Here is a 144,179-nt window from a genome sequence, read left to right as displayed (position 1 = left end):
TTGTTCTTAGATATTTACTTGCTGACCAAATCAAGGACGCTTTCAGAGAGAAGGTTATGACTGTTGGCGATCTCATTCTCCACATGTAAGTACTTCTCAGTTATGGCTGTAGCCGGACATGTCTACTTTGTTCAGTTCAAATGAAGATTGACGTAATTCTTAAATATTTGTAAAAGAACAAGAAGAGAAGTTTTGTGTTCTCATTTAATCAATTGACCACAAACTAGTGTGAGTTTTATACAGTTGGTATTAAAAAAAATATTTACGGTGGTTGGGATTAAGGTACTCTGTTTAGCTTAAAATTGGTTGATGGGTGTGTAATACTTCCTTGCACAATTTATCTGTAGCACTTGATGGAACAATCATCTCTTTGGTCTCTTTGAGGAAGCACCCTAGCAATCATTCTCATTCCCAACAGTCTAATGGGCTAATGGCCCTAAAATCGTTCATCCACCCATTGATTACTTTTCAAACACCACGGACATCTCTCCTCATGTCAAATGATACTTGTATATAGAGCTTGCCTATTTATGTGTTAATAATGTGATTAACTTTTAGAAAACCACATAGTCTTAATTTTTAATTTGTTCAATGCTATTTTAGAATTCAAGAATTAGAATATTTTGACAAAATGTGTAAGTGCCCTAGTGTTCTTGGTCTGTAGGAGAATTTGGTGGGGGATTTCAATTGTTCTCTTGAGCTCATGTCAGAAGATTTGTATTTGTATCTTGTCAGTCATATAGTTTGTCTGTATGTGAGTGAAATTGGACATCATTTGAATTTTCATGAACAAAGAGTAGAAATAGACTGACACCATATATGTTAGATGACTTGATTTGCACAAGGACGAGTTTGAAGATGAAGGCTAATTGCGGAATTTTGAAAAGAGAGACGTTAGAATAATGAATCTTATAGTTATCTAAATACATGGATGATAGAAATGAAGAATTATTTTAGTTACTTGGTTGGTAGTTTTGACCTATTTATCTATTTCATATTCTATTTGTATACTTAGGTTATTATTCTTTGTCTATTTGACTTCATAAGGTTTCAACTACAGAGTGTACATATAACTGAATTTTGAAAGTTTTTATAGAATGTTGAACTCAGATTATACCTGAGCCATTCTCGTATCACATTTTTGCCGTTCTCAGTCTTCTTGGTTGAATTTTTAAACCACCTGTTAAATGTTTATTCCAAGTCGTACTCGAACTAATCCTGTATCTAATTTTTTTCGTATGCTGAATTGCTAACTATGATCATGCATCGAACTGCTGCTGGAGTGTTAACATTTCTAATCAAGGGTCAACATGCACCTAAGTCCCCACCTATTGGTTTTAGTGCACGGATTTGGGCTTAGTGACTTGTGATCTGGGGTCTACATTGTATATAACTAATGTAAGAAATATTGCCTACTGAAAAAGTGAGTCATACATGTGTAGTCACTGGCCTCATAAATTTAAATATTTGTGGAACGTGGCTGTACTATGACCGAATTCTAATTTTTATTGCAAAAACCCAGTGTTTTCTTTTTCAAGGGTATAATTAAGGAACTACGAACAGGAGGTTGAGATGACCTCCCTTCTACAAAGGGGACAGAACTAACCTGCAGCCTTTCAAAATTCGCACAAAAACAGCAAGTCTTCAAAGAAGACGCCCTTAAATTCCTTCAACAATTTATTGAAAAAAAAAAAAAAAAAAACAACAACAAATCAAGAATACTAGTAATAACTTCTTGTAGCAAGCACTCCTTCCCTTTGAAATCTTGGCTCTCTCCTACGAAAGACCCCAACAAACAGCAAATGGGATCAAACACCATATAAGATTCTTTCGCTCCCCAAAAAACCTGTGATTGTCAACTTTCAAACAATGAACATGCTCAAAATTTTGGAATAATGACATGAAATGAGCACTCACTTTCCAAGCAAAACTACAACGATTTGGCACATGACCAACAGACTCACCATTGGCCTTACAAAAGGAGGAAAAATTGACAGAAATGATACATTGAGAAATGAGGTTATCTAAGATTAAGATTCTGTTCAAGTTAGCCGACTAAACAAAGAATGTAACCTTGGATGTTAAGAACCTAGATGGTAGCATTTGGAAAAGCCAACTGGAAAGGGGAGTTCGCTAGGGATTGGTTGGACTTAATCGAAAAAACTTTATCCCGTGTACTATCCCAAACTATTCGATCCTTATCTGAGGGAAGGTGGTCACAATGGATATTTGGCTAATAAAGTTAGTTATTGATTGGATTCCCGAATCATTGATATGACTCCTAAAACTGTAGTCCCATGTCAGCATCTCCCCATCTTGAACCATGAATCCTTCTATAGCCATCTCCGTTTTTAATGACTGAGAATACCATGTTGGAAATTTCCCTTGCAAAGGTGACATGCCACACCAGTGATCCCTGCATTCCTGCCAAAAAAGGTACTTTGGTCCCCTGTATAGTTCTGAATGATATTCTTTTGCAAAACTTCAAAAGGATCTAGATAATACCTTTCCACACCCCACACCCATAATAAAATCTAAACTCTCCACTTTCCCATCAAGTGTTTTCTTTGAATGATGATTTCCCATCTTTACTGCTCCTAAACTGTGTTGGCCATATAGAATAAGGCCAGAGTCCACCATCCTAATTAAAAAATGAAGCCAATTGGATTGCTGCGATTATCCATTCTAATTGGATTTTCTGGTTGTTTTCTTAGCCTTTGAAAAAAAGGAGATAGATTTGACATCTATAGTCATCTGCCTAGTACTGGGCCCTGACTCTCTACATGTATGTTGTGCACATAGGGAGAGAAGCTTTTATTTTTTGATTGATGGGAAAAAAGCTGTTATTTTCTTTTAAAAAAAAATAGAATTCTCCATTTTTTCCCTTTTATATTATATTTCTCTTTGGACTGTTCAACTGAGAATGTTGTTGTTCTGTTAGAGGGTTTTGTCCAGGATGCTTAATGTTTCCAGTTGGCAAATGTAATTTCAGGTATGCCATGTTTCTATTTTCAACACAGCATGAGGAGTTGGTTGGGGTTTATGCCTCTCAGCTTGCACGTCACCGTTGCATTGATCTGTTTGTACACATGATGGAACTGCGGCTAAATGGGAGGTAACCTTTTAACTGTATTTCTAAGATCTTTTGTTTTCAAAATGCTACATTTTTCCAAGCGAGTGGTGGAATGCCACTTTTTGACAATACTACAAATGGTCTCTAACAAAGTAACACACATGTGAGGCACTTGTAGATGTTCTATCTCTAGAACAGGCCTAATTGCTGATCCCATTCATCTGATAAATTTGGATTGTTGTCCTTGGATGCGTCCAAAAGAATGCAGTTGATCAGATGAATAGGATCATTCAATCAGGCTGATGTCCTGATGTTGGACATGGATATCTGGTTCTAGATGCACTCATCTCGTCCTTGATTTATACTAAGTTACTATTGGATTTTTTTTAACAAGCCCATAGTCCGTGGCCACAAACACAAGTAAAATTTTATTATATTGTATTGAGGAGTAGACGTTTATAGAAACATACAAGAATTGAGGAAGAATCTTACTAATACCGTCTTCCTCAATAACACTTTATGCATAAACCTTCCTTGCTATATCCCACCAGTGTTTAAGCAAGTAAGGGAGAGAATCCATCTACCTGGAGCATGATCCTCACTTAAATATTTGATTTCCATCCCAACTTTCTCCTCTTGAAATCTTTCTAGCCAATTATTCTGCTCCTCACTCAAGAAACTGATTTTCTTTCCTGCAACTCTCCTCATCATCGATCGGTAAATCTCACTCCTGGAGTCTACAGATATTTTTTTGCATCTCCTTCTCACATTGCTGTTCCTGTACGTGAACTCAGTAAATAAGGATTGGAATAAAATAATTGATCAATTAAAATATCTAAACTGAAGAGCTGGCGTGTGTCAAACATATCTGACATGGATGTCTGACCCAACAATATTTGTCAGAAATGGAGGTTCCTTCTGAGAGCATTTCTTGATGTGAGCTTACTTCCATGTATTATCTCATAGTTCCCAATAAACTTTTCATATTAGAGGTTTAGGGTTTTTAATATATTATAAACCAGGATGAATGAAAATTGTTTCCAAGGTCAGTATGTCTAAGCTGTGATCTGAATTTTCATACTTTTTTTTTTTGTTGCTTCCAGCCTCTTGGTTTGGTGATTTAAATGTTCTAATCATGTATTTGTGCCGGTTAACAGTGTGCATGTCAAATATAAAATCTTCCTGTCTGCAATAGAATACTTGCCATTTTCTCCCGAGGATGATTCGAGAGGCAGTTTTGAAGAAATTATTGATAGGTACCTGTATTTGCCGAAACATTTCCTTTCTTCTTAATTTGAATGAGTGCAATTAATATGATGCCAAATGCCATAGCTGACTAACATTATTTCAATTTATATGAATAGGGTTTTGTTGAGGTCCCGAGAAACCAAACCTGGCAAATATGATGAGAAATCATCTGATGTTGGAGAGCAGCACAGGTTACCGAGTCTTCAGAAAGCTATGGTTATTCAATGGCTCTGTTTCACTCCCCCATCAACTATCAATAATGCTGAGATTATTAATGCCAAACTTCTTTTAAAGGCATTGATGCATAGGTACTCAACCTTGATGTTTTTTTTTTTTTTTTTAATTATTTAAAATTTCTGTCATTTGGCCCATTTACCTGATCATTTCCCTGTATTGCCAAATATTGAGGGTCACCTTATGATGACTAAGTCCCTACTATTTTACAGTGGGCTAAGCTAGAATTTGATATTACCCTTTACCTAAACTACCAGATCAGTAATTACAAGTATGTATATGTACAAAATAAAACTAGCATCCTCTGTATACTTTAGTGATGAGAGCCAGGAAACTGGTGAAGGAACAAAATAGGACCATCCACCATGGATTTATATCAAGTCATGAAATTGGCCTTCTATTAGATTCTCACTAAATATGATTTACCTCCGAATAGTCAAACTCCTGCTACAAGCTAACGCTGTAATGCACCAAAGCTCTAATCTTTGATGGGATATCTTTTTTATGGAGATGAAACAAACTGCACTTCCCATTCTCTTCTTGAACAAGAGGTGGCTGACCTAAAGAGAGTTATTTCTATGTTATTATTATTATTTAGCTCCGAATTGGCTTTCTATTAGATTCTCACCAAAAATGACTCCTGCTACAAGCAAACGCTGTAATGCACCAAAGCTCTAATCTTTGATGGGATAACTTTTTTATGGAAATGAAACAAACTGCACTCATCATCATTTTAGATTCCTGTAACTGGGTCCCAGTTTTTGTCAATGGGTGAATAAAGGATTTAGGCTTATGTGTTATATTGGCAGTTCAAGCTATTAGGGATGCATCGGGGTTTGTTTGGGGTTGATCAAGCCACTGCAAACCTCGATTGTATGGAGCAGATGCTCATCTTAGTTAAATTAGTAATTGATTCATCTGTGTTTATTGTCTCAATGTGGTCTCACGATCGGTGATGGTATTAGTTATTCTGGATATCAAAGAGGTGACAGGAGTCGCTATGACAACTAACTTTTCATGATTTCTCGTAAAAAAGGGGATATAACCGTGGTCTATAAGGAAGAGGTGACATGTTATCCATGTAGGAATATAAGGCAGCCCTAGGGATACATATATCACCGCATTGTTGGTGATGTTGAACTATTCTTCTGATGGACTGCACAGGATTGATTTTTGACATTGGCGACATTGGCGACCCATTTGATAATAAATAGTTATTTTAATTTTTCGGAAAAAGAAAATATAAATTTCACTTCATGGACAGTTGGTTGTTTGATGAGCATGTTTGAAATGAGTTTTTAAGTGATTTTCACTTCAAATACGAGCTACATGATGGGTGCACACTTTCTAATTAAGTAATATTGTCATTCCTATTCAAAAGTTTATATTGCTTTCCTTCTTTTGGGTTCTGAGAATACTAATCTTTGGTGTTTTTATAGTAACATACTGTTCAGGGAGTTCGCTCTGATTTCTATGTGGAGAGATCCAAAAATGCCTGTAGGAGCACACATGTTACTTAGTTTTCTTGCCGAGCCTTTGAAACAGCTTACAGACACTCTCTTTTCCTTTGACGATCATGATGTTTCTGAGAACTTTTATGAGCTTCAAGACTGGGTATGCTTCTTTACTCTCTTCCTATTATTTTGTCTCTGCAACTGGACCCTCCCAAGCATTGCTTGTACTGATTATTTGTGACACCGAGTATTCTTTACTTCTAGTGTTGTGCAATTCCTGTTCTAATTTTTGTTGTTTCATTGGACAGAGGGAGTATTATTCTTTTGATGCAGCATATCGAAATTGGCTTAAAATAGAGTTGGAGAATTCACAAGTTTCTCTTGGTCTTTCATTGGAAGAAAGACAGAGAGCTATTAGAGCAGCAAAAGAAACACTGAAGTCCTCATTGTTACTGCTACAAAGTGAGTTTTGCTGAAACAATTACGCACTTTCATATACCGGGGTGGGGGTGGGGGAAGTGGATGATGCGTACTCTGGTATTTGGGCTTTGACCATCCTAGAGACGGTCCACCAATTGAAAGACCTGGATTGAGAGTTGATTATGCACATATAGTCGTATATGTTATGGGGGTTGGGTTCTTTCTGGATACCTTAGAGTCATTGTATTTTTTAAAATTTTGTTTTTTTTTTGACTTTAGGATTCAAATAATATACTTTCTAACTATATTTATTATTCTCCCCTATAGGAAAAGAACGTCCTTGGTTGATTTCTGTGGAAGACTGTTTTAATGAATCAGTGGATCTCACTCACCTTGAATTACATGCCACTGCAATGCTCTGTCTACCTTCGGGTGAACGCATGTGTCCAGATGCTACCTTGTGTACTACATTGACGAGTGCTTTCTACTCTTCAGTCAGTGAAGAAGTTGTGTTAAATCGTGAATTTATGGTATGTTTATTTATTTTATTGAATTTTGTCTGCTTAGGTATTTTTTAATATGGTGTAAGATGAAGCTTGCATACTTCCTTACCCCTCTGACATCCAAATGGCAAAAATGCAAGGGTCCTGGATCATCTGACCGGTGTCCTGCCAATAAGATATTTGCTAGCCCCGAACCTAGCTCAACTAGTTTGCCCTAGTCGTCTAATCAAAAGACACTTGTCTGAAGTCCAATCAATTTTGTGGAAACACATCTTTGGGTTTTAGGATTATCTTAATCTTCGGTTATGTCTAATTGGTGAGGCAGTCCATTTCTGTGTGCTGCATGCAGGGTGGATAGTGTGAAAGTATGAAATTTCTTCATTATTGAATACATTCTGAATTCTGATAGAGTTTTTTTTTTTTTGAATGGTGTGATAGAGATTTTTATTAGATCTTGGCATTGTAGCTTAACATTTTATTTATTTATCAGTGTCCAATCTATTTGAGCTGACAAGGGTACTCCATTTAAGTGGAAAAATAATGTGTCGGCCATACTAGTATTTTGCTCTCTTCAATTTTTCTGCCAAAGAAATTCTGAGGTGACCTTGGCTTTCTCTCCTCTCAGGTTTTGTATCAGGATAACTTGAAAAAGAAAAGTAAATTTCGAAATTATGCTAAAACATTAGAAAGCTTGATTAATTATTGATTACATAATAAACATTCAAATCTGGTCAAAATAGAATGCAATTTTCAAGTAAACATAAATCAATTTGTTGTTGATTCTTCACAAGAAACTGAATTCTTATCATTTTATGGAAGTACCTGTACCAATTGCAGTTAACAGTAATTGTATTAATATGAAAATCATAAATCCTAAGAAGAATATCAACCAAGATCCTTTACTTGAAATTAAGCCTTGAATGGTATATAAGAAAGCTTATACCACACATAGGAAAGGTTTAGTCTCAAGGATTGAGAATGAGGTCAAATCCTCGACTTTGCAAGCACATACACTAGCTAAACATATAAAATATTATTCATGTTAATATTCCCCATTCTTTTCCAATTTTCTAAAGTACCGTTCTGTATATGTCATGTGTCAAAAACAACCCTTTGAAGATAATCCAATTAATTTTCTTCTTTTATTTGCACTAGCAAACAAAATTGACATACACGGTCTAGATAATTTTAGATAAAAGTGTGTTCAAGTGACCACTTATAGGGTTGGAGAAACAAAAAATGCTACACTACCAAACATCTAAAACGTGGGCTTATGGGAGAATGCCAAAGGGTCTTGATATCAGAATTGACAGTTCGAAAAAGTCAACAACATAAATGATTTTCAACATCGTGTAAGCTAAATATTACCTCAGTCACTTATTGGGTTAACCAACCAAGATAGTTGGGACAATGTATCATTGGCAAGTTACATTACTAAATTGAATTTGATAAATGGAAAAATACGATATGTGACCTGTGATGACGTATTCAAATGATAGAGAAAATTTTGCATATGAATATCACATAATAAGTTCTTAATGCTTTGATAGTTGCTGCTTGGAGTGGTGTATAAGAATAAGGCAGTTTTTGGATCCTCTTATTGAAGAGTTGGCAGAAGGTTGTGATGGTGGAAGGTGAGGTTCCTTTCGATGGCTAGCATCCCAATTCAGTTTCCAATATTATTCTCTCTGTAGGAGTGGAATATTAGTTGAACAGAATGTTTCTTGAGTTCTTTCGAACAACAAAAACATTGCTCGCAAATTCCATTTATTTTCCAAATAAGTGTGGGGGTTCAGGGCTTAAGAGGATTAGGGTGATGAATTTAATCTCTGTTGGGCAAGTGATTGTGGAGTTTCAATGTTGACCAAGATAGCTTGTGGAAGAGATTCATTCAATCAAAGTTCAACTCAGCCAATCTAGATGTGAGAGTGGTGCTATTAGGTGCAAAGTGTGGAAAGGTATCCTTAAGGTACTCCCTGAATTTCTTTTAGAGCCAGGGAGAGGAATAGAATCCAATTATAGGAGGATCTCTTGTGTGGTAACTCTCTTGTAAAGCTGTCTTCTAATATGTTTGCTATTTTCATGAAGAAGAACTCTCTACATGGTTTGGTCTGGGCAAAGTACTTATCTGGATTTCAGTTTTAAGAGGAATTTCAATGATTGTTATTTTAATTACGTTATTAGCCTTATTAACCAGATCGTGGGTGTCCTTTCTCTAAATTGGATGAAGATCTCCGGGTTAGGATGGGGAGTCCTGATGGCATCTTCTTTGTTAAGTAATTTAATCATTATTTATCTAGCCCATTGTGGTTGTTCAAAATTTCATGCTTCTTCCATTAGGAGTCAAAAAATTCCATCTAAGGTGACTGTTTTCATTTGATTTGCTGCCTTAGAGAACATACTGACGGTTGACAATCTAACATCTTGTGGTGTCTATCTGATTTTTTTGGTAGGCAAGTAAGATTAGTGGTTAGGAATTAGTAGGTGAAGGTAGGTTTTGAACCCAGGTTGTGGTAGGTTTTTACTTACAGACTTTAACCAACTTTGCGAGTTGGAACCTTCGTTGTGGTGTCATGTACATCAACTATTGTGTGTTGTGCAAATCAAATGGTGAATGGGTCAACGATATTCTTATATATTGATCTTTAGTCATTCTATTTGGTCCCATTTTGTGTTTTTTTTTTTTTATTCTTCCTAGGTGCATTTCATTCCTATTTTCAAGTTGGCATTCCTTGGCCTTCATGAATAGTTAGGATTTTATGGAAATTGTGCCGCTATGCCTTTTGTTGGAGCATCTGGAAAGAAATGAATGAAAAGAGGTTTTCTTGGGAAGGTGCAGTCTCCACATTAGGTTTTCATCAGCACCCTTGGGTTCTTATTTTACTGGTTCAAAAAGGGATTGAAGATTTAATGGGTTGAGGAACTCCTTTTTGGATAAGGTCTTGTTTGTTCTGTGAGATTGTAATTTTGGTTTTTTGCTCTTCGATGGCTTGCTCTTTTGCCTTATATTGTATTTCCTTGTTCCAGCTTCTAGGTAGGTAGGTCTTCTCAACCTACTTTCTTTTTGAGAAGTCAATAAATTTTATATATCAAAAGAGAAGCCTAGTCTCGAGAAATTAATTTATGTTAAAGCATCATAAAGAAGAGTTCATGACCTTTCTTATTTTTATAGTTGATTTATTTATTTATTATAGTTGATTCACTTACTTAAAACTTTTTCATATATATTTTTTTATGAATTTGATAACTTTTTTTAAGAGTTCTTTAAACCTCATATCACCTAGCCTCACGGAGGCAAAAAGGCCTCACATGGGTGGCATTTCTTAAAACGTAATTTCTCAAGCATTTTTTTTTCCTATTTTAATGACCATTACTTGTGATGTATGAATGGGCAGGTTAACGTCTCTGTTTCTTCAAAAGACAACTACTGCATTGAGGTAGTGATTCGCTGCTTGGCAGTAGAAGGTGATGGACTTGGACGACATGAAAGCAATGATGGTGGTATTCTCGCTGCAGTCATGGCATCTGGCTTCAAAGGTAAAAAAGAATATGATTTTGCAGTCATATTTTTTAGAGAGCTTCTACTCCACACCAACTTTTACTAATGACACCCCAAGATGTGTGCTATTCTTTGGTGATTTACATATGAATTGTGGTGCCATCAGAAAAAGTTGGTGTGGCAATAGAACCTCTCTTTTTTTATCGTACTATGGGTACTAAATTCTCAAAGCAGGCGAGATTATCCAATTTCAAATTGGAGTTACAATGGAGATATCCCGACTGGACGCTTGGTATTCGAACAGGGAGGGTCTTCTCAAAGAACCAGCAACGTACATTGTGTGTGGCCTTTGCCGCAGGTGTTGTCTTCCAGAAATCATTCTCCGATGTATGCAGGTAGACTCCTTTCAGAGGCAGAGTCTGCTCTTAGCCCTAGGGCTGTCAATGGATCAGACTGGGGTCGATTGGGTACCTATCCAATAAGAATCTGATCCAGTTCAAGACTGATCCGATAAGTATTGGATTGGACCCTTATCATGTCAGGTTTTTATTGAAATCAGTATTAAGATCCAGATCCGATCCATTAAAAATCAGATCGGGCCAAACCGGATTTTATATACAAAATCTAAATAAACTTTATATATCACAACAAATATATAATATAATTCATATAATTTCTAACATATTATCGGTTTGGGTCCTAGTTGGATCAGGACATGATTGATCCTGATCTGATCTGGTAAGATATCATATCAAAACCTTATCATATCGGATTCCAAAACATCGATCCAGACCCGAAGTTATCGGAACAGATCTGATTTCGAGTCTGATCCAATCCATTTACAGCCCTACTTAGCCCACAGAAATCAAATCTTTGTGTTCTATTTGTTGAGTGATTGAATGTTAATATTCCACATATAATACTCATGATCCTGTTATGTGTACAGGTTTCTGTTTCTCTTGTGGAGTGTGGTGATCCACCTGAAAGCCATGATGAGTTGATCGAACTGGTTGCTTCCCCTGATTATGGGTTGCTCCATTTATTTAGTCAGTGTCAAGTTACAGGTAATCATTACTAGCTTTGGTTCAAGTGCTCACATTGACACTAATATTTACATCATGCCATCCTAATATTTACAAACACGGCCCCCCCAAAACTAACCAATGGTGCACGTCTCAGTGGAAGACATAGACATAAGTTAGACATCCTTACCTTAGAATTCCAATACACTAGTGTTGCATAAATCTTCATGGCGATATAGATGTATCAACTATGTGTTATTAGTATGACTTCGGGAAATTAACTACTCGCTGAATATCCAGATCACACATAATATCACTCCCAAACACAAAATAACTACTCAAAGCATGAGGTTGAGATCTATTACTCCATCTCAGTTACATTCATGACATGGGCAGTAATAGCCAAAAGAGGGGTTCAAATCAGCTCAATGAGGACCTGGAAGTTTGGATCTGACCTTCGAGGGTTTAGAAGAGTAGAGGTAGTTCGCAAAAGAGCAGATCTGAGGTCTGATGGACCTATTAGGCCGAAAGATGTAGGGCGACAGCCCCTGCTGGCTGGAAATTGAAGGGCAACAGAAGTGGGTGACATCTCTAGGGTCCCTTCCAAATAGTTCTTCAATTCTCTCTCTTGATCTTAGTAGGCTCTGATACCACATACAAATTCAATCTAAGATTTTGGAGAGAGAAAAATTATCCAGAGAAAAGTTGTTTTCTTTATTCCTTCAAGAGATATTTATATGAAATACATAAAAATAGGAAAAGACAAAAAAGGGTTTAGAAATAAACATCATAACTGAGAACACTTCACACTAATTCATTGGAAGTATTCATAGTAGGAGAAAGTTCAGATGAACTTTATGAATAATTGTGATGATACCCATCGACTCGCATCATTCAAATAGGCCAAGATCAAAGGCACGCTAACCAAATGATCCCAACCATGTGATGTATGTACTTTCTTCCTTGCCGGAGCTTTAGCAGTAGGATGGATGGCTATGATTGATTGGTATATTTGTGGTCTATCACCCATCCAAGAGGAAGGCATTGGTAGATATGAGTTTACTTGTATGGTTATGAGATGGACATCAAATAAACTATGTTCTAAATTTGATATTCTTGAAAACAATTCATAATCTGGAAACTTCTTTTCTCCAGGAATTTTTATTCTTTGAAAGAGAATATTCAATATTTCAAATGGAGCTTCAGGAGGAACTCTTGGTGGAAGACGCATAGAATTGAATGGATACTGGATAGCATTGTTCAGGTATTACATACAAATTTTTTCTTTCGTCTATTAGCATTTGATGAGTTATTTCTATCATTAGAAGCGAGTTCAAACTTGGGAGTAACCTCCACTACTTTATGTGATAATTAGCCTATATTTGACTGCAAAGTCTGAGAAAGATAACAAACTACTTAGTTGATTGTAACATGAAAGTTCTATAGAAATATTGTAATAGATGATGAATTGATAAAAAACATTATTATGACTTAACTATGGTTAATGTATTGTTTAAAAATAGAAAAATTCGTGAGAGGCGTTCGCCTCGGCCTGAGGCATACTACTACAACTGTTTTTAGTGTTTCTTTCTTACTAATAACATTTTTAATGAGCCTCACACAGCTTTTAAAAACACTCTTGAATGGTCTGCCAAATATACATTTTGAGAAATCTTATTTTTGTTAGGACAATGGAGTTAGCTTTGTATATTTGCTTTCTGATTTTCTTCATTTGGTGTTGTATACAATAATAAAGTTCCTACTTTCTTTGGTACAGGATTCCATACATCCATGATCATGGCCATGTTTAGGTAGAATGTTAATTTATAGCTTATCCAAGTAGTGGCAGCATCAATGGCTGAAGAAACTTCTTTTTTTTTTTTTTTTCTTGAAGGTATTATGTGCATAACTGGGGTGGTGAGGGTACTCAGGTCGTTGAGTTTAATATATTTGTATTTTTTGGTGGGATCAATGATGGGGTATTTTTGGGATTGGTGTATTTATAATTTTTTGCGTGGTTAGTGGTGGTGTTCCTATAATTAATTGAATGGGTTTGCTGTGCTTTTTTTTGCCAGGTGGATGCACATAATCTTGACACATGGCATCTTGACATTGGGTCCAACCGCAGGCCTGTCTTAAACAAAGCAAACATGTTTGGCTTAGGGACACGTGTTATGTCACAGAGTTAATTCATCCATTATTATATGGTCCCTTACGTATTCTAGGTGGGACGCTAATAGTGAAATCTATGATCAAATCAAGGGATCCTCTTATTGTCCTTCCAAACTTTTAATAGTGAAATGCTTTTGAGATGGGATCATTCTGGAGTCTACCTTGGTGTCCAGGGGTAGATTTTTAAATGTAAAAAAGGCTCCTTTCTTTAAAGGACTTTGGTGGAGGGACTTTTTTCTGAGTAGTCCATAAGTTTTGGGCGGTTTCTTAATAGTATTTTTAATGAACTTTTCATTTTTTAAACTGTCCTGGGAACTCATTTCCCACATTTCTTATACAATTGAATGCTCTAACCATTCAAATTCATAGTTCTCATCAAAAAATTGGATTTTTGATATTTCAATCAAATTTTGGAGATTCAATTCCATCTGAAAGGATTTAAGAAGGAATAAATCATTTTCAAGAGTTTTTTCAAATTTGTTGAAGATATATGTAAAAAATTAGGGTTTTTCACATTTTTTTCTTAATTTTTCGATAAAAATTGACCAAAAATGATTCTTTTGGGTTGAAATCATCTAAATAAGTTGATATCTCAAGTCTTTAGTCGATCTTTTTATATATTTTAGTCGATAAACTCAAAAATTGAAAATGAGTGGGTTTTACCTAGTTTCGGATTCAACACTTTTTATTTAAAAAGTAATGAACTCGATAGTAATTAAAAAGCTTGAGCTCGATAGTAAATAAAAAGTGGTAAACTCGATGGTAAATAGTGGTGAGTTCAACAATAAAAATTGTGACGTGAGACCATTAAGAAAGAAAATAATTTATTAAATGTCATATCAAGTTATTGCCCAAAATTTAGGGACTATTTAAAAAGAAACCCTTTCGTGAGGGTCTTTTAAGCAATTTTTTTCTTAAAAGTGAGATTGTTTGTCAAATTTGTGAAGAGCTCTTCAATTTAATTTTTCAATTATTTTTATAAATTACAAATAATAAAAAACTACTATAAATCTAAAAAAATATATGTCACGTGATTGAGAAAATTATCATATAAAAACCAAAATATTGAATTATTAAAATTTATTTATTTAAGTTAAAAAAATTACAAGTAATACAAATAATAACAATTACAATTAATCTTGAAAGAATTGGTGAGCAATGAAGAAAAAGTGTACCATGCAATCATCAACTTAAAATAGAATATCATTTATTAAAATTAGTTATAATTTATTTAAGTTCAGTTTTAAAAAATCACATGTATTTCATTTTTGACACATTATTTATTAAAAACAAACAATACTTCAATGTTCATCTAATTTTTATAACAATTCATAAGTTCAATTTTTTCTAATTGATACTATATAACTCCTTTTTATTCTGGAGATCATATTCAATGATCTAGGAAGTATTAGATGTTGCAGTAAATTAAAAGACAGTACTCAATTGTATAATATATGTAGGTAAAATCTTTACCTCACTTCTAAACTGGAAAGGGTTTCCCAATCCAAGACCCTACGATGCTTTAAGTTAGTAAAAGTTAGAGGGAAAGTACAATTGGGGAATAGTCAAAATTCTTTTAAGCATCTCCACTAGACATGCCGAGTTTTATATGTTAAAGTCCAATGTAGCACCTCTTTAACTTGTTAGTCACTTTTTAAAAAGTGAAGTTATTCAACAAATTTACCAACTCCAATAAACACGTTACTCTGTACACACTCCTACGATTAAATTTCAATAGTGATCCTAACAGTTATTTTTTCTTATTTTATAAATTATCAATTTCACCTCCCTGCATTCATTTCTTAAATTTTAAATAAAAGAATAGCTTCATCATCCCGATTTGTTCTTATGATCAAATTTAATTTTTCTACATCTTAGAGTTCTTTAAACAGGGAGAACTCATCCTTCGAGGATCAAGAGACGGTTACCCAACGTTATAAAAACCAATGCAAAAGACAATTAATTTGTTTCTGACTCAAATGCTAGCAACACTCTTACAACCAGTTTTTAATGATGCATTGAGTGTGACCGAAAGGGAACCCACCTATAGATATTAAGAGATTATTGGCCCGAGAATTGTATATATTCAATTGACTACTTTCGTTGATGTTATTGAATGTGACGAGAGATTTTTTTCTTCGTAATTTGAAGGACGTTGTAGCATATGACAAGTACTTTGTCTAGAAGAAGGATTGTTGTGGTCATTTGGGGCACTCTTCCATACAAAAAATGATAGTTGTAATACACTTATTTACAGATTATTGACGAATCATTGGGATGAGTACCTAAAGATTGGTGAGAGCATTACAATCCAGAGCTTGAAGTATTTTTGTAATGGTATCATTACATTGTACAAGGCACAATACATGCATTCACTGAATGAACAAGACATTACACGTTTGCTTCAAGAAAGAAAGGAAAGAGGATTCTCAAGTATGCTTGGCTCTTTAGATTGTATGCATTGGGAGTGGAAGAATTGTCCCACTTCGTGGCATGGCACTCACAAAGATCATCATCATAAGCCTACCCTCATATTGGAGGTAGTTGCATTAAAAGATTTGTAGATTTAGCATGCTTTCCTTGGTATATTAGGTTCTCGCAATAACGTGAATGTAAACTGGCGTAAACATATATTGGGGTATTACATAATTGATAGTATACGAACTCAATGGCAAATTTTGATGTAAACGATTGCACACCTAACAATGGGAAATGAGTGGTTGTTTGCTAAAATATAAAAGGCTATAAGGAAGGATATGGAACGAACGTTTGGCGTTTTGTAGAGCAAGTTGGATATAATGCAAGGACCGATGTGTTATTGGAATAAAGATGATCTTTGCATCACAATAAAAATGTGTATCATATTACACAAGATGATCATTGAAGACGAGCATGGCATCAACATCCAAAGATGGACACCTCCACCAAAGGAGACTATCTCCCCTCCATAATACAGTCAAAACCCAACACTTTTGGTGGTACGCATATTATCTTATCTTAGTATGATTCATAACAGAGGGACAATTACGATGTTGAGGTTTGATCTCATTGAATATTTTTGGAACCAGTTCAATGATCAAGCTGTTTAAGATGTTCCATTTAGAGACTTATTTGGTATTTTGAATTTATGTTGTTTTTTGTGATTTTTCAATCTTGTGTTGTTATTCTCCAAGAATGTACTTTCATTTAAGTATTTAAAATTTTATAATTTAAATTTAAATTCCATTTATTGAATTAAAATATCACATTGCATATATTGAATTAAAACACTGCCTAATATATATTAAAATAAAATACTGCCTAATACATTTATGAAATTAAAAATACTACCAATTACATATATTAAATTAAACTCTATTATCACTTGAGTCATTTTCGAAGCCCCCTCACATCCTTCCTCAAATTGTCTTTTGTTGTGTAATAATCCAAAATTTCCATTCTTCAGTGGGATTAAATTTGGATTGGTCATCATGATATCTTTCACCAATCTCATTCAATCTTGCTTGTGTTTGATTGCAATCTTCATTCGCTCTTGTTCGCATTTAGTCTCCAATATTAGTTGTTCTTGTTCTTGTTTTGTTTGAATCTTGAGTAAATCTCATTCATGTGTCATAATGATTTCTTTTTCAACAATTTATTTTACTTATTTCTCAAGTTGCTAAATTCTTCTACAAATAAGTTTATAGTATCTATGTTCTTTTTTCCAACGCATGTTTTCCATCCATGGGGTTGTGGTAACTTTGAGATCCTTAATTAAATGGTGAATTTTCATCGTCAAGGCTAATGAATTCCAACAATCAAACCCAATGTTGTTGTCGGAGTAGAAGGATTCAATGAATCTCTACTTTCATCAACATCCATATTGATACTATCTCTTTTCTTTTGTGCAATCTTTTGTTTTTTTTGGTTCATGTTCTTTAGTATAGATAAACCATTTTGGTTGTCTTTGAGCAATAACCAACAATCATCCTACTTAAAATGGTGCCCCTCTTTCTCTTAATAAAGTTGTTATAACCCTTATGTACAAATAATAATTAATAATTAATAATTAAAATTAGTTGCATTTTAAATAAAATCATATGAGAAAATGTGTCAATTAATTAACTTACCAAATCTTCAATATTGTATCTACTTGACAGATACCTTTTTACTGTGCAAAAGTATCCAAAATATTTATTGAGGTAAGATTGGATGTTTGACCATGGATTCATTAAACTTGAGTGAGCTAATTCACTCTGTTGTATAACCCAAAATATTACTAAACACATCACGGATTCAATTCCATAATTTTCCTCTTGCTTGATTTGTATATGTGGTTGTATCTTCGGAGACACGTAATTAAACTTTGCCTAATGTTTTGTCTTCTTCCTTACTCTAATCAGGATTCCCTTCCTTATGTTGTGTTTGATTCTTTTTCTTCTTTTGATTTTTGGGAGGTTGTGCATTATCAGTCTGAGAAGGTTGATGAAAAGAGAATTGTGATCGATTACAAAAAAATTATTTGGAATTGAACGTTTGTGAATTAAACATATACTAAGAATCAAACTTGTGGGGGTGATTGTATTGGTTGAAATGAAAATTGAAGAATTAAGGTGGATGATCTATCACTGGAGAATGGGGAACAAAAATGGAAGAACCAAGGAATTTGGAAAAAAAAAAAAAAAACTTTTGATAGTGTATATCAAATATGATATTATAAAAAGTTTGGAAGAAATTTATAGTGCATATTGAGGAAGCATAACGTAGCTAACTTATCCACTATGGATGCTCCAACCTTGGTTCTACCTTTGTTCTTTATAGATACATATTTTTTCAGTTTTCTTTGTTCTCTATATTATTTTGCTTCAAATCTTTCTTGTTATGAAACTTACTAAACTTACTTCTATGTTCATCTAAACTTCTTACTATTTTGATCTTTCTCTAATCCATTAAAAATATACATTCCTGTGTTACTAGGTTCGTTAATATGGTATATTGAACCTCGAACTAGTACAAAACAAACCAATTCGAGGTTCAAATCCCCAGTGGGTTCGTCGACATCAACAAACCTGATGAACTCCTTATGTTTTTGTGAATTTTAGAGGTGCCCCCACAGTTTTGCCAATATTAATAGAGATAACCTTCATTTTGAAAATCCCAAAATTTGATCAATATTATTTATAGCTATACTCCTTTGTTTTCAAAACTAATGAGATGCCCCTTGACCCAATTCTTCTTTGATGAGATTAACATGAAAGACTTAAATATCCCCTACAAATCGGGTTCGTTCAAGAGTTGTGAATTGCGAACTCAAATCCAGCGATCCAACGAATCAAGTGATCCATCTTTTTTTTTTTTTTCCTTTATGAGATTGTTCTCTTTGCTGAAGTTAACTCTATGAGTGCTATTCTCTTTGCCACTTGTCATGTTAGTCGAATCTGTCTCTGGAAAAGGGGACACGTGTAGATCTAGGTTCACTTCAATTCATGCGATGATGGCAATGTGGACACTAATCAGCTAGTCCAAGTCACTTGATGTAATTGTGCATGTACAATATTATAAAATAATCAATGTGGTAAAAAAAGAATTATCTATTTTTGTTTTTGTGGGGCCACTCATTTAAACCTACTAATACATTTCTTATAGAGTAATTCAAGGAAAAATTACTTAAAGGGACCTTGGTGGATGGATTTCTTTCTAATTAGTCACTAAGTTTTGGGGGATCGTTTGATAATCAATTTAATAAAAATTTTATTTGTTAATAGTCCATCAACCTCATCTCAAATTATAATATTTTTGAAATATTAAATTTTTTTTTTTTTCATCTTCTTCATATACTTAGATTTTTCAATGGCAATTCCAATCATTTCTAATTATTTTTTTATCGTGAATGATGAATGAAAATAATATACTTCTGATTTTGAATATTTTAATATATATTATTTATTTATTTATTTTGATGATTTATAACAAAAAATGAATAACTAAGCTTAGATTCAAAATTTGGTATATAGTGTCAAGCTCACAACTTTTTATTTATTGTCGAATTCAACATTTTTATTGAGCTCACCATTTCTTTTATTGTTGAATTTACCAATTTTTATTTATTGTCAACGTCATCAATTTTATTTATTATCAAGCTCACCAATTTTTATTATTGAGTTTGACAATTTTCAAAAAACATGTCAAACTTAACGACGAAAATGTTGACCTCAACAACAAAAGTGGTGAGCTTAACACCGGTAAAACCCACCCATTTTTCTACTAAAATATATGGAAAGATCGATTAGAAACTTGACATAACAACTTGTGTAGATGATTTCAAACCAAAAGAGTCACTCTACCCTAGATCAATTTTTATTCAAAAACAAAATAAAAAAATCCTAATTTTTTACTTACATTTTCAAAATGCTTGATAAAACCTTTGGATATGACCTCTTCTTTTTTCTCAAATTCCTTCCATCAAAATGGAGTTTCCAAAACTTGAGTGAATATGAATAGTTAGGGCAGTTTTAATATTTCAATCGTTAAAGATCTGTGAAGTGGGGTTTAGACTAATTAGAAATAAAAATTTTACTAAATGGACTACTAAGAGAAGCCCTAAAACTTAGGGGCTAATTAGAAAAAAAAAGTCCCTCCACCAAGATCCTTTTAAGTAATTTTTCCTAAATTCAATTATGTAAGTAATTTTGAGACCATCAAAATTATTTAACTCGATCTCTATATATTAATAATCAGTTAAAAAAAGAAAACTCAACAAATCCTTATTTACAAGTTAGTTGATCTGATCAAGATTTTATCCACTAAACTTTGTCTGATTTGTCAAGATTCAACCGCTTGGATTGGTCTTCTCTCCGTGCAATCAAGTCTTATGTACACGTGGCAGTCTGTGCGTCTGCAATCGGATCAATTTCATTCGGCTCAGCTGAACCTGAACGCATGTGCAGAGACCGTCTTTTTCATTCGCATCTCTATCGATTGTAGAAACTAAACTAAATTAGGGTTTTAATGAACTTTCTAGGGTTTCTGGAATTCTATTGCATGTCGTTTTTGTTCGATCTCTGAAGTAAAAAGGAGAGAACCAGAGATGGGGGTCTCGTTCAAGGTCTCAAAGACCGGAACAAGGTTTCGCCCAAAACCCCTTCAATACGAGAATTTTCTAGACGAAGGAATCGATGATTCAAAGGAGAATTCGAACTCTAGGGTTCTTGCTGGGGCTGAATCGACTTTGGCTACGAATCGAAAGTCTGAGGTGCATTATAATCTGTTGAATTCCTCTATTTCTGGTAGAATTCATGTTCTTCTTTGCAAATTTATGTTAAATTTCTAAATTTAGGAATTGTGGTGGTTTCAGTTTAAGTAAGAATTCTAGGGACTTGAATTGGATTCAGTTTAGATTAATTTAGTTGAATTTTGAGTTTTTTTTTGGGAAATGAAGGATCTTTATTTTTTATTTTTGGATTCGAAAGGATCTTTATTTGTTACTTGAAAAAGATGGATCTTTTCAGGAAAAAACAAGTAAATCAGTGGTTGGTTTGTGTTAATTATCCTCAAAACCCTATCTTTTGCACTGTTTTCGTTCTGATAAATTAAAAGTAGAAATATAGTTAAGTGGAAAGCAATGGCAGATCAAATTGAGCACTTTGGAGTATTTTTTTATTTTTTATTTTTTTTAAAGAATTTGTTGGTATATTGTAGTTATCTAGCCACGGAGTCTCCTTATCATGTACTAGGGAAATTTTTGTAAATTTTGTTCTTTTCTTAAGAATTTATTAGAAAGAATCTTGTTTTGTTGGTAAGAATTTTGTTAATTTTTTTAAGAAATTCTTATTTATTTGGTTTATGTTAATTTGTGTGTATAATTCATATGTATTTTCTCTTTGAAAGAATCTTGTTCTCTCGTTCATTTTTGTTTACTTTCATGCACAAATGATGTTTGGAGCATGGTTTTAAAACTCATTTTAATGAACAAGACTGAGTCATCTCGGATGAATTTTCCAATGTCTCGTTCAACAATGAGAAAAATGAACGATGGATTTAAATCTTGTCTGATACGTTTGACTTGTCTATCCGTATCGTTGGTGCAAGTTACCGAGACGTATTGGACGAGTCGTCTTGGTCTTGGACGAGATTTAAAATCATAGTATTAAATTTTGACATATTTCCACGAAATATACCGAAATATTTCCATTTCCACAAGTTCCGACACGAAATTTAACCAACAATTTCTTTTTGCATATATTTAAGTGGAAATCACTACTCATTTCGGGAAATATTTTGATGAATAGTGAATTTTGGCTGAGATTATCAGTTTTTAGGTATAAAAATGCAATATTTTGGTGGAAATATTTTGATGAATAGTAAATTTCGACTGAAATAGTTTCTTTTTTGAAAAAAAACTTATAATTGCTTTTAGGAAGAACTTGTAACTTATACATAGTATTTACTAATAAAAATTGCTTAGAACATTCATCCATTAGTATAAATGAATTATGATTAGTTCGTTATATATTATCTTATTTTAATGTATTCAAAGCATATTAGTACGTTTAAATAAGCACTCATACAATCAATCATGTTTGAATTGGTTGGATACATTAGCAATTTATCCATACTTATTCAAAAAATAAAAGAAATATAATTACACATGAATGCAATACTTAATAGTTTCTTCATTTTAATGTCTTATATATTAAATTGTGTATAGTTAATGCAACATTATTATTGTTATTTCCATTGTCAGCCTCTCAATATGTGTGCTTATGTGTAGCAAAATGTTGTTGATATTCAATTTCTCACTCCATATGGTATTTTATTGTATTTTGGTGACTTAATGAGTGTGTTTTAATACCTATTTTATCGTTTCCTACATGGTTAATGAAATATTTCTGTCATTTTCAAAAATTCTACTCATTTCTACATTCATCGAAATATTTCCATTTCCAGACTAACTGAAATAGACACCGAAATCGAAATTTACTACCTTGTTTAAAACCATGGTTTGGAGTGAGCATTTGATGGTACTAAGCTATTAGTTGGGAGACTCCCTCAGTTGGAACATTGAATGATTTTTTGTAGAAGTTTTCCTGAATGTTTCATGTGATTTTTTCAACTTTTTGGATGTTTCTTGTCTTCCATCTTTTCAATGTTTGAAAGTTGGCATTGTCGGGCTTTCAAGAAGAGTAATTTTTTTTATGGGCTCTACTACTTTTTGCGGTGTGTTGGGGGATTTGGAAGGCAGAGAAACTCTTGAGTGTTCGAAGGAACGGAGCAATTGGTGCTAGAGATTATTATTAGCATTTTGAGTTTTATATTCATTTGATTTAGGATGTTTGAGGAGTTTAAGGATGTCTTCTTTGAAGAATTTCTTCTAGATGAGATTAAGTTTGTAAAATGGGTTTCTAATTGATGTATTTTTCTCCTCATTGATAGTCACCTTAACCATCACTCTTTTCAAATATAAAATTACACTTGTATGGACTTCTCATCTTGTTTTCTGACCATTCAAAATAATTTACTGCAATGGATGGTCATGATCGTCTGATTAGGTTAATTGTGACCTAGGAAATCTACTGATAGAAACCCATTAATTGGTGGGTCCCAATCTACTAATATGTGAACTGTGTAGAGTGGACGAAGAGAGAGCTATTCGAGTCTTCCCGAGAAATCCAAGTTTCCAAATATACTTTCCAAATATACTTAAAACTACTTAATGTTTAACAGAACCAAACCTATGTAATATTTCTATTTCACTTCCTTTTTGTCTGATAATTGAACTCCATTTAAATAGGCTGATGCCATTGAGCCGGGTGAGGATGTTGCGGGTATCTCTGGATCATCTTCATGTTCTGGTGGACACCTTATTACAGCAGGTTAGATTAAATGATTAGCTTTATAATGGAATTTTTCTGTTACTATGTATCACCAAAGTTTTAAATGGTTTTCTTTATGCAGACCATGAAGTGTCCTTCACGTTGAACCTCTACCAAGATGGATATTCTATTGGGAAACCTTCAGAGGTTTGTTGCCAAGATCTTTAATTCTAAACTGTTGAGTGTATATTTTCCTCTACTCTTGGGTGTGTCATACCCCAGTTGACCCTCTTATATTCATTGTTATCCCCCTCTCCAACAGATCGATCTTTTGGAGTAGTTGGTTGGTTAAGATAAACGACTAATAGAAAAGACAGGGAAAAAACAAATGGCACTGTTTCAATACTTATTGGCTAACATGATACTGTTCTAAAATTTGAAATTTCTGTAATTTTCAGAAGGGGGCGACTCTTCAGGGTCAATTTCAAGATATCCCAAACTCATTGCATCCATATGATAGAACATCTGAGACTCTATTCTCTGTAAGTGCCATGTTTTTATTTATTATAGCTGTCTATGTGTCTCGTATTTCTTTTGAGAAAACCTAGGGTACTGTTGAGAAGATGGAAATTGCCATCTTTCAGTAAAATTATATATTTTTTGATAAGTTGTTCAGTAAACTATATGGATGAATGCTTACAACTTTTGAACACATTGGTCTCGATTAAGGACATGGATGAACCCATTGAATGGTAGATCTCAATCACATTATATGTGGACCAAAAGTATGCCATATTATTAAGAAAGTCAAATTTCCTGGCTTCCCAATGATCAATTTGTTTTTGTTTTTTTTCTCTCATTGGTATGCATTTATATTTAATCTATTGTTTCTTTCATGTGTTTATGTACTTGGAGGCAATCGAGTCAGGCTGGTTACCTGGAGATATTCTGGATGATATACCCAGCAAATATTTGAATGGGATGCTTGTGTGTGAGGTTAGTTTTGTGTGCATGTGCAGATTCAACTTGGATTATAAATATTAAGGAAATTAATTTTCATACTTAGAATGTAATTATGTGCATGTGTTGTACATCATTCTTGTGGAACATCTTGAAATTAGCCAGGAAAATATGATCTCAGTAATATGATTGATATCTTCTGTTTACAGTCCTAAAGGATTCAAGATCAAATGATTATGATCATCCAATCAGTTTGATTTCTAATTTTGTTTAGTATGATATTTTTAGGTTCGGGATTATCGGAAGTCTGAATCCGAACCAAGGAGTGATGTTTCTTCTGTGACTGGATCCCCTATTGTTAATAAAGTACGACTTCGGATGTCCTTGGAGAATGTTGTGAAGGACATCCCATTGATCTCAGATGATTCTTGGACTTACAGTGATCTAATGGTCAGTATGGTTATTCTGTAAGAAAGCTCCGGAAAAAGTTGGCAAAAGATTGATAAAGTTGGGGAAACATCGAATTAATAAAAATAAAAAAAAATATTTTTAAGTATAAAAAAAATGTATTTCATATACTAAATGATAAAATAACATTTAAAAATACCAAAAATAAAAACAATCTTTGTTTTTTTTTCTCTTCAAAAAATCGTTGCTTGAATCACGATTAATCATATGATTTTTTGAAAAAGCAAAGTTTTTTAAAAAGCTGTGACTTTTTGAAAAAAAAAAATGTGATTTAATTGACAACATTTAAAATCGTGATTTGTTTAAAAAAAAATCGCATATTTTTGTCACCATGCCATGAGGTGCTCTATTTTGTTCCACGGAACATGAGTAGTCATGTTTGAATTCTTAATCTTCTGTAGGAAGTGGAGTCCCGAATATTGAAAGCTCTGCAACCACAACTTTGTCTAGATCCCATCCCGATGTTAGACCGGCTCTGTGGAAACCCCGTCCCCACTAAGGTGCTGACTCAACACTTTGTTTTTAAGAACTTAAGCTGGAGGTACCCATATTTTATATCTTCTCTGATGAACCTTTTTTGCAGCTCAATTTGGGGTTGTGTGGTGCGCGAAAGAGGAGACTTAGAAAAATGCCAGACGTGGCAGTTATGTCCAATAATCAAACCCATGGAAAGAAAGTCTGCATCGACAAGGTGCCCGAAACTTCAAACTGTAGATCTGGAGAATCTGCAACCCTATCAGGAGGTGATGCTACCCTACAACATGTCCATGAGAATACGACCACCCAACATGTCTCAAACAACATTCTACACTTAAGACCTAAAAACTTTGGACCGGAGGCTTCCACACTAGCATTGCCTTCATTGGCTCACCAATCCAAATATCATCACGGGGCTGGGTCTTCTATGATCTCGTACACTGACACTATGACCAATAGTGTTTCTTCTCTTTACGGAAAGAGAGAAAACCAAGATGCCCAACTAACACCCTCATCGAAGAGAGTGAGGCAAACATCATTGGGTTTCGATGGTATTCAACAACAAGCGGGTCAACAATTGGAAACCCTCCCCGGCACAGATATATCCTGGAATAATCCAATGTTGATGCAGCAATCTGACCCTAGAGGAATCCAATATGCCAATGTTGGGGGTCAAAAGTATCCTCAAAAGGTCCTTGAAGGTGTTCCGAATCAAGAGACCGGTGTATCTTCCTTTTATTTGGAACATCAAGGAATTCGGTACGGTGTCAAAGAAGAGCGTACTGAGACAGAAAAATTGGAAAAGCCCGAGCTTGATAGGAGTAGAAATGACACACACACTATGGAAACAGAAAGCAACCAATTGGATCTCCAGCAATCACGACTGCAGCAGAAACTATCACAGAACCCATTTATGAGATCACATTTCCCTCGGATGCAATGGCAGAATCATGGTCAACTTGGCGACAAAGACCTGAGCAAGGAGGACCAACTCCAAAAGAGGAAATCGGTACAGAGTCCTCGGGTTTCTGCAGGAGCTATGGTTCAATCTCCTTTGTCATCAAAGTCCGGGGAATTTTCAAGTGGTTCGTTCGGACCCCAATTTGGTGCGGTCGCAACTAACGTTGCGTTTGGCTCGTCACAGAAGGAGAAAGCAATGGCAGTTTCTGGTGTAAATGTTGGTGGGACCCCATCCGTGACTTCTAGCCCAAGTGATTCCATGCAACGGCAACACCAGTCAGCGCCAATGGCTGTGAAACGGAGATCGAATTCCCTCCCGAAAACCCCTGCCATGAGTGGTGTTGGGTCTCCTGCTAGTGTTGGTAATATTAGTGTTCCATTTAATCCAAACAGCCCCTCGGTTGGTACCCCACCTCCAGCTGATCAAGTTATTCTCGAGAGGTTCTCAAAGATTGAAATGGTGGCCCTGAGGTATCCAGTCGATCAACTTACTGATGGTCTAGAACTCTTAAATATTACTACTTATATTGATATAGTTAACCTTTTAACTGAAGATGTCACCTTTTTTTTCTGGTTAAGGAATATTATATTTTTCTCCAATAAATTGAATATGATATCTTTTTAGTTCAAAATGTACCCAATCAGTTGAATATGACCAGGCAATCTATTGATTATTTTTTAATAAATTGTTTGTCTTTCTTTTTGAGAGATGCTATTGGCACCTCAATTTCTTTAATTATTTATCACACCCCAATTAAAGATTAAAACACACTATTCAAACATTACAAAGTTTTGGCTCAAATTATTATCTCAAAAGTAAAGAAACATTATTAACACTCATTCAAACAATTCCAGTAGTTGTTTGCAATTGTGATTAGCTTCATATAAAATCCTAAACCTAAAAAAATGTAATCTAGCAAAAACAAAACGAGAGAGCTTCTATTGGCACCCAACTTTTTCTTATTTTCAACCATTCACTTATTTCTTTATTTTTAATTGGGTGTAATAAGTAAAAGTTGGGGTGGCAATAGCAGCTATCTTCTTTTTTCCCACCATTCAAAAGAATAGGATAGATTGGATGGTGAGACAATTTTTGGACTAGGGAGTTGATCTAGCTGAGACCTATCAAATGTTGGGTCCCAACTCCCAACCACCTTGCATGTGTTATCCTGGCTTCCGTCCTGACTGGGGTGTTTGTGACGTTGACAAAGTCATTATTCTTATCTTGGTTTCAATTTCACAGCTTCAATGGATTACTCTTTCAGGTACCAACTCAACTCCAAAAAAACTAAGGTGGATGACTATCCTGTAAGGAAACCCACGTCATTGTCAACTCAAAAACTCTCGCTTGCGCTCTCTAATATGCCCAATAATGAGGATTTTAAAGATTCAACATCTGCGAAACCAATGTCAAAGTCACTTATAGGGGGGAGCATGAATGTTTGTAAGACACGGGCACTAAATTTCGTGCAGATGGAGCGTAGATTTCAAGGTATGTTGTGCTACCCAATAGCCTATTTCCATCGCTTGATTTAACTATTAAATGTCTTTCTTCCTTGCCTGACTTCTCCACTTTTGGTTCTACAGAAGGTGTTTTTTCTATTGTTCCTAAGGCACGGAATAGGTTAATCTTGTCAGAGAAGCAGAGTGATGGCACAGTAGCAATGCAATATGGAGATATAGAGGATGGTGATCCTCTGGCCGCGGAGGATTATCTGCCCACACTGCCCAATACAGTGAGTTCCCATTATTTAATTGGATGTAGTATTGCTTGATGTGCCTCATTACATGAACCCCATGCATCATTACATTCATTGTCCACTGGGATGAGTGTGGATTATCTCCTAAACTCAAACCCTGAAATTGATGAGCCACACCTTGAATTATTCAGCGAACCAAAATTATACTGAACGATATAATCTATATAATAAAACACAACTGTAGGGCTCACCTTTTCTACAGTTTTGAGGGATAAACATCCCATCCAACCTTTATGTGGGGGTCTACATTAACCACTCTATTGCCTTTCCTCTTTACCCCACTCAACTTTATTGTCTTTCCTCTCCTCCCCCCTCCCTTTTTTCAATAATATCTTTCCAATATTTCTACCTTTCCCTTTTCCCTTAATACCCCCCTGACTTTACTATCTTTCCTCTTTTACCCCTTTATTCCAATTTATTGTCTTTCCTCATTTCCCCTTTCTTAATAATACCTCTCCAACTTTATTATTTTTCCTCTTTTACCCCCTTAATTTTAATTATTTTTAATAATACCCCTCCAACTTTATTATTTTTTCTTTTTACCCCCTTAACCTGAAAGATGATGCCCGTGCCGCGAACTCTAAGATATATATAATAAAACACAATGGTAGGCCCCACTTCTTTATCTCAATCTTTATACCCTACAAAGAACATATATCGAGAACGCTGATTTTACCTTTATTGTGTTTCCTCTTCTTCTTACTTCCAAAGATACCCCCAACTTGATTGCCTTTCACCTTCTACCTCTTTTCCCTGAATACCCTTCAACTTCAAAACCCCTCCAACTTCATTATCTTTTCTCTTTTACACCCTTAACCCCAAAGAGAATGGTCGTGCCATTGGCATGGGCAAACTCTAGTAATTCCATATGGGCCTTGCCAAAAATTTATTACAATCTTTTGGACAGTTAAAGACAATGTCAACTTCGTTAACCTTCCAAAAGAATGCAATTGAATGGATGATCATCACCATCTGTTCATTTTAATTTCTAGTTGATGGCGTTCTGTTAATCAGACAACCAGTTTGATGCGATAGCTCATCGTTGGAGTGGGAAACTCAGGAACTGGAGGGTAAAGAGTTTCAGTAATTCTAAGAATACTACATGTTCTCTCTGAGTTTTCATCTTATATGTTTCATATGCTGTTCTGATTTATCTTTCTTGCCTAATCCTCTGTTTCAGCACTATGCGGACTTGCTTGCTGCACAATTCTGTTCATTGGTAAGGTTTCAAACTTGAGAAACCTAGTTTTCCAGTCAACTATTTCATTTGCTTTTAATTCGAGTTGACACAATCTTTTTGTGGTATATATATATAGATGATGCGTGATGGATATCAACTTGCTGATGAACAAGTTCGACCAAAACCCACTTTAGGTTCTGCCTTCAATAGTCAATCCAATGCTCCTGGAACCCCTTCAAATGGTGTGTCAGCTGAGATGCAACAATACCCAGAAACAGTTTCGAATCAGCAATCTAGTGCAACGGCAGCACCGTTTAATAGTGGGAATCCTTCTCTGAACTCATCCCAGAATCACCTAACCAGCACAACAGTACAATCTCAAGGATTCATGCAAGGTGTTGTAATGCCTGCCACACAACAACAGCTGGACCCACAACCATCACTTCAGCACCAACAGCAAAATCAACACTCTTTGATGCAACAACAACATGCACAGATCCAGCAGAGAGCATCTGTGATGCTTCCATCAAGTAGTCCACACTCTCACTTGAATTCTATTGGGCAGAATTCAAATGGGCAGTTGGCTAGTCACATTGTCAACAAGAATTCCCATCTCCAAATACAGTTCTTGCAGCAGCAGCAGCAGCAACAACAGCAGCAGCAGCAACAACAACAACAACAGCAGCAACAGCAGCAGCAGCAGCAGCAGCAGCAACAACAGCCACAGATGCAAAGAAAAATGATGATGGATCTTGGAGGAACAGCAATGGGTATGGGAAACATGAACAACAACATGGGAGGACTCGGAAGCCTAGGCAAGGTCATGGGCATTGGAGGAGTTAGAGGTTTGGGTGGAGCTGGGATTTCGGCTCCAATGGGGCCTATTTCTGGCATGGGCAACATGGGTCAAAACCCAATGAATCTATCCCAAGCTAACAACATCAGCAATGCACTAAACCAACTTCGTCCGGGTAGCCTAACTCACGCTCAAGCTACTGCAATGGCGAAGTTCAGGATGGCACAGAGCCGAACGGCAATGTTGGGTGGCCCTCAGTCTGGAATTGCTGGGATGTCGGGGACAGGACAGATGCACCCTGGTTCCGTGGGTCTTTCAATGTTGGGGCAGGTAAACCGAGCTAACATCAACCAGTTACAAAGGACGGCCATAGCTTCCATGGGTCCTCCAAAGATTCCAGGACTGAATTTCTACATGAACCCGCAGCAACAACACCAGCAGCAACAACTACAGTTACAACAGCAATTGCAGCAGCAACAGCAGCAACAACAACAACAACAACAACAAATGCAACAACAACAGCAACAAACAAGTTCCCCTTTACAAGCTGTTGTTTCACTTTCTCAAGTGGGTTCACCATCAGCCATTTCAGTCCCACAGCAAATGACCCAACAGCCTCAGCAACAACAGCAACAGATTAGCCCACAACAAATGAGCCAACCAACTCCAATGAGTCCTCAGTTGAGCTCGGGTACTCTGCCCGCATACAATGCTGCCAATGCAGTGACTGGTCCAGCGAGCCCACAGTTGAGCTCACAGACACTTGGCTCAGTTGGTAGCATCACCAGCTCTCCCATGGAGTTGCAAGGTGTGAACAAAAGCAATTCTGCGAGTAACGTTTAAATAACGAGGAAAGGTCGAGCCCTTAGAGGGATGAGTTCTGGTATTGTTTCTGAATTGAAGCCTGTGAGATATCCATCCTGTTGTGTTCTAAATTAAACATCGTCACCATGAAGTAATGCAGATATAAAACTATATTGGGGTATAAAGACTGGAATAGTTAATTATTAATGATGAAGATCAGGACCATTTTACATCTGCACTTTCCATGACCCATTATTTCGGTTCGTATGATATATGGCAATTCAGGCAACCTGGGAAATTATTTGAAGCCTGAAATCTTTTGCTAAGGTTGAGGATTAATTAGCCAAGATCAGTGGAAGTGTAAAGATTTTTAGAGTATTTATTTATGATTGCAAGAAACATATTTGGGGGAAATTGATTTGTCAAGAAAATGGATTTGAGAAAATGCATTCCAATGAAAATGTGAAAAACCGTGGGGCAATTACCATTGCTAGCACCAGATTCAATTATATATAGGACCCCCACCTATGAGTGAAATCAACCACCTGCTACCTACCTTTTTCTTCCTACCAAGCTTGCAATTTCCTCCTTAAGGAAAATTTCTTTCGTAGAGAAAGAAATTTCCTTAAAAATTGTGCAATGTACTCACGTGAATTGCATTTTCATGGAAAACCCATTTTCCTTCTTGATCATATAGACCATCAAGGAAATATAGAATGGTAGGAAGAATAATTTGAATAATTTTGATTCTGTAGCTGATTATAAAAAATCACACCCTGACATTGGTATCTACCAACATACCTGTTATAGGACTCGACCCATGTTTTTTAATCTTCTGTAGACCTCTTTTTCTAAAGCATTCGACTTGCACATTTCTTCTAATTGTAATTGTAATTAGTGTTTATTGTAGATGATCAAAAACTACTTCAATTAAAAAAAAATTCCTAGTTTGTTGGATGAAGGAGGCACTCCTACATTTCTTTTTTAAACTCACATTCACTTTTAGTTTTATATTTCTTAATGTTTTCTAGTGAAGGTGCACCTTGATTTCTTTGGAAGACTCTGACGACCAAGTGTAACTCTTTTGAGGGAGTTGGGTGGTTAATTGAGTAGAAATGGTTTCGCTCGAGAAGACCACCCAAATACAAAGAAAAAGAAAGAGAAAACAAAATAAAAATAAGAAGAGAAAATGATTAAACAAAGGGGGTAATTATTAAAAAAAAAAAATTTAATATTATTTATCAAAAAAGAACAGATTCTTTTAAATTTAACAGAACAAATCCAAATCGGCACTTAAAAGTGCCTCTTTTTTAATAATAAATTAAAAAAAATAAAAACTCGGCTCTTCAACTGCCGAAACAAATTTTTAATATTTTTTAAAAAAACACTAGGTACTTTAAGTGCCGAACTTTTTTATTTTTTATTTATAAAAATTCCGGCACTTTATGTATTGAACATTTTTTTTTTTAAATCCATCACTTTAAGTGCGGAAAGTTTTTATTTTTATTTTTATTTTTTAAATTCAATGTTTGTTACCCAGCGAACCTTGGAGTTGGAATCCACGTCATAAGTTTCGGCACTTGAAGTGTCGGATTTTTGTTTGTTTTATTATTTAAAAAAATGGCACTTTAAGTGCCAATTTGGATTCGTTTTGTTAAATTTAAAAGAATTCGTTCTTTTTTAACAAAATAATATTTTAAATTGATTTTTTTTGTTTTTACGATTTCCCAAAAAAAAAAAACTATATGATATTGATACAAGTCAACTCCGTTCAATCGAAACAACAAATCTTCAAATAGTTAAGTTGTTTTGATACATTGCAAAGCAACTATCGTGGGTTCAAGTCCAACTTATCCATAAAACAAAATCTTTAAACAATACCTCTTTCAACTCCTTATTTGATTAGTTAAAAATAATACCAAGCCCAAGATGCTAATAACGACTTATTGAATGGAGCCCTCTTTTCCTTGTAACTCCATATGTTAGATTTTACGCATTCAAAACCTAAAACGTAACTTTAATATACTTTTCTTTTTCCCAATAGGATATAATATATTGCATATCTCAAACATATTATGCATTTAATATAAATCGAGTTGATAGTACTTATCTTATGCCATTATGAAACCATTGATGCAAACGTTATAGGTGTGCCTTTCTATCCACGTGTTCCTCTAAGCTTTCAAAATCCAATCAAATTGATCATTTCCTTCTAGACTCACCTTCTTCCTTCATTTTATTTGAATATCTCTATATGGATGGACTGGGTACTAGTGATTGATGGATATCACTCTATTAGAATTCTCTACTTTGTGCATTTTTCACACTTACTTCTTTCTATTTGTATATTTCAATATGGGTCACCAGTCCCTTTTATAGATAAATGTTGATGGCCTAGAGTTATTCTCTTAGTAAGATTCCCAATCCATCAAGGTCTCTTACTAACCCTAAATAAAATTAACAATTCTAATAATATTGAGACTCTTTAATATTGATATCCGTTATGTATATAGAATCCTTGTGTAATTAAACAACCAAAAATCGTGAGGTCAATTGGGCCACACGACGTAGAGTTCTAATATTATAATGTAATTAGTCTAATCATATTTCTACTAAAAAAATATTGAATTCTTATAGCAAAAATGATTGTACGGAGACATTTTGTTATCATCAAGTAATTTATTGGAGTTGTCTCTTAAGAGCAACTCCAATGCATTCTGGTTTAGGCCCTATATCTCTCCCAACAGTTATTTTACAGAGTCAAAACCTTTCGAAATCACTCTAACACACTCTAATTAAGAATCTTTACTTTGAAATATTTTGAAGAGAAAGAAAGTGTGAGAGACAAAATAAAAGATTGAATTTCTCTTTACTTGTTGAGAGAAATATTTTGGAGAGAAAGAAAGTGGGAGAGACAAAAGAAGAGAGTGAGTTTCTCTTTCTCTACTTGTTGAGAGTAAAAAACAACAATAGTTGTGAAATATTTCACTATAATTGAATTTGTGGAGAGTCATTTTAACGAGTACGGTTGGAGTGAAAACCCCTTGCCATGGGCAAATTGACTCTTTACAATAAAATGCCTACTAGATAGGGGTGCAACTTGATTCAGTTTGAGGTCAAATTGGAACCGAACCAACATAGGTGGTTCGACTTAATAAGAACTAGAATTGAACCAAATTCCATTAGAACCAAACAAACCCAAACCGAACTAAAGTCAATTTGGTTTGGTTCAGTTCAATTTTATGGGTTGCCAATATTCTATAAATTGTAAGTAACATTTTTAATGAAAAAATAAATATATAATAAACATAAATTTTCATAGAATAAATCATTAATCTATTTATAAAAAATCATTAGACTTGAATCAAATCGAGAATTGAACCAAATTAATTGATTCTCCATTTTCATAACCCATAACTGAACTACAACTTGTTCCAAACCAAACCAAACCACCCCAAAGCTATCGGTTTGGTTCGGTTCTCAGTTTTAATCGGACCAAGTTGCACTCCTACTAGTAGATATGCCTATTTGCGTTGAAGATGCTCTAAGGGGGATTAGAACTCAAGACCTCCACTTCTCGAGGTGTGGGCTTGGCTATCTCACCAACCCTTACATGGATGATCTTGTTCATTTTAAAGTTCTTTAATCGGACGGATGAGTATACATTAGATCATAAAAAATTTCAATTTGGAACAGTTTCATCGTACGGTTCAGATGGAATAACATATTATCAACTGTCGAGGTTCTTCGCACCAGATTATAATCTTTTAAGTCCAGAAAAGTGCGGTGCATTTTAGCACGAACCTTAATCAGAGAAACATAAAAAACAGAAGTCCCATACAGAACTTCGCTTCAACGACGCAGTGCGCACGTTAGCACAAACTTAACAAGAAGAAGGATCAGGGTTTTACCTCTGCGGTTCGATCGATCAGTAATCCCTTATTCCCTCTTCAAGCTTCATTTATCAGAATCTTTGATCTCTAGTCAAGAATTAAAATTTGGGTTTTTTTTTTCTTAGAAATAGAAGCTTAGGGTTTTAGTGAAGGGTTATGAATACCATACACAATTTTAATTTCAAGAATGAAAAGTAGGGTTTTTGTGCTTAGAAACAGAAGCTTAGGGTTTTAGTGAAGGATTAGGAATTCCCATTCCCATTTCTAATTTCTTGAGTAAAATTAAGTTAGGGTTCTGTTTAGGAGGTTCATTTCTAATAATGGGTTTTATCTAATTTTAATGGATCAGATGGGATCAGGAGATGAGATTGTAGAGAATTAAAACTGGGGTTTTTGTTCTTAGAAACAGAAGCAAATGATCTTAGGGTTTTAGTGAGCGATTATGCGATATGAATTCCCGTACATATTTCTAATTTCAAGAATTAAAATTAAGTTAGGGTTTTGTTAAGTAGGTGCATTCTAATTCTGGGTTTTATTTAATTTTGATGGATCAGGAAATGGGGTTGTAGAGAATTAAAATTACGGTTTTTGTTCATAGAAACAGAAGCAATTGATTTTTTAGGGTTTTAGTGTAGGATTATGAATTCCCACATACATTTCTAATTTCTTAACTAAAATTAAGTTAGGGTTCTGTTAAAGAGGTTCCTCTCTAATTCTGGGTTTTATGTAATTTTGATGGATCAGATGGGATCAGGAGGTGGGGTTGTAGAGATCGATTACTTGGAGAGAGGGTTGTTGTCTGATTCGGTATCGGGTTATAATGGGGACTGTGAAATTGAAGATGAAACAGTTTTGTATAATGCATCCTTCCAAGAGATGGAAGATAATTATGTAAAGTATCAAACATCTCAATGGGTTCTTTATTCTTTGCTTTTGGTTTTGGCTTGGGGAATTGGTTTGTTCATGTTGCTTTATATACCCGTTCGAAGATACATCTTGCGGAAAGATTTCCAGTCAAGAAAGCTTTACATAACAGCAAATTCTATTGTTTACAAGGTAATTCAGTAAATATTTGATTGGATTTCGTCTATTATTATTGTTCCATTACTACTCATGTACAACTAAATTGTATGTATTTCTCCATTGAATTATCTGTGCTCTAAAGAGTTTTTTTATTATGGTTTTTCTTTTGATGAGTAAACTTTATTTCAAAAAGAGTGAAAGAATGTACAGAAGGAAGTTGAGGTGACTGACCTAAACCTAAGAACCACAAAAATAAAAAGAAATAACTTCAGCACATGGACTCACACCTAAAAACAAACTCTGGAAAAAAAAAATACCCTTTAACTCCAAAAAGAGTTTGCTCCAAAAAATTAACAAGCCAAGAATACTAAAAATGAGCTCTTGAGATGAGGCTTCCAATCCTTGAAAGACTCTCCTATTCCTCTCCAACCACGTCCCCCAGTACATTGCAAATGGAAGTAATCTCCACAAAATCTGTCCTCCCAGAAAAGCAGGAATGATCTCAACCTTTGAAAAGAGACAAAACTGTATTTGGGGCACCACCCATCTAAAGTCAAAGAGGGCCAAGAAATGAGACCAAAGGGACAAAGTGAAAGGACATTGCAACAGGATATGGTCGACCTGCTCCCCATTTGATTTGCATAGGAAGAAAAATTTTGGCGAGATGATTTCACGTAATGTCAAAAATACTCGCTTTATATTTCTTTCCTGTGAGTTTTTGAGATTTGTCAAGTTGTTTGTTAATCTCCAACCTTACACGACAACTCCCACCTAATCAATAAATCATCAAAAAAATACTCCTATAAACTTCTTAAAACACTGGTACCGATAAAATAAAAAGCACAAAATGCTCATGATGACCTCTTGCAATGAATGCTCTTTTCCTTCGAAGACCCTGCAATTCATTTCCTTCCAAATGATTTACACATAGCTAAAGGAACTAGGTTCCACAAGATCCTCTCTTTACCTAAGAACACCTTAAAATTTTGTTCAACACAATTACCCAAATAAAAAATGAGACCTTTGACGGGAGTTGGACGCCCCAAATGATGTTGTGGGAAAGCTTAACGAGGAGGAAAGATTACTGCACAAATAAGTGTATTTTTACCATTTTGTCTTTATTGTATTTGATTTTACATGCTTTCTTTAGTTAACATTTAGCTTATTTGGGCTCAGGTTTCAAGGCCAGTACCATTTCCATGTTTTGGGGTGCTTAAGAAAGAGAAGCATATTCTACTACCTTCAGTTGCAGATATTGTAATTGAACAAGGTATAATAACTTGAATTGGCAAGTTATATTTTTCATATCAAGTTAGCATGTTATTCTCCATTCTTGGGAAATATTATTTTTTGCTTGGTTTAAAGTTTATTTCTTTTTTACCCCCTCAATTATCTCTTGACATGTAAGAAACTAATGTTGTTTCTTCTCAGGATATTTGCAGTCCTTTTTCGGCATATATTCTATTAGAATCGAGAATGCGGGTGTTAGAAGGCCACCAAGTGATGATGTTCAAATCCAAGGCATTGCAAATCCGAGGGCTTTCAGAAATGTACTTTAAATTTCAAACCATTTTTTTAGGGTTATCCTAATTTTATGGGTTATTAATTTAATTATCTATATCCATGTCATTCTCCAGGCTGTTCTAACACGTCTCTCAAGTATGAGGAGTCAAAGTTTCTCTAGGCATATTCCAACAAATGAAGATCTTCCGAATTTTGGTACAGGTTATTCATCTGCAGCTTGGGTACGCCAAAATATCGGTCTAGGTTCTAGTTTTACTCATCTGGTAGGAATATTTTATCTTAAATTTGTATTTGTATTTGTATTTCATTTACGCAAATCATTTACAACGTATGAATTATTGAATTCAACAAAAAAAATGAATGGGATACTTGGATTAGAGAGCTGCTATTGGCACCCCAATTTTTTAAATTATTTCACACCCCAACTTTTACTTATCCTCAACCATGTACTTATTTTCTTTATTTTTAATTGGGGTGTAGTAAGTAAAAGTTGGGGGTGTCAATAGCAGTTCTCCAAAGTACCTAAAAACTGACCTTCTTGGTAATGTTAATCAGCCATTCAATCTTCTTTGTAGACCTCCTACTTAAATTTTTGGCCTCTTTCATGTTCAACTGCAGATGTCCCCATCAAAATCTCTCCAACAGGATTCTTTTCCTTCTCCAGGAGAACTAATATTACAGAAATTAGAGGAGGTTGGAAGTTATGTCAAGGTAGGAAACAATCAATATTTTTTCTAGGTTTAATGTTATTTCTCAAAATCACAAGGCATGCATCTCTTGCACAAAATTTTGCAGAGAGTCCAAAGTCTAATTGAGGAGCAACGCTGTCAAACATCTGAATCTATAGATTGAAGCAAATGGACTCCAAAGAAACTAACTATCAATTGAGGTTTGGATCAATCTACTTAACCTTGTTCATGGGTTTGTGTGAGTTGATGAAATTGTTATGTGCTTGTATCTTTCAATCAATGCAATCATTACTAATGACTTGTCATTATCATCATCAAAATCACAAATTTTGGGGTTGACAACATGAGTCTTATTTTTTTCTTAATTGCACAAAGTGAGAACATGAGAAAGGGAAAAGGGTGTTGTTTTACTCTATTTTTCGTGTGCATATATAAGAATCATATTATTTTAGAGGATGTACATATGCATATAATTAGTTTTTTTATGATTAATGCAAACGTTAATAGGTTCCTCTAGTTAGTAACATTTTGGAGAAGTCATTGTTAGAACAATAGTCCCACATCAGTCCTGGGTGCTCTATTTGTGCAATATTTGAGGTGACAGCAACCCTCACCTTACAAGCCAGTTTTGTAAGGTTGAGTTTGGCCCATGGACCTTAATCTGGTATCAGAGCTTGGTCACCATTTTTGGTTGTGCAGAGGTGTTTACCAGGCCTTAAACATGGTGGTCCCACGTGAGGGAGGGTGTTAGAACAATAGTCCCACATTGGTCCTGGGTGCTCAATTTGTCGGATAACCCTCACCTTATAAGCCAGCTTTGTAAGGTTGGGTTAGGCCCATGGACTTTAATATGGTATCAGAGCTGGGTCACCGTTTCTAGATGTGTGGATCTGTTTCCCAGGTCTTGCATATGGTGGTCCCACATGAGGGAGGGTGTTAGAACAATAGTCCCACCCTGGTGCCCATTTGTACGACATTTGAGGTGACGGCAACCCTCATCTTACAAGCCAATTTTGTAAGGCTGAGTTAGGCCCATGGACCTTAATAGTCATATATAAAGATGTCCTGATGAAAATGATGGACACATACATGGTATAATTATAGAAAAAAGGGAGATAGAAAATACTCTAATATGAAAAAAAAAAAAAAATTTTAAATTAATGATGTGTATTTGATTTTGTTTCCATAATATTTCCATGAGGTAGTTTTGATACAGAAGAAAATTTCATTAATTTTATATGCTGATTTAGAACACCATCTCTTGGATGCAGGTCATCAACGGACGAGATCATTTGAAACTTCTTTTTCCCGATATGGTGTTTATGTGATGACATGTACAGGGGATTTGTTATTCAAATATGGTTCAAAGAGTAATAGTTGGTGACCTCCGAATGTTGATTTGTTTTGTATCATTTTTTTTTTTTTTTGTTCATCTATGTATATATATATATATATATATATATATATTTTGTATCTTTTACATGCTCTTGCATAAGATTGTGTACTCATTTTTTCAGTGTGAATTTGCAAACTTTTGCATTGCAAAGCTTTACATAGCAAATGTTTGCACGGTGAAACTTTACAATCGTTTTACAGTGATTCTTTTGGAAAGACGAAGCTTTTCATCAATTCTATAATGGTGTCAATGGGTACCCATTTAACTGGAACAAAACTAGAATCAAAACTGAAAACCCCAATTTTGTATATTTTCTATTGGAATCAACTAGAGTCAGTTCGATAGGGAAACGAGTAGAAGAATTGATAATCAAGAAGTAGAACTATTTACGGAAATTTTTTTTAACGGTTTTGATTCTGGTTTCATTAATTGGAGGACCAGAACAGATAGAAATTAAACTAATAAAATTTAATGATTTTGAATCCTTCAGGACTTGAACCAGAACCAACCCGTAGTCCCGAGTGAATTTTCTGGGGGGGTGTAAATATTTGTGGTCAAACAAAGCAAAGCAGCACTAGATAAAAATTTATGACTATTTATTTACAGAGGGATGGCTGAGCTCTGGAATCTGGATCGTCTGTAAAATTTTGTTTTAACATGGATTTGCAATTTCACTTTTACAAATAAATGCCCACTTAGAGCTACTCCAACGGAGAAATATATCCTAAAGATTAACCTCAATGAGTAGGTATTCCATTATGGAGAGTGATTTTAGATATCAAGGGGGGTATGCATGTCAATCTTACTATCCAAAATGATTCTTCATAAATATTTTAATTTTTAAAAATATATCAATTTTTTTTTTCAAATCTGATCTGTGCACCATGATCTTCTCATGCCTGAGGTTTTGGTTTTTTTATCCTTTTAACCTTTAATTTTGTCGTATTTAAAATTTAGTATGAGGATCTCCTCCCTACCTTTTTAGGGATCCATTTCGTTGAGAATCTTTAGGAATATCCTGACATCTCAGTCATTGGTTTGATGGAGACTCTCAAACCTCATTTGAGGCAATTATTTTATTTGCAAGTAAGGGAACTCCTCCAACACCTTGGACCACCTCATCTCGAACTCCTAGCAGCCCCCACAAAATCTCATTTGTTATCTCATAAAAGTATTTTTCTTTCATGCCCCACCAACTTTTACTTATAACACATCAACTAATAAATTAAATGAGGGAGTAACAAGTGAGGGTTGGCCTAGTGGCAAGCCGAGCCTTGATAAGCTCCTCAGGAAGAGTAGGTCAAGTGATCAAAACCCCAACGAATTCCTAATTGACCCACTTAGAGCATGTGGGGGAGGTCCGTGTGACCACATCATTAGTCCCACTAGAAGGGTGTTAAATACCCACGATATCAAAAAAAAAAAAAAAAAAAAACAATTAATTTTTTTTTCACCACCACTCACTTTTTTTTCTTCTTCAACTTATAAAATCTGAAAAGTGCTTTAGAGAGAGAAGCACTAATGGTGTGGAACTTGGTGTTTAATGATAAATTGGAAAGAAAAATGAAGGAAATAAAATTGTTTGGGTTCTTGTGTGCATATAGCAGTCATTCTAGGATTTTGAGAGTGAATGAATATGAAAATAAGCATACCCTCTATGTTTTATGGTTTAGATTAGCTTAATTATATATATTTTTTTCAAAAACACTCCCTAATCAAAAGCTTCTAAAATGGACAACCATATCCTCTACATTCACATGGCACCTGATCATGTTTTTTGGATGCAACGTAGATATGTGATCCATATAGAAAAGTGGTCCACGAATATATCCGTTGAATTATGAAAAATGGTTCATAAAAATAAACCCAAAATCCCAACAAGTTAAACATGATAATCAATGTTCAAACCAAAACACATCTCGAGGATACATCATGCACCATTGGATAAATCCTAACCAATAGATTTTGTTTTAATTTTTTAAGAATATCGAAATTCGGAACATGTGGCATCAGCAATAGTAGTTGGTGTGGTAATAACATCTATCAGTAATAGTTGGTGTGACAATAACATATATCTCTCTATTATAAATACAGCAGCTATCTTGTGGTAAAATAAGTTAGATAGAAATCTGTAAAATTAGATAGAGAGCTAGAAGAGATTACAAAGGAAGAAGTTGATCTTCTCTTTGATTAAAAACCGAGCTTTCTTCTTGAGACGAACTTGCGGGTTGTGCAAGTCGTTGGTTTCTTCATATAGTGGATTCTCCCTTCACCCCCGTGGACGTAGGCACATCGCCGAACCACGTAAATATTGTGTGAGCATATTTTTATTTGCTATTTACGTTCGTAGTTAGTTTTACTTTACTTTGATTGCTAGTAGTGTTTGTCATTGCTTGTTAGTGTGTTTTGGAACTTGGTATAAGTTCCGATTTTGAAACTTGGTAGGTGGTTTGCTTCCGCGGCTCCCCTCTCAACAATTGATATCAGAGCCCTCATTCAAATCAGGGTGGTTAAGCTCCGGTTTGAGGTATTTGCTTGGGTATTGTGTAGTGTACACAAGGTGTTTGTTGAAATTCCTGAGAGAAGTTGGTGTTGTTAAACAAGCGGATAATGACGTCTACTAGCGGAACCGTCAAAGTGGGAAAGTATGAGATAGAGAAGTTCAATGGGAAGAATGATTTTTCCTATTGGAGGATGCAAATGAAAATTTTGCTAATCTCACAGAAATTGCATAAGGCGTTTCAGGAAAAGAAAAGAAGCACAAAGACATGTTTGATGAAGATTGGGAAGAGTTAGATCTCGAAGCACGAGCGTCGATAATTCTATGCCTTGAAAGGGATGTAGCTTTCTTGGTAGATGGAGAGGTAACGGCTGCGGGTGTGTGGTCAAAGTTAGAAAATAACTTCATGACGAAGACTCTAACAAATCGGATTTATTTGAAGTCCAGATTGTATACTTGCAAGATGGAGGAAAATACACCAATCCGGGAGTACATTAACAAGTTTGATAGGATCATATCAGATTTGAAGGATATTGATGTGAAGGTAGAAGATGAGGATCAAGCACTTTTGCTGCTTCTTTCGTTGTCAAAGTTAAATGAAAACCTTGTACAAACATTGATGCTTGTAGGTGAAAATTTAACGATAAATAAGACTAGAACATCACTTCTAGCTGATGATCTTCGAAAGATTACAACTAGTGGCATGGCTACTAGTGGTAATAAGGAGCAAGCATAGGGGCTGTTTGTAAGAGGAAGAAGAAATGAGCGAGGAAAAGGCAATGGAGAAAAGTCTAAATCGAGTTCTAGACCTCTTGCGGAAAGACCGTGTTTTAAATGCGATGAGCTTGGGCGTTTCAAGGCAAATTGCCCTAACAAAAGAGTAGGCGGGAAGAAGGACAACAAAAGTAAGTTTAATGGGAAGCAACAAGGCAAGCAAGAGGCTAGCTATGCCTCGAAAGAAGGGGGCAACGATGAATGCTACTCCGTCATGAGTGATGAAGAAATCTCCGGTAAGTGGATTCTTGATTCGGGTTGCTCTTACCATATGTGTCCAAATAGGAAGTGGTTTACTACCTACAAAGGCATCGATGGTGGAACCGTATTGATGGGTAATAATCATGCTTGTAAAACGGTGGGGCTTGATTCAATTAGAATCAAGATGCATGATGGAGTGGTCAGAACCTTGACGGATGTGAGACATGTTCCTGACTTGCGGAAAAACCTTATTTCTGTTGGTGCTTTGGACTCCAGTGGCTGTAAGATAGTTACGGAAAATGGAGTGAAAAAGGTTGTTCGTGGTTCCTTGGTAGTGATGAAGGGTATTCGTCATAGTAATCTCTATGCTCTTTTGGGTACTACAGTTACAGGAAATGTAGTAGTTGGAACAGCTGGAAGTGGTGGAGACCCAACTGAATGCATTAGGTTATGGCACAAGCGGCTTGGGCATATGTCAGAAAAGGGTCTAAATCTGCTTGGTAAGGAAGGTTTGTTGAAAAACATGAAAAAACCTTGCATGGATTTTTACGAGCATTGTGTGTATGGAAAGGCATACCAGGTTCAATTCTCTTCAAGCAAACACAGAAGCAGAGGTATACTAGACTATGTGCATACAGATGTTTGGGGTCCGACTACGATAACTTCCAAAGGTGGTTCTAGGTATTTTGTCTCATTTGCTGATGATTATTCTAGGTATGCTTGGATTTATTTCCTTAAGCATAAGTGTAGACGCGTGATTTCGTCATTATGATGACTACATCTACAATGATTTGGAGTCGCCACCATTCAAGTTGGAAGTGGGTGTGAATGGTCACCCGGGGTACATTTTCCAAAAGATGAGATTTTTGGCATTTTAGTGACTCACAATGGATAAGGGGTAGTCAAACCTCGAGATTTGGGTAAGCGGCTCGGTTGAAGAAAAGGGAAGGTGTTAGGCACCCTTTCCTCCCCGCCACGTGGCGGTAACCTCAACTAACTCGATCATTTTTTATTTTTAAAAGCAGGTGAAAAAAATGTGCCACGTGGGTGCATATGTTCCCTAAGTAGGGATTCATTTTCGGCTTGATCATAGGGTCATTTCATTAATGGAAATGACCCTTATGAACCTTAGCCTTGGGGCCCAATCATCAAAAGGAGTAAAATAAAATAGAAGAAGGGGGTGTTAGAAGAGGGAAAGAGTAGAAGGTTAGAGAAAGAGAGGGGGTGTGCTTCAAACCCACCTTGTATCTTGTTTCTTCTTTTCTTCTTCTTGCTTGAGTCTTCTTGAGTCCTTAGTATAATATGAGAGTATGAGAATGGGAAGAAGTGATTAGAGAGAGTAGGGATTTCTTTTGTTTTAGTGAGACTTGTAGAGGATTTGTGTGAAAGAGTTGGTAAACTTGGTGAGAATTGATGATGGTTGTTAGTAGAGAGAGTGTTGGGGAGAAGTTTTGTAATGAGAAGTTGGGGGCCATTTTTGGGAAGAGGATGAGGGTATTTATAGATGTTTAGGAGTTACTTTAGGGATATAATGGGGTGAAGTGAAGAAAATGGGTAGAATGGTTATGAGTTTGAGAGAGAAGTGGGTGTAATTTAGAGGAGATTGGAGGGTATATAGGTAAGGGGGGTTAAATGGGTGAGTTTTAACCCAAATGGTTTGGATCCTACCCAACCCATTTGGGTGGAGTGTTTGGTGAGGTGAATTTAAGATGGTGGTTGTGATTTGATTTAAGAGCATGGAGGATTTAAATGGGTGGTTGATGATATTTTGGGAGGGTGAGGGAGATGATGCCATGTGTTAAGGTGGGTGGAAATGAAGGGTTGGGATAGGTTGATGGGAGAGGTTGAGTGTTTGACTTGAGAGGATGGTGTAGGTTTAGGTTGTAGATGTAGGTTTTGTAGGGAATGATGAGAGTAGATTAGGGGAGGTATAGGTTAGGGGTGTGGGTAGAGAAAAGGTGATGGGTTGATGTGTGGGTAGATGGGATTTAAAGCAAATTAATGGGGTAGGTGGTTGGGTGAGGGAGGTGAGATGGGGTGATGACATGTGTCATCTCTTGATGATAAAAGAGTGATTGGTTGATGTGGGTTGTGGTTTATGGGTTAGGGTTGTGGGTTGGATAATGAATTGGATATGGTTAATGATTTGTGGGCTTTGTAGTGTTGGGCTTGGGTTTTAGAAATGGTTTTGGGTTACGGAGGCGGAGCGGTGATAGTAGAGGAGGGGTAGGCATCCCAAGTCTCACATTTTTAATTTTTTAATTTTTTTAGATTTTAGTTTGATCAAAAATGCCACGTGTTGGCGAATCGGGCTTTTTAGGCCCGTTGGTGAAATTTATCGAAAATTTGACGTTTTTTATTTTGGAAGCGGAGCGGTGAATGTTGGGAAGTCGTAAGGTAGGCCGAGTCCTTTTGGTGGCCTCCTAAACCATTGAGAGGTCTTAGGGGCCTCGATTTGGTAAAAATGTTCATTTTCAATGAGTTGGGCCCTTAAGGCCCGTTGGCCCATTTAAATCGATATTTTTGGGCCCTTTCGAGAAGTGGCCCGTTCAAATTGAGGTGTCTACAATAAGAATGAGGTATTTGAGACATTCAAGAAGTGGAAAGCAATGGTTGAGAACATAATGAGCAGAAAACTAAAGACATTACGATCTGATAACGGTACAGAGTATATAGAGGGTGCCTTCAAGGAGTTCTGTGATCAGGAAGGTATTGCTCGGCATTGGACAGTCAGAAAAACACCACAGCAGAATGGAGTCGCAGAGAGACTGAACCGAACATTGCGGGAGAAAGCAATGTGTATGCGCTCTAATGCTGATTTGAGCAAAGAATAGTGGCAAAGTCGGTTGCTACAGCTTGCTACATAGTGAACTGGTCTCCACATTCGAAGTTAGATGGAGATGTACCTTACAGGGTGTGGTCAGAAGAGCATGCAGATTATAAGAGACTTAGAATTTTCAGTTGCACAGCCTATTACCATGTCAACTAGGAAAAGCTTGCCGCTAGAGCCAAAAAGGCAATATTATTGGGGTATGCAACGGGAGGAAAAGGCTATCGCCTTTGGTGTGTAGAGGATTCTAAGTTCATAATCAGCAGAGATGTTACTTTTGATGAGAGCTCCATGATAGCTTTGTCAAAGCTATGGTATCGGATTATGAAGGTGTTAGGACTTCAAAGTTTCAAGTAGTTGATCTAGAACCTAAAAACCAACCAGGTTCTAGTTATGTTCAAGAGGAGCATCATAAAGACACTCAAGATAAGAGTGATGATGAGCTTGAACATAAGGAGGTTCAGCAAGAGAATGTACAAGTGCTTCAACAACAACAGCTTGAAGAGTCTTTGGCTTTCACTAAGCTGAAGCGAGCATACAAGCAAGTTCAGAAGTTGGGTTCAGATCAGCCTTTGAGGCATTATGGGCAGGTAAACTTGGTTGAATACGCACTCTCGATAAAGGATGATGAGCCGGTCACCTTCAAAAAAGTTATTTGGGATAGAGATAGTGAGAGTTGGTCAGCTACGATGGAAGAAGAGATGGAATCTTTCTAGAAGAACCAAACATGGAAGGTAGTCCTATTGCCAATGGGAACGAAAGCTATTGGTTGTAAGTGGGTGTACAAAAGGAAAAAGGATCCTTCCAATCTCGGCGGTACAAGGTACAAGACTAGACTAGTGGCTAAGGGATTTGCACAAAGAGATGGTGTTGATTACAATGAGATTTTTTCTCCTGTGGTGAAGCATACTTCTATTCGGGTGCTATTGAGTATTGTTGCTCACGGTGATCTTGAGTTGGAACAACTTGATGTCAAAACAGCCTTCTTGCACGGAGACTTGGATGAGGAAATTTATATGCATCAACCTGAGGGCTACAAGGTTGAGGGTAAGGAACGTCAAGTATGTCGCTTGAGGAAATCACTTTATGGATTGAAGCAATCTCCTCGGTAGTGGTACAAGGGATTTGATTCCTTCATGCTAAAGCATGGGTTCTCCAGAAGTGATTATGATTGTTGTGTCTATATTCGGAAGTTTCATGGAGGTGATTATATCTATCTTCTTTTGTATGTGGATGACATGCTTATTACTTCGTTGAGTAAAGTGGAGATAGATAGGCTGAAATCTCAACTTGGTAAAGAGTTTGAGATGAAGGACATGGGCGCTGCTAAGAAAATCCTGGGTATGGAGATCAGAAGAGAGAGGTCAAACCAACGATTGTTCTTAAGTCAGAAAGGCTACATAGAGCGGGTCATCGCAAGGTTCGGGATGCAAGGTGCTAAGTTAGTGGTGACTCCATTGGCTCTATATTTCAGGCTCTCTAGTAAACAATCTCCTATTACAGCGGAAGAGAAAACACATATGGAACGTGTACCTTATGTTAGTGCAGTTAGTAGTTTGATGTATGCCATGGTTTGTACACGTCCAGATATTTCACAAGCGGTCAGTGTGGTCAATAGGTTCATGGTAAACTCGGGGAAGACACATTGGGAAGCAGTGACATGGGTCCTGAGGTACTTGAAGGGTACCACTGATACGGGTTTGTGTTTTGGTGGAGATACATGTCAGATTAATGGGTTTGTTGACTCAGATTATGCAGGTGATCTAGACAGACGACGGTCTACTATTGGTTATGTGTTTAGTATACATGGTGCTCCAGTTAGTTGGCGATTGATGTTATAGGCTATAGTGGCACTTTCTACTACAGAGGCTGAGTACATGGCCATGGCAAAGGGAGTGAAGGAAGCATTGTGGCTGTGGGGTATTCTAGATGATTTGGGGATTAAGCATGATTGTGCGAACTTGTGGTGTGAGAATCAAGTTCATCATGCTCGTACCAAGCATATCGACGTCAGGTATCATTTTGTGCGGGATGTTATAGAGGAAGGTGAGAATCCCGCAGACATGTTAACCAAGGTGGTGACAGGTAGCAAGTTCCAGTACTACTTAGACTTGCTTCATATTGGCCCGTGTTGAGTTGCCCAAGAGGGTATGGCCCTTCAAGGCGGAGTTGGGGTGAGGTGGAGTCTATATGAAGAGATAGAAAGAACTACGATGGCTTGATCCTGATCAGAGGGTACGTAGGCAGCCATGGTTAAAATGGTGCAGCCGGGTTGGTGTTACAGGTTACTCTTGTGTGGTATAGCTTTGCATGCTTGCAGCTTCTTCTTGTGTTCGTCCATAATTTGAGGTGTTTTCAAATTATGTACGAGGTGGAGAATTGTAGCATCAGTAATAGTAGTTGGTGTGGCAATAACTTCTATCAGCAATAGTTGGTGTGCCAATAGCATATCTCTCTCTATTATAAATACAACAGTTATTTTGTGGTAGAATAAGTTAGATAGAAATCTGTAAAATTAGAGAGAGAGCTAGGAGAGATTACAAAGGAAGAGTTTGATCTTCTCTTTGGTTAAAAATCGAGCTTTCTTCTCGAGACGAACTTGCGGGTTGTGCAAGTCGTTGGTTTTTTCATAGAGTGGATTCTCCCTTCACCCCCGTGGACGTAGGCACATCGTCGAACCACGTAAATATTGTGTGAGCATATCTTTATTTGTTATTTACGTTCGTAGTTAGTTTTGCTTTACTTTGATTGTTAGTAGTATTAGTCATTGCTTGTTGGTGTGTTTTGGAACTTGGTATAAGTTCCGATAAAGGGTTTCTCTCTAGGTGGTTTGCTTCCGCGGCTCCCCTCTTAACAGAACATCATTTGTTTTCTTATATCATTATAACCATATATATTATCATTATTTTTTTTAAGTATAGCCCACTCATACTTCATTAACAAAAGAGAAAGATACAAACAAGATTGAGAACCATACAATAAATAAATAAATAAAAAACAAATCAAGACAAAGACAACCCTTCCACTTTTATTTTCTATCATATTTTTTTCTTTTTCTAGTGACGAGTAGTTGCGTGCCTTTTTTCTTTTATTGTTTCTTATTCTATTAACTTGAAAAATATTTCTTTATAGGTTCAATTAGAAAATGTGGGTTGCGCGAAGAGGAAGATTAATTGTTATACCTATATAAAAGTATGGGAAGCGATCGGAAGCTCTAAAGAGAGTCAAACATTGTGCCAAACATTTTTCAAAATAGAGGTTAAAAGTTTCATCATAGAGATCATCCTCATAAAATATATATATATATATATATATATATATATATATATATATATATATATATATATATATATAGGGTCAGGTTCAAGGGACATATGAGAAAACATATGTATAAACAATGTAACATTAGTAAAATTTTAAAATATGGGTTAGAAATTTTGGATTGAGCTGATTTTTTGTAAGGATGATCCCTATGATAGGAAGATCATCCGAAAAAAAAAATCAGTCCAATCTGAAACTTCTAACCCCATTAAAAGTGATTTAGAACATGGACCGTCAATTTTTTACTAATTTTTATCACTAATTTGTAAATCACTTTTGATGGATTTAGAAGTTTCTGATTGAGCTGAATTTTTGTGAGGATGATATTCTCATCATAGTGACCATCCTTGCAAAAAATCACCTCAATCCAAAACCTCTAACCCATATTTTGAAAAACCATTGTTTTTTCATATGTTTTTACATATAGCCCTTGAATATATATATATGGGTGGGGTTCCGTAGACACATAAAGCTACAACGTTTTTGTCTTATATGGTTAAAAAGGTTCGTAATGGGCTGATTTTTTGTGAGGATGATTTCTGTGGTGAGGGGATCATCATTGTAAAAAATCATTCCATTCCAAAACTTCTAACCCCATCAAAAGTGATTTACAAAAATTGGACAGTCTAAAAATGTTCAACTTGTAAACATGGGGCTAGAAGTTTCATAATGGGCTGATTTTTGGCAAGGATGATCTCCTCACCATAGAGATCATCCTCACAAAAAATCAGCCCATTCCAAACATTTTTGCCCATATAAGACAAAACGCGTTGTAGCTTTATGTGTATACGGATCCTAATCCTATATATATATATATATGGGTTTGTTCAACACCTTACGCTTTACCCTACGTGTTTTGTCTTACATGGGTTAGAAGTTTTGGAATAGGCTGATTTTTGGTGAGGATGATCTTTATCGTGAGGAGATCATCCTCACCAAAAATCAGCCCATTCCAAAACTTTTAACCCCATAAAAATTGATTTACAAAAAATGGACGGTCCACGATTTTTCAAATTGTAAACATGGGGCTAGAAATTTTGGAATTGGCTGATTTTTGGTGAGGAGGATCTTCTAACTATAGAGATCATCCTCACCAAAAATCAGCCCATTCTAAAACTTCTAACCCATGTAGGACAAAACACGTTTGGTAAAGTGTAGGGTGTTGAACATTTCCATATATATATATGGGTCCCGTTCCCCACCCTAAGCTTTACCCTACACTTTAACAAACGTGTTTTGTCCTACATGGGTTAGAAGTTTTGGAATAGATTGATTTTTGGTGATGATGATCTCTATGGTTAGGAGATCATCCTCACCAAAAATCAGCTTATTCCAAAACTTCTAACCCCATCAAAAATGGTTTACAAAAAATGAACGGTCCATGATTTTTCAACTTGTAAACATGGGGCTAAAAATATCGGAATGGGCTGATTTTTGGTGAGGATGATCTCTATGATTAGAAGATCATCCTCACCAAAAATCAGCCCATTCCAAAACTTCTAATCCATGTAGGACAAAACACGTTTGTTTAAGTGTAGGGTAAAGCTAAGGGTGTTGAACATTTCCGTATATATATATATATATATATATATATATATATGGGTCACGTTCCTAAGACTCATATTGAGACTCACATTGCGACACACCGTTTTGTCTTATATGGGCAAAAATGTTTGGAATGAGCTGATTTTTTGTGAGGATGATCTCTGTGATGAGGGGATCATCCTGGCAAAAAATCATCTCATTCCAAAACTTCTAACCCCATCAAAATTGATTTACAAAAATTAGACGGTCTATAATTTTTCAACAAAAATTGGACGGTGTAGAAGTTTCATAATGAGCTGATTTTTGGCAAGGATGGTCTCCTCACCATAGAGATCATCCTCACAAAAAATCAGCCCATTCCAAATATTTTTGCCCATATAAGACAAAACGGTGTGTCACAATGTGAGTCCCAATATGAGTCTTAGGAACGCTGTTCTATATATATATATAGGGTCACGTTCCTACGACCCTTATTATGACTCACAATTAAGATTTAAACAAAGAGTCGTGAGAAAATGACACACTAACACATACACAATCAGTGGTTGACGTGACAAATGTACATAACAATGGATCTTTTTGTTCAAGATACACAAGGAAGAAGATCTATGCTTCTGTGCACTTGCCACATCAAGCGCGTATGTGTCAATTGTGATAAAATGATGTGTTAATACATATGTAATTGACGTGGTAAGTGCATAGAACTACAGATCTTTTACTCGAGAAACACAAGGAAAAGATTTACGATTCTATGCATTTGGTATCAACCGTGTACAAATCATCTATGTGTCAGCGCGTCATCTTATTATTAGTCTTAAATAAATTGTGTGGTTGAGATGCATTTTTGGAAAAATATCATCTATGGGAAATGTTCGGCACCCAACATTTTGGCAAAACATTTTTCAAAATATGGGTTAGAAGTTTTGGAATTGACTGATTTTTGGTGAGGATGATCTCTACGGTGAGGAGATCATCATCACCAAAAATCAGCCCATTCCAAAACTTCTAACCCCATGTTAGAAATCATCCTCACCAAAAATCAGCCCATTCCAAAACTTCTAACCCCATGTTTACAAGTTGAAAAACCGTCCATTTTTTGTAAACCATTTTTTATGGGGTTGGAAGTTTTGGAATGGGCTGATTTTTGGTGATGATGATCTCCTCACCGTAGAGATCATCCTCACAAAAAATCAGCCCATTCCAAAACTTCTAACCCATGTAAGACAAAAATGGTTGGCTAAAATGTTGGCCAAACTGTTTGGTGCTGAACGTGACCCATATATATATAGGATGGCGTTCAAGGGCCAACTTTTTGGCAAAACATTTTTCAAAACATGAGTTAGAAGTTTTGGAATGGGCTGATTTTTGGTGATGATGATCTCTACGGTGAGGAGATCATCTTCACCAAAAATCAGCCCATTCCAAAACTTCTAACCCCATCAAAAATAGTTTACAAAAAATGAACGGTCCACAATTTTTCAACTTGTAAACATGGGTTAGAAGTTTTTCCCATAGATGATATTTTTCCAAAAATGCATCTCAACCACACAATTTATTTAAGACTAATAATAAGATGACGTGCTGACACATAGATGATTTGTACACGGTTGATACCAAATGCATAGAATCGTAAATCTTTTCCTTGTGTTTCTCAAGTAAAAGATCTGTAGTTCTATGCACTTACCACGTCAACTACATATGTATTAACACATCATTTTATCACAATTGACACATACGCGCTTGATGTGGCAAGTGCACAGAAGCATAGATCTTCTTCCTTGTGTATCTTGAACAAAAAGATCCATTGCTATGTACATTTGTCACGTCAACCACTGATTGTGAATGTGTTAGTGTGTCATTTTGTCACGACTCTTTGTTTAAATCTTAATTGTTAGTAAAAAGATAAACTTATATTTCTTTTATTTAAAGAAGATCCATTGAAGAAAAACAAATGTGATATTTAATTCTTCAATTTAACATAACTTGCACCAAAAAAAAATTCTTTATTACCATATTCGTCAAACTCTGCTCTAAAATTTTGGTATTGGCTTGAAATGAAAGAATTCGTGATTCACATTAGGAGATATCTAATTTTTAAACCAATTGCCAATCTGATTAGGATTGAAGAAATCCGACCCATTTTAATTTGATAACTTTGGATTTGGATCTAGGATTTAGGTTTTGATAATCGTTTGATTTGATATCTTATTGGATCAGTTATGGACGGCCCCAACCCAATAAATATGAGAAATTATGTAGATTGTAATATATCTTTGGTTTAAATATATGAATTTATTTATATTTTGCAGATATCAGATTTATTCCATCTGGATCGAATCCAAATCAATCTAATAAGAATAGCAAAATATTCATATCTATACTATTATAACAAGAGAAAAGGTGTGAATTATTGACCAAAATTTACATTAATTAATATTTATTTAATTACAAAATACTTTTAAATATATATTTCCATCTGTTTTTATCTCATCTTACTATTTTTAATGAGAAAAGGCTACTTGTTTTCCTGTTTTCATTTTTATTCCAAAGACACCCCCTCTTTATTTTTTTCTGGAAAAAGTCCCTATACTACCTTCAATCTTTATCATCATTAAGGGTATTTTTGGACAAAATAAAAATTCCTCATAATTCATAATTGCAATTCATGACTCCTATCTATGTAAGTAAGACGAATGGGTGTTTGTGGGCATAATTTTTTTATTTTTTATATTAAATCATTTTTATTTTTGTTAAGAATTAAAATTGCAATCAAATTCTCATGATCTAATAAAATCACTTTACTTATTTTTTTTTTAATTATAAAAATATCATATTTTTCATATTATCTACAAAATCATTTAAATTAATATTTTATAAATTACAAAAGACTCTTATACCATATTAAATGATAAAATATGATATAAAATTAAATTATTAATATGAACATTTTTAAATTAATTATAAAAAAAAATTCTTGCATAAATCCTTATTTTTGTAATGCACGTGTGTTTGCAAATGCCACCTACTTCTAACTCTTTCTTGTCTCTTGAATTTTAGTGTTGACTTTTGGATTCTGGTGTTGTGCAATTTTCAAATCTCGATACCACCTACTAAATATTATAACGAGAGAAAGCTCAATAGTGTTGACTAAAAATTTATATTACTTGATTATTTAAATTATAAAAATAATCTTATTGATACATATATAATTATCTATCTCATCATTGTTTATCATATTATAATGAGTGACAAATGAATATTGTAAAATTATAAAATAATCATTGTTCGAAATTTCTAAAAATAATTGGAGTGACTACGCACTGTCATGAGCTAGCGTGGAGGTGTGCTTAATGTTAAATTTATAATTTTGTCTACTCTTAAGTGTGTCATACTCCAGTTAAGCCCTATGAACCTCTTATATTCGTGATTCTCCCCTTTTTTTAATAAATTATTTTTAGAGTACTTGGTTGGTTAACCTACTACAAGAGCACTAGGTTCATATAGGTTAGATGGTCGATTCTTTCTACTTTTATTAGGTGAGAGAGAAGTGTCGATCCTATATTTTTCTCCGCTCTCAATCAATCTTGTGGAGTAGTTGGTTGGTTAACACTCATAAATGCTTTTCACGAGAGAAAAATTATCGAATGCCTCGAAGTCAGCTGTGTGTCCAGTGTAGTAGGAAGTCACTTTAGAAATATTCATCTATAATATTTTTATTATTTAATAAAAATAATATTTCTTAAAATACAAAAGACTTTTAATCAAATATTTGTGCAAGTAAATAAGAAACTTGGGTCTTCATAAGAAAAAAAACATGCCACGTGCCTCAAAAAAATATCGTAAAATTAAAACGAGTTTTTAATGTTTTATTATTTTTTTAATAAAATATTTTAATAAATTAAAAAAAAAAATCCATTTGTTTTATTTTTCAGGTCGTACTCATACCTCATATACTCATAGATCCATTTATAATTTTTTTTTTTTATATTGTATTTTGCTGCGTGTCTGTTCGTCTGTCTCTCGCTCTCTCTCTCACCAATTTGGCGTTCTCTGTTACAGAGTGACAGAGATGCGCAAAAACTGATTTAAGACTTCGAACTTCGAAATCAACGAAAGATTTCTTTTCTTAATTGGGTTCATCTCAGATTGAACGATACGAACTTCTCCGTTTTTAGAAACCCAGAAAAACCCATCCCTTCTCTTAATTAAAGCTCTTATTTTTCTCATTCAAGACTGTAATTCTCCCCTTAATCTTTTCTTGGGTTTTCTTGATTTTCTATTCTCTCAATTGGGTTCTTCTCAATTTCTCTAATGGCGGCCTATGCTGTTACTTCTCCTCTCTGTATTTGGCTTGTCGCAGCTTGTATATCAACTCCATCCGATAAAGAAAACTCTCTCAAATCTTCTATGTTTCAGTTTCAGAAGAGATTGAGTAGTTGGACGAGGAGGAGAAAGGTTGTATCGAAATTTAGTCGAATCAGCCACGAAGATTTTCCAAAGTGTTTGATTTCGTCCTTTTGTGGATCAAGTTTTCAAGGTTTGATGAGTTCTTGTTTGGGTGGTTTTGAACCTTGTGAGGAGTATTATAGTTCAAAGGGTTTAACTTCTTCTTTGGCTATATTTGGTGATCATGGGTTCTCATTGTTTGGTTCGAAGACGGGCACGATGAGTCGAAGGCAGAGGCGGATGAATCGAGCCAACCATACTGGTAATCGAGTTGGATTTATTTAATTTAATTTTATATTTTATAGTTAGGTTGTTTCTGATTTTCTTTATCTAATTTGGAATAATAGGAATGCTTGAGTTTTGGTTAATTTATAAAGTTTAGTATAGTCTTCAAATGTGCACGAATTCAAGGCTCTTGATATAACAATTAGTCTAAGAGAGTTAATTTGGTGACTTTTATCTACTTTGAAAAATTATATGACATGTCCACTAGAGAGTTAAATTGGTGGATAATGGAAGAAAAAAAAGGAAAAAGAAAAAAAAAAGATAATTCTGAGCACGCATGACGATGTTATTAAGGATATGTTAATTGGGGCAGAGAAAAATTGGTCATGAAATAAGGGAATTTCCAATTATAATGAGTTTGGGTGGACTAATTATGAATATTCAATTAGAGGATTCTTGTTATATGTTATTTGCAAATGATGTAGTGTTGGTCAATGCAACGGGAAGGAGGGAGAGTTGGAGGGGGAAGTGGGGAGGGAGAGAGTCAAAACTACAACTATGGAGGGTCATCTTAGACTCAAATAGGGTACAAGTATTGCAAATTCAGTAAAAACTCTCAGGGATGATATAAATGCAAGTAAGCCCTCTAGGCCCTTCACTAGAGGTACTCATCTCGGGAGGAAACATATAAAGCACACTTCCATATTTTAGATTAAATTATTTATTAAGACGTGGATATTGGTAAGGATTTCATCTTATAGAATTAGTTTTGTTTGTCTAAAGTTTAGTCTCGTTGTTGGAGTATTATATGACTAACTTGTGGATAGAAATCTAAAGGAAAAGAAAATAAGACAAGTTGTGCTTTATAAAGTAGAATGTTGGAAATGTAAGAAACATGTTTGTAGCAGGAGTATAGTTGAGTTGTAATATAAGAAAGGCAAAATCGAATATGAATGTATTCAAGGGAATCTAGGTTTGACTTTTATAGAGGATAAAATAAGGAAAGTCGATCAATTGCTTGGGCAAGTAGATCATAGACAAATAAGAAAATACCAATAATAGTTAAGAGTGCTTGGATGCTAGGTGAAGGTTCTAAATAGAGTTGAAAGAAAGAAGGACTCACATTGCCTATCCAATATTTTAACTAAGCCATAGATGATGATGATGATCTAAGCCATGAGTGATTGTTACGGTGTTCTATATTTTACCTATAGATGGATTATCAGTTAGTGGAAGCAATGTTTTCAGACAGTAAGGTGTTGGGATCTCCAGTGCCTCGAGGCGTAAGTCTCATGCACATGATTTTTTAAAAATAAATAGTATAAAATATATAAATAATTTAAATAAAAAATAAAAAATAAGATAACCAACATATATTTTTAATTTTAAAATTCCAAGTTTCAATCCCCTATAATTAAGAGTTGATAGCCAATACTCAAAACTAAACATGTCCATGATCCGCCATTATAACAAATAAAATTAAAAAGTTCACGTCCACCACTAAAAAATAATCTCAAGACCCAATCACTTCCTATCTTCTACCATATATAAAATGCTTCTACATCATCCATATCATCTTCATCTTGATTTGGTCATGTGGTATCGTTTTCTAGAATATCCTATTTAGTAGTATTGAAAGAATAGGTGTATAAAAATACTTACATGAAATTAGTAATGAATTTAAACAAAAAAATTGATTTACATCTGAGGCTTACGCCTCAACAAAAATACTTGCACCTCAGTCATGCCTCAATTGAGGCATACGCCTCAACCACGCTGTAGATGTTTGGTCGCCTCACCCCAACACCTCGAGGCTTATGCCTCAAGCGTCTCTAAAAACACCGAGTAGAAGTAATCAGTAGAGATTTTGATTTTGAATTTGTTGATTTATTCACTTATTATAATTGCAGGGAAAGCCATGAATGTAGCAGTGCAACCTGTAAAGGAAGTCACACCAAAGAAACCTTCTACGAAGCAAAGGCGGGTTGTCGTGACGGGTATGGGTGTGGTGACCCCGGTTGGTCACGATCCAGATTTCTTTTATAATAATCTGCTTGACGGTGTCAGCGGCATTAGTGAGATTGAGGCCTTTGATTGTGCCCAATTCCCCACGGTAAATCATATTCACTCAATTCCCTTATACTTTAACAAATGGATGGTGTGACTTTAATCCTAGTTTTCTCCATTTAGAGGATTGCCGGAGAAATCAAGTCTTTCTTGACAGATGGATGGGTAGCACCGAAACTCTCTAAGAGGGCAGACAATTTCATGCTTTACATGCTTACCGCTGGAAAGAAAGCCTTGGCTGATGGTGGAATCACAGAAGATGTAATGAGAGAGTTAGATAAAGCTAAATGTGGTGTTCTGATTGGATCTGCAATGGGTGGCATGAAGGTGAGGTTCAATATTTGTAGAGATTTAAATGTGGATTTTAGACCTCAGAGCTTGTAATTTGAAAAAATCTTTTTGGGTGTTGAAGGCCAATATGTCATACATTAGCTATCTGATTCTCTATGATTTCATTCAGTCTAATTCTCAAATTTTCTTACACACCCCAAGATGTGTGCTAATTCTTTGGTGATTTACGTATGGATTGGGGTGGCATTAGAAAAAGTTGGCATGGCAATATAATCTCTCTTTCTTAATGTGGTATAATGAGGAACAGCTTTCAATCCTTATGACAGGGCACTTACATCGTTTATGGTCCCTTGGTTTTACTTTGATCAGGTTTTCCATGATGCAACAGAAGCTTTAAGGGTTTCATATAAGAAGATGAATCCTTTTTGTGTACCTTTTGCTACCACAAATATGGGTTCTGCGATGCTAGCTATGGATATCGTAAGTTTAAATCAAATGTGGTTGAAAATTATGTTACATTCAGGGACAAACAAGATTCTTAAATTTTGTTTCGATCTGCAGGGTTGGATGGGTCCAAACTATTCAATCTCGACTGCTTGTGCGACAAGCAACTTTTGTATAATGAATGCAGCGAACCATATTATTAGAGGTGATGCTGTAAGTACCTCATATTATTACAAATATTTTTTTTATTGTTTTTTGCATTATGAGTTTGTTAGTCCTTGTTCATTTGTTTTGATAAGTGTAAGACCTTTTCCATATATTTTTAGTTTTCCTTCCATAAAATAAATTAGTTTTACCCTTTTATTGTAATTTATCTCCGAATGCTTTCAGGATTTGATGCTTTGTGGTGGCTCTGATGCGGCAATTATACCTATTGGTATTCTCATTCTAGATGCATCTGACTTTATCAACTTTTTTAAGCATGGGGTTTTATTCACTTTTTGTAAGATTATTTCTTCTTGTAGGGTTGGGAGGTTTTGTGGCATGCAGAACACTTTCACAAAGGAATAGTGATCCAACCAAAGCTTCACGTCCTTGGGATATTGTAATCAGCTAAGCTCTTTTTTTATTTTGTTCATATTAAGATCACAGTAAACAAGTTTCTGAAACTCTGATTCAAAACTTTAATTAGGATTGTTATGAGTTCAACACTGTAAAATAAAAGATTTCTCTCTAGCAAATATAGTAATAAATATATGTATCCTTTAGCGTACGCATATGTCCCTATTTGGTTGTGTGGGGCCATACGGCTATTTTGATAGATGATCCAACAACAAAGTGAGTCATGCTCAATAACTATGTAAGAAGCTGACCTAAAATTAATTTATGAATGACTCTCATTTTTTCTATTTTCAAGTCATAGCTTAGTTGGTTGACCTATTGCAAGCACAACTTTTAGGTCATGGTTTCAAGTCCCGCTTATCCATTAAAAAGCCAACTTTTTATGAGTCTAGATAATCCATTATCATCTTCATTATTAAAATATTATGCTGAGTCCATGAATCCTTTTTTTTTTTTGGAGTTTGCTTAATCAGACATGCTGTAACCATGTTGGACTATGAGCTATGATGATGCCCATACCAACATCCATGCAACATATCTTGCATCCTTTAAGTTTAAAACTAAATGTAATGATAATACATAATGGCGTTATTGGAAACATAAATTTAATGTCATATTGCTCACACAAAAGCTAGATTGAAGAGGGTAAAAACCAAATCTTATTCAAATGTACATACCTGACCTAAAAAGTCTAGTTCTAAAATTGAAAAACTCAGCACTTATCCAAGCTACAATAGTTCCTTCACCCTCTAATGTTATGTAGAAAGCTTGCTTGTTGGACTCATCTTCCTCAATTCTTAGCTTGGATAGATTTTGATCTTTCTCACCATCTTCTTGCATTCATCCAGTTCACTACTTGACTTGGATAGATAAACATTTTATCATTTTATAGAATTCCCTACAGAAGATCATTTCATAATCATAGCAATTTAAGATGAGGATCAAAGAGAAATTGAAACAGACCAAATTTGAATTTGATGAAAAAAGAGAGATCGAAAGGCCCTAGATCTTCGCTCACAAGCATCATATTTCCTTATTGTTGTTGAAGAGTGTGTTAGAGTATTAAGGACATTAATAAGATGTATTGTGATACACCATATCATATTAGAGATTAGGATAGGATTTGTTAAGATTAGATCTGACTATGGTTATCTAATCCCATCGGTTAGGATTTCTCATGTTTTCTACATAAGGCCCCATTGAGGTTATTGTATTTTATCATTCAAAATATAAAAAATAAATTCAGTTTCAGTTTGTTTCACATGGTATCAGAGCCATTGATCTTTTTATCGACTCTAAGATCTTGGTGTCCTCCAGCGGACGGCGTTACTGCTATCCGTTCGGCTTTCCTGTTCATCCTTTTCTTCATCATTATTTTGTTTAGACCTTTTTTCTAACAGATCATGTGCTGTAGGTATAGGTTGGTGCCTCTCTCATCGTCCTCCTCCATTGCCAAGAGATTTCTTTTAAATGGTCACAAACCCATATTTGTTGTTGCTACAACTTTGTCGCCTCAATATCACTGGTGTTGTAACAGAGACTTGGGAAAACTTTTACCCTTATTCTCAATCCCCATTTTTGGCTATCTTTGGCTCGGTTGTGGAGGGGAAGACAGCCTCTTTGAGAAATTAGTACATGGGTCCAGAGATGTGAAGAACAATCGTTTATTGAAGATGTTTTTTTATTAGAAATTGTTTTTTTTATTTGGTTCTTTTCAACACACCAATAAATTGGTGCTCCATCCAGTATTTGTCTAACTCTAGATCTGCTGCTCCTCCCCACTTATCCAAAATCAAGTTCAACTTGTTGATAGCCTACTTGTTAGAGCACACCTAGTCACAATCCAGCCTTGCCCAAGCCCCAGTCTGAAACATTTGCCCATGATCCATTTTGTTAAAAAAAAAAAAATCATTTTATTTATGGGTGTAATACAACCCAAGATTGCTTATGGGATTTCATAAAACCCTAAGCCTTATTGACCAATGTTTCTCCCATGATGGAGACTACATCAAGTCTTTTTAAGGCCCAATAGAGGCCATTATCAATGATTGAGCTTATGATGGAGCTGTCATTGAGTTTAATTTTGTTGGTCTATTATAGACGACATTTTTCGTATTAAAATCCGACATGTTTAAGTCTAAGCCTAAACTGATCTTTGCCCACTGGGGCTAATTCGTGTTGAGCTACTTGCTCCTCCAACACTTCTACATAATTAGATAAATGATTCATCATCATCCTTTCCGGGCAAATACTCTACGACTGCCAAAACATATTTGGTAAACGTAGTTCTTCGATGGCAACTCACCTACAAGAATGAGGCCGACCATTATTGTCAAAGATTCAACAACAGTGTGATAATTGGCGAATGATGAGTCTTCATAGATTCTTGATAGATATTGATTATCTCAAACTCATGGTAATTGTTGATCACCATGAGTTTGAGGGAGGGTGTTAGAGTATTAAGCATATTAATAAGGTGTATTGTGATACACCATATCATATTACAGATTAGGATAGGATTTGTTAAGATTAGATCCGATTATGGTTATCTGATCCCATCGGTTAGGATTTCTCATGTTTTCTATATAAAGCCCCATTGAGATTATTGTATTTTATCATTCAAAATATAAAGAATAATTTCAATTTGTTTCACAGAGTGAAATTCGAAGTGTGAAACTCAACCACAATCTCTTGGCGTGTACATCCTCAAACACAGACCACAGACTTTTTTTTTTAGAGGTAGTGAGTGAGGTCCCTTGTCTGGTAAGTTACCCTGAAAGATAAAATCAAACTAAATTACAAATTTTCCCTCAATAATGTATGTATGTCCAGACTCGAATTCATTTTTCTATTAGACATTCCCACTCTCTCACCCGAATATGCTCCAAGTTTTAGTTACTTAGGTGTACATCAAATTTATTCAAGAACGGGATTTGTTTAGCCGGCCTAGACTTTTTAGATAATTCTTTGATGGCAATGATGATAGAATTGAGAACTGGAAAATATCGATAAAAGAGAAAAACATTATAAAAAAATAAATGAAGTGTTACACTATTCTTTCTAGTTTAGACATAATATTGCACCTATTCAGAAGAGGGTATGCATCATAAGCTAATGTTCTCACAACCTCAGTTTTGAACATCAGATTTAACCTGTGTGTTATTGTTGTGAGGTATTTCATTGCCTGATATTTTGTATTTAAAATTCTTAACATGAAATGTAATTTTGTGATTGCACAGAACCGCGATGGATTTGTTATGGGAGAAGGAGCTGGTGTTTTGCTTTTAGAAGAGCTTGAACATGCTAAGGTACAATCACACCATATCACCATATCACTATCAAAAGTAATTATAGAGTCTCAAGGTAATTGTTATTAAATTTTGTTTTGGGGGGGGGGGGGGGGGGGTGTTATTGAAAATATAGGTAGCTTTGCGAACATTTTAGGCGGTGGTGTTGGTTATTTCTCGACGAGTTATCTAGGGTTCCTATTGGGCCTAGTTATAGATTGAAGATGTTGCGAGACTCAATGGCCGAGAGGTTTGGTAGGAGATTGGACTCTGGGAAATCTAGTTATTTATCGAAAAGGGAGAAAATGGTATTTGATTTAAATATGGCATTAGATACTTTGGGAAATATAGTGAATATTCCTATATGACTTTTGGTTGTAGTTGGCGAGGTATCATGGGAGTGCACATGGATCACAAGGATGTAGTGTTGGTTATTTCTCGATGAGTTATCTAGGGTCCTATTGAGCCTAGTTATAGATTGAAGATGTTGCAAGACTCAATGGTCAAGAGGTTTGGTAGGAGATTGGACTCTGGAAAATCTAGATATTTATCGAAAAAGGCGCAAATGGTATTTGATTTAAATATGGCATTAGATACTTTGGGTGATATAGTGAATATTCCTATATGCCTTTCAGTTGTAGTGTGGCGAGGTATCATGGGAGTGCACATGGATCACAAGGTGCTAAATACATCATGAACAAGAGGGGTGTGGTTAGATTTTAGGAAGACAAATGGTGTGGTACTTCTCTTCTTAAAGAGGATTTTCTAGTGGTTCATGACTTCATGGTATGGGATGGGGTGGGGAGGTTTTGTTTGGAACATCAGTTTCGGAAAAATCTGAATTTCTAAGAGATTGACTTGATTTCTGGCCTACCCTCTCACTTCGAGAGTTGGTCTCATAGTCCTTTGAATGAAAACAGGATTGTTCTTGTTGAATTGGAAAGTACCTTTCTCAATAATTTTCTACTATGTAGCTTTCATAGTCCTTTTGTTTGGGATTGTGGTTTTTGGATTGCTTGCTTTAACAAAATCATAATCATGGATAACTTGATCGCAAATGGATTATTATTGATTACTTTTTCACTTCTGCCAAATAAGCAACGAGTCTGGGAACTATCTTTTGTTATATTGTTATTTTTCTTAACAAGTTTGGTATCTACTTTCTTTGACTTTGGGCCTGTTTGTATGTTCTAACTTGTCTCAACACATCTTGTGGGCACTTGCTTTGAAGGGCTTCCATTTGGAATCTTGTATGGTATTTGGAAAGAAAGGAATATGAAAACTTTTGAAGGGGAAGTTGTAGACATTTGTGCTCTTTTTTCTCTCTAAAAAAGCCTTATATTGAAGTGTTTGTCATTTATCATAGAGTTCAAAGGATTGGGCTTTGAGGATTTTGTGTTTGGATTGGTTTTTAATAGGGATGATTAATTTGTCTTTGTTGTAGTAGTAGTAGTAGAAGTCTTCTTCTTATTTATTTTGCACTTTTTCTATTGTTTTTCTAATAATATTGGTGAACCTTTTTTCCCCTTAAATGTATGTGTTTTTTACATTTCTAAATCATTTTTTGTCGCATTCTGCAGAAAAGAGGAGCAAATATCTATGCTGAATTTCTTGGTGGAAGCTTTACTTGTGATGCTTATCACATGACTGAGCCTCATCCAGATGGTATAAGAAAATGATTATTTTTTTATTATGTGGGAATTGATTTTCCTTGTTAGAGAGTGAGTTTGGTAGCTGTCCCTATTGTAGGTAGGTCATCTAGGCCTCCTTTTGCTCTCTTATTAATAAATTCTTTACTATTGAAGACAAAAAAATCAATTTTTTTTAATTGATCACATTCCATCAATTTAAAAATTATTACTGTATCCCAGCAACACTAGATCAGAGTCATCATTATAAGAGACTTAAAGATATTCAAAAGAGGAAACCTGAAACACTTTTGTTATTCAAAAACTAGAAATCGTCAATCAGACTGATTTTTCGTTTGTTGGCCCACCAATGGTTGGGCTGAACCATCTCAAAACAAATATGTACTCCAATTTTAGTAGAAACTTGAGTGATACTTTAGATACTATTAATGAAATGTATACTTTAAGTCTATTTTTCTCTATATATTCGTAATGATCATGTATGAAATAATATTTTCCAAGTCTTCAAGTCAACTATACAAATGTGCTTGTTTGTTGGGGAAACCACACACTGACACCCATGTAGCCATGCAAAGCACATGCAAGGCATGAAGAAGTTGCACTGATGGATCTCATTTTTTTACCCATCTTTAAAAATCAGGGATGGGTGTTGTTCTTTGCATAGAGAAGGCCTTAGCTCAATCTGGGGTATCGAGGGAAGATGTAAATTACGTAAATGCCCATGCTACGTCAACGCAGGCTGGGGACATGATGGAGTACCAAGCTCTTGTTCGTTGTTTTGGCCAGAATCCTGAGGTACTTGTAATGCATTCAGGTTATTTTAGAGAGATTCTATTGCCACACCAACTTTTGCTAACAACACTCCAATTCATATGTAAATCACCATAGAATTAACACACATCTTGGGGTACTGTTAGTAAAAGTCGGTGTGGCAATAGAAGCTCTCTCTTATTTTATTTCATATTATGTTTCAGTAAGTGAGAGATCTCCAGCTTTTGCAGCTACGAGTGAACTCTACCAAATCAATGATTGGTCACCTGTTAGGAGCTGCTGGTGCTGTGGAAGCCGTTGCAACAGTACAGGTAACTGACTTATTTTTGTGGTATTAGTCAGTGAAAGTCTCTCATCGATACATGCATTGTTACCACCTAGAATACAAGGGAATGTTAGAATTTTCCTTTATTATATTTTTTTATATGGTGTTTCAATGAATTTTAGAGAGCTGCTGTTGGCACCCCACCTTTTACTAATTACACCGCAATTAAAAAAAAAAAGGTCAATGGCTGAGAATAAGTAAAAGTTGGGGTGCCAATAGAAACTCTCTCATATCTATTTGTTAGATTTAGGGTTTTTATATGAGCCTAATCCGAATTGTAAACAACTGTTGAAGTTGTTTGAATGTGTTATAATGCCTCGTAACGTTGAGGTAATAACTTGAACCTAACTTTTATAGTGTTTGAATTGTGTGTTTTAATCTTTAATTAGGGTATGATAAATAATTTAAGAAATTTGGTTATAATAAGTAAAAGTTTGGAGTGCCAATAGAAGCTCTCGTAGTGTAAGTGTTAAACGCTAAATGATTCTAAGCATTAAACTCCTAATATTTCCCTTCTAAGTAGTGTAAGTGTTCCTCTCTTAGAGGCTCGCTTCAATGCATAAGTCTCCAATGCCTTTGAAAGTTGACTTGAAACACTGATTTATAGGAATAGTTTGGATTGTTGGCGTTCATGTAAACTTTTGAGGACACCTACAACTTTTACTGTTTGGTTGGATCAACCAATATGATCTGTGTGGGCGGGACTACAAATAAGAGTGATTATAAATTATGGCCCATGGAATCAAATCCCAGATAGTTTAGATTCCAATTTAAATCATAAATATTGTTGATTATAAATGGATCGATTTTTTTTCATACAATACAGATGAGATTGAATGATTTTATTCTTTTATTTTAATATTGATTAATTCTGAGCTGGGTTTTCCTTTCACATCAGGCAATAAGGACCGGGTGGGTCCATCCAAATATCAATCTTGAAAACCCTGAGGAAGGCGTGGTATGTTTTCTTTTATATCTTAGTCCCTTCTTACAATTTAAGTATATAATATAGAAGGAATGCATTTAGGTAAGGTTATATATAGTAGGGGGGAGTTCGGCTGACAATCTTAGGACAACAACGTTGGTTGACAAAATTTGTCGTATAGAGCTTAAAAGTTTCGGTTGGGCTGATTTTTTGTCAGAATGATCTCTATGGCTTAAAAATCAGCCTAATCCAAAACTTTTAAGCCATATAGGACAAATTTTGTCAACCAACGTTGTCGTCCTAAGATTGTCAGCCGAACACTACCCATATATATATATATATATATATATATATATATATATAAATCAGCCAATCTGAAACTTCTAATCCCATCAAAAGTGGTTTAGAATTGTGGACTGTCGAATTTTTACCATTAATTTGTAAATCACTTTTGATGGGGTTAGAAGTTTTAGATATCCTCACAAAACAAATCAGTGCAATCCGAATCTTTTAAGCCATATAGGACAAATTTTGTATCCCAACGTTGTCCGCTGAACGCTACCCTCTATATATGGGAAAAGGTTGCATGGACCAAGAGACCATGTAGAGTATGGACCGAGGTCCACTTTTGGGCCACGTGGACTGCCCATTGGTCCAAATGACAACTCAGCCTCTTGTTTGTGGTCTAGATTGGACTTGGAAAAAAAATCCCCCAAAACAGAGCATTTTTGGCGTCAGATATTGAGTTTAAAAATGGACAGTCATTGACCTCCTAGATTTAAAATTTAAATCCAACAGTGAAAAAAATCTCTTTTTTCAATTCTGGTTTATTTTATTTTATTTTATATATAGTTCTTAAAATTTTATGCTCTACATACATGTGGCACCCATGGTGAATTTGGGCACCACGTTGACATGCGGTCCATATGACCCCATCTACATATATAGTTTGTTTACAACTGTCTTTTTGCTACTGAAACTGTTATTCCGGCCGTTAATTGCACCTATATTCTTGGTTTATTAATGTCGTTACAAGTAAACACTTGTGAATTTAGATGCTGTTCAAATCTTCTTGCCTGCAGTCTCCACCTACCATTCTTGTGGTGAGCTATCTCATCGAATTGACCTAATTAAACATTCAAGGGCCCTCTTGGTTTTTTTTTGTTTTGGTCATCTATAGACCCTTTATTAGGACGAACTGAGCAGGCTAATCTTAGGGCTGTAGTTGAATACAATAAGTTGGCCTTGGGATGATTTGGTCTAGTTTAGCGAGATTGTTTTATATATCGATATCCAATGTGTTGAAACCATGCTCTAAATTATTTTCTTACATGATGGAAATAATTTTCTAATGATGAAGGTTCAATTGAAATTAGGACACAAATGTGCTGGTGGGCCCCAAGAAGGAACGGCTTGACATAAAGGTGGCGTTATCCAATTCGTTTGGCTTCGGAGGCCACAACGCATGCATCCTACTCACTCCTTACAAGTAAATTTGGTGGGCAACTCCAACTCCAAATCCAACTCTCTAGTTTCTGTAGTTTTGGTTTATATTTTTGATTGTTGGATTTGTGAGAAACCAACCCAAGGTTTGGGTGGTGTTTGTGGTTGCTAGGCTGGGGGAGATTTTTGGGCTCATTTACCTCAATTTTATAGATTTCTACTCATTAAAGATGGTAAAATGTTCTTAATGTAACATTCAATTTGAGCTTATTGTAAGAATTGCTAAAAATAAAAATTGTACAAAAACCCTCCAATCTTTATGACCAAGTTTTCTTTCACAGATGTCTTGTGTTGAAAGTTGAAACCTCTTGGACAAGAAATTTCATAAACCAAAAATGCTCGAATTTTTGGGCCTTGTCAAGTAATTCACGAAATCGTGAAATATTTTCAAAATTTTAGACGATTATGTTGTTTATCAAATTATATTAATTGACTTTCCTTAGTTATTGCGTAATTTGGTAATTTTTACATTTTCACAAATGCATTATAAGAGGGTCAAATTCTTCCAACACATCAAATCCATCATGTACTTGTTATCTCAAAATTCATGTCAACATGCGTTAACGACAACCTCAACTTGTTCATACAACCAGCGATCATTAGCTTGCTTTGAAAACTCAATTTGACATCTGGTCTCGTCCATAGATGACAGAGACCGAGTTGTCTTGGGACGAGAATCCATTTAATTAGATTTATATTGATTGATTTACATATATTTAAATTAAAATAATTATGATTTTTTTTAATAAAATAAAATTGATTAAATTTTTTTTATTTATTTAATAAATATTTAAATTTTAAATAAATTAATTATTTTTATCAAAATCTATAAAATTCTGGTTGAATCAGCCAAGATTTTAAAAATATCATTTGAGACATGATGTTTGTCTCGTGAGATGATGCGAATGTTAAGATACCGTGTATAGTCGTATTGTTGCTGACCAAGTTATCTCGGTCTTGGACAAGATTTAAAACCAAGATCGTGAGAGTTGGATCGATTAAGATCCAAGTAAGGTAGGTTCTTCACTCACATCAAGTTGAGGTACTACCAATAGTCATTTATTAGATTGGATTCCTATCATATCTTAATATTTGGATTAAAATTGGGTTTACCATAAATCATATTCGACGATTTTTTTGAAAAAGTTACGTTTAAAATGTGAGTTGCATTTCTAATGATTAAAACAGCAAAAAAAAAACAAAAAATTAAAAAAAAAAACACGACTTTTCCACGTATAACAAAAATCATTGACTTTTTCCCTTCTTTATTTTTTTAACCTTCTCAAGGATAAAATTTTGAACATTTTCTCTTTTTTTAAATCTGAGATTTGATGCATAATAGAATATGATAATTCATAAATGTAAAAATATGGGATTTGATAAAAATAACTTGATTTTATGAATTTTCGTTAGACATATATTTTTCATAATTTTTAATATAATTTTTATCTTTGATTTTCATAATTTTTTTTTTTCCTTTTTAACATTTTTTTCAAAGTTGCAGATTTAAGTTCATACTCTAACTTTGTGACCATGCTATCAAGTTGAGGTACTCCCAATAGTCATTTATTTGATTGAATCCCTATTGAATCTTAATATTTGGATTCAAATCGGGTCCACTATCACTCGAATCGAATAAATTTTATTATCAAATAACAATCAGGTCATATCAAATTTCATCCCCGAATGACAACCTCAACTCATTCATCCAACGATCGATCGTGAGAGCTTACCATGCCTAAGCCAATCAAGTTCACATAACCAAAACCAGCCAAGGAAGGTACCTCCACCACATCAAGTTGTGGTACCACCAAGAGTCACTTATTGGGTTGGATCATGGATTCAAATTGGGTCCAATAACTGTTTGATTGAATTAAATCTCGTCAGATAACAATTGGATTGGATCAGATAAAATTTGATTTGTTATCTAATTTTACCTTCTATATTTGAACATTATTTTATTTGGTAGAATGAATACAGATCCGATCCAATTAAGAGTTCTGATACAATCCAAACCCTTAGTTATTGGATCGGATTATTTGGTAGGCCTATCGGGTTGGCATTCATGCCAAATAAAGTGCCTCTCGAAATAAAGACATGCCATTAAAAAATGAGCAGTTTCTCTTACACTATACTGGCAAGCCTTTATAGTTTAACGAATTAAAACATGACACGTGTAAAATAATTGGTAGTGTAAGGTCCATGTTGTCTGGGCCCACACATCTCCATTTACATGTGCTGATGCCAGATTTGCCCACACAAATAAAGATACTTTTTTACGGATTAGCCCTCTGCCACACATTATTGTACGACAAATAATAAATCGGATTCCAAAAGTACCCTTCTACAGTTCAGTTCAGTTCAGCTGTAGTAGACTATTGATACATATTGGTGAAGATCGAACATTCTAATCTTCTACTTAATAAAGTTTTCTTACATTTTCGAGGCTTTTATGAAGCTCACGTGAGCACATGTCGCTACACCCTTATTCACTTGGAATTTAAATAAGGAATGATATAAGAGATCTCATTTTAATATTAACGATTTATTATAATCTAATAAATCAATTATCATGAATAATTGTTATAAAAATAGAATTTGAAAAAGAAAAATTGCTCTGAGTTACGTAGTAATTTACGTTATTTTATAGACAACAGGCGCCCCTACTCCAACTGGATACGAAAATGCAGATGGGTTAATGACAAACTTGTCTTCAGGATACAATATAATTCAGTTTTATCATAATTTTGAAAAAATTTATCACACAGAATCTCGAATACACGAATACCTCTTTTTATAGAAAGTTAGAATTAATTATTTTTTTTTTAACAAAATTGATCTTTATAAATAGATAACAATTTCAAAAGTCACATTCATTCGTAAATGAATTAAGAAACCTAATAGGTATGAAATTCATTTGAACCACTAGGCACATATTCAGATCAAAGAGTCTGTTAGGTACCATGTGGGCCCCTTCAATACCTTTTGAATCGATTTTGGTGCCTATAAAAATTTAGACGGCCCTCCTTAATTCTAATTTCTCTATCTCTTTCTTATATATAATAAAAAAAATAATTATTAAAATTTTTATATAATTAAAAATCATTAAGTTTTCTTAAGGAGAGAGTCTTTTGAATGAAGAAAGAATTTGGGAATAAATTCTTATTTATAGGTTTATTAAAATTCCCTTTAAAAAAATTTAGAAAGCAATGTGAGATTTACAAAATATTTGAAAAATAAGTCAAAAAGTACTTTTACAATCTTCAATCTATGTGAAAACATATCAACCAATATAAATGTTCTAAATAAAAAAATATTTTCTTTTACTTTAACAAAAAAGTACACCAATCATAAAACAACTTTCAAATATCATTTTAAAACAAACTAAATTAATTTTATTTGAATCAATTCTAAATAAATATTAATCAACATTTATTTTAACAATCTCCCACTTAATTCAAAAAAATAATTAATTGAATAGAGGCAAACTGAATGTTTATCAGAATGATAATAATAAGTATAATCATAGGTACCTAACAGTTTGAACTTTTAACTTGTATATATAATTCAAAATTTATAAGCTATTTAAGAAGCTTATATCTTTGAGCTTAAATTTTATGTAATAAATCGGAATTATATATACACTTATTAAAATTTAACTCATTAGTGATAAAAGCTAACGCTTTGCAGTCATGCACTTAAATCTTGATTTTCATGAGTATTTTAGAGAAATAAACGATTCTCTATTTAAAGTAGTTAAACTTTTATACTCATATTGGTGAATTTGTTGTAGGTCTCTTGTAACCTTTTTAACACCCAAGCTTAAGATAGCCTACAAATTTATTAAAAGTTTAACTCATCATCTTCACATTATAAGATATGTGAACTAAATAACATCATAATGATAGCCAATATATAAATATTGTGTGTATTTACAAAGACAATAAAGTAGTTTCTTATCTCTTTAAACTTAGAAAATGGGATCTTCAAATCTACTAAGTTGATGTTCTACTCTCTGTCTTTATGGATATTGGTCTTAGGCCCATCCCCTTCAATGTTCTTAAAACTACCTCTCTGGGTAGTACTTTTGTTAACGGATCCACTATTATTTATGAAGTTAGTATGTACTCGAGCATGATCATCCCATCTGTCAATATCTATCAAACAATGTTACATTTAAGGCCTATATGCCTTGATTTACCCTTATATTTTATATTTTCTAAAATGGCTAACACAGTTTTATCATCACAATAAATAGTAATTGCATAATCTCAAATAGGAGTTAATGGAATAAATCTAATAAAACTTTGAAATCATTTTATTTTTATTTTACCGCAATTGACAATGCTATGTATTATGATTCCATACTTGATGTAGAAATGCAAGTTTATTTCTTTGATCCCTACGATATCACTTCTCTTGCTAAAATATAAATCCAACCACTTGTAGACTTTGAATAATGAGAATCTGAGTTCCATGTAGCATCTGAGAACCCTTCTACTAGTTCAAGTTTATTACTATATTGTAAATAACAATTTTGAGTACTTTTTAAATATTTTAGAACCCTTCTAATAACTTCTCAATGTTTAGGTTTTTGATTACTTGTAAATCTACTCAATACCCTCATTATAAAAGTTATATCGGAACTTTTATATTGCATTAAATTCATAAGGCTATTTTAGAATATTCTAATTGAGATTCTGCTCTACTAGTATTTTTAAATAATTTCTTACTTAGATCACAAAGAGTAGGAGAAAATGAATGGTCAAACATATTATATATTTTTAATATTTTTTTAATATAATGTGCTTGAGATAAACTAATGGTTTTATCTTTTTTATGATTTTTATTCTAAGAATAAAGTTTACCACTCCAATGTCTTTCATATCAAAAGATTATTTAAGATAATTTTTAGTTTCTATAATTATATCAATATCTATACCAGAGATTAACATATCATATACATACAATGACATAATCACATAACTTTGATTTATAACCTTACTATAAATATATCTATCACACTCATTTTGATTTAAAATAAAATTCTTTTATTTTTTTATCAAATAATTATTTTTCATATAGTTAAAAATCATTAAAAACTATTAAGGAGAGAGTCTTTGTAATGAAGAAAGAGTTTGAAAATAGATTATTATTTATAGGTTTAAAAATCCATCAAAAAAAATTCAGAAAGCAATGTGAGATTTACAAAATATTTGAAAAAGGAGTCAAAAAGTACTTTTACAATCTTCAATTCATGTGAAAAGATATCAGCCAATAGAAATGTTCTAAATAAAAAATACTTACTTTTATTTTAACAAAAAAATACACTAATCATAAAGTAACTTTCAAATATCATTTTAAAAAAAACTAAATTAATTTTATTTGAATCAATTCTAAATAAATATTTATTAATCCAATGGAGATGGTTCCTTCAAAATTTTGAACGGCTTGCTTGTTTCAAAGTTTTTTTTTTCGATAACTAACTTAATAAATAAAGTCTATGGATGATGATACAATGGAAGTGGGTTTGATTCTCGTCAAAACCAATTTATTACTCGTATAAAATAGACTTATCAATTTAAAAATTAAAAAAAAAAAAAAAAAACCTTCCTCTAAGAGCAAAATCTAGAGAGTTCACAAACAGATACCAATAATTCGAATCAGGCTGTCTTTTCATTAAAGACCACGATAGCAAGATATCTTAAAGATATAACAGACTCACTTGTTGATTCATCCCACTTAAAAAAAAAAAAAAAAACTAAGAGTCCATTCGATAGTTTTTCACACCAATTGGTTTCAAGTTGTCCAGTGGGTTCATTTTTTATTTTTCCCTAAGTAATCTCTTATTAATTTAGGTGAGTTTTGAGAAAATAAGGGGACCAAAAATCCAAAAAGAATGTCTCAAAATTAATTTTTAAATTAATCATTTTGATTATATAACTAGACACAATGATTTTTGACTAAGATAACCCTTTGATGCATTTAATGTGCCTCAGAATAATAGAAAAGTGTGGTATTAAACTACTACCGTTTTATTGGGTTGGTTGGGGCCAGAATATGGCAATAATTTACTGACAGATCCCATATATAGGATCCCAATAAGGCGACCACTTTTTTAAAAAATTCAGATCTATTGGGTTGGTCAGATGATCTGATAATCATAATATAAAATGAGCTTGATCAACTCTCTGGCCTACCAATCACATGACTGGGCCCACAGCATTGAATTCAGTTCAGTCGTTGTAAATAATAATAAAGAGGCCTTCTATTAACACACCAACTTTTACTTATAACAAACCCAATTATAATTCAATAATCATTTAATTTCGATTGGTGTGTTGTAAGTAAAAAGTGGTGTACCAGTATAATCTCTCATAATAAATTCCACGTGAAGCTGATATACAGGAAACCCTATATTTCTTAGTTTGTTGGACAATCAGTGTCCGACATCGTTGTACCCTAGAAAAAGTCACAAAATAAACTTTTATCACACATATCATTAACAGTAAATAAAGCATACACACAGGCATCATATATTTATATTTATAAAAACCAAAATCAATCACAACCGTTTATCTTCAAAGATGAACATCGCCTTTGCCACGTGTCTCATCAAGACGATTGATAAGATACAACGCGTTACTCGTAACCTTGCCTACGTTCGTGATCTTCTTCTTAACATCTAGCTTCACGTCCCCATCAACGTTTTGAAACCCATCAAGACACGTTTCCTCGTTGGTCAAAGCAGCGCTGACCCAAGTCTCAGCGTTACTCATCTGCCATCGAAACGTTCTGCTATTGAGATGTTTTAACTCGGAAAGAGTTTTACGTAACTCGTCGACCGAGTCGGATAACTGTTCAACACAGTCAATCAGTGCAACTTGTTCCCTCTTCTTCCGGTTACTAATGTTGGTGAGTTGTGAAATGTAACCGGAAACTTTTCCGGCACGTGAGATGCTGACGGTAACGGCTGCTTGGGCAACGTCGTTAGGAGTTTTTGCGGGGCCCACGTAGGAGGAGAGTGTTCTTAAGCAGATGTTTGGGTAGCTGGCGTGGATGCATGAAGTGTGGACGATATCGGATGACGGATCGGTGTTTTTTGCTGTAACGTAACGGGTTTCGGAGGAGAGAGAAAATGAGCAAAGAAGGACTGTGAGGAGAGGGAATGGGAACGCCATTGTAGATAGATAGAGAGAGAGAGAGATGGGCAGTGATGAGTAGAGAGTTCGTTTTATAGAGGCAAGGGCACATGTAGGATAGGGCAGAATCTGGTATTACTTATTAAGTTAGCCTCATTTTTTATAATAATTACGGAACTGCCATTTCTTTTAATGAGTTGTACATGTAGGTGAGTCATACATAAACCTGTACTTTTGGTATGTGTATATTTGAAATACACATGTGTTATCAATTATTGAACTGACAATATGCCCCTTGACCTGGGTCTTCTCTAATGATTTATAAAGAATGACTCAACTGCCCTCACCATTGTTAACCCTTAACTAAGGAAACAAGGAAAAATTACTTAAAAAGACCCTCGCTGAAAGTTTTCTTTCTAAATATTCCCTAAGTTTTGCATGTTAGCTTGATAGGACATTTCGTAAACTTTTTCTTTCTTAATAGTCACTCTTACTGTTGAGTTCATAATTTTTATTGTAGAACTTGACGATTTTTTATTTAGTGTCGATTTCACATTTTTTTACTATTGAACTGAGTACTATTTATTGTCGAGTTTACCACCTTTTATTTATTGTTGAACTAGACACTTTTTGAATTACTGTCGATTTCACCATTTTTTAAAATAAAAAGTGGTGAACTCAACACTGGTAAAACCCACCCATTTTCAATTTTTGACTAAAATACATGAAAATATTGACTAAAAACTTGAGATAACGACTTATTTAACAAAAAAGAATTAATATTGATCGATTTTCATCTAAAAATTAAGAAAAAAAAATGAAAAAATCTAATTTTTTACATACATCTTCAAAATATTTGGAAAAAAACCCTTGTAAATAGCTTCTTCTTCTTTCTTAAATCATTTTTGATGGAATGAAGTCTACGAAACTTTATTGAGATGTCAAAAATTCAATTTTTGGATGAAAAAAATGAGTTCGAATGATTAGGCTATTCAATTATGTGAAATGTGGGAGATGAGGTCCAGGGACCATTTAGAGAGAAAAAGTTTACTAAATGTCTTACCAAACAATCATTAAAAACTTAGAGACTATTTAGAAAGAAGTCTCTTTGCAAGGGTCCTTTAAGTAATCTTTTCAAAAAAACAAAGATTTTTCTTCCAACATTCCTTCATTTTCATATGCTTTTTTGAAATGTTATTTTTAGAATAATGTTTATGTGATTGTACAATACAGTGCAGTGATGTGGAGTTGTACTCAGAACTATAGATACTTTTCTCAAGATACGAGTGAAACACCTATGGTTCAAACTTCTGAGCACAACTCCATGTCTGTTCAATGTCCTACGCAGTCACTATAGCATTGTTCTTGTGTTTAATCTCATTAATCTTATCTAAACACCTTGAAGAAAGTTGGTCTTCTACTTCCTAAATAATCTTTTATTCTTGAGATTTGGATTCTAAAGTAGATAGATTGTTAAATAATTGAGCTTCATTATTGGGTAGTACTTGTGTTTTACCTCTTTTTATATGTCACTTTTTAGAAGAAAATACTTGCGTTTATAAAACTTTAGTTTTATAATTCTAAAGAAATTCATTGGACAAAGATATGATACAAGTTACATTGGCAAAATTTATAAAATTATCGACCTTATCATAATTGATACTATTTTAATTACGAATAATGTTGGAATGACCTCAATTCACACTTTACTGACATGGAGATGTGTAGGAACCATAGATGTTTTGCACACCTTCATGTCAACAAAGTGTGAATTGAAGTCAATCTTGAGATCACTCGAGCACGACTCTTTAATGATCTATGTAGGAGGGAATGTAAAAAAGTAATATAGTTTTTGAGGGAAAATACTGGAATGACACAAACGGAGATATAAAGGTGACAAAAATGATGTGGTGGCTCGCACATAATCGTAGATGCTTTTTACTCGTATCTTGGAAAAGCATCTACGGAAATGTGTGTGACACCACATCATTTTATCACCTTTGTGTCTCTGTTTGTTTCACTCCAGCACGACTCTCTTGGAGATTGGGTTGGATAGACCAAGGGTCAATCATCTTCCACTTCAAGTCTAAATCGAACTTCAGATTTCATGACAACCCAATCATAGTTGGTCAGATTTTATTTCCATACAAATTAAAGAAGAAAACAAAAGACAAGAGGGGAGAAGAGGGACGGGTTGAGTATGGGGAGGGCGTGGGCTGGGGAGGGATGAGAGAGGGACGGGTTGAGTATGGGGAGGGCGTGGGCTGGGGGAGGGGTGAGAAGAGATGTGTGGGACATTAGAAGAGATATGTTCATGAGGGACATGAGAGAAGGTTTGGATTAGGAAGAGAGCCATTTTAATTTTGGTGATACAGCCACACCCATTTATATTTTTGTGAATATTTGATATACCTCATATGTTGACATGCCTCTTTGGACCTCGGTCTTCTTTAGTAAACTAGTACAAATGTCCTTTGTAGCCAAATAAAGACCTATTTTTCTTTTTAGAATCAGACATCTTCCTTTAATTGGATAATATAAGAACAAGATATGATTTTGGAGAAATAGAAAACAAAGGAATTTAGGATGGATAAGTAAAGGATTTCCTAAAAGGGGTTAAGGTGAGATTGGGAATAATGGACTGAAGATGAGGCAAATAGATTAAAAATAATTTTCCCTAGAGGTTGAAGAGGTTGAATCAACATATTTTTGGTAAAAAATCTAAGATTTTCAGTGAAAGATTGGAAAACAACGGCATTAATATTTGCTGATAATAGAAAATTGAGATCAATAGAAAATGAAATCAATTTGAATACACATAAATCACCCTTTAACAAGGAAATGAAATTCCAATCTTGTAGTTTTTTTTTTTAATTTAAATTAAATTAGCTTTCTTAGGTGTAGTTTTAATTATTGTCCAAATGAATTGAGACTTGTGCTATTTGAATGATCTTCTCAAAAACTTTATAAAAGAGAACACCTTGTTTTAGTTTAAAATAGAGTGAGGTTAGCCTAGCTTAGGCCTGTCAATAGATAGTTGAAAATCCGAATTTATATTTGAAAATTTTGAATGTTGGATTTGAATTCGGTTAATTTTTAATATTCGATAAGATTTACGATATGAATTTAGATGCCGGCATATTTGATTTGATAATATCCGATTCGAACTATAATATCAATAATTATAATATTTATATAATAAAAGACATTTTTTCAGTCAAAACTATATTTTAATCATTCTCAGTTCTCACTCTTCTACAACCTCTCAATTCTCAAGGGTTGTTGGACTCACATGGATTAGCATATTGTCCATCCAACACCAAATAAATCAAATAAAAAAAACTTTTTTGAATTTGATCTCAGGTCGTGTTAGATCTATTATTTTTACAAAAATTATTATTATTTAGTGTATACGTGTGAAATCAAACTTAATATAAAAATGTAATCAACAGATGCCAACCATATATACCAATACAAAATATAAAATAGAGTCGTGATAATCTGACTACCCCATGTGACATACTCAATCGACTACGTGACGTTTCAAGTTTAGGAATCATAGATCTGTGCTCCTTAGGATACATAGCTCTCTCAAGATACATTTTTTTAATGGAAAAGTGCAGCCATGTATGATTCCCGATTTTATCATGTTAGAGTAGTCGATTGAGTTTGCCACGTGTGGGATTGTCATATTATCACGATTCTATATATAAAAAAAGATATTGAAATCCTATGAGTTGGATCTCAAGATGCATGGTGGCCTTATAAAACGATAAGGGGCCAAATGGAGTATCAAGCAGGGACCCACAATTTGATATTGCCAACTAAGCAGTGTAAGATTGTAATTTTGTTCTAAAAGGAAGGTCAGTTTTGGTAAAGTGGGCCTAACTGGTAAGGCAGTAATTGCACCGCTACAAATCCTAGCATCTACAGCCGTACCAAGTCGGCAGTTATTTATGCATCATTTCTACAATTAAATGCCGTAGTTATTAGCTTCAATATTGGAGGTTTCAAATTCAGTATAAATTCAAGGCTAAGGACCAAAGATGTCGGAGGTTGTCTATGGATCGGGTCTGGATTGAATCGATTTAGGATCAATTCAATTAGGTTTAGATCCGATCCATAACCAATATGATAAATAAAATAGTTACGAATAATATTATAATTTTATGGATACATTGACTTTTGAAGAATGATTAATGGAAAAAACACATGATACAATTGTGTAAATATAAAATCCAATGATTGAGATTTACCTCGAGATTTTTGTTACTGGATACATGTAAATCTCGATCGTTGGATTTCATTGTCTACAGGTTGAGAATATGTGTTTTCTCATGAGTCACCAGAGCCCAATCCTTTATTTGATATATAAAATATGAGTCGTGATAATAATATTTGTCAGGCGACTTACTCTATCAACTCCTTGACGTGACAAGTTTGGGAATTATAGATTTGTATGTTTCGAGATACACGATTGCACTTTCCCATAAAAAAGTGTATCTCGAGGGAGTCGTGTATCCCAAATCGCACAGATCTACAGGTCCAAAACTTGTCCACATCAGGGAGTCGATTGAGTATGTCACCTAGCAAGTCAAATCTTTAGGTGATAGAGAGTAATGAATTATTTCATCATAAATTACATCTTTATAGATACAAGGATATAAATAGAAATATTCCAAAGATAAATTCTATTGTAATAGAAATATTCTATAAATAGAATTCTACTGTGAAAGAAACATTCTAAATATGATTATTCCTTCATCTTAGGCAATCTTGATTCATGATTTGATTTGGTACTCCATTGATTGCATAGATTTCCTAATAGACTCATAATATATATATATATAATGCGAAGCGACATCCTAAAGATAGTCAAACATTTGTCAAAATAGGGGTTACAAGTTTCATAATGGACTTATTATTTGTTAGGATTATATTTATAGTGAAGAGATCATTCTCACCAAAAATCAACTTATTCTCAAGTATCTGACCGAGGGTTACAAGTTGAAGAATCGTGAATCGTCTTATTTTTAATAAACTACTTTTGATGGGATTAAAAGTTTTAGAATAAGCTAATTTTTGGTGATAATGATCTCCTCCTCAGAAAAAATCAGCCTATCCCAAAACTTCTAACCCATATATAATTAATAGTATTTTTTTTTTTGTTGATTTTTTTTTTTACTCTGAGAATTTCATGAATAGAAATTCAATTTTGAGAAATATACCACTCGACATTTTTTTCTCTTAATTTAAATGCAACCTCATTAATAAGGGGAGTCAATCTACATTATAATCGTCTTAGAAATGATTCTTGTTATGTCTTCTTCTTTCTCTTTATTGTAGATCTAGTTTTAATTATTATTATTATTTTTTTTTGTTATTGATATATTGCAAATGTTGTGTTAAAATCCATCCGAATAAATTTTTAAATATATTTATTTATAAAAAGTGCTAACGAATCCATTTATGAACACAGATAACTATAGATTTTTCCTGGAGATACAAGTTAAGAAATCAACTGTTTGACATTCCAAATCAGTGTCCAACGTTAACGCAGGGTAGTACATCTTTTTTCCTTTTAAAATGGATCGACCCAGTAAGTTTAGAATCATATATACATGAATTTTTATTTAAATAAAAATATAATTATAGTACGCATCCCGATGCGTCTACATCTACCCAGAAATATGAGTCGAGAGTCACCATCTAGTAGGTTTATTGTTAATGTGCTATTGATGGGACCATTGCCATAAGGGCTGTGTTCTTATTTTACTATATTAAGCTAAAGATTACCATTTAAGCTTCTTTAATTACTAATAATAATCAATGATTTTGTGTTTGTGAGAGCTGTACTAACAGTTTTTCATCTGAATTTGGGATCCTCTATTAAGGAACTCCAACCACTAAGCCACACATCTAAGGCCAACATTTATATGTGATGTTCATCACCATGTGATGTATCACATTCATTCGAACTATTGAAATTATTATATTTTGGGTGATTTAGACGTATCTTATCATTTTGTTGAATATATATTTTAGATACCCCTCGTGTTTTTACAAACTGATGCATTCGCCCCTTGCTTGTTTGAGTCTATGTAACAGAAGATTAATGTAAAAATACCTAAATGTCTTCATCTTCAACTTCTAAGTCCAAAACCCTTGATTTTTCACCAATTTTTTTTTGTCATTTTCAGGCTCTTGAATCTCTCGGATGAATAATTTTAACTAAAATTCAACCTCATTCTCAATCCATCATCTTAAACTTTAATGGAAAACCCTTGATTTTTCTATCCAAAATTCCATTGAATTTTTCTTTTAAAAAAACTATTACTCAATCTTTTTTTTTATTTTGTTGAGTCCTCACAAATACTATCTTGCTCTTAATGTTGAAGGTGGTAGAATCTTAAGATTGAAGACGAAGGAAAAATGTTATCCAATAGGTTGAAGATGACTTATACTAAGAAGAAGAGTCAAGGGTTTTTTACTAGAGGTACGATGAGCTCATTTAAGTCATTTTTTGCTAGTTTTCTAAAGTAGAATGAGATCAAGATATATGTCATCAGTTAAAAAATACAAGGATATCTCATTCACCAAAACATGTAGAACTACATCCTAAATGAATTTTTATTTTTTATTTTTTATTTTATTTAACAAACACAAAAGTGAAAATGTTTGATAAACTTGAAATTCCCGAATACATTTATCTTCAATAAACATTCTATTAAATAGAGAATGCTTACACACATTCAATTATATAACTAGCGTAACTACCATAATATGGTTTGGTGTATCTCGACACACCTTAATAAACTACTACATATATAACTACTACTCTAATATCCCTCGACAATCGCATTCAGGGGTGGAGCCATGATTTCTTGCAGTGGGGGCAAACTATAGTTAATTGTACAGTTGAAGAGCTTGAAGATGAATGATTCAAGAAGAAATTAAGAGGTTTTGGTTAGAAATTGAAAAAAGGAATGCTTAGGTCATTTTCAATTAGTCTCTGAGAGAAGGCCCAAGTCGAGGCAATATCGTCTATAAACATTGAAAGGGGGGCAAAAATTGGAAGGAGGTGAGGGAATGGAGGCAAATGGAGAGTGAGGTGAAGAAGTGGGGGCAAATGGGTATGTAATTAGTTGAAAATACATAGGGATATCTTAAAATAAATCATATAAGCAAGGATGTAAAAAAAAAAAAAAAAAAAAAAAAAATTCTTTTGGGGGCAATTCCCCCCCCCCCCCCCCCCCCTCAAAACTCTTTACTATCTTTGCTCCTTATCCCATGTTCCTTTGATTAAGGAACTCAGATTTGATTATGTAAAATTAATGCCTTCGATTGTGCTTGTTAGAGATCACCTCCAATTTATTGACGACTCTGATTGTCAATTTATGTTGATCCTCTTGATTGTTGTTTAAGAATGATGGATGATATGTCCATGTGTGTAAAATATGAAAAGCCTTCGTTCAACTTAGATTGGGCCTCAATTGGGCTCTGATCAATTTATATTGTATTGAAACCAGAAGAATGTTGATTCGAAAAATAATTTGATGATTAAATGGTCATTGCAATTTTTTTTTTCTTCTGCGTGACAAAATAATGAAATTGGCCATAAATAAATCAAAATGAGGGTGAAATTTAGAAAGTAAGCCCTTCTTGGTATGCTGCAAATCATTTTCTGAGGTCAATTTTACTCATCCTTGGTTACATAATGCAAATGATTTGCATTGCAAAAAATTTGATGGATCATCTAAATTCTTAAGATATTTCAACAAATGACTTTTGGTATATTTGCAAAATCATAATGAAATTTTTTATTGCACATGCCAACGAATCATAAGAAAACATTCGCAAGAGATTTCTCAATGGTTCCCGAGCAATAATAAATCATTCATCGCAAAACATTTGCAAATCCAAATCATTTGTAGTGTACTAAGCAGGCCTAGAAGTGAATTGGAAGAGTAGAGATAGGTTCAATTAGTGAAAGGGTTTGAAGAGATGGGCCCAGTTCTAAATGAGGCCTAGTTTTACTGGGCTTGGATTTTGGCTTAATAAAAACATAACTCAATACAAACAAATTGGTTAAGGATGTTGGAACTTGGGATGCCTTCAACCTAAACTTGAACGCAAAGTAAAGAGTTTTGTAGGAGTAATAATTTATGTTTGGAGAAAAAATGGGCTTTCACCAAGCCTGATACCAACGGGTCTGGATCTGGGTCAGGCCTCAAGTTGATTTTTGGATTTTATAGCAAAATCCAAACACTTCCTTTGTGGGTTCAAGATCAAGACCCTAACTCTTATATTTTTTTGGGGCACCGTAAAATAAATCTCGAAATTAAACTCCAACATTAGTGCAATTGTCAAAAAATGAATAAAACGTGAAAGTTAGAAATCAAATTCGCGAGTTCCTGGTCTTATCCAGTCTTGGAGTTATCAAAGTATCCATATGATGGAAAATAATGTGATATTTCTATTTGTTATTTTTGTACGAGTAGATATGTAAGATTAAGTGCATATGGGCGAAAACTTAGATGATTCCAACTGTCATCTAAATCAAATCAATGGCCGTTCAATTATCACTGAGTTGTTGTGGGATATGGAAAAAGTATGGCATATATCAAGTAGATAGAAAGTTCTTTGTCATCAAAATAATTTGGTTTTCATTTTGAGAAGGATAGTAAGTGGGCTTGTGGAAAACCTCTTTGATATCAATGTAAATATATATATGGGTGGCGTTCTTTAGACAAAGCATTTTGTCTTATATGGATTAAAAATTTTAGAATGGGCTGATTTTTTGTGAGGATGATCTCTATGATGAGAAAATCATCCTCAAAAAATTAATAAATTCTGAAATTTCTAACCCTAGTTTATAAGATGAAGAATTGTGAACCGTCAATTTTTACCATTAGTTTATAACTAGTTTTCATGGGGTTAGAAGTTTCAGAATTGGTTGATTTTTTGTGAGGATGATCTACTAACTATGAAGATCATCCTCACAAAAAATCATTTTATTATATATATATAAAGCTCCATTCCATGCTTTTTCGTGTTCATTCTCGAAGATGAAACCTGTTCTTCATAGACTGTCCTTTTGGGCCATGAATTGTGACTGATATGAGTAAAGCATAGTTGGTCATGATAATCAAAGTGAAGGTAACATCCGAATCCATGGCCACAATCAAACATGTTTAGAAGCTAATGGCGATCCCTTGGAGATAATCTTGGCTTCTTCAGAAATAAATATTATTCTTCGGTCTAAATTTATTGGAAATTTCATCTTAAATTCTTGGAGAGAGAGAGAGAGAGAGAGAGATCTGTTCGTTGGTTTCTCGACTAAAAGAGGATTAAAATGCATCAAATGTATTCCAATGTAACATTGTTTCCTTGATTCCCCCTATATTCTTTTTTTTTTTTTTTTCCATTGTAGGGACCCTCATGATTCCCTCTTCCTTTTAATTAAAATTTATGGGGAAATGATCTCTTCCAATTGAAAACGACTTTATTAAAGAAAGACAATATGTTCACATCCTCTCTTACTATCTTAATCAACGTCATTTTACCATAGTTAAATCAAATGAGGAAATGCAAAATTTTTGAATTCATAATGAAGATATATTAAAAATAATTTAAGTAACTTGAGAATTTCAATAACCTTTCATAAGATCAATAAAATTGTCAAACGTAACTCCTTTTTATATAGAAACACACAAAATATTGAATCGGGGCTCTTCTTAGGATACTTGATGCTACTAGTAACAAAAAAAAAAAAAAAAAGAGGTTCACATGCATGCACGGTCTGGATAGGATTAGGTAGAGGCTGTCAATGGATAGGGTTCAAATTTAACAGGGTCAATTTGGAACCAATCCCATAAATTGGATAAGATCCTAAACTAATGGATAAGAATTGGATCGGGTTTTATCAAACCTCAATATGAAGATCCAAATTCAATCCAATAACTTTCCGATCAATCTTGAATCAAATCAAATCCAATTTCATATACAAAATATAAATAATCTTCATAAATCTAAATAAAAAATAGTGATAATATCCCCCCTAGATCTATTGGGGATTATCATAGAAGATCTCTCTTGTAATTATGCTCGAACATGATTGTTTAATAAAAAGAGTGGGATCCTTGCAACCCCATCTTACCGATAAAAAAAAAAAAAAAACATGAGCATAACTTATAACTTTTATTCCATTGGATCTTTATTGGAACCCAAATATCCTCGATTGAGATCCGAAGTTACCGTTCAAATTGGATATGAATATGATCAAACCCATGGGCGACCCTAACAAGGATTTGGTAGAAAACGGTTCAAATATAAATCATATATATGGATCAAATATATATATTTACATCTTAAATATAAATAAACTTTATATATTTTTCACATAAAATGGGAATAAGTTGTGATCTGTGGGACTAGAGGGAGACCTGTATAGATTCAAAGAGAATGTTTTACTACCCAACGAAATATGTACATTTGCAATAATTATATGAAGGCAAACAATAGCCTCTCAATACACGGTTGTGATTCTTTGTCAATTAGACGGTTGAGATAACAAGAAAAAATTATCTCTAGAAAACGATATTAATCCCTAGAAAAATAATCCTGATCTCTAAGAAAAATTTGTTTTTCCTCTAATCTCAACCGTCCGTTTGAGAGCCTTGATCCGCTAACTACCATCCAACCCCACCTAACTGTGAGTTTCTCCGTTTAACATCGTCCCATAACCTAACAATGCTGCCGTTAAGCACCGTTAAGTCCTGATAACGGTACCAACCCAAATCCCCTCTTCTCCTCACCAATCCCTCCCAAGACTCTCTTTCTAAGTAACCACCTCTAACATCATCGTCACTCCAACCTTCTTTTAACGTTGACTCATCACCGTTACCGTCATCGTCACCAAAGTAACACACCGTGAACTTCCCCTTCACCATTCCGTCATCTTCAACGGTAGAAACAGAAGAAGTGGAAGAACACGCTTGAGCTGGCTCCTCCAAAGACTCTAACGGCGTTAACTCACCTAACGTTTGAGAGTGAGACCCATCTGTTATCTGATCATGAAACGAATGAGAACCATCTGATTTATGGGGATGAGAGTGGGAACCAACATCTCTGATTCTCCAGAAACTAACGGCAGCCGTCAAAACAGCAACCCAAGTACAGATACCGTTAACGGTAGTTAATAAACCTAAACCAAGGTATTTGAAGATGAGAGCTTCTAATGGAGATTCCAAGACGTCCATGGCTTCTGATGGAGAGAGCTCAAAGATTCAGCTGTGACCTATTTTCCTCTGAAACCGACGAGACCACTGAATAATTTATTGAGAAAGCTAGAAGTGGAGAGAAGATCTGAACCGTTGGATTTATTGATGAAAAGGAATCTAATGAAGATGCTGGGAATCGAGACCGAAGATGCTGAAGTAGATCCGAAACTGATACCGAATATAGAAGTGTTTGGTTTCTAACAGAAGTGGGGACCAGTACACGTGTAATGTCAAAAGTTGGCCATGTGGCTGTCCTATTCATTTTCGTAAACTTTGTCTCACGCTTTCTTGTCTGGCCACAAATGAATTATACTCTGAAATGCACACGTGGCATGTAAATACAGGTTAGTGAATGAGGACGTCATGTTTACTATCATTATTGTACGTCTCACGTTTCGGATATACGCATTTTATTGGGATTGAGAAACAATCAAACTTGGTCCTAAGTAGGGCTGGCAACGGATCTGTTCGTACGGTACGGAATTAATGTTCAAAAAATTTAAAAATTAAGATTAATATAAAATTATAAAAATATGTTTGGATTGAATTTTTTTTAACGGATTTAGGGTAGATCCGAATCTAATATGACATTATTTAAGATTTGAGATTTTGATCTAAAAATTCAATTTCTCGTATTTTTTTTTCTTCGAATCGAATGTGTCAAGTATATTTTGAATCATTGCTAGCCCTAGTCCTTAGCTTTGAGTATAATTGTGGGAAATTTGTTTTTACAGAAAAAGTGAATTTATGAAAAAAAAATGATTATGAGAAAATAAATTCGATGAAAAAATTATTTAACCCCTATGGATTGCACATGGGGAAATGTTCAAAAGAGAGTAGTTTTGGAGGTGGGGTAATCATGAATGTAACATTAAATTGTGCATGGTATCAAATCTCAATTTGTCGTCTCGTTACTAATGATATTAAGTTGTCTCGTCACGTCTCAATGCAATTTTAGACCGACAAGCGATTAATGCCCATAGGTCATGAGTTTAATACCCAATATGAGCATTAATTCCTCAGGACCATCTGGGAGGGTGTACTCTCACTTACTTTATGCGTGTGATATGCGAGCATTACACGTGTTCTGAGATTAGTCTTTGGACAAGACCATGGTTTATGGATTAGGCAAAGCCTAGATACGGGTTTAGTTCCTCTATCTACAGGGATACTCGGTTATAAAAAAAAAGTTGTCTTGGATGAGATGAATCATTTAATTCGATTCAAAACTATTTATTTATATATTTATATGAAAATAATTATATATATATATATATATATATAAAATTAAGGACATATGTTTAAGAATACGGGTTAGAGGTTTTGGATTGAGCTGATTTTTTACGAGGATGGTCACTATGATGAGAAGATCATCCTCACAAAAAATCAGCTCAATCTGAAATTTCTAAATCCATCAAAAGTGATTTACAAATTATTGAAAAAAATTGACAAAAAATCGACGGTCCACATTCTAAATCACTTTTAATGGGGTTAGAAGTTTCAGATTGGACTGATTTTTTTTTCCAAATGATATTCCCATCATAGAGATCATCCTCACAAAAAATCAGCTCAATCTGAAACTTCTAACCTATATTTTGAAAATTTATTGATGTTACAATATTTTTACATATGTTTTTTCATATGTCCCTTGATCCTGACCCTATATATATATATATATATATATATATATTATTTTTATTATAAAAATAAGGTAGATTAAATTTTTTTATTTATTGATAATAAATATTTAAATTCTAAAAAATATTAACTATTCTAATCAAAATATACAAAATCCCACTTGACTTGATCGAGTTTCATTAACTCGACTGAGATTATCAAAATATTGTCTGAGTCATCTCGTAAGATGGTGTGAAGTTTGAGACGTAGTGTGAACCTGTCTCGTTTAAGAACGATATCATGATGAATTTGGCAAGTCATCTTGTATTGAATGATATTTGAAACCTCAAAGGGTGGGAAAGTCATTTGGTAGGATAAATGTATGATTTTCCTTATATTTTTCTAGAAAGGTGGTATGTGCGAACGCACATGTATTAAAAAAGGCTTATTTCGAATTTAAAATATTGATTAAAGGATTTTTAATATGCAAGAGAGATACTTATTGGTTACAATTTTCTTTATCTTTTACCAAAATGACCCTAATCATATTAAATTTAAATATAAAAGTGGGGTACTTATGGCCACTTAAATTTTGGTGCCGGGCCACTTCCCTCCGCCTTCTCTAGTTATATATATATATATATATATATATATATATATATAATAATATATATATTATATATATATATATATATATATATATATATATATATATGTCTCATCAAGTTTGGCACTCAATTTATAAAAAATTCATCATCCACTACTTAAGAGATTTAATAGAAATTTTCAAGTAAATATGTTGTATCGATAGTTTGGAACCATGGGTGGATTTAGAGTGGGGGCACTTGCCCCCCCTCCCCTTAGAGTTTTCAAATTCTATGGATTAATGTGCTATTGAGGCAGATTTTAGCGGCGGATAAAGAAATCTGCCACTATTGCCCCCACAATTTTTTTTTCTACTCTTAGTTGCTCCCACAACGATTTTTTTCACTCTTAATTGTCCCCGCGAAAATTTTTCTACTCTTGGTTGCCCCTGCATGAGAAAAATCCTGGCACTGCCCTTTGGAATGAATGTGTTTGCCTGGTTTCGATTCGTTGTTTAATATAAAAGAAGCGAATTTGGAAATTATAGATCAGACAAACTACACTTTACCCTTGCCATGCCTAGAAAATGGGCTTAACGAAAAAGCCTTACAATTTTTTAGTCCATACCATACAATTTTATTGACAAGCCCATAGATGAGTTTCAAGCCCATGAAGAACATGATCAAATCCAACATTTAGAAATCACTGATCAGGATGTTTTTAGAATAAAAACAGAATAAGATATGGGCCAAACATTCATGTGGTCGAAGAGGTTAGAGACCCGTTTTAGGCCAACTATTCAAAGGTTAATAGGTCCTAAAAGAGTTTTCCATGTCCCCATTAAATGTTCTCTACACTTAAGAATGTTGGCCAAAAAGCAAGCCCAATAATAAAGGTAGATAAATAAATTCCAGATCCCCAATGTTACGAAATGAATAAGTTTCTAAAATGAAAACTTTTTAATTTTAATTTTAAATTTTTATAAAAATTAAGCCTAACTTAGACTTGGGTAATCTCTTGTCTTTATTATTATAATGGGACAAGGCAGAGCAGAGGACACCAAAATTTTCTTTCCAAATTGCCCCCATATTATAATTTGGATTATTTTCTTCAAAATGAATAAAATTACAAATGCCTCTCATACATTTTTTGTTTTTTTATAATCGGGTATCTTTGTAAACAGACTGGGCCCATATCCGGGCTTTTCCAAGTCGATAGACCATGGTCTTCGTCCGAAGACTAGTCTCAGGGCGGCACGTACAACGCCTGCACATCGCATCTCCCATACTTTTATTATGTTATATCTTAAAATTTTCCTTAGGTAATATTTTAAATTAGAAAATTATCTTTGCAATATATTGCATGACAAATCTTTACTATTATAATAAGAGAAGGCAGAGTAGAGGGTTGTTGGACACCAAATTTTCTTTCAAAAATGTCCCCTAATCCCTTAAATGACTTCATATTATATTTAAATTTACTAATAGAGGATTTTTTTTCATCAAAATGAATAAAATTACATAACACCTCTCTCTTATCTACCATTCTTTTTATTATTTTATCATCAAAATTGCCTTACTTAATATCTTAAATTAGAAAGGTATCTTTGCATTCATTAAATAATAAAATATAATACAAAACTGAATTATTTATTTGATATTTTTATAATAATCTTTTGAATTAATTTTAAAAATATCTGATTTTACGTAGGTACTAGTTTTTTGTAATACTTCCGTGTGGCATGCAAAATTGTGTTGAAAATTATTTATTATTATCAATGTTTTGGAAATCGAACTGAAATTTTTCTTAATTGGTGAGATCGGGTTCTGATTGAGGTTTGATTTGGTCTAACCGATTCCTCTTCGTTAAATTAAAGACATATGAAATCCTCATTGCCCAAAGAGTTGTGATAGTCTGATTACCCCACGTGGCAAACTCAATCAACTACTTGACATCACTACAACAAAAAAATGGAAATTAGGAATGGTTTGTAACCGTTCCGAAGACTGTCTAAAACGGTTGAGAGACAATCTATAATCGAGGCACCGTTAATGAATTTAAACGGCTGGAAGCCGTTCTAGATCTCAGGATTTGGAATGGCTAAAAACTGTTCCAGAACTCAGAATTTGGAATGACTAAAAATCATTCAAAATCTGCATTTATATAATGAAACACACTAACACAAAAAAAATATCTTAGACATCGATTTAAAATCCGATGTCTATAAGACTGATGTCCTAAGTCTGAGACTTCAAGCATCAGTTACAAACTGATATCTAAAGTGGTCATAAATTGATACCTAAACTTTAAAAAAAATTTAAATTTAAATTTTTTTTTCTACACACCTATTAACCTGCTGTCAAAATAGACCCAAATAGAGAACATTGAGGTTCTCTATCACATTAATTTATACACAAAAAGAGTTACACTGAGTCATAATTTACAAATCTAATATTATAATGCATTGATAAACCCTTTGCAATCGTTACACAAGCACAGGTGCCTACAAAGGAAGTAAAATGATAGAAACCTCCTTACGCTTACATGCCCTGCAAGCCATCTTCCCTCCCTTGCCGGGATTCCTGGATCCACCCGGAATGACGTTCAGATGGTTGTTCGGGTCAATATAAGAGGCCGTGTCGTCAACTTCGTTGTCCCCGCAACCTTCCTTCACTTGGTCAGTACCCTGTACAATGGCTTGCCTGAGGTTGTTCTTCAGAACATTTACGACCGACTCATTGTACTTGGTTCTGTAGTGCCAAGATTGGGCTTCCATACCTACTTGCTTTATTCTCTCGACTAGTTCCCTATCTTTACGGTTTATGTTCTCTATTGTGATATCTTTCTCTTGTAGCTTCTTGCCCACTCTTTTTTCTATGGCACTAAGAAAAGAAGACACGTGCCTCTGCTTCACCTCCCTTACTCTCTTCGTTATGTGTTCTTGCTGTTCACCAGGAATTTTTCTTAAGTACGCTAAAAAAGTAATTCGAAAGCTAATGCACCTGAACTCTGATGTAATGGTCAAATTCTTCCTTCTGCCGGTCAATCTCGCTCTTGAGATTGTCACCAAGGTGAAGAATGACAAGAAGGGTTGTTGCCATACTTCCGTTTTCTGAAGTCACAATGGAGTTATGTTCATCATCGTCATACGATAGTCTTAGCCCAGTTGACACAAGATTTTGCTTAGGAATAACTATCAATTGTTCAGTCTCCTCTTGATAGAAGTTATTATTTAAGGAAATCTGAAGCTTTTGTTGCCTCGAAATATCTTCCGCAGCCTCCCTGCCTCATTTAGTTGGCCGATTCAGAGCATAAACATGTTATTTTCCCTCATAGTTTATTAGATCAACACTACATCCTCCTGGAACTGTAAAATAGATTTGATATTGACAATGTCTTGATAGATCAGCCCAAACCTAGGTAGAATATTTAAAAAACTTGAAGAAGTGCTAAGGTGATAGTAAATACCAGATGTGAATTGACGGTGATAACACTATACTAATTAAAGAGAACACAATATAGGCATTAACCATTCATAATCATCACCTATGCCTTATTCCAAATATTGGAGTTAGTAATATGAACCCATTATACTATTCAGACAGTCGAACAAAGTTCTATACATCAACAAAAACAAATGAAGGCATTATGGAAAAAAAAAACTCCAAGAATGACGAGACACACTCTTCTATGCCATATTTTTTACTAGTCTTTCAAAAAAACATGGTGAGTACTGTGTTTGAGAACAATATTGCCTCCTGTCCACTTCGTTTGACTATCAAGCAAGTCTTTTTTCTTATTCTATACTATTTACTTTTGATATAGAAACCAGTAATGCATCTTAGAGTCACCACAGCATAAAAAATAACAATGGTTTGAGTCCGTATCTCAATTTGTATTCATATTGCACTACAACAATGAAGCCACAGATCCAATCCCGGGATAGCAACTAAATTAGAAGTTGTTAGAAAACTAGATAAATAGTTATCATTGACAAGGGCACTGAACCAAATAGAAGTAATTACCAAGAATTTGGTGAAAAGGTATTTGCAAGTAAGTGTAATAAAAGATTCCCTAAAAACAACTTGATTATAAACCTCCAACCATCACATTCTTGTAGACAGTAAAAATAGTATGGAGATCAGAGCCAATGGTTAACAATATCGATAAACAAAAGATAATCAAAACAACCAAAGAGCATCGCCAGAAAAAACAGAAGGCCTAATTGGATGCAAACTGCCACAAGCCCACAATCTTATGAAACAACATGCCAGGACAAATATAGAGCAACCATATTATTGATTTCAAAATTAATTAAGAACAATGGCTAATTAGATGAGTAACTCACAATTTCCAAATATTTGCAGCTGAGTGAACGCCTTAGAATCATACTGGAAACAATTTTCCTCAAGAAAAAGAGGGAAAACTAAATTACCATTATCACCCCCATACATCTTTTCTTGGGAAATGCCAAACCATGGCCATCATAATTCCATAACAAACCAACTAGAAAAATTTAAATGAAAGAATATTTGAAACATGATAAGGTAGACAAAATACCTCAAAATTTAATGCTTCAGAGGAATAATATGTGAAGAAGAAACAGATCCTATGTATATGCACTAAAAGTTAATCTAAATAAATTTTCTAAATTTATCACAATTAGATAAACAAATTTGAGCATATTTAAGTAGGTGCATTAACCCTCTTTGTAGGTTTGTTAAAAATTGGGGTTTAATCTAGGTGATCAAACTCCTCTGAAAACCAACCAATAAATTTATAATCAAAATTATAGGACAAGTTAAAGATCTTTCCATCAATTGGTACATAAAAGAAGAACGAGGTTCGTGACGGATTCAAGAGATCAACGACTGGAAATAGAGCTTCAAATTAGATCAAAACCACAAGCAGAGCATATAAAATCACTTCTTTCTCAATCCTCAAGAAAGCCAACATAAGAAACACAATAAGAAATCAAAAAGAAAATCTTTAAAGTACAAGATAGCGAATCTGGTTTAGCGCAGAAAAATGAAATAAGAGAAGGAAAAAATAAGGATTCTGATAAAGAAATGAGAATAATGATTTTATCATGAACTTCATAACAAGTGCCAGTCAATCAGGAATGGAATATTACAGGAATTAGTTCCATATGTTTATCCCATTTTCAAGCTGATTTTGGGTTGGTCATACAATGGAAAAGAGAATTGATGTTGTGGGTTGGGAAAAGAAGTGCAAATCAGTGGCTAAAGGTTAGATTTAAATAGGAACTCTTTGATTGAAATCAGACGTAAGGAATTTAATATTGATGGTCTATATAAGATTAAAAATATATAAATAAAAGGGAGAAAAAACTTTTTAAGTCATTTATGATGATTCCCCAAAACACCTAAATCCCACAAAATGGAATCACCACCGTGAGTCACCACCCCCTCCCCCAAAACAAGAAACCTACCCTTCACTCCTTCCCTACATTACTGTATATACATTACAAGTGTACACAGATTATGGTAGCACTTCTAGCATAAGCTACTGGCCGAACAAGATTTGCAGCCCTTGCTGGGCGTGGTGCTGGTCTGAGCTTCGCTGCATCATCATGCACAATCAAATATACATAACAATCAAATTCTTGTTTCATTGTTGGTCTAGCATTTCATATCACAGTACCATATAGGCAAACAGTGTAGCACATATCTAAAGATATTATAGTAACGTCATTGTTTTTGCCTTGACACAAATATTGGATAGGCAAACAAGAATCTTACTTAACCATTCAAATCTGAAACTCAAAAACAGAACAAGAATGCAAACAAATACTTTCAACATTACCGTCATCATGAGTCTACACCTTATCCTAGTTACTGGGCTAGGTAACAAGACATTTTATTTTGCATTAACTCAACCATGAAACATATTTTCAATCAAAGCATGTTCCTTAATTTCATTTCTTACTACCTCAATGCCATTTTCAACCTTCCTCTTTTCTTAAAGCTCTCAATTTGCACCAAATTGCTACTTAGACCTTGTCATTGCTCTTATTGGCGTTCTTTGTCACGTGTTCGAAATCCAGACCATTTAAAATGATTTACACTTATTTTATCTCCTACTAGAAAATGCCTAGACTTCCACAAATATACATGTTTCTCGTGTTGTTATTCCTAATCCACTCATACATATCTCAAAATCCTCATCTCTGTGATGCCCATTCTATAAACATGTTTCTTAATTGCCCAACATTCATAAAAAATGGTTTTATTATTTTCTTGTAAAAAATTTCCCCTCAGTTAAGATCACTTAATGTCCATAAGCACTCCACCTTATCCACCTAACATTTATTATATGAAACACATCATCCACAAACTTTTTTTTGTTTTTATGTATAATTTGACCTAAATAATAAATGTTTTCTTTGAGATACACAATACCAATCAATTCTAACAAGTGCTTCATCTCTAAAAGTGTCCAAGTTAAAATTGCACTGCTCATGCATGTTTTGATTTGGCCACACATGCATTAAACATTAGTTTCCAAAGGAGACACTAACTAGTCACTCTGGTAATAATTCACAAAATCTTTTCTTAAATATTATGAATTATACCACAATGAATATCATGTTCTTTCCTCCAATGTATAAGTCAACAAATGTGCAAAAACAATAAATAAGCAAAATTTATTATGGACTTCAAAAGAACATTAAGCTATCGAGTACCTCAAGTCATATAGAAATAAAGGGCACTAATGAGTTAATTTCTTTGACAAGGCTAACACAAAAGAAACTTTATCAAGCATCAGCTAGGCTAAGTAGGTACCAACTTGTATAAGCCAAGTTTTCTCAATCTGAAGTTTTTTATTTCACACCTAATCCCACACGTAAGATTTGAAGGTCATACATATTCTTAGATACACTTATTCACTCAACTACATACATATATATATATATATATATATATATATATATATATATATATATATATATATGAATATCTATATAAAAAGTTTAACTATACCATCTTAAATTTTTGAAAGAAGTTAAAGATATATAATGCAGTAGGAAACAAAAACAACTTTGGGATCTTTCAATGAATAAATTATGTATTTGATACATACCCTGAACCTAAAGCGCCGAGTGAATTGCACACGAAACACATTACTCCATCTTTGCGTACAGTTTGAGAAGAGTATAACCTTAAGAAAACCATTACTTAGTTCATTTTGAATCATAAATAATGAAAAAAAAAAACCCACTAGAAAGGGCGCAAAAAATAGAAGATGGGGAAATCGAGGTATGGTTACCGTCATAAACGCAAGCTTCTTGAACAACCCTAAGCTATTGCATCACTGTCTTACAGCATAATGAAAATCACTGCATTCATCAATATCTCCTCACTTACAACCAATCATCAAATAAAACATATATTTCGTCAAAAAACTAAGACAAACAAAATAAAAATTCAACAAAAACTATATCACAGTTAAAAGTTCATTCAAACATTTTCATCATGGAAGCTATAAACCACAATAAAGAAAAAAGACAATCAGATGAAGAGCATGTATTCACAAATGACTGTGCGTGAGAAAATGAAAACCTTATTTGTCCGAAAGATAACGAAGTCGTAGGTTCTTCTCCTAAAAAAGCATGCAATTTTTACCAAAAAATTAGCAAAGCTATAGAAACTAAACTAGATCAAAGTGCAAGACTGTTTAGAATATAGAACTAGATTTCATCTGAGGATTAAAAAAATATTCTAAACAATAGTCAACAAAACCAGCAAAACTCAAACTAGTAAAAGCAAGAGTTTAGAATGTAGAACTAGAACTCATCTAAGATACATCAAAATCATAAATTTCAATGAACTTAACTATCAAAATTTCAGATTTAGCCCACGTAAACTACAAACACAAACAAGAAATAAAAAAACAAGTACGGAACTCTATAAGATCTAAACTAAAAAAATACTCAAAAACATCAAATTTCATCGAATCTGACTATCAAAACCTAAGGTTTCTCACAGGAACACTCAAATCTGAAAGTCTCTAATAAAAAATGCAACTAACTTTACCAACCGTGCAGAGAGCTTTTAAAGAGCTCATAAGGTCTCCTTAATGACAATTGCCGCTCAAAACCTAGAAACAAACTCATTCCAATCCAAAATAAAACCCTAGGGTTCATTGGGGGCAATTGCCCCCAATGTCTCCTTACTAGCTCCACCAATAAGGCATTCACTTATATCATGATTACCTGCAAATATTTCATAAAATATTAATTCTTCCCCAAAGAAATCATGACAGAAAATATACCTGTAAGATGAGAAATGGAGAAGTCGATCGAGAGAGAGAGAGAGATGAGATCGAGAGGTCGATCGAGGGAGAGGCTGAGAAAGCGACTAAGAGAAAGACTAAGAGGTTGATCGAAGGAGCGATTGAGAGAGAGAGAGAGAGAGAGAGAGATGAGATCGAGAGGTCGATCGAGGGAGCGACTGAGAGAGAGAGAGAGAGAGAGAGAGAGAGAATGGTTCGTTCCCATATAATGAGACGGGCAATGGGACGTTTAAAACACTATTAAAATGGCTTTAATAGGTAAAACGATTTAATACCGTTTTTAAATAGAAACGGTTTAATGTCGTTTTAAATATCTGTTTCTATTTTGCAATTTTTTTTTTTTTTTTTTTGTAGTGCGTAACATGTTTGGGAATTGTATATCTATTTTTCTCGGGATACATTGTTCCCTCGAGATACATTTTTTTATGGGGAATTGGAGCCATGTATCTCGAGGAGAGCAAATCTACAGTTCCCAAACTTGTCACATCAGGGTATTCGATTGAGTTTGCCACGTGGGGTAGTTAGATTATCACGATTCTTTCCCAAATCTTCTTTTCTCATTAAAGTTAGAAAGGTTTTTCCAAATTCAATCTTCACTTTGATACAATGCCCTTAAAAAAAACATAACCTTACTTTACTTAAAAATATTAAAAAAAATATAAATGATTTAACTTGGTACTAAAGAAAATGATTTTTTGAGTTTTTAATTTCAAAAGATTTATCTAAAACCTATTAAAACAAAATGATTTTGGATTTTTTTTTTAAATCCTTAAAATTTGAAGATTTACAGATTTGTACATTATTTAATATTTAATATTTTTGTTTCAATTCTAAGACGCATGTGCCGGAAACGTCACCGATTTTTACAATTTAACCATTATACTTACAAGAATTGGCTGTTCTTAGTTAAATTTCGGTTCCCAATGAGCCGGACTGATAAATCTAAAAATTCCGATTGGACTTTGTCAACTCATCGGTCAGGTGGGGACTCACGTCATAAAATTCAAATTGATACGATTAATTTGTTATTTAACATACCTTGGAGTAGATCCTAACCGCATAGTTTTGTGGCATCCAAAAAACATGATCTGATGCCATAGGATTATAAAGACAAAATTTGAAAAAAAATGTATCAATTTTCATCTCAACATCATCCTTTTAAATATAAGAAAGCATTTTGTGGTCTTCTTTGCGACGTTTCTTATTATTATGCTTAATAAACTTTAGTATTTAATTATAAACTAACATTACAAATCACTAAAACCAATAAAAATGAATATAGCGCAATCAAATTCTTATTAAAAATTCGATGTCACATAAGGGAAGTATCATAAAAGTGATACTTTCATAATTAGAATTAGAAGTCAACTAAAATTAGAAATGAGAAATATTTAAAATCTGTTTCTTACATTTTGTGCTGAAGTAATTTTTTCTTTTAGGTTAAGATACATAATATTTCATGTTAGGCTGTGTGATAAAAGTATAAACAAGGCCTTTATTAGAGTAGTTAGATAGTAATTTAATCTTAAAATATCATTTGATAAGATGATAATTAATTTATAAGTCGTGCTGGAGTGACCTCAAGCTTGTACATCATATCGCACATCTTGATGTGAAAGTTTATAGGAATCATATAATGCTTTTTCACTTGTATTTTGATAAAAGCATCTCATGTTTCCATACACTTTAACTTTAACGTTAGGATGTGCGATGTGAGCTACAATCACTACAGGAAATTGAATTTATAGCCTACCCGTCGCAATAAAGTAGTAGTCGTAGCTATAGTGTTTTCTTAGTAACCAACTGTCAACCCATCTCTCTCATATTTTATGACACTCCCACTCACTCACTCTCTCTCTCTCTCTCTCTCTCTCTCTCTCTGGAGTGGTTCAAACTCTTTGTTTGTTGCTACCATCGTCTCTCTCTCATTTTTTATAACTCTCTCTCTCTCTCTCTCTTTTAGATTCGAATTATTTGTTGCCATCATCACCAAAAAACCCTACAAACCAGTAAGAATTTTTTGTATTTTTTCTGTCATTTTTCTCTATTCTTTTTTTCTGTTTGTAGACACCCCATTTTTGCACTCGCCTGATTAATTAACTCGTCAACCCGATCGCAAAGGTTCCCAATGATAGATGTTTATTCCAATGCTTCATTTTGTTACCAGATATGTTTCAGAAATCCGGATGAGGTATCTCGAACTGACAAAACTTAGAAACCACGCTACGCTAGGTAAATACAACTCCAGAAACATAGAAATCATCATCTTACAAACCAAAAAAAAGCTTCACGATAAAAATGACCAAATTATCAAAATACCCTTAACATCAAAACAACCCTAGAGCCTACATTACGCTTAGAAAAACTCATTCAAACACATAAAACAATAAATCGAAACCAAATAAATCATTTCACCAATTTTCACAAAATTCGACAAAATTACGAAAATACCCCTCATAAAATTCACGACCATTTCACACAAAAAATTTTATAAATGACAAAAACAAACATTCCCACTGAATTCCTTACGAAAAACTGATTCCAAAACATCCTGGAACATGGAAAAACGACTTAAAATGTAAAAAATCATCTCCGAGGGCAAAATGGTAATTTCACAATTTTAATAATTAAAAATTTCAAAATTAATAAATAAATCATTAAATAATATAAAGTAAAACATTAATAAAATTAATTTTAAAATGTGAACAAAAAAATCGATCAATCAGGCTTTCAGGCAAAATTGTTGAGGGTTCGTAAGATATTTCTTTAAGGACCCCTCCATTTGGGGGTCCAAAAAATTAAAGATATAATAGAGAGGGGTTCTCCAAAAATTTAAAGTCAATCAAGTAAGACTAAAGTCAGGATATTAAAGTCAATCAAATAAGACTAAAGTCAAAATTAAAGTCAATTAAGTAAGACTAAAGTCAATCTCATAAGACTAAGGTCAAAACCCTAAATCAAAACCCTAATCTAAACTAATCCAGTCAATCTCATAAGACTAAAGTCAAAACCCTAAATCAAAACCCTAATCTAATCAAGTCAATCTCATAAGACTAAAGTCAAAATCCTAAGTCAAAACCCTAAAGACTAAGTCCATCTCATGAGACCAAAGTCAAAACCCTAATTAAAACTCTAAAAGAAACCCTAATCAAACCCTAATGCTTCTGAAAACTTTATAAATAGGAGCCTCCACACCCTATTTTCGTATAAAAGAAAAAACCCTAGGAAAAATAGGTAAAGAAGCCTCCATAGCTTCCCAAAACCCTAATTTTGGAGCCCCAACTCCTTCCATAACACCCTTACTCCGATTTTAGCCTAAAAAACACCCAAAAACCTCTCAAAAACATCCCAAAAATCCATAACAAATTTGAAGGACTCAGATCCAAGAAGGAGATACCTTACCTCGGAGATCAGAAATCAAATCCGGAGATAGAACGAAGTAAGGAACACGGTACAAGGGGCCGTTTTCACCAGATCTGAGGGAATAACACTTTTGCAGATTGAAGGTAAGCTTTTTTATTATTTTTTAATCTAGGTTTATCATTAGCGATGTAGATTTATTTGGGATAAGTAGAGATCGGCAATGGCCGGGCGGGGTTGGTGCTTAACACCTTCCAACCCCGTAACATGATCCCCGGATTCAGATTTTCTGTAGGAGAGTAGTTTTTATCCATTTTAGAGTCAGTTTGGTTCCTAGACCACAATAACTAGGTGGCGACTCCCAAACCTCAAGGGTCAAAAGCGGATCCGCGCACCCCGCGGATCGAAGGCGCTTTCACTGTTGATTTTGGATTACCTCCAATTTCTCTTTCATTTCCTCGATTAGTGACCTTAGAATCTTTGCCACCATTGCCACTGTCTCAAATCCTAAATTACGTTAGAGTTTCAATTTTTGACTCACGTTGTGTGATTCTTGACAACAATCTAAGTTAGAGGGATCGATTCAATAAATCATTTTGATCTAAACATAGCATAAATTTCTCTTATAGGTGTGTGATTTTGCATTCGAACCCTACCTTTGGCTCACTTAATTGAGTTTCAAGCTTGGATTTCTTCATGATTTGCACCTTTTCCAGTTGAAATTGAACTTGGATATGGTCAAATCAATTAAATAAATAACATTTTTGTCCATGTGGCTGAATCTATGATCTTGATTACGAATCCAAAGAGTTCGAACATGTATTTGAGTTTAGAGTGAAGTTTTTGTTTGATTTTTATGTATTTGTTGTAAAGTTTAGAGTCTTTAAGTTCAAATTTGATTGCAATTGTTTATTTAACTGGATTTGATTCGGTGTTGTTCGATCTGAAATGCATGTTTGAAGTTGAAAGTTTATGTTTTTGACTGAATCAAATGTAAAAACAGAAAAGTAAAACTAGTAGCAGATTTTTTTTCTTGTTTTCTGCGAGTTTCGATCAAAGCTACCAAGATCCTTTTTTCCCAATTTATTTCTAAACATGAGCGATTTTATCAGACTCCATTAGCTTTTCCAAATTTAAGTGCTTTAATGGATTCAAGATTGCAAACTTGGTCATAAATCACACAAACTCATAGTGGTGAAGAACTATGGATGATGCATGTCTAAGTCTTATAGAAACATAATTCATACATAATAGAACTAAAAAAAGTCATGGATTAAGCTAGACGAGTATACCAAATTGTGATTGGATTCATGTATTACTATCAACTCAGTGAACATATGAGAAGAATCTTACTCAACAGAAATTTAAAAAATTTATTGATTCAATCATTTCTTTTTCTTATTTGTTATAATTTTGTAAATAAAAACATGAGTGAAGGCCTAAAATTGTAGATTATTTTGATGAATCACTAGTTGTTGAATGGTGTACTTGATTATTCACAATAACACGTCGATCAACCGACATTAAGTACTAATGTTTGCCTCTTTTTGAATAGTATGGGGGTTTTATTGGTTAGTGTTGTGATAGTAATTATGTAAATTATTTTTATTTAAATTGTTAATAGTTTGTTAAATGAAATTTTATTTTAATTGGTGAATATATTGATTTTAATTATTATGAATTGCTTAGTTAGATATGTTTGGTGAAGAATCTTCTAGATGAGCAAAGCAACATATATTTATAGCTGGACCATTTGTAGATGTTGGAGACAGTGTTAATAGTGCAGGTATTATATGTTGTATTAAATTATTTTGAATATCATGTACTATTATTAATGACATGTGCGTCTAGGTAATTTATCGTTGACATTTTTTTATATTATTTTGTTCTGTTTTCATCTTTTTAGTTTCTACGAGTACGATGAGGAGAGGTCCTACGTAAGGCGTGAGTAATTTTGACCAGAAGATAAGTCAAAAGATGTCATTAGATTGGAATAAATATGATCAGACAATAAGGGAGAATGCCAGTCATTTTTCACAATTATTGAGAACTATTGTTAGGTATTCTGGCCATGCCCCTTTGCAATACAAGAAATGGGCTGACATTCCAAAGCATTCAAAGGACTCACTATGTCAAGATATTCAAGTAAATATAAATTAATGTGTTTGTCATTTTTCTAATAATATCATGTTTTACCTATTTCTTAAATTGTGTACTTTTGTAGAATAAGGTCGAAATTGATGATTCAAAGAAGTGGGTGATGCAACGTAAGTCGACGAGATACAAAGATTCGAAGAATGGTTTAAAAAAGGCTTACCAAAAATATGAAACAGATGAGGAGAGATTGCTATACATTCCTACTAGCATCCTAAAGGTTGATTGGACTTGGCTTGTCTATTACTGGAGTTCCCCTGAGGCTCAGGTATAAATTATTATAAATTTTTTAATTAATCATTTTTTTAGAATGATATGTTTGTAATGCTATTAAAATTTTGTAAGTTATCTAAAAAAAGAATAGCAAAAACAAGAAAAACCAAGTAATTAAACATATCGGAGGGGGGGGGGGGGGCAAAGAATTGTGCACAGTACCGATCGAAGATGGTGGGTATCTACTTATAGATTATTTCAATTATATCATTTTCTTTTAATATTCAAAGTGACCTACAACATATCATTTTCTTTCGCTCCATGTTTCCTAATGATTATCCTCCCAGTCAAGGACCTTGAAAGTCAAGTAGATACATTTAGTTTTTGGTATATTTAATTTCTCCAATTTAGACTTTTTTACATACATGTTGTTTAACTAATAATTTTTATTTTTTTTTTTGGTAACTAACCCCTTTTTAACTTTGTTAATGTAAAATTAAATATTTTACATTGCCCGTCCCAAACCTGAATAAAAGAGGGGGGAAAAGATAAAGTATTGTTAAATAAGGTAATTTTCTTTTAGCATGACATGCTTATATTTTTTCATTGTTCTAAGTTACCGTTGACTTCAACTATGACTGTCTTCAAAAGGTATAGCTTGTATGGTTCAATGGGTTTTACAGAAATAGAAAGAAAATCAGGTCTTGTGTATGTACTGTTTTAAAATTGCAATTGGGTCAAATTTCTTGGACAAGAGCCTTGAAATGAAAATATGTTTTTTTTTTTAATTTGATACTGATAATTGATTCTATAACAGCATAATGTCGACACATTTTTTGATATTACCATTTGCACATCTTTTAGATATAATGATTTTGCTTGGTTGAACATCTCAAATGGTCCTACTGTTTGTTTTAAAGCTGATTGAGACATTATGTACTTGAGGGTTGGATAATTAGGTTTAGAAAATTAAATCTTTGAAGCAATTTGACAGTTTTGGACTAATAAATGATAGATGACTAAAAATGTCATTATATGTTCTAGTTAGACAACTTCGTCTGCTGGTTTTCTTCAACCAAAAAAAGATATCATATATATGAATGACCTAATGTCAATGTTTAATTGTTGAACCATCTCAAATTCATCTTGAGTGAGATAGCTTAGCTTTTATGGTGGCAGTATCGTTAATTGTGTCTGTATTTTCCCCTCTCCTTAACTTTTCTTGAAAATTTTGTTCATATGTTGAGAATGACTAGAGAAACTTTCTAGTTAAAAATAGGGTATAGAACCAATGGGCAATGCTTGGTTGCAATTCTCGGGTCTCCGTTCTTTGTGCCCACAATTTGATGCCTAATAATGTTGTCAAACCTAAGTGAGAAACTGAATATTTCCTTTCCTTTTGTTTGCTTTTCTATGCAGTGCACCATTGCTCATGCCCTTGAGAAACAAAGCATCCAGATTCTAATATATACTGAAAAACATTCAAAGAAAAGTACCACTTTTTCATGTCAATTCACAGCTGATCTATTTGCCATGAACCATGCAGATTTTATCATCGCTAGTACCTTCCAAGAGATTGCTGGAAGGTACTATCATCAATTTTTTTTTCTCATTCTAGTGGCTTGTCCTGTTCTATGTTTACACCAATATGTCCACACTTCTCTCATTTAGACCCGTTATACTTCCAGATTCTGCACATCTTGAATTAAATGTGAAATTATTCATTTCTCTAGACCATAATTACAAATAAAAATTAGAAAAGGGTATTGTTGATCTCTTCTCATATTTCACTGCATGTTCAATCTGGATTTGACACATTGAAATCTCTCTTAAAACTAAATTTTAGGTTTGACTTGCAATGTTTGACCAATCTTAATTATATCTCTCGTGAAATGTAATTTTAGATTTAAGTTGGGTGCCATTTCCATTTTGCTACTATTAATAACCCAGATAAAGCAATATAAAAATGTAATAATGATGCATCTTGCTATTTTTCTCATTTTTTGGGATTTAAACATGAGTGATATATGTAGTTAGATTTCAAGACATATTTTACACGTGTGATATAATTAATTAGATTTTAAGACATATTTTAAACATGTTTGTCAATGAAAGTAATGGAGAAAATTCAAAACTAGAACTACATAGTATACCATAGTATTGGCCATAGTATTGGTTTAATTTGTTTCATTCTCACAATGTTTTAATGACATTAACGTAATTTGATCCAAAATAACGTAATTTCATAATATTTTTCTACATGTTGCAATATGGATGATAAACACTATATCAACATAGCTTTCCTTCAAAAGCTAGTGTAGACACCCGAATTTGAGCGGGCCCTCGACGCAAAATACCTCCAAAAATTGAAAAATTGGAATGGGCCCCAAAGCCTAAACCTACTAGAACCCAAGCCATTTTCAACTGATAAATGTCTGAGGCCACTCACGTGGCCCATGGACCCGCACACCTCACCACTTTCCTACATCCTTAAATTCAACCCAATACTATTCTACCTAAATCCAATCCATCCCAAAACCCAATCTATCATAAACCCAATTCAACAAAAATCCAATCCATCATAAATCCAATCCATCCCAAAACCCAATCCATCATAAACCCAATTCAACCTAAACCCAATCCATCATAAACCCAATTCAACCTAAGCCCAACTCATAACCTAAGCCCAATTCAATACCCAAACCCAATCCAACCTATCAATCTCATCAAACCAATCACCAACTCAATACAAAAAATGACACATGTCATCACACCCTTCCACCTCCCTCATCTAATCAACCAACTCCATCACTTCCCTCCAAAAATCAACTCAACCCATAACCCTATCCTAACCTAACCTATTCCCCATCCTCTCATCATCAACCACCCACATCACAACCCATATCTATCCATCACTTTCCCTTAAAACACTCCCACAAAATCACCTCAACACATACCTCCCACCATCACCCTCATACCCTTCTCTCTAATCAACCAACCACCATCACCAATCAACCAATCTCTTCATCTCTCCATTTGCCACATGTCATCATCCCTTCAATCCTCTCAAAATCAAATCAATCACTACCCATCCCCCCAAATCAAACACCTTACCTCTTCAACCATCTCAACACTCTTTCTCCAAACAACTCTCTTACACCCCCATTCCTCCTATCAACCATCACTCATCTCACCCCACCAAACACTCTACCCAAATGGATTTGGGTAAGATCCAAACCATTTGGGTTAAAACACAACCCATTTCCCTCATTACAAAACTACCCTTATTTCCCCCTCAAATTTCATACCCTTCTTCTCTCAAACCTATGCTATTACTCCTTATTCTAATCCCTCATCCTATTATACCCTTAAAATAACCTCCCAACCTCTATAAAAACCCCTCCATTCTCCCCTCACCAGAACTAATGAAAATTTGACAAAAAAATCCTTAAAAAGATAACTCTCCCTCCTTACTACTCTTAACCTTCAACTCACCTCACTACACTCAACCATCTCTCATCCATACTCAAAACTCTACTCTCAATCTTCTAAAAAGTCTACAACTCAACTCAATCTTCTACAACCTCAAGCAAGTCTAAGTCAACTCAAAGAAGAACATCAAGAAAAGCCTTGAAGATCAAGATTGGGACAAGGTGGGTTTGAAAAAGGACCATCCCCTCTAACCCCCCTCTTCTACTCTCCCTTTTCCCACACATTTACACACACCACCATGGGTTAAATCACCAAAGGGCCCCTTCTTCATAAGGGTGCCCTTAATGATTGAAACCAATATTGAAAGGCCCTCACACTTGAGGGCACATATTGAATTTTTCTTCGATTTTATTTTATTTTAAAAAATCGAATATGAGGTTACCACATTACGTGGATGGAGTAGGGTGCCTGACACCTTCCCTACTCCATAAATGGACCCCCTTACCTTGAATCAAGGTTGGGCCACATGCATTATCCAACGAGAGTCATCAAACATACAAAATGTATGATTTTTCGAAAAATGTGACATCGGGTGACCATTCACACCCTTTTACAAATTTGAATGGTGGCGACTCCAAAACACACCAAAGTGGAGGGATGTTTTAAATATTGAAAAACTCCGTGTCCACAGCTTAGCGACTCCACTGGGGAAAACATACTAGCGGGTCCGACCCTCTTCTTTGATTAGGTTATTCCAAAAAAAAAAAGTTTGTTTTCTTTTTGTGTTGTTTCTTTTGGTTTATCTACTAACGCGTTTGCTTTGTTTCTTTTTTTTATATTTCACAAGTCTCACATGGGATGGTTGTAATATTTATTTACATATGCTTTTGTTTTATTTTTATTTTGGAACAAAGAATGTAAGGATGGATACGATTCAAAAAAAAAAAAATGCACGCACATACACATGCGATTCACACCCCTATGCATAAGCCACCCCCTCCTCTTTAAATTTCTAACCCCGGATGCCGGTACTCTCAAGCCCCTGAGATCGCTATTTTGGGTGGCTGGGAGGAGAACATCCACCCCATTCACCAACCTAAGATGTGTGCACTTTGGTGTCCATCAAGGTTTGAAGAATGGGTAGCCGGAAAACTACCTACAAACCGCATGCATCGAAGCGTAATTAATAGACAAAGGACACTAAGGCTTACAAAATCAATTCCGTATCCATCCCATGTTCATATGTGATGTAATTTTTTTTAAGCCCACGAAGGCAAGTTGTATAGATTTTAGGATTTTTATTTTGTTCTTGTTTATATGTCCCCCTAGGTAAAAGGGGGAAATCTGTTTTTTTTATGTTATCATGTACATCATCAAAAAAGAAAAAAAGTGACATTTTTGTCGTCCAAGCCAAAAAACAGAGGCTATGTGTCTCAAAACTCAGAAATTTCGGGCCAAAATGGGATGAGGATGAAAAATAGAACAAGGTTGGAATGCTAGAAAAGGTTCTGGTCCGTGCTTGAAGCACGGACTCAAGAAATATTGTTAAGTCCGTGCTTAGAAAACGGACTGGGCAAATTTTCTTAGGTCCGTGCATGAAGCACGGACCAGTGCAAAAAAAAAAAAAAAAAATTTTGATGTTCTGGTCCGTATTTGAAGCACGGACCAGCCAAAAAGTGTTAGGTCCGTACTTGAAAAACGGACCAAAAATATATATATATATATATATATATATATATATATATATATATATATATTATATATATATATATATATATATATATATATATAAAATTTTTTTTTTGCTCATTTTGTTCCTTATGTCAGTCCTAACAACTTTTCTTTTTGGAGTTTTTTTTTTATTTTGAGTTTTAAAGCTTGAAAATGATCAAATGATTCACTTTATTATAAAACTCAGGGCCTACTACTCATAATCCATCCCGCTCCAAACGGATTTTGCCCAACGTGGCTCACTATCGATCTCGGTCATAATCAAACCCGTCCTTCACTAGGTATCCATATCAAACTGGGTCCACGACCCAGATCCATTCCAAACTGGGTCCACGACCCAGATCCATGTCCAACTGGGTTCCCAACCCAGATCCATTCCAAACTGGGTCCACGACCCAGATTCGTTTTCAACTGGGTCCCCACCCAGATCCATTTCCAACTGGGTCCCCGACCCAGATCCATGTCCAATTGGGTCCCAACCCAGATCTATTTCCAACTGGGTCCACGACCCAGATCCATTTCCAACTGGGTCTACGACCCAGATCCAACCAAACTGGGTCCCCGACCCAGATCCATGTCAACTGGGTCCACGACCCAGATCCAATCAAACTAGGTCCACGACCCAGATCCATGTCAACTGGGCACGACCCAGATCCAATCAAACTGGGTTCACGACCCAGATCCATTTCAACTAGTTCCGACCCAGATCCATTTCAACCAAATCTATGACCCATATCGAATTAACAAAGATAACAACCGATCAATCAATTCAAATACATGCAACTTTCTCAACAAAAAAAAAAAAGATTTCGGAAAGTACCAATTGCAGTCCTTGATCAAAGTCGGTGCCTAGAAAGATCTTACCCTGTTGATACAATGGGGATAGACTACGTCTATTCAGGGAACAAGGTGATTTAAGAGTGCCATTGTGCGCCGCCTCTTCCTTGGAGATCTCCTAGCCGACGATGATTTCAGAGAACTGAATTGGGGGCTGCCAAAAACATGGGTTATTCTAACTTAATTTATCTCGAAAATTACTTTTTTTCAAAATACTTTCCTGACTCCGTGTCGATGCCAGCTCCGTGCTGATGAAATTACCTTTTTCAAAATGTTTTACCGACTCCGCGTCGATGCCAGCTCCGTGCTGATGTAATTTCTTTTCAAAATGTTTTACCGACTCCGCGTCGATGCCAGCTCCGTGCTGATGCAACTTCTTTTCAAAATACCCTACTGACTCCGTGTCGATGCCAGCTCCGTGCTGATGAAATTACCTTTTTCAAAACGTTTTACCGACTCCGCGTCGATGCCAGCTCCGTGCTGATGTAATTTCTTTTCAAAATGTTTTACCGACTCCGCGTCGATGCCAGCTCCGTGCTGATGCAACTTCTTTTCAAAAGACCTTACCGACCCCGTGTCGATGCCAGCTCCGTGTTGATGTAATTTCCTTATCGACTCCGTGTCGATGCCAGCTCCGTGCTGATGTAATTTCTTTTCAAACCGTTTTACCGACTCCGTGTCGATGCCAGCTCCGTGCTGATGTAATTTCTTTTCAAACCGTTTTACCGACCCCGTGTCGATGCCAGCTTCGTGCTGATGTAATTATTTTCTTTCAAAAACAATCCAGCTCCGCGCTGACGAACCATGTTTTCAAGCTCACCTAGCTAAATTTCCCTTTTTGAGTACCATCCCATAATAATTACCGGACCTAATAAAACATCATGCATTTTCCTTTTTTGTAAGTAAGATAATAACACCTGGTCTTCTGTATCCACAGGTGGCCAAACGAAAAAAGTACAAACTTCCTGAGAAGCCTCCATACTTTCTCCGATCATCTTCACCAACTATGAGTAACTCAGATGAACCACAGCCCGCTACAAATGAACTGGCCGAAGCCAATGCGATGATAGCAAAGTTAATAGAAACAACGAAAAGGCAAGAACAAATGCTAATGGCCGTTTTGAGTGGTACCAACTTTTTACAAGCCGCCCAGCACCAGGCATCCGGGTCGAACCCCAAGCTACCCGAGCAACCTCGACCAGATCAACATACCACCCCACCTCCTACTGTGCCAATCTATCAGGGTCCCCCGCTCTATATACCACATAATCAATCGCCTCCAGTGGTAATCCCAGATGATGAGTGCGACTTTAGGGCTCCCGAAGCTAAGAGTGTTACCGACGACAAAATGGCCCGACAGATTGAATCTTTTCAGGAGGAAATGCGGCGGATGAAAGGCACAAATACTCTGGGAGGAACAAGATTCAGGGACCTATGCTTCTATCCCAATGCACAACTGCTGGCTAAGTTTAAATGCCCGGAATTCGACCGGCCCTCAAATGGTTCTCAGGATTGGACCATACCCTCATCAAGGGTTGGCAGGACTTGGCTGAAATGTTCTGGCACAATTATCTGTTCAATACAGACGTGAGTCTGGATCGCAATGATATGGCTAAGATGACGAGGAAGCACAAAGAAACAGTGAAAGAGTATGCCCAGAGATGGCGAGAGTCCGCCTCACAAGTGCGGCCTACGATGACTGAACAGGAGATGAACACTACGTTTATCTCGACACTGGGGCATGCCTTTTACACTCATTTGGTTGGACACACTACATGCACCTTCTCAAACTTAGTTCAAGTAGCAGACCGGGTCGAGGACGGGATCCGAACTGGTCTAATATTTGACTTTACAGCTTTGAGTGCAACAGCGGGGACATCAGCACAGAAGAAATGAGTGCCTTTTGTCAAGAAGAAAGAAGAAACCCAAGTTAATAATGTATAATCCAGCCAACCTCTCATTATTCAAGCATCAGCTCAAAGGCCACAGGCACCCCAGGCCCCTTGGGCGCCAGTACTTCGAGCTGCTTGGGCTCCAGCGCCGCAGAATCCCTTCCGGACAGTTCCTCCACAAACGCAGCAGGCACCACTATATGGACAGAACCAGCAGGCACCACTATATAGGCAGAATCAACAAGCAAGACCGAACAGGGTTAATAGAGTGTTTACCAGGCTACCCATGACATTATCTGAGTTACTGCCAATCTTGCTCAAGGGTGAGTATCTTGTCAAACATCCACCAAATCCTGAAGCTGCCAAAGGGCCAGGGTACAACCCCAATTTATTTTGTGAATTTCATATGGGTGCACCTGGACACTCCACAGACCAATGCTGGCAGCTCAAACATCAGGTGCAGAATCTAATTGATAGGAAGGCTCTTATCCTGGATGGACCTCCCAACCCACCCCAACAACAGAACATCAATCAAAACCCCCTACCTACTCATAATGGGGAGGGGAGTGGGCACAAGGTAAATGTCATCTGCGAAGAATTTGACTTCAATCCTTCAGATCTAATAGCACCCGTCGGAACGAAAATCAGGGTCCACTTAACCCAAAAATCAAAGATGTCAGCGATTAACACAGTTAACCACTATACAACAAATCCATCACAAAATTCACAACTACCTCTCAGAATGGCCAACCTCACCATCCATCCCCCTCATCAAGATACTACCACTCGACCACCTTTAGTCATACCTTACGGATCACCCCATCATCAAAATACGACCCGGCCTCCCCTTGTCATACCCTACACACCACCATGCCCACAAGGATCAACCCGATCTCCCCTTCATATATCATACACTTCATCTCCACGTCCACCACTCGTCATCCCATACACTCCATCCAAATCACCACCACCTCCTCTCATTCTCAATATGAAACCCGATCCACCCCCCATGACCATACACTCACCTAAACCATTCCTCTATAACTCTATCCAGGTAGTTCCCTGGAGTTATGAGACTACCATCACCACAACTGCCGGAGTCGAAACAATGAAGAAAGCAATGGTGGCTGATATCGACCGTATAACCAGGGCGGGAAAGTGTTAGAAATTGTCAAAAAATGGGGTGAAAATCAGGGAAGAAAGCAAAGAGATTGCAGAAGAGGTGACCGACGAAGAAAAAAGAAAAGCAAAGGGAAAAGACAAGCTGTATAAGGATGAGAAGATGGAAGAAAAGGTGAAAGTGACAGACAAAGAAGCCATAGACTTTATTAAGAGAGAGCATAACATAGTAGATAGACTGAACAAGCAGCCAGACCAAGTCAACATCCTAGGACTAATGCAAAAATCGGAAGAGCACCAAAAGACATTGTTAAAAGTCCTAGGGGGATCACATGTATCTTCGGCCACGACACTAGCGCAGTTAGAGCAAACAGTTGGACAAATCATGGTCCCCAATCCTATTATTTTCACAGAAAATGAGTTTACACCTGAAGGAACGGGGCACGTCGAGCCACTAAACATTATGGTCATATGAAAGGGCATGATGGTTGCCAGGGTGCTGATTGACAACGGCTCAGCGCTTAATGTTTGTCCACTTGAGACCTTCCGAAAGCTGAACGCCGATTGGTCGTATGTGAAACCCAACAACAAGGTTGTTCGAGGATTCGATAGTTCGAGAAGGGACTCGCTGGGTGAAGTAAACCTACCAATCACAATAAGACCTTGCACCTTTGAAGTGACGTTTGAAGTCATGGAAATACCAACGACCTTCAATTTGTTACTGGGCAGGCCTTAGATCCATACTGCCGGGGCTGTGCCTTCCTCGTTGCACCAAAGAGTCAAATTTATCATGGGGCAAATGATGATATCAGTATTGGCAGAGAACCTTATTCCAGCTGGGAGAGCCCCAGACGTGCCATTCATTGATATAGAGATGACGAAGGACAAGGCACTCTACCATTCGTACCAATTCGCGGCTGTTAATCACATCGAAAAGGGGAAGGAGAAGGTAAAGGCAAAGCTATCGAGAGCAAACCTTATGATTGGCCGGATTATGAAAAGGGGAGGCTACCGACCCAAGCGAGGGTTGGGACCAGGAGGAAGAGGAAGAGCTACACCGGTCGAAGCAGTGAAGCATACTCCTTATTTTCGTCTAGGCTTTAGACCTACGAAAAGGGATATTGCAGAAATGAATGATAAGAAGAAAGAGCTTCGACTAGCAAGAAAGCAAAATCGTGAACCGAACATCTGGAATCTAGGTCGAGTCCCTCACATCAGTGTTACCTTCCCAAAATCCCATATCAGACCTGATGGTTTATCAGAACCGCCATTGGCAAAAAGGCCAAAAAATGTAAATATCGCACCACTGTACAAAGACCCAATCGTCGAGTCCCAATCATCTTTCGTAGAAGGCATTGACATTTTGTTCAATGGGGATTCCGAGGAAAGTCCATCGGAGACCGCACCAAAATCCATCAAAGTGGAAATCACTACTGGGCATGGGAACAAATCACCATTTCCAAAGGGCATTGACTGGGCATCAGTCGTCATCCCACCGAGTTTGGGAGGGACTGTGCCCCAACCTGACAACAACAACAATCAATCGGAGATCATGGTTATCTCCGAACCACCAACCAAATCACCCAACACATCACTTTCACATCTCATCCGCACCCTCAGAGAAGGAGAAACACTGTACAACTGGGAAGAATTCCCATTGACACTTGAGGCTGTCGAGGCCTAAAAAAAAAAAATGCCGTTAGGCAACATCAGTTTGCACGAGGATCATAATGAGCCCTCGTCCTTGGGTAAAGACTGTTTTGAGGGCTCCTTATCTTTACTAATGCATGACTGCTCTTTTTTATTTCAGATGTCCGAAAAATAGCACTTAAAAATAAAAAAAATCAAAAATTCTTCAAAAATCAAAAAGTCTACAAAAAACAAAAAAATCAAAAAACTTTCAAAATCTCAAAAAAATAGATATATTTCAAAAACCAAAAAAAGAGTTTTCATAGAATTTAAGGGATTTGTCTCAATCGAATGGACCCTTGGACAGAACAGAATATGAAAAGGATGAGTATGACTTCGATCTCGAACTCGACTAATTCATGGGATTTCTTTTTAAATGGAACATGACTTTAGGACAATAACTTAACAATCCAATTAGAAAAATCTTTTTATTTTTTTTTAGTACCCCTCAATTCTTAGAAAATGTCAAATTCAAATTGTTGAGATCATCGATCTTAATGATTAATGTTCAAATGTCGAGATTGACGATATAATCATTGATCTTGAGGATTGTAAAAGGTCAATCTCAATGATTGGATCAAAAGTTGATATCAACGATTTGATCTATCTTGATGATTTGAATTGTTGATCCCAGCAATTAGAATGGGGTTAAAAGTAAAAGGGATTTATTTATTAATTATACTATGGAGTTGCTGTCTGAAAGTAAGAGGGTATTTAGAAAGAAATCCCTCTTAGGAGTTACTAGAGTAATTTTCCTTAAAAAAAAACAGTTATCTCATCAATTTGAAAATCTGAATATTTCAAATACACAGCAAAACATAAGAGGGATATCTAAAGGAGTCGTGATGATCTGACTTCTTTTTCCTTTTTTGAGACGCCCCCATCACAAAACTATAGATCCTTTGCTTCAGGATTCACAATAAAAAGATTTATGATTATGTAACTACTAGGTCAACGAGCGTTTTAGGCCAGGGGAGGGGAGGGGAGGGGGGGGGGGGGTCTGAAAAGAGTGTTAGATTATCATTAGTCATATCTAAAATGTTACCTTTCATTATCTAATAGGAAATATCCTTTTGATGGTAATGCAGTTATTACCCAACAAGATATTTGTTGGGTTTATTTACTTAAATTCTTATTGTGGATCTTCTACTTTGGAGATGAAAAATTAGGGTATAGAAATTTATTAAATAAACGTTATCTTCTATTTGGTATAAAAAAAAAAAAAAAAAAACTGGCTAATATGAAGACTTAATAGAGGAGTTTCAAGGTGTGCGCTTGAAATTTTTTGGAGAGAATAGGATGACAAATTATCTTGCTAGACTTGGTGATGATGCACGAGATATATATATTATATTTAATTGAGGATGTTTGCTACATACCTCAAGAGTTAGCGAGAATCTTAACAGAATGACTTAGGTTCTGTTTGTTAACAAATTAGAATTGCTCACGTCACTAATGTGGGTGGGGCGTGCGCCACGTGGTGCACAATGGAGAGCATGAGACATTCAAGAAATTTCAGGGAAACTAGGTACCCAAATCCCAGTCCTTTCAATCACGGAAAATGTGATTTCCACCCAACAACTTGTGAAGTAGAATGGGTCTCAATACATAGAATCAAAACAAAGATTGGATATGAAATTGAGAAATTTACCATCTCATGGACGAGACTTGAATTAATGTAAGATTTTAATCAACTTAAAAGAACAGAATGTTATGGTAAGTCTTTGGAGAACATGACTTTGATTTCTAATATCTTACTTGATAACTTTCTTGCTTTCTTCTGGGATGTTTCCTTGTATCTTTCCTTTACTTTATAACAGAATGTTATAGTGTGGGAAAGATTCATGCGCATGTTGGTGTGCCATGCAAGCCATGAGCATTGATCCTCTGTGATAGGAATATTTTTGGTCTTCTCTTTTGAATAATATTCTAACCATCAATGCTCATGGCTAAAAGATAATACATAATATATCTCTAAGATAAATCTTGACCATAGAATTTACAATTACATGATTGAGATTGTCTCGGAATATAAACATTTCTATGTGAGATCCAAGGTTGAGATTTATCTTAGAGATCCGTAGTATATTATCAGGATACATCCTTTATCCCAACCGTTGGATATCACATATACACGGTTGAGATCGTGTGTGAACATATGAGTTCACTTTTCACGAGTCTAAGGATCCTGACCCTATATATATTTTGGGATGTGTATACATGTATTAATTATCGGGATGTGTATAAATCAAAATCATTGGATTTCATGTTTACATGGTCTCGATCATTTCTTTTTTTCATGAGTCACCCTAACTTGACACATGACTAAAATCATTATTTAAAAGAACAATATCCAAATAACATTATAGCTGATATAATGGGAAAAAATTTCTTTCGTCTATCATAATAGAAAGCATCTCTAGACATATTCAATTTATTGAAGAATAATGGCTGTTATAGTAAGTAGGGGTGCACATGGTTCGGATTGGTTCGGATTTTGGCAAAATTGAAACCGAACCAAACATGATCGGTTCTATAAATTTGAAACCAGACCAATCCAATTACCCTATAGAACCGAACCAATCCAATCCAATCTTGGTTCGGATTGGTTCGGATCGGTTCTCGGTTCTCATACTTATTGAAGATAGATACTTTCTTCCTCAATCCAAGCATGCTATCTCCTCCAATCTTCAAACCTTAAAACAAATAGGACTTTTTTTGAACGTGGACTTTGGGATAATAAAAAAAATTAAAAGGAAGAAGAAGAAAGAAATAAAAAATTGAAATTTTTTTTTTTAAATAATTTTATATATATATATATATATTTATATATAATTGGTTCGGTTTTCGGATTGGTTCGGTTCTATTATATCCTAATCTGGAACCGAACCAAATTAATCGGATTTTTTTTTCTTCGATCCGTACCCGAATCGTGGGTGTGTTTAGTCCGAACCAATCCAATCCAAAAGCTTCGGATTGGTTCGGATCTCGGATTTACCCAATCCAATGTGCACCCCTAATAGTAAGATATATATATATATATATATATATATATATATATATATATATATAGGAGTCTTTTTGATTTATTGATATATGTACTAGAGTTTGCCCGTGCGGCACGGGCATCCTCTTTCTAGTTAACGGGGGAAAGGGAGGAACAACAATAAAATTTGATGAGTATTATTGGAAAATGATGTCTTTGGTACACAATGTCAACGAAGAGTACTTCAACTTTATAAAAGAAGGAAAATTGATTTGGAAAAGACCCACTCAATGCACACGAGGTAAGCAAAGTTGAATCAAATGAATCTTGGAAAGGGACAACATGGAAATTTGATCTATCGATTCGCCACTGACTTTACAAAGGAATCATATTCATAATAAATTACAAACAAATATATAAGTTTTCTGTTTAAAAAATTTGCAGCAAATAAGTAAAATAATGAGTCTAATCCAACAGTTAGTGATATTGTAGATTAATTATTTTTTGATTGACAATATCAACACTATTTGGAGCTGTGGGAACATAAGACTAAAATCTTATATTTCTTATTTTATTTACTTATAAATGCGAAAAAAGGAAAAATAAAGACATATTTTGAAAAAGAAGTAAGCTTAGTTAGAAGGTATTTTTATAGACCTGTCTTCGTCAGGGTACAATGCAAGTGTTCCAGCACCCTACTCCTTTCGGGGTGTCCAAGTTTAATGACCTATAAATCTTTGGCCCACCAATTGGAATTTACACACACCCACAAAAAGATAAGAAGATATAAATCACCAATCTAAAAATTGATAGGTCAATTGATCTAAAAGAATGCAAAACGTATTGGGAAATGATGATAAGGAGTTGGATGATTATCTAACTCCCTAAACTACATAATTGGCACTCAAATGTGAATGATATGAGAGTCAAAACCTGGCTTAGAAGATTCAGAGCAAAGAAAAATCACATACTTTGACTAAAAGTCAACAGTGTAATCTACCAAATTTTCATTTATATTGTATGGAACAAAGAAAAATGGCAATTGGAATATACCTCTACCCATTTTGGTGAATAAATGAGAATTCCATTGTCTTAAAATTGATGAAATATCCCTTGACCACGGTCCTCACGAGATGACAAAACTCAACTCGGTTGATGGGTGAGTTTGGACCGAGTTAAATAGAACATGAGTTGAGCTTGAGTCCGAAATCCAAACTTAATTTGATTTGAGCTTGGGTTGAGAGTTCGGACGACTTAACTCTACTCGAATATGAGGTTATATAATGTTATATAAATATATATTTTTATTTAATTTTAAACAATCTTGTCCAACTCGTCCAAGACTACATAACTCAGACTAACCTTAGTTCAACCCTCGTTTGGAAACTCAAGTTCAGATTGAGCTTGGGTTGATGAGCTCAGGCTGAATGATCGGGTTGAGGGCTCCACCACTTGAGCCTGGTTCTACTCTCCAACATGACCGGGTTGGGCCCTAGTAGAATAAGGGTATTTTGTTGCGTTAATCACCTAATGAGGGACATAGTCAAGAGACATGTCATCAGTTTGAAAATGAAGGGAATATTTATCATAAATCGGAGGTCATGTCAAAATTACCCTAATAAAAATTAATAGTAATCGAGTGAATTAGGTGAACAAGGGAACATCTTTTAAAACCCGTATCTCTTAATCAAACTTTATTCTAAGTCTAAACTCACGGGCCTTCCTGCCTCACCACCACATATCCCACGTCAGACTTGTGAGAATTGCAGTAAATACCCTGTGTCATTTCAGCATTTTCCAACTATACAAAAGACACCTCTCGTATTCCTAATTCATCCATCTCTCAAGCTAAAGCTTTTATAAAACATAGAAACATGGCTAGCAAGCAAAACTACCTGAAAGTGTCGAAAGTAGGCATCATAGGTGCTGGAATAAGTGGTATCGCAGCAGCGAAACAACTTTCGGGCTACCAACCATTGGTTTTCGAGGCTAGTGATTCGATCGGGGGTGTTTGGAGACATTGTTCGTATAAATCGACAAAACTTCAGACCCCTCAATGCGATTACGAGTTCTCAGATTACCCATGGCCCCAAAGAGATAATTCAAGTTTTCCTTCTCATCTTGAGATATTGGAATACTTGCATGATTATGCTACACACTTCGATGTGTTGAAATATGTGAAGTTTAATTCTAAGGTGGTGGAGATCCGGTTCACCGGTGACCATTTCAGTCAGAAACCGGGAGAGTTTGAGACTCCATTGACAGGTCAACCCGTTTGGGAGGTTTCTGTGCAGACCAACCAATCTGAGACCCCTCAGGTCTCTCTCTCTCTCTCTCTCTCTCTCTCTGTTGAAAGACTTTGCCTAGAGTTCCCAAGTAAAATGGATCCCTAGAAAACATCTTCAATATCCTAAACAAAACCCTAGAGATTCCCAAGATAATTGATTTTCCTAGAAAACAAATGAAGTTCTTTTCTCCAAGCTATATATGATAGGAGAAAAGATAATTGATTTGCCTAGAAAACAAATGAATTTCTTTCTCCAAGCCATATATGATAGGAGAAAATTATTTCACTATCCTATCCTTCTCTCCTCTACCTAATAGGAGATAGAGTTTGCCCATGTTTAGAAAATTATATACTGTGGGGGTAAATTGGTCTTTATTATAGTATTTAAATCAATTCAACATATTCATTATGACGGAAATTAAACTCTTCTCACATCTCCTTATTTTTGTGAGATCATGGGGAGAGTGGAGCTCCATACAAGCATCAATTATTTGATTAACCACCATCTATACCTTGATCATGAAATATTGATCTAAGAATGTGTATTTATTTTAAATTTAAAGGTATATTGTGTTGATATATATATATTTTTAATTTTTCAGTGGTATGCATTTGAGTTTCTAGTGGTCTGCATTGGAAAATACGGCGATTTACCAAAATTACCTGTTTTACCACACCATAAAGGCCCTGAAATATTTAATGGCAAGGTCATGCATTCACTTGATTACTGCAAGCTCGACAAGGAAGAATCGCATCAGCTACTGAAAGGAAAGAAGGTTGTTGTGGTCGGTTACAAGAAATCAGCTATCGATTTAGCTGTTGAATGTGCAGAGGCCAACCAAGGTATTATAGCTATATATTTTCTATGTTGCTAAGAATATCTATCTATCTATATATATATATATAATCTTTCTAGAGATATGAAAGGAGTGATCATTTAAAATTAGAATCATGATAAAACAACGACCACATGTGGAAGTGCAGTTGTGTATCCCTAAGAGTACAGATCTACGGTTCCCAAACTTGTCATGTCACGGGAGTCGATTGACTATGGGTAGTCGGATTACCACGACTCTTAAAATTAAGGGGATCCTCCATATATCCCCTAATCTTATTTCAGGGTTATTTTTATAAGATTGAGATCCGTTGATTCATGAAAGAAAATTCAGAACTCCAACTGTTAAATAAAAAGTAGTTGCAGTGATTTTTATTGGAATAAATATCTGAAATAAGCAGGTAAGATAAAAGAACAAGTAATTCTTAAACTATGATAAAATATAGTATAGTTTTGATAGAAGAATATTTTATTTATAGATGACGTTGGAAGAGAAGAATTGCATGGTTTTTTATTGATTCCCCACTTATCGAGAGGTTGTTATGAAGCGAAGAAAAACAAGGTCTGGTCAAAGCGTCAAATTGAAAACAGCTAGCTTTTTAAAGTTTGACTTGTTGACCATACACAGTAGGATTCCACGTTTTTAAGACTAACTCACCAACATATAAGAAAATAGAAAGATGGTAATTGGACGCAAAACCAAACCAAATAATAGAATGATTGTTTTTCCGCGAATTCTAGAAGAAATATAATTGATCATTAAAGACCAATCAAGGTTTGGTAAAAAAAAAGGTAGGGTGCTTTTGTTACTTGATTAATAGAAATCTTAACCATTGGATTAGTATTCTCTCACATATTATTGGATCGGGTCCCTACTGAAATGGGACTTGATTGATCGAAAATCAATCCAATAAGTTATCAGATTGGATCCTTATAAGAACCCAAATACTCAATACAGTCCTAAGTTCCCGGATTGGATTTTGGGTACGATCAAATCCATTGACAGACGCTTTTTATAGGAGATATAAAAGAAGTTTCATTGAAAGAACTGGAAAAAGAAGTAAGCGTAGACTTGTGTTGGGAAATTTCTAAGAGATCATAAGAGTGGTTGACTTGTATTTATTTTCCAGAAGATTGTGAAATTGATTTGTGTTTATTGTGTTTTGGTTGAATTTGTTAAATTAATTAGGAGAAGATGGGCAAGCATGCACCATGGTGATAAGGACCTTGCATTGGACAGTTCCTTATTACTGGATTTGGGGCTTACCCTTCTTCTTGTTCTACTCAACAAGGTCCTCACAATTCCTTCATGGAAGGCCTAATCAAAGCTTCTTGAGGGCTCTCCTTTGCCTCCTTCTATCTCCATTGGTAAATAATACATTCTTAGTTTCTCTTGTCTCTTTATTTTAAAAATAAAATAGCAATTGCTTTATAATTTGTCATCAATTTGACAAGAAGAATGTTAAAAAGTGACGAACGCATACCCATTTAATTTTATGGTTTTCTTCTTACCCCCTCACCAAATAGGAAAATTTGGAATGCCTCCCTTGACAATTGACTTTAATCGGGTCTATAATAGAACTATACAAAATTATAACCATCTATAATATTGAATAAATTTTAGTTGAAATAAATAGTTGTGAAATATATATATATATATATATATATATATATGGGTAGCGTTCAATGGCCAACAGTTTGGCAAATATTTTGGCAAACACATTTTTCAAAACATGGGTTAGAGGTCTTGGAATGGGCTGATTTTTGGTGAGGATGATCTCTACGGTGAGGAGATCATCATCACCAAAAATCAGCTCATTCCAAAACTTCTAACCCCATCAAATATGGTTTACAAAAAATAGACGGTTCACGATTTTTCAACTTGTAAACTGGGGCTAGAAGTTTTGGAATGAGCTGATTTTTGGTGAGGATGATCTCCTCACCGTAGAGATCATCCTCACCAAAAATCAGCCCTTTCCAAGACCTTTAACCCATGTTTTGAAAAAGTGTTTGCCATTGAACGGGACCTTATATATATATATAGGGAGCGGTTCGGCAGCCCTAAAGTTTGCCAAGTTTGGTGCCAAACATTTTTTGTAAATCACTTTTGATGGGGTTAGAAGTTTTGGAATAGGCTGATTTTTTGTTAGGATGATCTCTACGGAGAAGAAATCATCATCAAGAAAAATCAGCTCATTTTGAAACTTCTAACCCTAGTTTATAAGTTGAAGAATCGTGGACCGTCTAATTTTTGTAAATCACTTTTGATGGGGTTAGAAGTTTTGGAATAGGCTGATTTTTGGTGAGGATGATCTCCTCATCATAGAGATCATCCTCACAAAAAATCAACTCATTCCAAAGCTTTTAACCCATATTTTGAAAAATGTTTGGCACCAAACTTGGCAAACTTTAGGGCAGCTGAACCGTCCCCATATATATATATAGCGGACGGTTCGAGGGACGTGCTGAAAACCAGCTGAGAAACAGACGGACGAGAGACGTTAGATTTGAGGGAGTGGATGGCGCAGATGGTTCAACACGTCCGTTCCAACTAAAGAAACATAATTTCTTTTATTTAAAAATAACTCCCTCATCTTTTCTATTTTTTCGTTTGTTTTTTTTTTAAAACTAACCATCTCTGTTTTATCGTTTTCTCTCTTGACAGACGTTGCTGTTTCATAAGGTTTTTCAACGAAGAAGATGAACTCAACCTTCGGTTGAAAGCCCATTTTTGAACTTTTCATTAAACACTCTTCATTTTCTCACTCAACGGACGACCCAACCTTCGTTTTCCTTCGACCCAACCCTTCTTCTCTTCTATAAATCCAAATCTCTTCGTTTCCTTCGTCTCTTCGTCTCTTCGTCTCTTCTGTAAATAATCCCCCATCTTAGTTGAATCTTCTTTATTTACACCTATTATGATCTTTTTTTTTCTTTCCGTTTTGCCAAATCTTCCCCAATTAAGGAGTTTAACATCCATGGAGCATGTTTAGTATATGCTAACAACTTACTTTCTGAGCTTCTCCATCAAGCCATGTAAATGTCAATCGTTTCTCTTTTAAAGCAACAGAAGCTTGTGGTGGAACTGACATATAATCTCCATCATTAGCAATTGACTCTCCTTCATTTGATAATGTATCTTGAACCATGCACATAGTCTATAAGAATATAAAATTGAAGTGAGACGCTAATTGATACAAGAGAATATATACAATTGCGATAAACCAGATCTTTTTCAAAACATAAAGTAAAGAAACTCCAATAATTCGTTAAGTCATAAGCACCCGCCAGATAAGATGCTAATAAAATTTGAAACGAATCTATCACATTCAGACTTCTTTTTAGTGATAGGTAATGCAACTTAGTTTATTTAACAAATTCAGGCAAGAGCACTTACTTCACGCATTTTGTTAAGTTCCAAACTTAACCTCCCCGCAAGAATCACACAATACCAGGTCATTGTCTCACTTCCAGCACGAGCATAACTTGGCGCATCACAACCCAGCTCCATGGATGTTATACTCCTTAATTGGGGAAGATCTGGCAAAACAAAAAGAAAAAAAAGATCATAATAGGTGTAAATAAAGAAGATTCAACCAAGATGGGGGATTATTTACAGAAGATACAAAGAGGCGAAGGAAACGAAGAGATTTGGATTTACAGAAGAGACGAAGGGTTGGGTTGAAGGAAAACGAAGGTTGGGTCGTCCGTTGAGTGAGAAAATGAAGGGTGTTTAATGAAAGGTTCAATAATGGGTTTTCAGTCGAAGGTTGAGTTCGTTTTCTTCGTTGAAAAACCTTATAAAACAGCAATGTTTGTCGAGAGAGAAAACGAAAAAACAGAAATGGTTAGTTAAAAAAAAAAAAAAACAAACGAAAAAACAGAAAAGATGAGGGAGTTATTTTTAAATAAAAGAAATTCCGTTTCTTTAGTTGGAACGGACGTGTTGAACCATCTGCGCCGTCCACTCCCTCAAATCTAACGTCTCTCGTCAGTCTGTTTCTCAGCTGATTTTCAGCACGTCCCTCGAACCGTCCCCATATATATATATAGGGGCGGTTCAAGGGCCATATGTAAAAACATATGAAAAAACAATGGTTTTTCAAAATATAGGTTAGAGGTTTTGGATTGAGCTGATTTTTTGCAAGGATGGTCACTATGATGAGAAGATCATCCTCACAAAAAATCAGCTCAATCAGAAACTTCTAAATCCATCAAAAGTGATTTACAAATTATTGATAAAAATTGGCAAAAAATCAACGGTCCACATTCTAAATCACTTTTAATGGGGTTAGAAGTTTCAGATTGGACTGATTTTGTTTTTCCGGATGATCTTCCCATCATAGAGATCATCCTCACAAAAAATCAGCTCAATCCGAAATCTCTAACCCATATTTTGAAATTTTATAAATGTTACATTGTTTTTACATATGTTTTCTCATATGTCCCTTGAACCTGACCCATATATATATATATATATATATATATATAATAATGGGGGTGGTCAATTTATAATGTCATTTCAACTTAGACTTGGGCAAAGTTAATGTTCAAGGGAGGCAAGTTGAATTTTTCTAACTAATGAGGAAGGTAATTATAGAAGCCAATTAGTGTTTGTACATGATGATCTTGTTAACAGATGTTTCAGGCTTAATAGAACTGATATTCTTGGACTCTTAATGACTGCTATACATGCAAAAGCTAATTCTAGTTATTTGCCCTAATGTATTTTCACAGAGAAGAGCGATCTCAAAGTTTATTGAATCCTTCTTGGTGTGGAAGCTTCCTTTGATGAAGTATGGATTGAAACCTGATCACCCATTTGAGGAGGACTACGCGTCATGTCAGATGGCTATCTTGCCAGAAAATTTCTTTTCGGAGGCCGATCAAGGACGAATCTTGTTTAAAAGGGCATCGAAATGGTCATTTTGGAATGGAGGGATTGAATTAGAAGACAAAACCAAGTTGGAGGCTGATGTTGTTGTTTTTGCAACTGGTTTTGATGGGAAGAAAAAGCTTAGGGACTTATTACCTGCACCCTTTTGTAGTTTGATAGAAGACTCTTCCGGTATAATGCCACTATACAGGTTTGCACTGACTCATCCAATATAAAATTAAATAAACAAATAAAATTAAAGAGAAAAAACTCAAAATGGGTTCCACATTTTCTTGAAGATTAAGTGATTAATTAATTATGCTATTATTTTTTGTGTATCACAGGGGCACAATCCATCCATTGATCCCAAACATGCCCTTTGTTGGATATCTTGAAAGTGTCTCAAACTTGCACTCGGCCGAGCTTCGATGCAAATGGCTAGCACGACTACTTGACAATCGATTCAAGCTCCCGAGTGTGGAAAAAATGTTAGAGCAAACAACAAACGAGTTAGAGATCATGAAAAGAACCACAAGGTTCTACAAGAGACACTGCATTTCTACTTTTAGTATCAATCACAGTGATGAGATATGCGAAGAGATGGGATGGAGATCATGGAGGAAGAAGAACTGGCTATTAGAAGCCTTCAGCCCTTATAATAGCCAAGATTATGAAGAAGAAAAATGAAATTTTATATGAATATTATTATAAACTATATTTACTTAATTAGTTTAAGGAAGCATTTTGTAATAATAACAACCAAGGCTGATGAGTTAGAAATCAGCTCCCAGAAGTATAGGATTTACTCTCCTTGAGAAAAAGAAAGACAGAAGGAAGGGAGAGTATAAACAATAAAGGCTCCTGTCCCTTTCATATTATATGACTTTCCAATTCTCATGCAAAGTGAACAAATTCCACATGTATGTAATGCTCACATCACCATAGAGAAAGTCTTGTGTTTCTACTTTCTATGGAAGACTGTCGATGTTTAGTCCACCCCTTCTTATCTTTTTCCCCTTATATATATTTTGTCAACTATCGAGTATCAAAGTAAGTGGCATTTTTCTTGATGTGGAACTATTTTTAAATGGAGTTGTGGTCCTCAACGTATTACAAACATCATTAATTATTTTAATCATACGTGTGAACATTAAGATCATTTGGTGGATATGCATACAGGTACTAAATTGTATAATGGTCCCTACGTGCTTCACAAGTTATAAGATTGCTCCTAAAAATCATAGATTTGTCCTACACATCCAAATTAGATCGACCTCACAGCCTAGGCTTGGGATTTTAAAGATTAAAATAGGGGTGGCAATCTTAAAATCACGTGAGAACACAACATGAAATTAGTAATCAGTTTGAGTCAAGTTTAATTGGGTTTGGGTCATAGTAGTGTTAACCTGTCTAATATAATTATTAAGTAGGCCGGGTTTGGGTTAAGGGGCGTCAACTCACTTAACCCATTTTGACACCCTCTTAGTTATTCTATTATTAACATGTAGTTTTAAATATATGAATAATTATTTAAGAATTTTGTAAATTATCCATTTTTAAAAAATAAAACATAGTCTATGTTTTGTAATACTTAATTTATGTTTGTAGATATTAGTTTATGGTTGTGTGACTTTATTTTTAGTAATGGAATTTTATTTTTAGTGGTGGAAATCAAATTTATTTTTTCCAAGAAAAATTAAAATTTTGTTAAATACATTATATATGAGTTGAGTTAGGTATATCAATTTATCAATGGGTTGGGTTTGGGTTTAAGTTTTTGACACGATTATTAAATGGGTAAGGTTTGTGTTTGGTAAATTTACATAATACCCTTACCTCAACCTTAGATGACCTGACCCATTGCCACCCCTAGATGAAATCTATGACCGAACATGTCCGAGTGATACATGCATACTAAGTCACTACATGAAAAAGGGGATAACTTCGATGGCATGGTATGTTGAATTACTTGGTTTTAGTTTATTTGAAGGACCTTGGCATCTAGTTTACCCTTTTTCCACATAGCAAGTATTGGGTCCACTACAATCGTCCAATGAATAACCCAGGCCAAAAAATCTACAAAATGAATCAGTCCAAGAACCAAGTAACTTAGTATTGGGCATTCAAACACCCCCCCCTCCTAATAAGGGCCAGCCCAAAAGATTTATCCTAGAAATTATCTGGTGCGTGTGTCGGGAGGGGACTGCATGTTCCCCAAGGATAAGTTGAGTCATCTAAGAGACCTGAATTCCTCTATAAAAAATAAAAAAAAATCCCCTCGCCAAATTAGGGTGGAATTTATTGGCCTTCCTAAATTTTTCTTAACAAATTTATAATACGGGTATGTCTTGAAACTTTTATACCTGATCGGTTGTAATGCTTGCAAAAGAGATGCAGAGATTAAGATTAAGAAATGGACTTTGGGTAAGTCGAATTCGTTCCACAGGGACAACGAAGATTCAAATATTCATTCGATTAGAAACCAAAACAAAGCTTTGAAACAGATTGATTTAAAAACAAAACTGATTTGTTGCACAAATAAGATGGAAATAAACTTGCAATTCTATTTAAAACAGAAACTAGAGGTTGAAGATAAAAGAAAGGGAGATTAGAGAGTTCAATGTAGCCTTCACAAACTATCCATAATGTAGATCAATTCCAAGAATAACTCAATCCATGTAGCAAGTCATTGCTCATGGATCGGAAGGTGGAGCGGTTTAATTATTAAAGGTAACCAAGAGACATTCATGAAAATTCAGATTTAATTGAGATTGCCTAGCTTATATTTAGATTCTTCACAAAGCATAGCCGTTCTTGAGCTTATCTAAGTAATGGCTATCAAAGTTTGAATCAAAAATATAAGTAGATCATCTAATCAAAGTAGAATTTCTAGAATAGTAAACATGTAAGCAAAATAAGGAATTAAAACTACATTAGAGGGATAAACTTGCTTCGGCATCATTGATCTCTCTAAAGAGGATCTAGCCGATCATCGCAAGGATCATATTGCAACAATACTAAAAAGCAAAGAGAAGATGGGAGAAGAAGATGAAGATGCAACTTGATTCCTTCTTGAATGGATCTCTCAAAAGAGTTACAATAGAGCCAATGGCTTACTCTTGATGTTCTCACTACACTCAAGATCTCACCAAAAGGAAAAATTACAGAAAATTAAAAGAAGAAAAAATCAAAACTTATGGAACAAGAGAAGAAGAGAAGAGCCCCCAATTTATAACATTTGTATTCGGGTAATCGGGTCAACTTTTCGGATGATTTGCTTCGAACTACCCAATCAGTTACAACCACCGAAGCTTCTAGAAGTTTCTGTAAAAATCTCGAAGACAAATTCCTCGAGATGACCGCGGCGCGGTCATGCCTAGCCGCGGCGCGGTGACGTGGCGCCCAAATCGACCGAGATTTTTCTGGAAACTTCCCTTCGACTCGTGTATTGTAACCGTAATTGTTTCGCGATTTGTTGGCTTCCACGTGCGCTACAATTAACACTAATATATCATTAGCTTTATTAATTTGGATAAATAAAATAATTTTGCAATTATTTAAAGGAACTAACATTTATGCAATGGTAATCTTAATGCAATTACGGTCCCAAAATCGAATAATTGGGACCTTATCACACCCCCAAACCTCAATTTTGCTAGTCCCGAGCAAAACTTAAATGTAAACAACTCCTCTTTCGTGAGGTTCCCGACTGCATTTAGCTTATGCAGTAAGCCCTTAAACCCCTAGGTTACCCCTAGTGGACGAGTTTGACTCGTGAGGGTTTGCAGTGAATATACCCACAAAATTCTAACATTTTAAAAGATAACAACTTCAAAATTATTGTATATAATGCCATCACACCAATTTTCAGAATCCAGTCAAAGGTCTATTTGAGTAGAAATTCTTTTTATTCCTCATTTTCAGAAATATCTTGAGTGTGTGCACAAATTTTTCTGATTGTAACATAAATTTTTCGGAACAAGATTTCCCTTCTTAACTACTAAAATGTATGGGTCTGCCTAAATTCTAACTCGAAATTGAGCCTCCTGTCTGGGATTGTGAGAAGTATGGATATTCACTTTAATACCTCTAAGGGGCTTTATCTGTGATATTCCAGTGTACTCACATTTTTACCATTGACGGCTTTCACCCTACTGAACTATTTTGGTCCCATTGGACTCTTTTTACAATTTGCACTTTTTCAGTTCTAACCTTCACATCTTTCTGCTTTTCAACCTTTTTCACGCTTTATCATTTTTCTGATATTCTTTTTTTCAAAAAGCAGGTAGCCCTTTTCAAGGTACCCAGTCTAATCCTATGGTTGCTGTCTTCAAAAATATCAACTACAGTTCTGTTTTTCTTCTATTCAGCCAACCAAAGGACAAGGAGGTCAAAGTTCATTATTTTTCAAGCTTTCCCTCTCATTCTAGACAGTGAAGAAGACAACTCTTAATCCAAAATAACTTTTTCACTACAATCAGAAGTGACGTGAATTTTGTTTTTCAAAATATCTTGTTTTTGAGGAATAAGAATTTATAAACAAATTGGACATGAGCCTAGTTTTAAAAATTTGTATGATGACAGTACATATAAACATTTTGATGAAGGTATTTTTGAAAAATGTACCGAAAACAATGTAAAATTAATTTTTTTTTTTAATTGAAATGTGCTATCCACACCCCCAAACCTAAATTTAACATTGTCCTCAATGATTAAAGAGTAGAGGTTTAGAGTACACCTGAAGGCGGATGTCATTACGTTGTAAAAGTTGTAGGTACAACCAAAAGAAGTGTTCCACACAAGGTGTAAAAGTGAAAAGCACACTACACAGGGTGTACACGTGAAAGAAAGTGAGTAAATGCAAAAAGAATTGAAAAATAAATCCTACATGGTCATGCAAAATATGTACAGAAATCAAGGGTTGCCTCCCGAAGTAGCGCTAAGTTTAATGTCTTCAGCCAGACCTAGAACTGGAGTTAATCCTGGTACACAGGATTACTCAGAAATGAATCTTTTTCGGATGAATGAGGGAGAGTCTGAAATGGCTTCAGCCTTTGGCCATTGACTTGGAAGATATTTCCATTGGCTGGATTGAGTACCTCGATGTTTCCATGAGGGTGAATATTGTGGATCAAAAATGGTCCAGTCCAACGGGACTTTAATTTCCCTGGAAATAAATGAAGGCGAGAGTTATACAAGAGCACTTTCTGGCCTACGTGGAAAGATTTTCTCTGAATGTGCTTATCATGCCAGATTTTCGTTCGATCTTTGTAAAGTTTTGCGCTATCATAAGCATCATTCCTTAATTCTTCCAACTCAGTGAGTTGGAGTTTTCTAAGCTCGCCGGCCTTCGCTAGATCAAAATTTAAATGTTTGATCGCCCAATAAGCTCGATGCTCAAGTTCGACTGGCAAATGACAAGCTCTACCAAAGATTAACCGATAAGGGGACATTCCTATTGGAGTTTTGAACGCTGTTCTGTAGGCCCACAAGGCATCTGATAATCGTAAGGACCAATCTTTACGAGTCGGATTGACGGTTTTTTCAAGAATGGTTTTGATCTCACGATTAGAAATTTCGACCTGCCCACTGGTTTGTGGGTGATACGGAGTAGCTACCTTATGAGTGATTGAATATTTGCGCATCAAGCTTTCAAAAACTCGGTTACAGAAATGTTTCCCTCCATCACTAATGATAGCACGAGGTGTACCGAATCGGGCAAACACTGTGTTTTTGAGAAATTGAACAACAACCTTATGATCATTCGTTCGACAAGCTGTGGCTTCAACCCATTTTGACACGTAGTCGACTGCGACTAAAATGTATTGGAATCCGTGTGAAATGGGGAAGGGACCCATGAAGTCAATACCCTAAACATCGAAGATTTCGATGATCAAAATTGGTTGTTGGGGCATCTCATTTCTTCGACTGATTTTTCCTAGACGTTGACATCTACCACAAGATTTAGCAAAGAGATAAGCGTCACGAAAGATTGTGGGCCAATAAAAACCACACTGTAAGATTTTAGCTGCCGTTTTCTTTCCTCCAAAATGCCCACTACAAGCGTGATTGTGGCAGAACTCGAGAATACCACTTTGTTCTCTCTCATCAACACACCGACGAATTATCTGGTCTGGGCAGTATTTAAATAAATACGGATCATCCTAGAAGAACCATTTGGCTTAGGCGAGGAAGCGCAGACGATTTTGTTTACTCCAAGAGGTGGGAGTTTGACCTGTCACCAGGTAGTTGACAATGTTAGCATACCAAGGTGTGTCAGAAATAGAAACTGCCATGATTTACTCGTCAGGAAAATTTTCAGAAATCGGAAGAGAGTCAGAGAGAGTTTCAACTACTAGCCTAGATAGGTGGTCTGCAACCACATTTTCGCATCCCTTTTTGTCTCGAATTTCGAGATCAAACTCTTGAAGAAGAAGGATCCATCGTATCAACCTCGCTTTTGCATCCTTCTTGGCAAGAAGGTATTTCAGCGCTGCGTGGTCAGTGAAAATGACTACTTTGGACCCTATAAGATAGGAACGAAATTTATCTAAGGCAAAAACTACTGCTAGTAGTTCCTTTTCCGTGGTGGAATAATTGAGCTGGGCATCATTAAGCGTCTTGCTGGCATACTGGATGACATGGGGGAGTTTGTCAACTCGTTGCCCCAATACAGCACCTATAGCGTAATCGGATGCATCACACATCACCTCAAATGGGAGATCCCAATTGGGTGGTTGGATAATAGGTGCTGAGGTCAACTCAGTTTTCAGTTTCTCAAAGGCGGATAAACAAGCGGTAGAAAACTCGAAAGAAATGTCTTTGGCTAACAGATCACACAGGGGTTTTGAAATTTTTCCGAAGTCTTTGATGAACCTTCTGTAAAACCCTGCGTGCCCTAGGAACGAACGAACTTCTTTCACAGTTCTAGGTGGAGGGAGATTTGCGATGAGATCGACTTTGGCTTTATCTACCTCAATTCCTTTGTGGGAAATAATGTGCCCTAGAACTATCCCAGAAGTGACCATGAAATGACACTTCTCCCAATTTAGCACGAGGTGCTTCTCTCGACATCTTTTCAAAACTAACTTCAAATGATCCAAACAGTCATCAAAACTCGACCCAAATACAGAAAAATCGTCCATGAAGACTTCAAGAAAGTCTTCGACCATATCAGAAAATATACTCAACATGCACCTTTGAAAGGTGGCAGGAGCATTACATAGCCCAAAGGGCATACGTCGATAGGCGAAGGTCCCAAATGGACAGGTAAACGTTGTCTTTTCTTGGTCTTCTGGGGCTATTGGGATTTGGTTGTATCCCGAATATCCGTCAAGAAAACAGTAATAAGCATGACCGGCTAAACGTTCAAGCATCTGATCGATGAATGGAAGAGGGAAGTGATCCTTACGTGTCATCGTATTCAGTTTTCGGTAGTCTATACACACTCTCCATCCGGTTTGGACTCGAGTAGGTATGAGTTCATTATCCTGATTTGTCACAACTGTGACACCCGACTTTTTAGGGACAACCTGAACTGGACTAACCCATTTACTATCCGAGATGGGGTATATAATACCCGCATCTAAAAGTTTGATGACTTCTTTTCGGACGACCTCTTGTAACACCGGATTGAGTCGCCTCTGTGGTTCTCTCGATGGTTTGAAATTTTCCTCAAGATGAATTTGATGCATGACCACAGAAGGACTGATGCCTTTGATATCAGCTATGGTCCACCCAATAGCTTCTCGATTTTCGCGCAGAACGTCAAGTAACCGATTTTCTTGTGATTTTTCTAGAGTAGGGGAGATAATGACAGGGAAGGTTTCAGCATTACCCAAAAATGCGTATTTCAGCGTATCAGGCAATTGCTTTAACTCAAGCTTTGGAATTTCTTCCACTATTGGGGATGACGAGAGAGAGGACAGACTCTGAATTTTTGGCTGCCAATCCATCATAGGGACGGATTCAAGAAGAGAGTTCACCTCCCTGATGGATTTCTCAGTATCGAACTCAAGGCCGAATTGGCCAAAATACTCTTCTAGCGGATCCGTGTTCTCCGCTTCCTCAAAAGTGCTACTGACTAGGGTGTCGATCATGTTGACTTCTTCCAAATCATCCATGTCAGTAGATTGAAACTTATTTTGGAAGACATTCATTTTGACCTTCATGTCCCCAAATGATAGGGTCATGATACCATTGCGACACTTGATGACTGCATCGGAAGTGGCTAAGAAGGGTCTTCCTAAGATGACTGGAACATGAGAATTTGGGTTAATGACAGGTTCAGTGTCAAGAACCACGAAGTCGGCAGGAAAGTAGAAATCCTTCACCTTGATAATCACATCCTCCACTATTCCCTTGGGAATCTTCACCGATCTATCTGCTAGACTCAGAGTGATATCCGTAGGTTTAAGTTCACCTAAACCTAATTGCTGGTAGACTGAGAAAGGAAGAAGATTCACACTAGCCCCAAGATCTAATAGACATTTCTCAATCATCGTTTCTCCAATGTGCACAGAAATTGTAGGACAGCCTGGGTCCTTGAATTTAGGAACAATTGTCTGCTGAATCAGACAGGAAGACTGGGCTGTCATCATAGCCTCTCTTGGCACAGGAGTTTTTCGCTTCACTGTGGTGAGATCTTTGAGAAACTTGGCATATGAGGGAATTTGACGAATTGCGTCAAGGAAGGGAATATTTATTTGAACATTTTTGAATACTTCTAGAATTCCTTCCAATTGTTTTCCCTTTTTGTTGTCTAGAAGTCTATGAGGGAACGGAGCTTTGGGAATGATTACTCGACTTTCGAGAGGAGGAGGTGTTTCCTTAGACTGGTCTTCTTTTTCTGTGGAAGGTGCACTAGAGGTTGTTTCTTTGGATAGAACCTCCTCAGGCATTTCAACTTTATTGTCCACCAATTTGCCAGATCGTAAGGTGTGGACGGCTTGGACAGAATTAGAGGGACCTGCCTGACTATTGATTTCATACTGTCCTCTTGGAACAGTTCCTGCTGGATTAGGCACAGTTTGACTGGGAAACTGGCCTTTGTTTTTCTCTCCTATGGATGAAGCTAACTGACCCATCTGAACCTCTAAATTTTTGATTGCTTGCGCAGTGACCTGGTTGGTCTGAGACTGGCTCTGGGTAGTTTGGATTTGTTGATGTATGAGTTGCTGTTGTTGCTTTAAGATCTCAGCCATCATTGATTCCAATGCTGAGTTTGGTTGAGCAACAGGAGGAGAGTAATTGGTCATAGGGTCGACAACGATCGCCCGTTGATCAGAATTTTGAGGTGAAGAATAGGATGGCTGCGGAACCAAAGATAGGTTCGCACTGGCATGAGTTTGACGATTGAAATTTTTCTGAAACCCTGGAGGACCTCCTGATTGGATAGGTTCACTTTGTCGATAGGAGAAATTGGGGTGAAACCTATTATCGGGATGGTACGTCTGACTATAGGAGTTAGGAGTGGGTTTCCTATACGTGCTGTAATTTCCAACAGCATTGGCTTGCTCTGACTGCGAGAGAGTCAAGGTGGGACAATTCTCTGTAGAATGATTGAAATTCTCACACAGCTGACATGATGAAAATGTCTCTGTGGCGACTTGCAAAATTGGAGTGGCTTCTTGGAAATTGGATTTGACACTGAAAGCGTCGAACTTCTTATTGAGACTTTGTAAGCTACTCACAAGGCTATTCATGACACTCTTAAGTTCAGGATCAGACTTAACCTCATACATGCCCGGCTTCTTGACTCCTAAATCTCCTCTATCAAAATCCCCTATGTTTGTGCTCCAATTTCGAGCATTCTCAGCCAATTCGACTAAGAATTCATAAGCTTGATTAGGAGTTTGATTCATGAATTTACCCTGATGCATAGACTCGAGAAGAATACGCTGGGCTGTTGGGAGACCTCGGTAAAAGAAATTAACTAATTGGGCTTTGTCTATCCCATGATGTGGACATTTGACAAGAAGGTCATTGAACCTTTCCCAAGTCTGGGAGAATTCTTCATCCGGTCTTCCCTTGAAGTTCCGAATGGCATTTTTGAATTGTTCCGTCTTCGCCATAGGGAAGAATTTGGCCATGAATTTTCTCGACAACTCATCCCATGTAGTGATAGAGTTGGAGGACAAAGAGTTTAACCAAGCCGCAGCATGGTCTTCGAGAGAGAGCGGGAATAACCTAAGCTTGACATTCTCATCGTCGAGGTGACCATTTTTGAATGTCTGGCATAAGGTCAAGAATTTATTGAGGTGATTGTACGGTTGTTCGCTTTCGAAACCGTGGAATTTGGGCAGCATATTGATGGTGGCTGCCCGAATTTCAAATTGTGCCACGTTAGCAGCAGGTAAAATTATACATGATGGAGGGTTGGCAGTAATAGGTGCGAACAACTCATTGAGCGTTCGTTGATCCTCATGGATGTGATGAGGTGGAAGTGGATGTGGATCCATTTCTGGGATTGGTGGAGTGAGAACGGTGTTGCTTTCTCTTCTAACCTTAGGTAGAGGGTGAGACCTTGTGATCTCCGGATCAAATACAATTGGATTTTTCTGCGATCTCCTACCTAACATACACTACCAAATTGCACACAATAGGAGGGAGAAATTCACACGTGAGAACTGGGTGCCTATTACTAGACAGCTCCTAACTGGTTCAAAGGATTAATCAAAGCCTCCAACCCAAATCTCTGAAATCGGAACAGCCAGTTTAATCTCCAGAGGAGAGGTGGCGCACAATGCTGAGCAAGGGCACTCTTAGATCACCTCTCGTCTTGAATAGACGTAGTCTATCCCCTGAATTCACGTAGAACTACAGGGCAAGATTGCGCTAGGCACTGTTCACGATCAAGAAGTGCAATTGGTGCAACTTTTGATTAGCTTTGCTTAATGAGCTCGATGGAACCTAGAGTCCAGTCTAATCAAATTTTAATTAATTAATTTGCTGTGAATTTGATTTTCCTAGAAGGGCAAGAATCGGTAATGAACTCCGATTCTTATCTTATGGTGCCATCCTCGTAAGGGTGCCCTTGTTACTATGTGCAATCCAATGTGTACAGATTAGTCACTCAAAAGCAATACAGAAACTCACTAGCGAGTGATGCGTGAGTGTTTCGAAATTTACCTCCCGTTCTAGACGGGGGATGATCGAGTTGAGTCGACTCAGGCCACCAACACCAAACTTGGTGTACGAACCCGAGGGGCTGAGATAGTTTCGTCCCACTATCGTCCGTCCCTAAATCTATTACAATCCGAGCCCTCTCGGATGAAATTAAAAATTAATACAAGTTCAAGTACCTAATACAAATTGTTTTCTAAGAAAAAAAAAAATGCAGAAAAAATTTGAATGTGCTGATCTTCTTGGTGATGGAACCAATGTAGTGGATAAAAATTCCACGTGTCGCTTTCCGTCAATTTCCGTCGACTTCCGTCAAGTCCTTCACCTGAACAGAACAAAATTATTCAAATCAGAATACTAAAAAAAAAAAACCAATATGACGATTACAATGTCCATGATGTCAGAAACTTGTCCAACAAAAATCAGTAGAAAATGTTGCCACGTCACCGCGGCGCACTAAGGAGCAACCGCGGCGCGGTAAAATTTTGATGAAAATCGATTTTTCAAATTGAAATGGTTTCTGATATCCTGAGGATTGTAATGAAATTTTTTTCAATTTTTTTTCTGTTCGTTTGGCTTCTGTTTCAAGCAAAACACATTCGGTTCTGTTTCGGAAACTGTTTCGGATACTTTCCGAATTGAAGAATGAATCAACTCGCTGTCCCCGGCAGCGGCGCCATTTTGATCGGTTGTAATGCTTGCAAAAGAGATGCAGAGATTAAGATTAAGAAATGGACTTTGGGTAAGTCGAATTCGTTCCACAGGGACAACGAAGATTCAAATATTCATTCGATTAGAAACCAAAACAAAGCTTTGAAACAGATTGATTTAAAAACAAAACTGATTTGTTGCACAAATAAGATGGAAATAAACTTGCAATTCTATTTAAAACAGAAACTAGAGGTTGAAGATAAAAGAAAGGGAGATTAGAGAGTTCAATGTAGCCTTCACAAACTATCCATAATGTAGATCAATTCCAAGAATAACTCAATCCATGTAGCAAGTCATTGCTCATGGATCGGAAGGTGGAGCGGTTTAATTATTAAAGGTAACCAAGAGACATTCATGAAAATTCAGATTTAATTGAGATTGCCTAGCTTATATTTAGATTCTTCACAAAGCATAGCCGTTCTTGAGCTTATCTAAGTAATGACTATCAAAGTTTGAATCAAAAATATAAGTAGATCATCTAATCAAAGTAGAATTTCTAGAATAGTAAACATGTAAGCAAAATAAAGAATTAAAACTACATTAGAGGGATAAACTTGCTTCGGCATCATTGATCTCTCTAAAGAGGATCTAGCCGATCATCGCAAGGATCATATTGCAACAATATTAAAAAGCAAAGAGAAGATGGGAGAAGAAGATGAAGATGCAACTTGATTCCTTCTTGAATGGATCTCTCAAAAGAGTTACAATAGAGCCAATGGCTTACTCTTGATGTTCTCACTACACTCAAGATCTCACCAAAAGGAAAAATTACAGAAAATTAAAAGAAGAAAAAATCAAAACTTATGGAACAAGAGAAGAAGAGAAGAGCCCCCAATTTATAACATTTGTATTCGGGTAATCGGGTCAACTTTTCGGATGATTTGCTTCGAACTACCCAATCAGTTACAACCACCGAAGCTTCTAGAAGTTTCTGTAAAAGTCTCGAAGACAAATTCCTCGAGATGACCGCGGCGCGGTCATGCCTAGCCGCGGCGCGGTGACGTGGCTCCCAAATCGACCGAGATTTTTCTGGAAACTTCCCTTCGACTCGTGTATTGTAACCGTAATTGTTTCGCGATTTGTTGGCTTCCACGTGCGCTACAATTAACACTAATATATCATTAGCTTTATTAATTTGGATAAATAAAATAATTTTGCAATTATTTAAAGGAACTAACATTTATGCAATGGTAATCTTAATGCAATTACGGTCCCAAAATCGAATAATTGGGACCTTATCAATACCTTAGTTTATTTATTTATTATTATTATACCTTGAACATCTAATGTTCCCTATCCACTTTCACATCAAGAAGTGCGATATGAGGTTCCAGCCTGAGCTCACTTCAACATTATTCTTATAATAATAAAGATAATATTGAACATAAAAATAACATGAATAATGTTGAAGTGATCTCAGACTGGAACCTCATATCACTCTTCTTGACGTGAAAGTGTATTGGAACCATAGATGCTTTTTATCGAGATACGAGTGAAAAAGAATTTATAGTTCCTATCCAATTTCACATCAAAAAGTGCCATATGAGATTTCAGCTTGAGGTCACTCCTGCACGACTCAAATAATATTTTTGTAATTTCATTAAAATTTAAAAAAATAGGTGGTGAGAGTTGAACAAGGATTTGTGGTTTCAAAAATTATGTGCTAAGGTGATGAACCAATGGCTTGATGCTACATGTATTAAAAATACAAGAGTGATTGATTGGCGGAGAGAAAGTTTTGGAGTAGTTTATTTACTTATTTTTTTCAATAGACATGACGTCATGCTATTGGTTCAAATCATAACCTAAGCCTTAGCACATATAAATTTTATGAGAGTGGTGCCTTTGTATTTTATTGGTTTTGATAAATAAGAACCTAATAATTAGCAAATTTAAGTATATTATGTGGACGTATTTTTGGATTTTTATTATTATGTAAATAGCCCTTTAGTCCATCTTCTCTCATTATAATAGCAAAGAATATTTATTAAGATAGGGTCATTATTTTATGATTAGAATTTATATCTTTTTAATGGTGTATTGGGTGAAATACAATCTGTGTTATGTGCATAAGGTCTTAAGTGAAGTGGTGTATACAACCAGGAAAGTAAAATATCCAAGAAATTATAGGGAAAGTACGTATGCATATCTTAATTAGTCCTTGCAAGCTAGGAAAATGTGATATAATTTCCTTGTAATTATGTTTTCTAGTAGAATGGGTCACAACATGACATGGAAACAAAACCAACTTTGGACATAAACATAAAAACAAAGTATCTTAGTCCTTCGAAGGCATGACTTTGATATCTAGAATCCTTTACTCTTTATTTTTTTCTACTACAATTCTTTCAATTCTCTCTGAGAAGCTTCTTGCTTTCTTCTTTGGATGCTTCCTTGAATCTTCCCTCCCTTTATGAAGCCAACCAAAGTCAGAGATGTTAGATTACCATACAAGCCATGGGCATTGATCCTTTTTGTGGAAGTGGTTACTTGTTTCATTAAATAATCTTTCATTTGGCGAAATTTTTTATTTTTATTTTTTTTAAATAGTTAGGAATGATTTTGAGTTTTTCTCTCGAATATATACTAAATATGATTTAATAGTTTAGTAGTTAGTAATTAACAGGTGAAGGCAGCTTTTAAATCTAGGTTGTCAGGGGTATCAACACTCAAAGGCTTTAGCCAACTGAACAAGTTGGCATCTTCAAACATAAATCATGATGTAAACTAACGGTAAAATAAGGAGGATAAAGGGCAGAAAAAATATAATAATAAAAAAAATGGTTGAGGAGCCCCTCTTGAAATATATAGTAAAGAGAAAAATCAAAAGAACCAATTCAAAATAGGGTCGCGAAAGGTTCAATTATTTATATTGACATCATTTGTATTTTCTACTTCACCAATATTTAATCCAGAGAAAGAAGATGAAACATACATTGGTTAAGAGCAGATTGGCACCACTTTCTCAGATTTTACCACCATTGACATGTATGAGTCATACAGGACAAATTCACAACTTATTTTCAAAGTATCAATAGATTTCATTTTTTATTAACATTTTCCTCCATTTTCTCAAGCAAACATTAGCTTGTATATTTCATATTCAATTAAACAAATAAGAAACCTCTTAATAATTGAAGCAACCAAAACAATGAAAGGCCCTGGGGCATCCATCACAGAGCAAAAGATCCCCAGAGTCCGCACACATATGCTGCAAAGATCGTCGTTGTCGTTGACCGAAAGTTTCCGGCTCTTGATAGAGATACTGACAATTCATGCAGTGAAACCCCATTGGATGTGTAAATATTTAAATACCTGGGAAAACACGAACAAAAACGAGTCAAAATAAAATAAATAGAGAAGTTTGAAGTTAGTTGGACACTGTAAAAAATCTCAAATAACCACTGACGGTTTCTGTCGTGAAGCCCATCCAGCATCAGCTTCAAACTGTGAAGGGCTAACCTGCTCAGTAAATGAAAAATAAAATCAGTCTTTAGCCAAAAGTGTTAAAAGTAGTTTGGGAAGTAGTAAAAGTACCACTCTTTTGCAGCAATGACAGTATATACCAAAACCTTGTTTATAACCATCAAGCAATTTCTGCACAAGAATGAATAACTATGAATTACAAAACGAAATCTAGAAAAATATACAATAACAAAAGATATGTGCTTTCATCATCTTCATTAGAACAACCTGCCCGCATATATAATATGCTAATTCAGTTCCATCAGGTAATCCATCTTCTTCAAAGACCAACTTATGCAACCACAAATCCTTTGAGACGAGACATCCAAAAACTTAAAAGGTTTAGAGAATTCCCAACAGAAGAGTTAAGCAAGATGACATGTCAGTAAATGTTTCAAACAAAAATGGGGTACTAACTTTCTTGTTAGCTTCCCTTGACTACTATTATTTTGTGGCAAGACACACTCTGAAACACTGGCGGAAGAACTTGGAGTTAAAATTGGCTTCAACAACCTGAAATAACCCATACACACTGTCAGACAATTCCAGAGAAAAAAAAAATAGCTTTAATAACCTGAAGTAACTCATACTAGAAGTAAATCAAGAAGGTACACAGCAAGATAGAAACATATAAACAGCTAAAAGTGGTATCTTTTATTTGACAAGAACCAATATTCTGGCATTATATGACTGAAGAAAGTCTTGAGTTTCGCTCCCAAAATTATGAAGAATTTAGAGCAAGGGCTGAAAGGTGGGCGGTCAAGGAGCATAATGATAATAAATTAAGCATAGGGAAGATGAGGATTTTAAGGGAGAAATAGAAAAGACTAGGAAAAGAAAAAAATAGTAGAAACGAATGCATCAGAGAATAGCGATAAACTAAGAGAAAGTCGATGGGGAGCTTTTTGGAATCCACGGGCTTTAGAAGAAGTAGGATAGAAACATAGTGCAACTTCAATAAGGACACAAGTAGCTACTTGTGTAAATTCTCAGAGAGAAAAAAAAAAGTTACCTTCAAGTCCACATAAGTTCGATGCTTTGCATTATCAAAAACACATAGTTTGATGTCATGCCACCTACAGAATAAGGAATGTGTTAAAATTCGTTATGCTGCAAGGAATCATCACTGTAATCTCCAAATTGTTTTTAAAACTCTTCCAGATTTATTTGAATTATTAACCAAACTGACCCCACATCGAATAATTGCAGAATCTAAAATTGGTTACTATGGGAATCATCACCTATACAAGGGAAAAAAAAAGGCCAAAGGCTTTATGGTCATATTAAGGGTGGTGGTAATCATTAAACATACCTTCCAGTTCCAAGCTTCTCAACTGCTTGAACAAGTGCTTCTACTTTTGAGACAAAGAAGGGATATGTGATATATTATGGATCATCTAGCTTGCATGTCAAATTGAAGCACGTCATTTCATTGCTCATGGGAAGGAATCCTAGCTTTTACAATATATATACCATTTCAAATGATGAGAAATCATTGTAAAAACTAGCTAGCATAAAGAATACTTCATCACTTTAATCAACATCGCACCAAAAAGACACCTAGCTAGCATAAAACCAAAGCAAGTCCATGTTTAGACTCATTATAAAAACTACATAAAAAATTTGCAAGAGAAATTCTTTAATATAATTTACAATAAATTTAAGCCTTTCAAGTGAAGATTGAACCTGAATCCAAAAAAATCTGGGGAGGCGTAGGTGTTCAAAAACTTTGCAACATCATCCACCAAAAGAGGCACATAAATTCCATTAAAACCAACTTGAATGCTCTGTTGTACAAAATGGGTCATTTGTTGTGACCCACAGGCTTCCCAATAAGTCCTAGTACTTTTGTATCAGGTCTTGTCTGTCTGATATTGAATAAATTAAACAAATCTTTGATTGTTGGGAAGAAAAAGCTAGTGTAACAGAATTTAGCTGACCCCAAATCGTTGGGATAAGGTTTTTGTTGTTGTTGTTGTTGTGGAATTTATACAAATATCATAAGATAAAAGCAACTTTCTCCAATATGCCATATAAACCATTTCTGTGTAACAAGGACACAAGTTTTTTATGTTGGAAAATCTACCATGTAACATGTAATAATCAACATGTAACTCACAAACTCTTCTATCAGACTAACAATAATAAGCTTTGATCCCATGCAGTCCAACTCTATAAATAATTTCTACTACCCATTAGTAGACATAGCCTATTGATCAAGATAGCTGTAATGGGACAATCTTAAGATACCATACCATGCATTTGCCTTAGAAATAAAAATTACTTTAAACAAAAGATAAAGATATAATTTTACCTCAATAGTCATCCGGACTTGGGACCATCTTTTTCCCTCCTTTTTTATCCAGGCTTGGGACCGGTAATGTAAAACATATAATTTAACATTGACGGAGTTAAAAAGGGGTTAATTAACAACAACAAAAATAGTTATATAAGAAATCATAAAACATACGTAGGTAAAAAGTCTATGTAGTGAAATTAAATATACTAAAAACTAAATATATCCAGATGACATTGGATCTACACCTAACTCTCGACCTGACATTGAATCTCTTTCTGCATCTGCATTTGCATCATCACAACATTTAAGTATAGCTTCTTAGTAAGGAATAATGCAATTGCATATATGAAATTAAATTATCTTTTTTCCATCTCTTCATCAATAAAATTGTGTCCTGAATTTGGGCCATTCAGTGATATTTTCGATCGTCAAATCTTTAAAAATTCCTTTCCCACTTTGTAGTTTCATGCTTCCAACAAGAATATCATCAATAATGACATTTAACACAAGGACATCAATACCAATCAGCACTCCCCAATTTATGTGCATTATCTCTTATGAATTTAGAAAAAGAATTAACTCCTTCTAAGTATTCAACAGATAGTCTTGGTGCCATCATCCATTCTTTGCTTGGGGGTGTAAACGAGGAAGACGTTTTCTACAAATAAAAATAAAAATGAATAAAAAGCTAAAATAAAGGTAAATGCCCTAATAAGATATTTTTCTAATATCTCATTGTAACAATATTATTTTTCAATGTCTTATAGTACTCAATAATCAAAAATAGAAAACAAAATTAAGATATAAAAAAAAAAAAAAAAAAATTCAAGATTCCATTGAAACAAGTGAGATTCTCAACTTCCCAGTCAAGATTCTCAACTTCAGTATGTAACAAGATCATAAACGTCAACAATTAAAAATATCAAATACTATTCCAAAGAAAACAACCCAATAAATTGAGTTATTGCAAGATAATAATCTATTAATCAGGTAGTTCTTTTATAGCGCTAAAATGTGAAGAACAAGACAGAAGATATGTAAATATATTACCCAAACTTAGTAAAGTGGAAGTTGATGTCCATCTCCAATTGATGGCAATGATTAGGACTCATTTTGCAAAATACATCATAATTGAAGGTTTATTTTACCTATTATCGTGTTCACAATATTAGTTGATCAATTAGAAGCGATTATCTTCACATGCTGAAACTAGAGAACATTAAATGACATACTCATAACTCTTACACCAAAGCCATTTTGGGATGACTTTGCATCATTTAAAGCTTCCACGAAAAAGAATTATGGACTGCATGTCAAATAAAATGAAAGGTTTTACCTTAAGGTTGAAGATAATGGTAATTTGGTGATTTTAAGAGCACTTTAAGTGCAAGTTTTTGTCATCATGGACATGGACTTTGAATACATATTCACAATCTATCACACTTTTCAGACATTTAGTTTATATATATATATATATATATGGGTCAGGTTCAAACGACAACCATTTCAACACACATATAGACAACGTGTTTTGTCTTATATGGGAAAAAGTGTTTGGAATGGGCTGATTTTTTGTGAGGATGATCTCTGTGGTGAGGAGATCATCCTTGCCAAAAATCAGTTCATTATGAAACTTCTAGACCATTCAATTTTTGTTGAAAAATTATAGACCGTCCAATTTTTGTAAATCAATTTTGATAGGGTTACAAGTTTTGGAATGGGATGATTTTTTGCCAGGATGATCCCCTCATCACAGAGATCATCCTCACAAAAAATCAGCCCATTCCAAACATTTTTGCCCATATAAGACAAACACGTTGTCTATATGTGTGTCGCAATGTGTGTTGCAGGAACCCGACCCTATATATATATATATATATATATATAGAGAGAGAGAGAGAGAGAGAGAGAGAGAGAGAGCTAACATATTGGATGATTAGGTACATATGTCGTGTTCTTTACTAATTTTTCCTGTTACAATACACATTTGATTCACATTGCATTTAATGATTGATAAAGAGGTGAATGATAGCTATGATGTAGTACTAGAACTATTATTTGGAAAAAAAATAGATGTCTATTTAATTGGAAACGTTGATAATTATTTATGGGTCTTGTTAATGTGTGCCCTTGGGGCACACGTTAACGTGCAATAAATGCACTAGTAAGATACATAATCTGTCAATAAGGGACCATGTGCACTTTGAAAATCCTATATGCAAGCACTCTTACAAGGGAAACTGAAAAAATAAAAGTTATGAGAAACTAGTAAGCTATGGTTCCCTAGGTTTTAGTATCAAGGAAGACGTTACAAATTAGATACTATGGAGTTTTGTAATGCAAGTTTCATTGCTAACTCATGGATTTGCAAATTCAACAATGTAAGTACTTAAAAAAAAAAAAAAATAGAAATCAGAGGCATACTTCAAAAACATCACAATTTAATAAGATGAGACCTTTTCTTCATTGCTAATCCCAACACAATTTTACATATTCCCAGAATGTCCCAATTTATCTCTCACTGTATTTGATTCTAACATGTACAAAAAGTTTTCTACTTTGGTTCATGGTGATTTGTACCTACTCATGGACAGTTATTGTAGTTGAAATATTCTCTTATCTCTAGTATGATCTAGGTTTATATTGTACATTCTTTCCCGATCCTCCTTAATGAACTCTTATACTTGTCACAAAATAATTATAGTTGAGAAAATGATGGAAAGCAGTTGTGGGTAGTCCTTAACCATGCATCATATTTTTCAATTGGATCCATTGGTTGCGATTCATCATCATCATCATGTCAATATATAGGTCTTTCCTTAGATTCCAATTATTATTTCTTTAAGATCTGATACTAATCCTTTCATATCTACTAATTGTTTAATCATAGAAGCATTTACTATATAGATGGTGTAATGTATGGATAGGCCTCAAGTTTTGCTCTGTAGCTCCTGGGATTGTTTGGATCAGATTTGACATTTAACTTCGAGTTTTCACAAGAATGCAAAGCACGCGGTTCTCTTGAGTTGCCTTAATTATCTGAATTTTGACAGTTACTCTGAATATACCTGTATAAACTAGTGTTCATCAACACAATGACAAACTCTTTTTTAAGTTAAACCCCAAGACGACTAAACTGATACTTTTATCTGTTTG

The 144,179-nt window shown here is 35.1% G+C and overlaps 7 protein-coding genes, 1 long non-coding RNA gene and 1 pseudogene across 14 annotated transcripts in view; 5 read left to right on the top strand and 4 right to left on the bottom strand.

Annotated features, from left to right (window-relative positions):
- Window positions 1-13,869, top strand: part of LOC147410295 (nuclear pore complex protein) — a 26,514-nt gene extending 12,645 nt beyond the window's left edge. The window contains exons 14-26 of one of the 3 annotated variants that reach the window (XM_086433656.1): window positions 1-85; window positions 2,993-3,115; window positions 4,231-4,329; window positions 4,438-4,629; window positions 5,995-6,169; window positions 6,318-6,471; window positions 6,757-6,959; window positions 10,328-10,469; window positions 10,666-10,826; window positions 11,378-11,488; window positions 12,603-12,717; window positions 13,231-13,347; window positions 13,529-13,869. The exon at window positions 1-85 is cut by the window's left edge and continues 47 nt beyond it. In XM_086433656.1, the coding sequence (XP_086289782.1) occupies window positions 1-85; window positions 2,993-3,115; window positions 4,231-4,329; window positions 4,438-4,629; window positions 5,995-6,169; window positions 6,318-6,471; window positions 6,757-6,959; window positions 10,328-10,469; window positions 10,666-10,826; window positions 11,378-11,488; window positions 12,603-12,686 (1,529 nt within the window). In that variant the 3' untranslated portion in view covers window positions 12,687-12,717; window positions 13,231-13,347; window positions 13,529-13,869. Of the gene's footprint in view, window positions 86-2,992; window positions 3,116-4,230; window positions 4,330-4,437; window positions 4,630-5,994; window positions 6,170-6,317; window positions 6,472-6,756; window positions 6,960-10,327; window positions 10,470-10,665; window positions 10,827-11,377; window positions 12,718-13,230; window positions 13,348-13,528 lie in introns of all 3 variants that reach the window. The other 2 variants (XM_086433653.1, XM_086433646.1) reach the window with 2 other exon arrangements.
- Window positions 13,870-20,532: 6,663 nt separating this feature from the next.
- LOC147410294 (nuclear receptor coactivator) lies at window positions 20,533-31,053 on the top strand. The gene is made up of 12 exons (XM_086433635.1): window positions 20,533-20,856; window positions 23,395-23,476; window positions 23,559-23,623; window positions 23,875-23,958; window positions 24,332-24,412; window positions 24,665-24,826; window positions 25,246-25,344; window positions 25,428-26,752; window positions 27,547-27,773; window positions 27,869-28,017; window positions 29,222-29,260; window positions 29,358-31,053. Exons 1-12 carry the CDS (start codon window positions 20,692-20,694, stop codon window positions 30,858-30,860), a joined length of 3,981 nt encoding a protein of 1,326 aa, XP_086289761.1. The 5' UTR covers window positions 20,533-20,691; the 3' UTR covers window positions 30,861-31,053.
- Window positions 31,054-34,580: 3,527 nt separating this feature from the next.
- On the top strand, window positions 34,581-39,430 carry LOC147410293 (uncharacterized). 3 transcript variants are annotated; one of them, XM_086433626.1, is made up of 8 exons: window positions 34,581-34,752; window positions 35,459-35,770; window positions 36,914-37,007; window positions 37,169-37,287; window positions 37,375-37,482; window positions 37,880-37,972; window positions 38,057-38,150; window positions 39,222-39,430. In XM_086433626.1, the coding sequence occupies exons 2-7, from the start codon at window positions 35,459-35,461 to the stop codon at window positions 38,111-38,113; spliced, it is 783 nt and encodes a 260-aa protein (XP_086289752.1). In that variant the 5' UTR covers window positions 34,581-34,752; the 3' UTR covers window positions 38,114-38,150; window positions 39,222-39,430. The 3 variants fall into 3 exon arrangements, 2 of the variants coding, with proteins under 2 accessions (XP_086289752.1, XP_086289745.1); XM_086433619.1 differs by having other exon boundaries at window positions 34,585-34,752; window positions 37,375-37,524; XR_015176053.1 differs by lacking the exon at window positions 39,222-39,430 and having other exon boundaries at window positions 37,375-37,972; window positions 38,057-38,113.
- A 15,069-nt stretch (window positions 39,431-54,499) lies between these two features.
- LOC147410292 (3-oxoacyl-[acyl-carrier-protein] synthase II, chloroplastic-like) lies at window positions 54,500-67,353 on the top strand. Of its 3 annotated transcripts, none has more exons than XM_086433588.1 (13): window positions 54,500-55,225; window positions 57,099-57,301; window positions 57,379-57,582; window positions 57,916-58,026; window positions 58,108-58,203; window positions 58,381-58,426; window positions 58,515-58,594; window positions 61,851-61,919; window positions 63,479-63,563; window positions 64,188-64,342; window positions 64,540-64,629; window positions 65,542-65,601; window positions 66,945-67,353. In XM_086433588.1, the coding sequence occupies exons 1-13, from the start codon at window positions 54,829-54,831 to the stop codon at window positions 67,059-67,061; spliced, it is 1,713 nt and encodes a 570-aa protein (XP_086289714.1). In that variant the 5' UTR covers window positions 54,500-54,828; the 3' UTR covers window positions 67,062-67,353. The 3 variants fall into 3 exon arrangements, with proteins under 3 accessions (XP_086289714.1, XP_086289729.1, XP_086289724.1); XM_086433598.1 differs by having other exon boundaries at window positions 54,502-55,225; window positions 64,549-64,629; XM_086433603.1 differs by lacking the exons at window positions 65,542-65,601; window positions 66,945-67,353 and having other exon boundaries at window positions 64,522-64,629.
- Window positions 67,354-73,541: 6,188 nt separating this feature from the next.
- Window positions 73,542-74,289, bottom strand: LOC147410291 (Plant invertase/pectin methylesterase inhibitor superfamily protein). The gene has a single exon (XM_086433575.1). It carries the CDS (start codon window positions 74,250-74,252, stop codon window positions 73,653-73,655), a length of 600 nt encoding a protein of 199 aa, XP_086289701.1. The 5' UTR covers window positions 74,253-74,289; the 3' UTR covers window positions 73,542-73,652.
- A 10,374-nt stretch (window positions 74,290-84,663) lies between these two features.
- Window positions 84,664-85,558, bottom strand: LOC147410290 (uncharacterized). The gene has a single exon (XM_086433563.1). It carries the CDS (start codon window positions 85,472-85,474, stop codon window positions 84,905-84,907), a length of 570 nt encoding a protein of 189 aa, XP_086289689.1. The 5' UTR covers window positions 85,475-85,558; the 3' UTR covers window positions 84,664-84,904.
- A 4,504-nt stretch (window positions 85,559-90,062) lies between these two features.
- On the bottom strand, window positions 90,063-90,815 carry LOC147410289 (E3 ubiquitin-protein ligase BOI-like; annotated as a pseudogene).
- Window positions 90,816-108,851: 18,036 nt separating this feature from the next.
- Window positions 108,852-124,111, top strand: LOC147410288 (putative flavin-containing monooxygenase 1). The gene is made up of 6 exons (XM_086439715.1): window positions 108,852-108,864; window positions 117,329-117,744; window positions 118,316-118,556; window positions 119,738-119,916; window positions 123,286-123,635; window positions 123,769-124,111. Exons 1-6 carry the CDS (start codon window positions 108,852-108,854, stop codon window positions 124,109-124,111), a joined length of 1,542 nt encoding a protein of 513 aa, XP_086295841.1.
- A 14,355-nt stretch (window positions 124,112-138,466) lies between these two features.
- On the bottom strand, window positions 138,467-139,766 carry LOC147410287 (uncharacterized). The gene is made up of 4 exons (XR_015177622.1): window positions 138,953-139,766; window positions 138,797-138,856; window positions 138,669-138,721; window positions 138,467-138,574 (listed from the first exon to the last, which is right to left on the bottom strand). It is a non-coding gene; the product is annotated as an uncharacterized LOC147410287 (long non-coding RNA).
- Between the last annotated feature and the right edge of the window lie 4,413 nt (window positions 139,767-144,179).

Source organism: Akebia trifoliata, chromosome 1 (genome assembly GCF_017979445.1).
Source record: "Akebia trifoliata isolate Shusen 1 chromosome 1, ASM1797944v1, whole genome shotgun sequence".
In the NCBI taxonomy this organism is placed as follows: domain Eukaryota; kingdom Viridiplantae; phylum Streptophyta; class Magnoliopsida; order Ranunculales; family Lardizabalaceae; genus Akebia; species Akebia trifoliata.
The sequence above is the reverse complement of the archived record's forward strand: the minus strand, read 5'-3'. Positions and strand labels throughout refer to the sequence as shown.

Bases quoted from the DNA above. Each gene is read 5' to 3' on its own strand.
- LOC147410291 (XM_086433575.1), bottom strand. From the start codon at position 74,252: ATGGCGTTCCCATTCCCTCTCCTCACAGTCCTTCTTTGCTCATTTTCT.
- LOC147410290 (XM_086433563.1), bottom strand. From the start codon at position 85,474: ATGGACGTCTTGGAATCTCCATTAGAAGCTCTCATCTTCAAATACCTT.
- LOC147410293 (XM_086433619.1), top strand. From the start codon at position 35,459: ATGGGATCAGGAGGTGGGGTTGTAGAGATCGATTACTTGGAGAGAGGG. The intron at 37,008-37,168 runs GTATAATAACTT...GTTTCTTCTCAG, and splicing joins AGATATTGTAATTGAACAAG to GATATTTGCAGTCCTTTTTC. The intron at 37,525-37,879 runs GTAGGAATATTT...GTTCAACTGCAG, and splicing joins GTTCTAGTTTTACTCATCTG to ATGTCCCCATCAAAATCTCT.
- LOC147410292 (XM_086433588.1), top strand. From the start codon at position 54,829: ATGGCGGCCTATGCTGTTACTTCTCCTCTCTGTATTTGGCTTGTCGCA. The intron at 57,583-57,915 runs GTGAGGTTCAAT...TACTTTGATCAG, and splicing joins CTGCAATGGGTGGCATGAAG to GTTTTCCATGATGCAACAGA. The intron at 58,595-61,850 runs GTAATCAGCTAA...GTGATTGCACAG, and splicing joins CTTCACGTCCTTGGGATATT to AACCGCGATGGATTTGTTAT.
- LOC147410294 (XM_086433635.1), top strand. From the start codon at position 20,692: ATGGGGGTCTCGTTCAAGGTCTCAAAGACCGGAACAAGGTTTCGCCCA. The intron at 20,857-23,394 runs GTGCATTATAAT...CCATTTAAATAG, and splicing joins CTACGAATCGAAAGTCTGAG to GCTGATGCCATTGAGCCGGG. The intron at 23,959-24,331 runs GTAAGTGCCATG...ATGTACTTGGAG, and splicing joins CATCTGAGACTCTATTCTCT to GCAATCGAGTCAGGCTGGTT.
- LOC147410288 (XM_086439715.1), top strand. The intron at 117,745-118,315 runs GTCTCTCTCTCT...TTAATTTTTCAG, and splicing joins ACCAATCTGAGACCCCTCAG to TGGTATGCATTTGAGTTTCT. The intron at 118,557-119,737 runs GTATTATAGCTA...TAAATTAATTAG, and splicing joins ATGTGCAGAGGCCAACCAAG to GAGAAGATGGGCAAGCATGC.